A 144,179-nucleotide genomic window follows, 5' to 3' on the forward strand; every position below is an offset into this window, starting at 1 on the left:
CTACAGGCATTACGGTTGGAACTACCAGTGGAAAACCTGGCAAAAACAGAGGTTAGTTTTATTCTGTAAGTAAGAGTTATGCTTACTGATTCATATAGGCCTGCCTGAATCACCTTTAGACTTTACAGGGCAGTCTGTAAAAACCTGTCTGAATACTGGACTAACATGTCAGGGTCTGAAGACACTACTGTGGTGCTGCTGTCAGTAACTAGAGCTGCTCAACTATCTTCACGTGTACTTCCACCTCCTTTCCAATCCAAGTGCAGACACAACCAGTTTCACAGCTTCTGCATGAAGGAGTACAGCCACCACCTCTGGAAAGCAAAGGAAACACTTACTGGCACCTAGTGAGTAAAGCATGAAGACTTCATTTGCAGGCATCCATATGCTAATTGTAATCTGCAGCTGGTCAGCTTTGGGCACCCTGAAGCCTCCAGAAACTGAAATGAGCATTAGGGGGCAGCAACTCCTTTATAACACTGAAGCTAAAACCAGTTAACTTTGGACCTCTGGATCAAAAACCCGGTGTGAAGGCATCCACCCAGATTTGTGAGTGAAGAAATTATTGGCCAGACAGGAACACTCTGAACTTTGGCACCACATCTCTCCCTCAGTCCGAAAGAGCTTGTGTTTGCTAACCTTCATGCTGTTACATGCACCTTTGCTCTTCACTTTGAGAAAACTGCAGGAATTCTTGTTGCGCTTTCATACACAGGATTTCATCCCACAGTGTGTAAAAAGATGTGCAGGACTGACTGTTTTAACTACAAATTTCCACAAGCCTTGGCAGATTCAATCTAAGCTGGCTGCTTCATAAGTTGATAGAAGTTTTTTGTTTTCTAGTCACCTGCAGGCTCATTAAACATGACATGCCTTTGTTCTGGCAGATCCAGCACGGATATGTTTTCACATCTTCCTTGCTGTAAACGTGGACCAAGAATTCCTCCTCCTCCTCCACCAGTTGCATTTGGAAATACGTTGTGTGCATATTCTGGCTGGGATAGAGTTAATTTCTTCATAGTAGCCTGTATAGTGCCATGCTTTGGATTTGTGACTAAAACTGTTGATAACACACCAGTGTTTTAGCTGTTGCTGAGAAGTGTTTGCACAGCATCAAGGTCTGGTCTTTTTCCCATCCTGCTCCACCAGTGAGCAGGCTGGGGGTGCACAAGAGGCTGGGAGAGGACACAGCCAGGACAGCTGACCCCAGGAATATTCCAGACCACATGAGATCATGCTCAGTGAAAAAAGCTGAGGGAAAGGAGGAGAAAGGACAGATGTTCAAAGTTATGTTGTTTGTCTTCCAAAATTAGGTGTGCCTAGGCCCTGCTTACCAGGAAGTGGCTGAACACCTGCCTGCTGGTGGGAAGTGGTGAATGAACTCCTTATTCTGCTTTGCTCCTGTCCTGGGTTCAGCAGCAGCAGTCATCTTTCTCCTTCTTAGTAGCTGGTGCAGTGTTTTTGACTTCCAGCCTGGGAACAGCGTTGATAACACCGATGTTTTTAGTTGCTGCTCAGTAACGTTTACTCTGACTAAGGACTTTCTGAGTCTCATGCTGTGCCAGGGAGGAGCGAAAGGCAGGAGGAAGCAGAGACTGGACACCTGACCCAAACTAGCCAAAGAGGTATTCCATACCACAGCACGTCATGCCTAGTATATAGACTGGAGGCAGTTACCTGGAAGGGTTAGATCACTGCTCGGTCGGGGTGGGTATCAGTTGGCAAGTGGTGAGCGGTTGTATTCTCTCCTCTTGTTATTTCCTTTATCATTATTATTATTGGTGGTAGCAGTAGTGGTTTTGTGTTATACCTTAGTTACTGGACTGTTCTTATCTCAACCCGTGGGTGTTACATTTGTTCGATTCTCCTCCCCATCCCTCCGGGAGCGGGGGGGAGGAAGGAAGGGAGTGAGAGAGCGGCTGCGTGGCTGAGTTTAAACCATGACAGTTCTTTTTGGCACCCAATGTGGGGCATGAAGGGTTGAGATAACGACAGATCTGACTGGAGTGTGTCTAATTGTATTTGTGATAAGCATTTATTGTTTTGGACTAATAGTCACTCGTCACAATGCTGATTTATTGGCTCTCAAAGTTGTTGCTCTTGATCTCACAGTTTCAGCATGTTGTACCTTACTTACAGCTGGTATGTGCTGTCTTCATGTTTATCAGCTGGGGTCCTTGGGCTAAAGTTCTTGTTCCATTGTACTTTATGGTAATAACTTCTAATACAAGACTTATTGATCATGAAACTGATCTGGCTTGCGTTTCCAGTGTGCTCACCACCTCTATACTTTGGGAGGTATATAATAGAAGTGTTTAGCAATTACACATCTTTTTTCCCCTCCTCGGGTGGTCAGCCTAAGAGGGAGACATTCCCACACACCCTAGTGACAAGTACAGCAGCTACTCAGACTCTGACTACAACAGATAACGCAGCTACTCCAACTCCAAGCACAGCAGCTACACCAACCCCAGTGACAAGTACAGCAGCACCATTTGAAAGTTCTGAAGGTTTTGAATGGCCTTTGGGTACCCTTGAGACCTGCCTGCTGATTGTGATGGGGATCACCATGATGGCACACATACAGAGTGTGTTTTATCCACGACCATTTCGTCTCATCTCAAAAGTTAAGCGGAGTTGGGTTTGGGTCTTGTCTAGGGTTAGACGATGATATAGGAGGACCAAGAGATTTTCCCCAAGGCTGGACAGTCATGAGTGGCAGGGTGTGTGGGATAGTATGAGCAAGTAGCTGGTCTACTGGGCCTCTCCAGTGCTTTGGAAGCATTGGAGATAGAAGACAGCTGTATGGAGTCCCCAGTGACAAGTTGCAGAAACTGCTGAAGGGGAGGGTGAATTATTTTGAGCCTGGTGGGCCCATGACACTTCAGGCCATCAGGGCAGAGATGCAACATAGAGATGGACTCATGATCGAGGGGTGGACTTAGCAATGGACACTATTGCCCAGGTTATTCACGAGTGTGAATACTGCACACAGCCTCTCCTGCTCTGAAAGACTGTTACAAGAGATGGAGCCCGACATCATGCACTGAATGAACTCAGCAGCTTTACAGGGATTGGTCCATGCACTAAGGAATGATCTCTCTCTGAGTGTGTGTGCGTATATATATGATAAGAGTGATGACATATTGAAAATGTGAAATCTGAGCATGACATGAATGGTATGGAATAAGGGGTGGATACTGTCCTGGGTTCAGCGGTAGCAGTCATTTTTCTCCTTCTTAGTAGCTGGTGCAGTGCTGTGGTTTTGACTTTCAGCCTGGGAACAGCGCTGATAACAGCGATGTTTTTAGTTGCTGCTCAGCCATGTTTACTCTGACCAAGGACTTTGTGAGTCTCATGCTCTGCCACGGAGGAGGGGAAGGCAGGAGGAAGCACAGACAGGACACCTGACCCAAACTAGCCAAAGAGGTATTCCATACCACAGCATGTCATGCCCAGCATATAAACTGGGGACAGTTACCTGGAAGGGTTAGATCACTGCTCGGGTTGGGCTGAGGTCAGCGGGTGGTGAGCAGTTGTATTCTCTTCCCTTGTTATTTCTCTTATCATTATTATTATTGGTGGCAGCAGCAGTGATTTGTGTTATACCTTAGTTACTGGACTGTTCTTATCTCAACCCGTGGGAGTTACATTCTTTCCATTCTCCTCCCCATCCCTCCGGGAGCCGGGGGAGGAACGAGGGGAGTGAGAGAGCAGCTGCATGGCTGACTGAGTTTAAACCATGACAGTTCTTACTGAACTGCCTTTCTATCAACCTCATGTTTTCCTTTCTTTTGCCCTTCTAATTCTCTCCCCCAGGCTGCCAGCACTCAGGCACTTGCTCCGTTAGGGGCAAGCAAGCGCCTGAGTGGGGCCTTAGCTGCCAGCTGTGTCAACCCACCACAGTCCTTTATGATATTCAACATGGGGCAAGAGGATGTCGAGATACTAACGTGTGATGAGAATGTGCTAGGTAGAATTTATAGCTGTTAAGATGTTAACAGGCAGGGTCCTATGCTTGCTTGCCTTACTGTCTATTAGAGTTTGGTGCTCGTTCGTGGCGGCTTTGGACTTTTGCTTTGTTGTAGCACTTATCATCTTACTCCACTGTGCCAGGGAACATTTTGTTAATAGCAATGGCCACATGCCTGGCTGGCACAGGGCCCAGGCACTGCTGCTGTTCCTGTGCTGCTATACTGGACATGCTGGAACACCAGTGTTACGGGCTTAATTTCATTCTAGCAACCCACAGAGTGCTGTGTTTTGGATTTATGACTAAACCAGTGTTGACAATACATGAGTGTTTTAGCTGTTACTGAACAGGGTTTGCACAGGGTCAAAGCCATTTTCCCTCTCTGCCCTGCCAGTGATGAGGCTGGGGGTGGACAAGAGGATGAGGAAGGGAGACAACTGGGACAGCTGACCACAGTCCTATCCATTATAGCAAGAAGTAGCAGAATCTCCAACTTGTAAAATCAATACAGATGTATTGAGTCATGCTCCTGCAATCAGTTTTGCATTTGTCTAATTTCACATAGTATCCTACATAAATAAAGAACTCATTACTTAGAGCCTTTAAGATCACGGCCTTCTTAAACATAGATGGTTTATTGCACAAAATCCTGGTTCTGCTGAAAAGTTAGTAAGCATTTCTTGTCTGCATTCTGGGGTAAAACCTGACTCCAAAGTTTACACTTCTTGTTTTTATAGTGAACATGGCTTGTAGTGCAATTTCATGGCTGTATCAAATAAAAACAAAGTAAGAACCATTACAAAATACTAAGAAACTGATATTTTAAGTTGAAGCAATTATTCATTAAGTTTTACCATTGAAATAAATCCTAATTAGCTCTGAAAATTCCCATGGAGCTGAAAATTTTACTCTCATGATGCAGAATTTCACTAATTACTGCCAAAGAGCACTGTCAAGGCAAATATACAATGCCCATGTTTTCCATGCTACAATATTATCTTTATTTACCAGTGAAACACTTTGCAACATAATAAAAAAAAAAAAAAAAAAGAAAATATTTGTTTAGCTTTTATACTTTTTTCACTCTCATTCTGTGCCTTCATTTTGAAATGCATGGTCTGTAGGACACAAGAACTGAAAAACTACTGAACTAACTTGGATAAAACCATATGAGGTTCAAAGACAAACATCTCTGAAAAATCCACCCTGCTGAATGGTACCCAGTGTGGTAAGTGGAAGTTCTGCAACTAAAAGTTTTACAGGATGGAAGCCATAAACACTACTGAAAGCTTAGCTAAAACTTGTTGGCATAATGAGTTCATGAACTGTGTGTATGTATTTTAACTAGATGTAGCCATTCTGCAAAAAAAAAAAAATCCATGTGTGCTCTACACACAAGAGTAGTTCTATTACTGAAGACACTGTTAGAGCTAAGTGGTGAAGAAGGTGCAGGTGTTGCTATTACCCAGCTTTATCCAACCCTCCTCTGCCACCACCAGGTGGTATTCTCACTGAACAGCTGCAGTTCTCAATGTATCCTATTGGAGGGAGCTCCCCCTCCCCATGGCCTAAAAGTTTGCACGGGACAGTGTCAGGAGCTCTGGATTCTCACTTTGGTTCTACTGTTGTCATTCCATGACCTGCCAGGTTAAATCACTTCCCTTCTGGTTTCCAGGTTAAATCACTTCCCTTCTTGTTTCCAGGAAAGAAAGATACCACTGTCTCCCCTTCCCCTTGCAGGGGCACTGAAGATGAATTACGTGAAATCCACAGCATTTCAGGCGTGCTTGGGTATGCAAGAACCAAACCAGTAATGTGAACCACATTCTCCAAGGGCCTGCATACACCTCAATGCTGGGATGCATTCTACTGTTTGGGCAGTGTAGATGAAAGAGATGTGGAGGCGAGGCCACCTCTACAATCATTTCTTACCAAGGCATTGCTGGAATGCAGCACCACAGCTCCATATCTGCACTAGTTTTCCCTCTCACCCCTATGTACAGAGAACATGCAACTGCTGTAAGCTTTCTATTCCTCCCCTCTGCTGCAGAAGCATTACAAAATGGAGATAATCAGGGCTCAGGATTAAGGCCAGAGTCTCCATTCCTAGGGATTTAGAACTTTAAGTAAAAAGTAAACCAGAGCACGTTAGAATGAAGAAATGAGAATACAAATGAGAAGGGACTGCTGTTTCTTCCCAGAGAAAAGAAATGGTTTTCTAAAGTGTGTATTTGTAGGAACAAAAATTCTGCCAGAGAAATCTCTCATAATTCTTGCTGGCAAACATTAATGTCCTTTGAGGAAGCACACATCCAAACTAAGTATGATTGTTTTAAGGGTTTTAAAAAGCCTCGTTCTGCAGGATGATTGCTGAAGGGTTAAGAGCTCCCAGAACCGTCAGTCCTTTTCACAGTCAGACCCCCACCAAAATCACAGCCATAGAGTTCTACCCGAAGGGCAATGCTACTATACCACGTTCTTGGAACAATGCGGATAAACCTGGATAGGATAGGTGGGTTAAAGAAATGCTTGACATGCCCGTTGCTGTTTTCATTACCCAAGAAAACCTAAAAATTAACAAACACACAATTAGTTAAAAGGCAGCAATTAAAAAAGAAAAAAACAAATCAAAACAAAACAAACCCAAACAAACACCAAAGCAAAACCCAAACCTGCTTTTTCATTTTAAAATGGTTCCAAGCTGTTGCATTAACCATTCAGGGAACATGGACCAACTCATTTCTGATTTTACCTGAGACCATGTCCAGCCTTTTCCTAAAATGCTAGTTGAAAAGTAGTTCAGGCCAGCAATATCTGAGTCTGAATCAATTAAACAGCCTCTGTTTCCATCCACACCCCATTTTCCATTCTAACTTGGCTAAACTAAAACAAAACAATCTTTCCTTATTTTACTCTGTCAATAGCCCTTGTGGGTTAAGTTAGTGTAGTAAAGTGATATGGGCAACAACGTAAGTACTGTGTCCACTCCATGGATAGCTGCAGCTGTCCAGCTCTGTACAGCAACACTGCTCACTAACATTTATTTCTGCCTTAATTTTATAAATTAAATTAAACAGCTGAAAAGAGGCCCAAGGAAATCGGTTGTTCATTCAAATTAAATGTCCTCCTTTACAAATAACATTAGGTCCTTTTATCACAATGTTGACTTCATACTCTACAGATTTGGCATTCTTCCTTGTTACTAGTATTAATTACTATGACTAAAATCAGATGGATATTATGATATTATTTGCAGTAATCCCAGATCCCTAACATTGTAGAAGCCTCTGAGAATTTCTCTTCAGCTCTTTAGCGTATTTGCCTTTGAGCCTTGACTGCTCAGCATCTAAATCCAAGCAACGATACAATTCCCAGAGCTGACAATGATACCTTTGCCACTGAACTTGAACCATCTGTATAGGATTTCCACTCTGAGCCTTGGTCACTGTATAGGATAATATAGGTTTTCACGAAGTTTTCAGCAGACATGTACTTGACCCCCTGGGTAGCGATTGCAGTTATCTTCTTAACTGTGAGGAGATCAATTTGCAGCCACTGTTGGTTGTTGTTCAACTATAATTCATAAAAAGAGTTGTCTATTAGCAAACATGTCTATGTCTGTATTTGCCTAAGTGAAAAATCCTGCTTAAAGATAGTTAAAACTGCATCAAAACTGTATCAAAGAGGTGCACAAGAGTAAAGTTGAGGCAAAAGTCACAAACGTTCTTTGTGGCCCATACAATTAAATTCTTCGCTGCAGGTAATGTCTTGGTGTCTTAAGATTTCCACATTAATTTCCAATACACAACAAAAAATAACACAGATTTATCTCCAGTATTAAAATGTAATACATGATACCAAATGCTTATAAAACCGGTATCTTACAACAAATCTTTATGAAGCATCCAAGGTGCTTCCTAAGGAAATGCAGCTCCATTTTGAAGACTCAGATGCTCACATGTCTTACTGAAGGTCATCTGCCCCAGTTCCATTAAGCTGCACTACCTATAAGGAACCCAGAAGGGTTTCTTTAATCCCTTCAAGCCAAATATTCAAGTTGTATTCATATCCTGACATTAAAAGGGCTGTTTCTGCAGGGAAGTGCTGCAGGCTGTGGCCCAGAGAACAATATCCATCTGAAAAGATGATTTAATCGCTGTTGCTGGAAGTTTGCCACTGGAATTGTTGAAGGGGCTTCTTCCCAAGGGATGGTTGTAAAATAATCCTAACATGCTTGGCACTGGACAGAACACGCAGGAGCCACATGAGCACACAGGCAGTACAAATTTAGTAACTGTAGCTGTCTTGCTGTCATCCCTATTTTTCATCATTACCTTTGCTCGCCAGGCATTCATCCTTCCTTCCTGATTAAGGCGAGCAAGTGAAGGGTCCCATGTGTTAAACCAGGATGTCTTAACAGACGAGGCTGTTATCTGGGTATTCTTGATCTCTCTATTTTCCATTCCAAGTGGCAAAGAGCAACCTGTTAAGAGAAGCACCATGTTATCTTCAGTTTATCAAAGCAGCCACTGCCTAAGCAACAATGTTGGAATTGAGAACACCCACAATTTTAGCTTCATTTAAGATATTAGGTAAAAAAATTGCCAGAAAGGAAGCATGCGACCCATTCTTACCATCTACTTCACAGCCCAGAAGCTCCATGCGGAGAGTAGGCCTGTTGTAGGCCTCGGTTGGGTAGACTCTGATGTACCTAGCAATAATAGGGGGATCAATGATGTTCTCTTTCACGCCATAGGCATCAGAATTACCTTCAAAAATCTGTTAAAGAAAATAAAAAAAAAAAGAAAAAAAAAGAAAAAAGTCCACACGTAGTTAATTTAGTGCAATCAGAAGCTCGGATGCTGCAAGCCTGCCCTGATATAAGAGTAGTCTTTTACACTGCTAGCCCCATCCATGGTGATGGAGTGCCCTGTGCTGAAGGGCAACTTGGAATACTTCATGGTTCTATCTTAGCATATTTGAAAGTGCCTGAAAGCCTCAGTTCAAATAAGCAACCTATTTCTATGTACTACATAAGTCAGTAGTAAGATGTAAGTAAAGAGGGGAAAGGAGAGAGACGAGAGAACAGATTTTCAGTTTGAGAGTCGTACCATAGAAATTTCAGGGAGAAGAAACTGAAGGGAGCTGTAATAAGCATGGTTGGAGCAGTTGGGCATAAAATGAACCTCTTTCAAGGTATGACACTTATGACAGGGGCCTTCTTGCAGACAATTCAGACAGCTTAACATTCCACTGCTGTGACAGCAGAAAGGGAGGGACAACAGGGAAGATCTAACCACAAACGACATACGACCTGATTTTTAGTTCAGCTTCCTGCTTGCATCAAAAAAAGCTGACATGGACTTAGGAAATAAAAGTACAGAGAGATACTTGTAAAAAAGCCAGACTCTACACAGTCAAGGTCATAGGGCCAGAATAAACACTAGTCTATGAGATTCCTCACCTTACAGGTCTTCTGGCCTGAATTTTATTAGATTGGTCACTGCCCTTTGCGGCTTCAAGCTGTATTATTACATCTCTGAAAGTCATAATTTTTTTTCTCCTATCTCTTAACATAAAATTACACTGTCACCTCACTGTATCACTCAGTGATGCTACCTAGGTTATCACAACCCCTGTGGCACGTACAGACCTTTTGTGCTGGTGAGCTGTCTCCTTTGAAAGTGCTCCACTTCCGTTTGTCTTTGCTGTAAACAATGAAGAACTTCTGGACATACAAGGACTTTAAAAACTGCTTGGCTCCCTGTGTCTGTATCCCAGTTAACAGAACTTGTCTTTGAAAGTCCACCTAGGAACAGCAAACACCATTTCAAAGCCAATAATGCACAGCAATATCCATTTCATTCTTTGTCATCTACACATTAGCTTTGTGCCCTGCATTTTAACACCCACAACACTCTCAGGAGGAATAACAACCAGATGCTAAATTCCAAATCAATGCTGTCTCGCTCTCATATAATTTGAGTATTTATCTGTGTGTGCATTTAATTTTGGAGGCCAGTTTATAGTGTTCAGCACAGTGCCACGAAGGCACCTCAAAAATACCTGTGACAGACAGAACTCTTTTAGCCTCATTTTACAGATAGATAAAAGGAGTATAAAGAAATTAAAGACTTGCACTCTCATGAGCTGCCTCTAGTTTTGGATACCCAGGCTGAGAAAAGACATATGACGTTCTGAAGTGCTGAAAAGCTACCATTGCTGCTGATACCACATCCAAGCACTTAACACAACAACAAATCAGCAGGGTGTGCCTGTCAGCAGTGAAACTCATTCTCTGGGGTATGCCTTCCACATCTCTGCATACTTTACTGCAGTAAACCTCAGCTTCTCACTACCAAGCCCCCTATCAAATTCGCTCTCCTCACAGAATTATTTCCAGTTACACATCGGGTCTCCTGACTTCACCTCTACTAACTTGCTAGCACGTCAAATGTTACCAAGGCAAACACAACAGCCACTTGTTTAACTTACACTGCAACACTAGTTTGAGTCTTCTCTGCAAAAGCCCAGTTTTAATAGATTTCTAAGAAATCACCTAAATTTGAGTGCAAATCTGCTATCTGGTGCAAAAGTGATTGTGATGGAAAAAAATTATGGAATGATGTGACAATGATATGGTGCTTGAAGCCATAATTATAAGCTTAATTTCCCTATGAAGCCACACTGTGCTTTGTCAAGTTGGACATAGCAGCATCCCAACCAACCAACCAAAAAAATCCCCAACAAACCCTAACCCCCCCCCCCAAACTATCTGAAGCAATGCTTGAGTGTATTGCACTTTAAATGATCACCCAACACACATGTACATATAAATATGTACTATCAAGTAGAGAGAGGGGGGGAAAAAGTAGTAGAAAGAATGACTCAATTTGCCTACAAAATGGTTACAATCTAAATTATGATAGTCCAGTCAATGACTTCAACAGCAGTAGAGACTGTGTTACCCCAGGGGAGGTAGACAGTCATTGGCATCACCATTCAAACTTGCTAGATCTTTTCGGTTTTCCCCAACAGTCTTCTCAGAGAGAGCAAGAACATCTTGACCTTCTATAATAAGTTGTAGGAAAATCACAACTCAATTATGGTCAAGCACTTGTTGAACCAGCCATACCTGGATCCAAGCGAGTTCTTCTTTTGCCGCTATAGTGCTCCAAGCATTGTATGTTCCAGAATTGTTTAATCGGGCTAACTTCGGTGCCCAATAGTCTAAGACAGAAAATAGGAATAAAGGATGAGTAAATAAATTAAGGTTGGAACCTGCTATTGAATGCTTCACTTCTTTTCCAGTCTGTCTTGGGGGAGAAAGCAAAACAAACCCATCAACCAACTAACCAACCAAGTCAGCTGTGAAGTTTTATAATTGGCAGAACGACTTGAAAAATAACAGCATTTTTTGTAATGTACTGTCTGCTGCTTTGGAACCGGGGTCTAGAGTCTGCCAATCAAGTGCTGGCCACCAGTGGTATCAGACACTGAATGTGCTCTACATTCATGGAAGACAGCTGCCCTCTGCATAATGAGGTTTCCATGTTAACAACTGGTATGGAATATATATGACAACAGAGTTTTCAAGCCTTTATAACACTGTGGCAGGAAATGAAGAAATAAAAAAAAACCCAAAAAACCACAAACATTTTCCAAAATAAATAATTTGTTGTTTCAAGGGAAAGGATGTGTGTTCCTGCATGTATGTGTAATCTGCACACCTTGATTTGCCACTGTCCATGTAAAATTCTATTGGTTTCTCTGCCAAATGATCCCACTTCTCTACCAGGAAAATACTTCGTAAATTAAAGACTCTGTCATAGCTCTGGATGGATACCAGGTTCCCAAATCTTTCATAACAAGTATACTTTGTCATTTCACACCTCATACCACATGCAAATCTCAAAAGCTTTTTGAATACCCGGTGTTCATTTTCAAGCAGGGAAATCAAAGGACAAAAAGACAGAGCTGGGGTTGTTCCAGGTCATCCAGCAGGCCACAGACAGAGGACTCCCCAGCTCTCAAGCTGACAGTAGACCAGTGACACTGTTAAATTACAATGATGAGGGCTACCTCAGACAGCTCTCAGTCTCTGCTTACAGCACTGAAGAGCTTTTAAACCTGACAGTGAATTAACTGCTGAACTGATCTTGTAAGACTTATCATGAGCTGCCAAAAGGATTTGGAACTGCAATACTTTGCTGGGCATATTCAGGAGCATGCCCAGACCTTTCAAAGTGTTAACTCACCTATATGATGTGAAGCGTCGATTTGTGAATCGAGTATGACTCCATTTGCTAGACCCATTGGAATCTTGCACTCTAAAGAGAGCACAGTAGGTTTGTTGTTAAAAGAGGAGGGCAATTCCAACATGTATTCTAGTGGAATCTTCTAAGACAACATCACTCAGAACAATTCTTAGTACAGTATAACATCACCACTCTCTTCCCAGAGAAGACCAAGTTAATCTTTGCAATTTCTCTCAACCGATTAATCCACTGGTCGTTGAGAGGAAATCTCAAATTCAAAGCCAGTAAGCTAAAGGAATAAACATTGTATGCTAAATACTTCAGAGCTACTATGGTAGAGGTTAAACATTTTTTCTTCTACAACAAATCTACAGTAGCCACTTCACACCCTCCTGAATGCACAGACAATCTGCTTTGGTTTTTTTGCAGAACAACCTCCCAATTTTATTTTTAGTGATACAGAAAGGGTAGAGATGACTTTACAGCTTGACTCTCCCCAGGCAAAAAAAAAAAACCCTTAGTTCAGTACCTTTCTCTATAACCAAATAGGATGCCTGCATTCCTGCTTGCTGATATTCCCCCACCTCAGTGTCTAAAAGCCACCAGCCAGGTCTCTGCGGTTTCATTTCGATTGTTCTAAATGAGCCTTGAAAAAATGGAAGAGAAACATGTCAGAAACATTAGCATCATAAGGTTGATGTTAGCAAAGCTGGATGCTAAAGCAAAGATTATCCTGTGACTTAATCAAAAAAATTAAATAACCTGCTACACATTACAGACAGCAATAGCTACCAGCATCTCAATAATTCCTTCCTTAGCGAGCAAGTCACAGCTGGAGACAGAGTTTAGAATTAAGTGACCAGATCAAAACCTAACCTTTGCTGCTGGTGCAAAATAGAAAATCTTGGATGCCTGTATGTAACAGCAGGTACCTGCACATTAAGTTCAGTGCTGAACCAGGTAATGGACAGTGCTATTAAGTTTATTACATAATGGAGGGATGTTAATTTGGTGCTGATTATAGTTCTTACTCCTGCTGCCCTAATGTGTTGTGCTCTTCAAGCAATGTAAAGGATGGATGAAAGAAGTCAAAAGTAGATGTGGGAGAATCAGATGTATGGGCCCTCCCCTCACTTTTTGCATACCCCAGGAGTGCCAAGGACTGAGTACAAAGCAGATATGGTTTAGACTGTTTACTGCAGTTTTTAGAAAGCACAGTATGTGCCCTCATTGCTTTTCTTATGTTCATTTTCCATATATATCCCTTCTCATCTGAAAAGACAACATTCGTCCAAGCACTTAAGTTTTGCCTGTAACTTCACTCATCTTTCCAGTTTTAAAGGACAGCAATGTTACCTTTATTTCCTTGTTAAGCAAGGTGCAAAGTGATGATTTTCCTTCTCACCATTGTAGACAAATGAACCAGTAGCACTCTCAAACTCTTTCTTACTGTGCTCAACAGCAACTTCTGTTCACCTTTACGCTGGTATGAAGACAACAGGCTTCAATGATTACCCCCTAGAACTTATTCTGCTCTGATACTTACCTGGAAGAAGCATGTATGTACCAAGCTGATGCTGTGGCTTTCCTTGTTCTATGAAGGTCTGTCCATGAAAATTAACAACATGGATGTCTTTTGGCCCACCCACATTCAGCAAATGCCATCGGACCAGCTCACCTTCATACATCCTCAAACCTTGCAAATTGTAGGTAATCCCATTAATGGCTGAAAACGAAGTAACATTGTTGATAAGGAAAACTGCTCACAAAACATGTATGCAGTTATCCTGTATGTAGAAATGTAGTTATCAAAATGAGTAAAATATTTAATGAAGTAAAGCATTTGGGAAAAGGCAGATTCCTCTTCTCAACATGCCTTTTCAAACATGATCACTTACAGCACACAAACATCAGATTTTCAAAGACAGAAACAGTTTTGTTACTGACCTTCAAAAGAAAAAACGGTTGCCTTGAACAGTCAGCCACTTATTTAAGTCTACATGTCTGAAATCTCTGCATCCACAGAGAGGTATATGAAGAGCTGTCCTATGGCTGCTTTAAATTCCTCAGTAGAATTATGTGATTTGTCAAATTAGGGTAGTATTTTTAAATTTATTGCAAAACGGTTTCAGGGCATTAACTTCTTCCTAAAAAGAGGGGGTTTTGGTTTTCTTTTTTTCTTTTTAAATATGGGGTGTAGACGTATGTGTGTACCAGAGAGTAGTTTTCTGTTGAAAGCTTCTGTCTAATATGTCCTTTCTTCATTGTAATAACAAATTTCGAGTCAATACTAATCTTTACATATGAAACTATGACTATTATGGGTATAATGGAGAACAACAACAAAACCAACCCCATTCACATAATTAACGTGTAAGATTTGTGCGTGTTCAAAAACTCTGTGAGCTGAGATACTTCCCCCAACACCTTTCCTTCTACCACAACAAATTGAATACTTGGCAAAATTAGATAAGTACCATAGAATTTGTGGCACTGCTGCCTTTCCTGGGTCTTCTCAGTACACGGGCTTCTAGAACGTTTGTCAAAGTACCAGCTTTTCTCTTCATCAAAGACCATAAAAAGCAAGAAAAAGTCTCGGGTCGATGTTTTGCTGTTGTTTGACTTACTGAAGGTTCCTTTTTGACAAACCAGTATTGGCCCAATCAAACCAGAGTGAATATCTTTCTCCTAGAAGGTAATGAACTCATTAGATCTGACAGTGGATTTCCCAAAAGATGTCAAAAAAACGCATAGAATTCTGTAGAAATGCATCAGACCCTAAAAATTTAAAGCAGAGGTCAGAATTGCTGTTGCCTTATATCTTTACTTTCCCGTGGCTCAATCTACCAATAGGCTCCACAATTCGAATTCTTCAACAGCTTATATCCTCTTTTAATTGAGTATAAGACATTAAATATCAGATGGGAACATAAGGCCCAAAAGAAAGGCCAGATATCCAAAATGTGTTCTGCAGCTTACATTTCTACAGCTATGCAGTAGTATCATTTGAAGATACTTAAAACTTGACTGGATGTGGTCCTGGACAACCTACTCTATCTGACTGTGCTTGAGTTGGGGGTGGGTGGACTAGATGTTCTCCAGTGATGCTTTCCAACACAAACATTTCTGTGATTCTGTGATCATCCCCAGCAACACTACCACTTCCATTTTGATTTCCTTACCATATTTAAATCAGAGTAGTAGACCCAGGACCGACAAGCTTCTCCTGACTGCACAGGTCCCGATCGCCTGTTTGCATACCATACGTATATATAGCTGTTATTTGGCTGGACTTGGTCATCTTCCTTAAACCAAGCAGGAGATTCATCGTCATAAATGCTTCCCTCAGATGACTTTTCATAGAAGAGTCCATGAGCATGGAGAGAATACGGTCTGGATGCCAGATTCTTAAAATGAACCTAAAAACAAAAACACCCCCCCCAAAAAAAACCAAACAAACCAACAAACAAACAAACAAAGGAAGAAATAGATTCTATTCAGCAAATGCAGGCCTAAAGCACAGTCCCCACACAATAGATTCCCATGACCTTAAACCATGGTCAAGGTTTGTAAAGTGATTACAGGTTACGTTCTGCATAGCAAAGCTGGCAGGGATAACATCTGACATCTCCATGCAGAGCCACGCTCTTTGATGGAGGTAGTCAATTAAAGAGTAGAAAGCATGAATCTAACTCCCTGTCTTCCAGAGTCTAGGTTCCTAGGACTTTCACTGTTGCCCTTTACAGGTGGATATGCTTAATTACAGCAAGCAAGGAGATGGAGAGTTTCTACCTTGTGGGCTTTTATTGCAGTTGCGCTGAAGGACAGCACAAAATAGTAACACCAGACTTCTGTATTTATCACTCCCACCGAAATCAGTGTATCTCACTTGTCCCAGAGAAGCATGATGATAAGGAGATTACATATTTACCTCTCCTTACAGAATGATGCTCCCAAGCTAAAATAGCCGCCTTCTTCTAAGAGAAATGTTTTTAAAGGTAGCTCAATGTGTTCCTGTTGTGCACTACTCCTACGGAAATAAGCAGAAAGTAGAGAGATCTACTCTCCCCATCTAAGCCCATCTACCTGTTTTGAAAGACTGAATGAAGAAGGATAAGAGAAGGGAAGCTCTACAGCAAGGTGCTACCTAATGCAAATATACCACTCTATCACTAGCAATACAGTTCCTCTCTATCCTTGTTGTTTGTATTAGAACAAACCAACCCATCTACAGCAAATGTTTTTCAGAGAAAAATATACCTTTTGGATAAATATAGATATATTAATCTTTAATACAGATTTATTAATTTCTTTTAAAAAATTAAGAAGACCCCTTTTCATATATTCAGTGCAATCTGGATTTAAAAAATAATAATTTTTTAACATTGAACTTAAATCTCATTTTACATTAGACTCATAAGCCAGTATCTACTGTTAGGAAACAGAAAAAAAACAGAAGTAAATTTACTATGGAGAGGAGAGAACAAGGATGTGTTTCAAAGTAACACACTACTGTGTTTTTGTGCTCACACTACAATTTCTAGCTTTGAAAACTGTTTCCCCAACCATCACCTTTTAAAAATGTGTGAGATTTTCAGACCCATTCTATGTCACACTGTATAATCACCATAAGAATCTTATCCTGCACAGATATTCGAAACATTGACCTACTAGGATAACATCGTCCACTTCAGCCTGGATAACTGGCCCCAGGATGCCAAGGTGTTCATTATATTCGTCTTCATCCTGAAGTGTCGTAAAGGTACTGTCTGTATAGCTTTGGAAAATCACCTTATATGTGGTGCCATCTTTACAGGTTTTGTCATTCATCATTGTACTGAAAGGAAATCCTCAATTAAAAACCCACACAGCGAATCAGTAATAATAGCTTTGATGAAACCTGAGAACTCATACAGCAGGAACATTTTAGAATATAAAGAATAAACACACAAATAAATGCCAGATGATTCTGAAAATCATTACTTGCAATGCGTCAGCAATTCTAGTTCTACAGTTGTATAGGAGATCCTTTGAAGCTTTGGTCAGCTATCACTGACCAAAACCTCTAACCTTTCAAACCCCACCTGAGCTCTGTTTTCCTTTTTTACAACTAGCCTTAACAATCTGAATCAGGGCTTAGCTTGGAGTGTAGAGAGCCTACCACCTATGCCCTACTGTCAAACAGACATACCTTCTCTGGAAAGCTAACAGAAACACATTTTACCTTTGATTATATCTGCATTTTGCCACACAAAGCTGGTAAGAAAAAGTAAGCTTTTAGGCACTCTAACCATTCTGCAGATCTTAAACAGAAGCACCAAAATGCTATTATTCTGATAAAACGTATTATCATTCCATATAAACCTCACCTTATTATCAATTCTGCAAAAAACCAGAAACTTAACCAAAGTAATCTAGTAGGAAGAAAGGCCGTTTTTCTGCTCTTCAGCACACTGAGAAAGTATATGTCATGGGCTCTGTTAATTTTGATGGAACTAGCCACCTCACATTGCCTGAGGATGAACCTCACTGGGGAGATCTATATAGAGCTCTGAGCATAGAAAAGAGTTCTTAATTGTGTTTCTCTTGATTATAGCAACCTCTCTCTGTGACATTCTAGGGGAGCCCCAGCCTCTCATGGAAAATTCTTATGTTTCTGCAACTGGGAATCATGTTACCCATAAGTATACCAGCATGCGAATCAACAATTTGCTAGCATGTATCAGGGTGGCACGGAAAATAAAAGCAAATAATTTAGCCAAACCTTTTCTTGTATCCTGCATAGTTCCAGCAGACCTCTTTAGCTGCAATATAGTATCTCCTCTCATTCCCTTTGCTACGCAGGTAATGTTCAGCAATGTTGTCTGGGTTACGTTGTTCGTTGATATTCACCTTTGGGTCTGTCATATATGGGTCATCAAAGGTCACATAATGATATTCATATTCACCACCTGATGTTTCCTCGCTGTAATATCCTTCCATAACATATTCGTATTCTCCATTTTCTTGGGGAAGCCCAATCGTGATTGATGGCTTAAACTGCCGTGGGGTGAGTGTGTAATTTCGTGACTCTTCATGCTTGGCTTTGCTCAGGTGTGTATGGTTGACCTCACTGGGTGCGTCTGTGGTGTTAGTGCAACACGGCACTGCTGTGTGGTTGGTCTCACCCAGAAACAATGTACGGCCAAACTCTGCCATAGAATTGGTGATTTTGGGGGGTTTTTTACTCCTTGGGCTCATCAAGTGGGTCATTTTTGGATATTCCTTTTTTTTCCTTCGGATCTTGATAAAGGTTCCAGAGGTTCTCCAAGTATCATTCTTGTTCTCCTCCCTTCCTTTCAGAGCTGGGTGCATGTGGCTCCCTTTCTGGTTTTCTCCTGTTAGATGCAAGAACCCTTGAAACTTCTTCATATGCTTCTTACCTATGAATGCTGTAACATTCCTGCCATGACGATTTAACTTACCACCCACAGATTTATCTAAATTTGCCTCTAATCCCAGACTCCCCTTTGCAGTCGCCAAATTCCATTCCTCATTTGTCACTTTAGATGAATATTTCCCAGACCTGGGCAATGATGCTTCTAGTAAGTTCTTCACTAAAGCAGGGCTGGCATTAGGGCTTATATTGCCTAAAGAAGTGTCTGCTTGTTTATATTTGGATAGCTTGGGTCCAGAGAGGTTGGATGCATTAGACCCATCTCCTACAATGAAGTCCAAAGCAAGAGTCAAGTTAACATCTTGCATGGCATTTTCCATCTTGGTTTCTTCTTCTTCCAGTTCATCATCATAATCGTTTGGAAGTTGGCCAGTTCCCACTATCTCAGATGTGTTCTCTGCATTATGCACAGAATGAGGTGCACTTGTCTTGTCAATAAATGAGACATTTTTATTTCGTACATGATTTAGAAGGGCATTCATCTTCTGGACAGAGTAAAACTTGATGGCCAGCGAGTTTCGCCTTTTCCTTTTACTGTTAATGTTATAATTTTCTGTTCCTGTGCTGTCTTCTTGATGCTTTTCTGAAAAAAAATTACTGTGATTCCCACCACTTGGAAACTCTTCTGCAACATTCATTTGGCCTTCCCCACTGCTCAGCAAGAGCTCATCTGCAGCCATGTTATTACTGTGATCTATTTCATAATTGCTTTGGCTTCTATTCTCAAATACCAAGTCAGCCTTCCCATCACTTGTGCCAGCCAAAAATAAATCCTCTTCTGCTTTGACTGATGTGTGATTTGACTGGAATGTTTCAGCCTCGATTAGGGGAAGAGGAGTGATATGAGTTTCTGAGAACTTAGAGGTGCTTGTGGATTCACTGCTATATATAGCTGTCAGACCTGAGCCAGCTGCCACCTCAGAACTCATGGCATCAGTGCCTTCATACTGCTCCCAGGCCAGTGCTGTAAGGTTTTGGTTTTCTTCATTGGCTGCTGCCTTCCTTAAGCTTCGGATGGAGTAAAAGGAAGCCAGGTAATCCTGATAATCCAAATCATCCTTATCAATTTCTTCTTCTTGCACATCATCTTCAACTGAGGTGGAAACAGCCTTTTTATCAGTCTTGGTGTAAGTGAAATCCACAACATCAAACATGTCATATTCCTCATTGTCACATCTGGCATCTCTGAATCTCAGCCTCATGCCATTACTCATCTCTGGGCTACCCCAGGATGCTAAAAGCCAAGTACCTGCAATTGAAATAAAAGTGGTTTTCTAATACACAGGTAGTTATGAGAGGATATTGGCTACCATGTAAGTGGCCAGTTGCTGGATTTGTTTCTACAGCACCTGCTATATAGCAGAGTCCTAATCCTCATCTGGGATTTCCATTAGTTCTAACTGCTATGAAAAGGAATTAATAAATGTAAATAAATAATAGCACATATAAATACATACATCTAAGAGCTGGAGATCTTCACAGATTAAGCTATACCTAGGACCTGAGTTCAAACATAACCCATTAAAGAGATGCATGTGAAAGAGAGAGAAACGATATAAAGGATCTTATGTTTATATCTAGATCTAAGACTGGGATCTTTGAGCGAAAATTTTAATTTTGCCCTGCCCTTAGTGTTGAATACATTGCCACACAGAGCATTCTGAACAGAACAAATATGTTTTGAGGCACTGTTGACAAACACAGTATTTTAAAAGCTTTTAAATGCACAAAGAATGATCTTTAAAAGAATAAAGTAATTTGAATTTCTAATCTGGACACAAAACATTAAGATGCCAATCCCGGGCATCTTAGATTAACTTAAAGGTTTTAATAATTCCTTCAAAACCTAGTCAAAAGATGAGTTCTCTATTTGAAACTAGGGTCTGCAGAGAACAAAGTACAATGTGTTTCGCTAAACAGCATCAAATCAAGTTCTTTGCTCGTTACAGCTTGCTTTTGGAACTAGCAGAAATGACTGAATAGACAGAATTAACAGAGCTTGAGAAAAACAGCCTTTTTTTATTAAAAAGGTCCCATATGATTTTTCAGTATTTATCAGGGTTTGAAGTGACTCGCATAGCTTCCAACAGCAAATTTATAAAGCAAAACATGCCCTAGATAGAAAGAGAAGATTGCATATCAAAGATCAAGCAAAGGTAGACCTCATAATTTTCTGTAAATCAGATGGAACATTTATGATTCTTAGTCTTAAACAATATAAAACGCTTAACGTACATTTATAACTTACAAGGGCTTGATGCAGTGTGATCACCAAAAACATGCTTTGAGGACATAAAGAATTCATTATTTAAACATACAAAAGAAAAAAAAAGAAAAAAAGGATATTTTAAATAGGATAAAGATACCTCAACCCTGTGGAATTTAACTCTCAGCCTTCAATGAGGATGAATCTCTGTCCTTTTGCAGGTAATTCCTTAAGTGTGGACTACATGGGTTCTAGTGTCACCTTTTCAAGATACAGTATTAATCCTCGCTAGACATTGAGATTTATACCAATAGGCCAGTGATCTGATTCAGTCAGGCAGACTTTGCTACTGCTAAATGACCACAAGGTAAGGTGTACCCTATTTGTCCAATCATGACTAGCATAATTTGGCAGTCTTGGCCTATTTTACCTAATTCAGGATGGACAAGTGTGTGGCAAGTATGGGAATCATGCAGTGGAGTTGGTACTGGATTGTTTCCATGAACAATCTTAGAATTGCCTTAAACAGATCATTGCTAGCCCCAATACTAGTCGTGAGGTGAAAAAAGCCTCTACAAAAAACACCTTGGTATAGAATACAATTATGCTATGTGCTAAGTCTGCGTAGCCAGCAAAACTCCATACACATCAATTTGGGGAATGATTCAACTTTTTCCAGCACTGTGTTTACCTGAAAGGCTTTCATTCCTATTTAGGTAGTCCCTATAGACAGGGGATTAAAAAGATGTCTTAGAAGAGGCATCGAACACTATAGTTTACCACTTACCAACATTGTCCATTTCCACTGTGACTGATTCTCCACTCATTGGGAAAAGGTTCAACACATCTTCATATTTCCCTTGATACAAAAAAGAGTGCCCGGAAAGGCGAACAGAGACAAGCTCATCATGAGTGCCAACACTGGAGAAGTGCCACTGAACCACACTATCTTGGCAAAATCCAAGGATTTCACTGCTGTCAGACACATAGCCATTTATTGCTAAAAGGAAAATGAAATAAAAGTGGTCTCAATATTTTCAGAGTGAGACTTCTAAAACCTGCTGTTCTTTCATGTCAGTTCGCTGAACTGGACTCACATTTGCATCTGAAAAGAGACTAACACAAGGCTGAAACCACAACAGCCTTGGATGGTTTATTCCAGCTCTGGAAATAGTGTCTCTAAGGCAGCAGGGTACTATGTGAAAGTTAAATAACCCTTGCCTTTGTTTCAGGGTCCAGAGCCAGCCTGGTCCCTGAAATGTTGCATATTTCTGTACAGTGCCACCTGGCATGATTAGAAGTTCAATGACTTTGGAGAATTCTCTGATTGTACTACACCTGAGAACAAGCAATCACTGAATGCTCATGTTCACATGAGCTTTTGCAATGTTCAGCTTGACATGCCACTCACTGTGCATTATGTTTGAGTTATAGAACTTGGGATCATCCCTTTTAACGCTGGCGGGGTTGTTGCAGTAGTCCTTGATGTTATCCTCTATGTACCAGCTCTTATTTTCATTGAACACAGCAAACATTGCCTGCTGCTCCCCATCTGCCTTTTTCTGAAAAAGAAAATTGACACATCAGTTAATGCATTTTATGAGCAGAGGCATGTATGGACTCAATCCTACTCTCTTTCTTACTTACTATGTAAGCAATATAAGCTTCACTACAGTTGTGGTAAGCGTGATCCAAAGGCTAAGTGTAGAGAGTCAAGATTTCAAGGTCACAATGCTTTTGTCATGCAAGATTTCAATGGAGGGCAAAGAAAACCACTCTCCAAGAACTTTCCCGTGCTATTTGGGTTGCTCTGGGTTCAGTGATGACTGAGAATGTCAGTCTGAGTTATATCTGTTACAGACAGACACCAGCTCATATCTGAATATCTTTACAGTGTGAAGATATAATAGCAGCAGAAAAGTTTATAATCAAGTCTAGAAACAGACTTTCAAGTCAGGTTGACCTTTTGTTGAAATGCTGCTCTTGCCAAGAAAATTAGAAAATAATTCCTCTACTGCTGTGGATAGTTAGAGGACTGTTTCTTCAAGTAATTTGTTTAGGATCCTGCTGGTGTAATCCCTCTCTACATGACAGTTCTCTAAGGGGAGCAAACCCAAATTCACTGAAGATCCAGTATTATTACTAGAGTAAAATCTATCTATAAGAGGTTGCCAAACATGTTACCTGCACACCCTTCTGATTCAGTGCTTCACTTTTACAAATCAGAAGTGGGCCAATCAGTCCAGAGGCTATATCTTTCTCAATATCTACAGCACTATGATACAGCCTTGTAATACATTGTGCATCCTGTGCAGTGGGTTGGTCTGTTTTAGCAATTTTCCATTCGTAAGTGTATGTATTCCCTGGTTCAATTCCTCTTCTCTGGGTGTCATTGCCTAAGGAAAAATAAGGAAGAACAGTAATGATACAAAATTAGAGCCAGATCTTTACATAACGTCAGGCTGCACCTTTTAATGAAATTGGTGATGTTACACCTTTTTAAGCTACCTCTGAGGTAATTCTTGTTCAGCATGAACTTTTGTCTCTCTCTCCAAAATCACAAATAAGAACAGAAAACTAAGACACCAAAAAAGGGTATTTGTCTATAGTTTGCAGACAATACCTTGTTTTCTCTATAAGGCAACACAACAGGTCAGCAGAGGCAGAGCATAGAATTGCGATCTCCCATTCACACACATGCTTAGCCACAGCATCTTCAAAGCAATGAAACCCTCCACAACAGTTAATGGTACGCAAAATATAATTCACAAATTCCTTACTGGCAGGATCCAGAGGATAATTAGCTCCTTCTGCATTCTTTGAAAGTGTCACACCATGGAAGTAAATGCTGTAGGGTCGACTGGCCTTATTTTTGAACACAACCTATATTGATAGGCAAAAATGAATTTAGTATTCAGCAAATCCTTGCCAGAATACATGACAAAAGCTTCAACTACAGCAGAATTTTCCTGGTTTCAGGCCAGAAAGTGCTGGAAAAGCAAAGGGATGTCTTCAATATTGTCTGATAATATAAACCCCACAGTCTAAATGCTGTTGGTACCATGATGCTGGGCTTTGTAGAGCCCATTGAGTAAAGTTTAGCTTCTTACACCTGCTCTCTGGAAAAATCTAAAAAGAACACTCATTTCTCCAGCTACAAGGCACACATTACCTCAGGGAATATGAAGTTACTGATTAAAGTTCTTAAGAACTTTCAATATGGGAGAAAACAAATTTAAACAGATTTTAAAGCAAATCTTTTCTCAGATTCCAAGACCCAAAGGGATATAAGAGGAAAAGGCAAAATGTCCTGCCTATTCCTGATGAAACCAGGAAAAAAACAAGAAAGAAGAAACATGCTAAACTCAAATTCAGAGTCACAGAGTCATGGTAGCAATAAAAGGTCATGAAACTTTGTGATGCATCATTAAGTGACAACAGAAAGACAAGTGGATGTGATAGAGGGTGTTTCATTTCATAACTCCATGAAAGAACATTTAAGGATGAAAACTGAGTACAACTGTCTAAAACAGGCAGAAAAAGATAACAACGTAAGCAATGAGAGGCCCATGAAGCTTGGGCTCACGTTCAAATTTTTTCCATTTGGATCAGTGCCAACATATATATATATATTTTACAAAGAGTGTTAATGAAGCGTGTTTATTTTGTAAAATAAAGCACCATAGAGGGAATGCTGAAAAATTTAAGCTAAACCCATCACTTGTGATCATACCTTTTAACAGGGCCAGTATTTGTAACATCAGCTATATTTTTTGACAAAAAAACCCCCAAACAAATCAAAGTAGTTCTTTTCTATCTCTACCCAACAGAAAATTATGCTATAGTATAAATAAACTCTGAATTTGTTACTTACTTTGACATTGTCATGGAGTTGAGCTCTGATAATAGGGCCTAAGATTCCAGTTTCCTTGGGGCGAGGATTTTCCAGACGTTTAGTGAAGCTGGCATCAGTATATTGCCTAAAAATAGCCTTTTTATACTTTTTACCAATGAGATTTGAGAAGTTGTCCAAGTGCTGTGCTTTATAGTGTCTTAAAAATAAAGAAAAAGACAAATGATCAACAAAACTTGAGTAGTGACATCTACTGGAATAGAGAATTAGTACTCAAGCAACTGGTAGAAACCTCATTGCTTGAAAAAAAATCCAAACCCTAAACTAACCTAATGCTCTTTACCCCAAATTCTAACCTAAACTAGGTAAAAAGGAGCTTGGAACATTTGTTTCTGTTCTAGTATCACATAGGATCAATTAGTGTCAGAGTTTACATTTCATTTAATTGGGCACACATGCAAGAAAGAAAGAAACTGAAGCAGCAGCTACATTTTCAAGATTAGATAGCAGAAATCACCATTCTCCTTTAAAAATGGCATTGTTGAGCATAGAAAAAATAAACAATTTGCTTACAGGAGTAAAGACTCTAGGAGAGGCAGGAACAGCTAATCTTAATCCCAGTCAAGCTCCATACAATAAGCAGTGCTACACTCAGGTTTAAAAACATTATCATTGTTAATGCTGATAGCAAAACTAGGATATTTACCAGGAAGTAACACAGAGTAACATAGTTGTTCTGGTCACTTGCATTTCAAAAAAAAATGACTGAGCAGGGATAAACTCTAACTTTGACCAAAGAAGCGCTGAGGTGGTTAAGTAATGCCATGTAATTAGCAGGGAAAGATATAAAAGCTTGCTCTATGCAGTCCAAGAGCAAGTAAGAAGAGACAAAGATCACGCCAAAGAAGAAGAAATACTTAAAGTGTTATGTGAACACTATATTCTATGGAGATATATGAAACTGTAACTCCATACAGGGTAAGAAATTTGCCTTGTTCTGCTTAAATCCTTAAAGGTTCTTATGAACATCAGCTTGTAAAGTTACCAGTGCTCTAGCAGCGGGGAACTGAATTTGCAAATTTAACCTTACAGTGCACTGACGGCATTGTGTTTCCAACCCTAACCATTCTATGATTCTATGACCTCATGTATATTACAGAATTCCTTAAATCAAACGTAATAGCCCAATACGCTTATTTATTATGACTTTTACTACATTTACACAGGTGTCATGCAGAGATCATTTATAGACACCTCTCTTTCTTCTGTTCCCTAAACAATTTATTGTACTGAACTTTAAAAAACTTTAATTCTCCAGAAATATTCCCTCCCTCTCTTTGCCTTTCTCTTAAGGATTGTTTCTTTCAGCAGAATTCACATTTAAAAGTAATTTAGGAAACAGGCTTGTATGCTACTTAAGGCATTTCATGAGTCATTTTCTTCTTTTGAGCTCCCCATTAGAGGCAAAAGAAGGTGTCCACTTTTGGGCTCTTCAGCAAAGAAAGCCATTGACAGTGTGGTGAGAGCCTGGTGGAGGGCCACCAAAGTGATTGAGAAGCACCAACAGATGACATAGGAGCAAAATCTCAGCTTATTCAGTCATATAAAGATACAGCTAAAAGAGCATCTTCTTTTTATCTTCAACTATCAAATAGGGGATTATAGAGAAAACAGAACCAAATTCTTCTCAGAGTTGCATAGTGAAGAGATAAGACACAATGAACACAATGTACAACATGAGAAAGTCTGAGCAGGTAAAAGCAAAAACTTTTTCACTCTGAGGTTGCAAAGGTGCCCAGAGAAATTGAGGAGTCCCCATCATTGGAGACAATGAAAACTTGACTGAATATGGGTCCTGTGCCACTTTGCTGTTGGGTCCCCAGAGGCCCTGTCCAACCTGAATTATTCTGTGATTTCATATTAACATTCTGTATTATGTTGGAAAAGTACTATTTTACCTGTCAAGGCTATCTGGAATATTTGGGGCATAATCCCAAGTAACTTCTTCTGCAGCAATGAAATATTCCCAGCTGTTGACCATACGACGTTCTTTATAGGAGAGACGACTCTTCTTCACCTCTTTGTCCCCACAGTCTCTTATAGTGAGGTAACCATGCATTCCAGCTAATTGGGAAGAAACAGTACCACAGTGATTTTCCATTTTATGAACCCTTACCACTTCAACTCATTTCTCTTTCCTTTAGCTAAGTAAGGCTGTTAGCATGTGTTTGTTCAGCTGATTGCCATCTTTTCAGGCTTGAAAGGGCTGAATCCCTTTAGACTATGTATAAACTGTAAGCCTTCCAAGGATCCCATAAGAATCAAATGGAATAGAGAAGCTATCTCAACTAGCCTTCTTTAAAAATATCAGCTCAACAGAGAGAAAGCTATTCCCCCATATCCTGTTCAGGGTTTTTCCCCCCCCCAAGACATGCCTTCCAGCTCTTGTAAGAGACATTTCTGTCATGCTTTAAAACAGAATTCTGGTCACTGCTGAGAGATACCCACTTTCAAATGATGAACAGCAAATGTTTTCATCCCATTGAATGGCCCTGAGCTGTTCCCTAGGAACAGGTGGTTCCTTACTCATTTATAATGGTGCTTATCTGAACAGCTCAGAGAGACTTAGACACTGGAGTACTGATTCACTGTTGCTCTGTGATCTGCACACAGCAATAAAGGAGCAGATAAAAGTGCCTTTTAGTTCATAATGCACTTCTCATTCCAACAGAATGCCCTGGTCTCCAGTGGTTTCTGAGTGAAATAACAACCATCTGAAACGCAGTAACTGTACCATTGCAAAACAGCAGAAGCCATTTGGGACATAAAGAAGAGAACGACAACTCCACAGTTGCCTAATAAATAGATGTTCCCTTGCCTTGCAGGTGCTTCTGGACAAGAGAAGATATGAGCCACCTTCCTTCCTCAGTCACTGTCATGTTTACTGTGGTTGATGCTCCTCCCAGTAGGTTAACAGTAGAAACTCGTCGTTGTCTTTGCTCCATGGACTGGCCATTGATATGAATGGAGAAAATTTCTGGCTTGGAACTCATTCCTATCAAATGCAAGCTAACGTTGTCATATGCACAAGCTTCTAAATCTGAAAGAGACACCAGAGTAGGGTTCAGAACACAGACAAATCATGCAAGTTTCCTATGCACACTAGGTCTATAGTGAGGCTTTGCTCAAAACTTTAAACAAAAATAAGTATCTGACTCCTGTGATCAGTGTTTGTAACAAGAGGAAGTTTCAGAAGCTTGCGAATGCAACAGATACCAAAATCCTCTATGTCAGTGGCAGATAGGTGTTTAAATCTTACAAGCAAATGACAACCTGAGTTATAGCGAGGTGGGAAAGAAGGAAAAACATCAGAAGCTGATTTTGGAAAGCTGATTTGTCCTTGTTTAGAAAAGAGGAGGAAAGGGGAGGGGAAAGGGGAGGGGAAAGGAGAGGGGAAAGGAGAGGGGAAAGGGGAGGGGAAAGGGGAGGGGAAAGGGGAGGGGAAAGGGGAGGGGAAAGGGGAGGGGAAAGGGGAGGGGAAAGGGGAGGGGAAAGGGGAGGGGAAAGGGGAGGGGAAAGGGGAGGGGAAAGGGGAGGGGAAAGGGGAGGGGAAAGGGACTTAAAATAGTCTTTTGTGTTTGCTCAATGGACCGGATAGAGATGTGAAAGTAGCTGCTTAGGAGAACTAGGGGAAAACACTATTGACAGAATAGCCCCATTACAACCTTCCTAGTCTTCCCACAAGGTAACTGACTTTCCACTTCCAGGAAGTTCTTCACTTAGTATGTTCTAAATGCTGTAAAACCAGCAGTTCTCTTAAACACATCACTCTTTCCCCATCAGCTGAGTAAAAAGTGAGGTTTTTATGTTTTTAAAGTCAGTAACCCTGTTCTTTGTGCAGAACTCTTCTTAGAAGTAATCTTGTTGTTCTTATCAATGATGACTTCCTTCCAGCAGCACAGTTTCTCTTCTAGGGTTTAGATGCTTACAGACATGTTCTAAAAAAGGCTGTAAATCCATGCCTCCACATTCCTGTTCCCTTGCTCAAAAAGGAAAGGTAATACTCAGTCTTCATCAATGTTAAGTTTCCTTTCACATTAGCCTTAATAGTACCTGGTAACGTTCCATCAGTATAGCCATTAATTGTGTACTTGAGGGATGCTGATTTTTGCCAACTTTTGTCTTCATCAAACACACCAAACATCAGTACATACTCCTTATCAAAAAGTTTCTGTGACCCATCCTCATTTAGGCTTCCTATGACAAAGAAACAACAGGTCTTGGTTTGAAGCTTAAATAAAGTAGTTTTCATATCAACGTAGTGGCATCAATATGTATTTAATGAGGTTGCTTCACCTGTTAGTATGCACTGGCTATGCCTGACCAAAAGAAGACCTTAAGGATGCTTGTAAAGTAATTTTGTTTCTGAAAGTACTTTTGGGTTGGGTAACCATGAAAACAAAAGTCTGTAATATTCCAGAGGAGATTAAACAACATGCAGCAAATTGTCTCAGGACTATTCTGGCAATATGTTGTAGGGATTGCCTTAATGAATGGGAGTGCTAAACAGCTGCTTGTCCACAATCAGATGCTGGCCCCTCTTTTGAGACCATGAGGCAAGGAGAAGGATGATGGCACAGTCACCTACAGAGCAAACATTGCCTTTTCAAGCTACACTGAGGTCATCAGCTCCTTTAAAATGCTTAAAGGCAGCCACTCAGCAAACAACCTTTACATAAACTTTGACAAATACTGCTGAACTGGATCAGTTATAAGAAACCATCTAGTTGAGTTTGTGATACAGGTGTGATTTCTATCAACAATTATAATTAATTCTGGACATGCCACACAGAACACGTGCGATTTTACTGGTTCTTTCTGCAGACTGCTCACATCAAAAACTTCCATTTGCTACTTTCAATACACAGTCCAGGGCTAAAATAATGTCCCCCTGAACTGCATGAACTAAAAATTTGGGAGCTTGTGGATTATTCTACTTAGGAAGAGACACTGGCAGTGGAAGCAGTTATCTTTAATGTAATCCTTCTTATGAGAAGCTCTAGGGCAAGAAATTTAAGGCCATGTATTTAGCAGTAAAGCAACTGAAAATGCAACCAGGTCAGGCAAATGTATCTAACAGTAGCATTCTCCGTCCATCCTATAAATCTAGGATGGATGGATCTGCATGAAAGCTGGCATTTAAAAACTTTAACGTCTAAAAGAAAGATGTTAAAAACCATTTACTGTACACTCCATGTAAAGATGTGGAAAGGAAAATAATGTATCTTCCCCATTATCATACAACTTTATTAAGAAATGAAACTATGCTACCTTATAGTAGTCTTAAAGCATTTCATTACCTTTCTTACAGATAAGCAGTGCCCCAATCAGACCAGAGTTAAAATCCATTGCCATGTTCTCATGAGAATAATATGCATAAGTAAGACAAGGAAGGTCAGCTTCTCTTGGACCAACTTCTTCCGTTATATCCCACACATACGTGTAGACCTGGCCTGGAAGCACAGCATCATCTCGTTTTTCTACAGATGATGTTTGGTCATCATACAGGGAGCCTGCCAAGAAAAGTCAGTAGAGTGGCATGAAGACAAAGAGCAATTAAAGCACCTGGAATATTCTCTGACAACCAGTTCATAAAACCATTGGGCAGACTAGCATTGCCTTGCTGCCTCAGACCTTTTGTGCACTGAGCATCCAGGTGGCAGTAATGGCTCATATCTATACCTACCATATCCAACAAATCTACAATATGACAAAGGCGAGACAGAATCAAAATCCTAGGTGCAAAAGGCACATTATAGTGTGTCTTTTATTATAAAGGTAGTCAAACTGAACTGCTTATCCCTTCCAACAAGATGTTCTGTTCAACTCCATGTTACAAAACTTCTTTTGTACCAACACAACAAAGCCTTTAATAAATTTGTGAACTGTAGGTCAGAGCTCCGGCTCAGCACCCTGGGCAGGGCAATCTAAGAAGTATGTGAAAGCTCACTCTGTGCTAGCCAATTTGGTCACAGTTTATGATCTCTTTCTGCTAGTTTCATGAGGGTTTCAGGAGCAAAACACCACAAAGCTAAGAATGAAATGCTGAGTATCAGAACAACATGATCAGCACTGTTACCTGCCTTTACCAATAACACCCTGATGTAAGCTATTGCAAGGGATTTGGAAAAGTTGTGTGGTTTTTTTTAAGACCTGTGTTTAAGAGTTTTCATGGCCTCACAAAGAATATTTTGCAGTTATACATGGGGGTTGGACCAGATGACCTCCAGAGGTGCTTTCCAACCTCAACCACTCTGCAATTCTATGAAACAGTATTTGCACACAGGTATCACAGTATCACAGTATCACAGTATGTTAGAGATTGGAAGGGACCTCAAAAGATCATCTAGTCCAATCTCCCTGCCGGAGCAGGAACACCTAGATAAGGTTACACAGGAATGTGTCCAGGCGGGTTTTGAATGTCTCCAGAGAAGGAGACTCCACAACCTCCCTGGGCAGCCTGTTCCAGTGTTCCGTCACCCTCACTGAGAAGAAGTTTCTTCTCAAGTTTAAGTGGAACCTCTTGTGTTCCAGTTTATACCCATTACCCCTTGTCTTATCATTGTTAGCCATTGAGAAGAGCCTGGCTCCATCCTCATGACACTCCCCCTTTATATATTTATATACACTAATAAGGTCCCCCCGCAGTCTCCTCTTCTCCAAACTATAGAGACCCAGCTCCCTCAGCCTTTCCTCATAAGGGAGATGCTCCACTCCCTTAATCATCTTAGTTGCCCTGCGCTGGACTCTCTCCAGCAGGTCCCTGTCCTTCTTGAACTGAGGGGCCCAGAACTGGACACAATATTCCAGATGCGGTCTCACCAGGGCAGAGTAGAGGGGAAGGAGGACCTCTCTCGACCTACTGACCACCCCCCTTCTAATACACCCCAGGATGCCATTGGCCTTCCTGGCCACAAGGGCACAGTGTTGGCTCATGGTCATCCTGCCATCCACTAGGACCCCCAGGTCCCTCTCCCCTACACTGCTCTCTAACAGGTCGTTCCCCAACCTATACTGGAACCTGGGGTTGTTCCTGCCCAGGTGCAGGACTCTACACTTTCCCTTGTTATATTTCATCAAGTTTCTCCCTGCCCAACTCTCCAGCCTGTCCAGGTCTCGCTGGATGGCAGCACAGCCTTCTGGCGTGTCAGCCACTCCTCCCAGCTTAGTGTCATCAGCAAACTTGCTGATAGTACACTCAATTCCCTCATCTAAATCATTGATGAATATATTAAATAATACTGGTCCCAATACTGACCCTTGAGGCACTCCACTAGATACAGGCCTCCAACTAGACTCCGCCCCGTAGACTACAACTCTCTGGCTTCTCTCCTTCAGGCAGTTTGCAGTCCACCTCACCACCTGATCATCCAGACCACACTTCCTCAGTTTAGCTATGAGGATGCTGTGGGAGACTGTGTCAAATGCTTTGCTGAAGTCAAGGTAGACCACATCCACTGCTCTGCCATCATCCATCCACAATGTTATTTCCTCATAAAAGGCTAGGAGGTTGGTCAAGCACGACTTCCCCTTGGTAAAGCCATGTTGACTGCCTCTCATAACCCTCTTATCCTTGACATGCCTTAAGATGGCATCAAGGATAAGGTGTTCCATCACTTTTCCAGGGATGGAGGTGAGGCTGACCGGTCTATAGTTACCCGGGTCCTCCTTCTTGCCCTTTTTGAAGACTGGAGTGACATTTGCTTTCCTCCAGTCCTCAGGCACCTCTCCCGTTTCCCAAGACTTGGTAAAGATGATGGAGAGTGGTCTAGCAATGACTTCCGCCAGTTCCCTCAGCACCCGCGGGTGCATCCCATCTGGACCCATGGATTTATGGATGTCCAGATTGCTCAACTGGTCTCTAACCCATTCCTCATCGACTAAGGCAAACTGCTCCAGCGACCTGACTTCATCTGAGGTCTCAGGAGTACAGGGCTCTTCAGGACTGCCTCCGGCAGAGTAGACAGAGACAAAGAAGGCATTCAATAACTCAGCCATCTCTGTATCTTCTGTCACCAGGGCACCCATCCCGTTCACCAGTGGGCCAACCTTGCCTCTGGTGTTAGTTTTATCTGCCATGTATTTGAAAAAGCTCTTTCTGTTGTCCTTGACCCCTCTGGCCAGATTTAATTCTAAGGAGGCCTTAGCCATCCTAGCTGCCTTCCTACATCCTCTAGCAGCAGCCTTATATTCCTCCCGAGTGGCCAGCCCCTCCTTCCATGACCTATAAACTCTGCTCTTCCACTTGAGCATACCCAGCAGTTCCTTATTCAGCCACGCAGGTCTCCTGGCCCTCTTCCTTGACTTCCTACGTGTCGGGATGCTCTGCTCTTGAGCTCGGAATAAGCAATCCTTGAATGCCAACCAACTATCTTGGGCCCCTTTACCTTCAAGCAGCCTTGCCCATGGGATTTCCCCTAGCAATTGCTTGAAAAGGCCAAAGTTTGCCCTGCTAAAGTCCAGGGTTGCAATTCTACTTGCTATTGTACTGGTCCTACCACACAAGATCCTGAATTCCACCATCTCGTGGTCGCTGCAACCAAGGCAGCCCTCAACCTTTACTGCTTCGACCAGCCCCTCCTTGTTAGTGAGGATGAGATCCAGCAGCGCTCCTCTCCTGGTTGGCTGATCCACCATTTGGATGAGGAAGTTATCACCCATACACTGGAGGAACCTCCTGGACTGTGGCTGGGTTGCTGAGTAGTCCTTCCAGCAAACATCAGGGAAGTTAAAATCCCCCACGACGACCACGGCCTGTGACTGTGAGGCCGCTCTCAGCTGCTTGTAGAAGGCCTCGTCAACTTCCTCACCCTGATCTGGTGGCCTGTAACAGACACCCACAACAGTATCGCCCCTGCCAACCTGCCCCTTAATTCTCACCCACAGACTCTCAACTCGCTCGTCCTCTGTCCCTGGACAGAGCTCAGTACATTGCAGCTGCTCTCGCACATAAAGAGCAACCCCACCACCCCGCCTGGCTGGCCTGTCTTTCCTGAAAAGGACATAGCCCTCCATGAGTATATTCCAGTCATGCGAGCTGTCCCACCACGTCTCTGTAATTGCCACCAGATCATAATCTCCTGACTTAACACAGGTCTCCAACTCCTCCTGCTTATTCCCCATGCTGCACGCATTGGTGTACAGGCAGTACAGGTAGTTGGTCAGGAGACTCTGCATGTCAGATGAAACTCGTATTTCTGGTGTTACACTGATGAACAAGAAAGGAGCTAACAACAGGTGTGAAGTTTTAATCCAGGATCAACAGATACTTGTGTTACACATATCCTCAAACACTGACCTGAGCCATTCTCAATATTTCATGTAGTAGTCTGCAAGTAAATGAACAAAATACAGATTTTTTTCCTAGTATTTACCTTCTGCATTTTTGCTGTACACTATGCCTTGGGGATGAATACTGACCGGCTTGTCAGCCATATTCTTAAGATGAACTACTAAAGTATCTCCCACTTCAGCACGCAGAGTTGGTCCCAGAAGTCCTGTAGTTATTCAAGATAAAGAAAATGTAAGCATAACAGTGTGTTTAATGAAATTAAAAGTTTTCTGTTCCCGGTGAGGGAACATGAACTCTCAAAGTACAAGTTGCTAAATTAATACAGGCAGAGAATGTACCACTGCAATGAAGATTTATGCTTAACAAGGCATGTGGGGATTTAAAACCTGCAGGCTTATAGTCAGGAATGTTATAAATTGTGTATCTGGCAAAGAGCACTTAGAAATCACAGGAAAATGGTAGGCTTCAAAAAAAAAAAAAAAGAAAGAAAGTTATTTCAAGATACAGAAAATTTATCAAAAGGCTCATGTTGAGCTTCATTGGGAATTTCTAGGAATCATTCACACACAATTAACAGTTTTAGGAAGGCAGATATTTTATAGTTTAAGAGTTTGGGGAAAGGCATTCAAGAACATTTGAGTAGCAGTCTCAATGCCGGAGGTCACAGAACAAAAGATCTTTCAAAACCCAAGTGTTACCTAAAGAAATAATAAATTTCATGATGCAAATTTCTTGAGGCATTGCCTGCTAAAGGTTTCAAGAGGGTCTTTTATCCCCACTCCCCATGTTGCAAAAATAAGCAATGGAAGAGATCTGCTAAAACAACCTTCGTCTTATTTGCCTCTTTTCTTGTAAACCATTCAGTAACTTTCTTTCTCTGAAAAGAAAAAAGCAGTTTCAAATAACACCAGAGAACAAAACTGGAAGGAATCAGATCATAGATTAGGTCTTTCAGGGCAACTTGTGAAAACTTGCCATCGCCAGCCTCACACACATTTACTTTGAAATCTAAATCTGAACATCTAATATCTGAAGTTATATTATCTATTAATTGGAAACACCGAAACACTCTATATAAGTACTCTGCATAAGTACCAGAACACAAGTACTATATTTATGTATGGCATAAGTAGAAGAACTTGCCTCCAAACACTTAAAGGGTCTTCAAGCAGTAAGAGATGCAAAGTCAAGGGGACATTTTTCACTCCCAGCCTGACAGTTTTTCTTTTCCTTTCCAATGATTTATCAGAAAATGTTTAGCCTCAGGCCTTATGCTCATTCCATGGGAATTTCTAGTGTCATCACTGTGACTCTGCCATACCTGTCTAAATGTGTACAGGAACTCACCTCAGATGCTGAAAACAAAGAGAACAACTTTGTATCATGCAATTAATTTGCAGATAGCACTGAGCCTCTGAAAATCCAACCTCACTATGGCCTTTGAAAGCCTGGTGCACTGCAGTCACTTCATCCCCTGTGCCTACTTGGTTTATGTGAAAAACAGCGAACACAAAAATACAAGCTTGTAACTGGCTTTATAACAAGCAACAAACATACTCAGACATTTCCTTCCTGTTTACCTGCAAATTTCTTTGCTGGCTTTTCTTTTTTAAAATCCACTTCATATTCTCTGTAAGAAATTTTCTTAAACACTGGATCTGAATGTTCCAATCTGAAACCAAAGAGTTAAAAAAAAAGGAATTACAAGGACAAAGACTCCCAGAGATGCCATTGCTGTTTAATAGATTATCTCAGAAAACAAATCCTGGAATCTAATTTAATCACTTGCATGTTTTGCTGAAGGCAAGGCACACAGTCCAATTCCTTGTAGTGTCTTCCCCTTTCTTTCTTACTCTGCTGAATCTATGATGTTCCTGCGGTAAGCCACTTCACACTGGACATTTGATTACAGTACCTAGCACACTTTACCCCTGATTTTGCTGATGGTTTCTATAGGTCCTTTTGATTCTGAAGATGTCTTTGTTTCATCCACATAAGACACAGAGGAAGATGTCTTGATCATGATATCTTAACCTAAAAAGCATCTGACAGAACACAGTGAAAGAAACTTGAATTTCTATTTACTCATCCCCATGCCTGAACTTTAAAAATCACCACAAAGATTCTACAACAGCATCAACAGCAAGTTCCTGTTGCAGCAATGACCTTGAAGGCAAGCACAAAACTGTTCCCTGACAACTACGAATCTCACAGCAAGTCAGAAAATTGCTTCATGAGAAACACTGCAAGTGAATCAAGCACCCAGCAGACCACACACCACTTTCCTAGAAAATATTTAGGCAAGCAGAAGGAAAACAGCACACAATACTACTAGAACAGAAATAATGATGAGAAGAGAGCTGGAGGGATAATAGCCTTTCCCATTTATTGGCTGATTTCTTACAGTATGTATGATAACTGAATCCAACAGTAATTCCACTTGCTTTTTTGCAATGCCCCCTCAGGCACATTTGATAGTAGGGAGCTGATGGGCTGCTCAAGCACAGAGAGGTTGGGCAAAAATAACACAGTGAACTTGCTTCAGTGACATCCAGGGTCCATAAGGGGGAGATCTCTTTTTATGGAGGTCTTTTGTAAATCCCTCTGACACTCACATCAGAAGTCAGGCAGAATCAGTTCATGTTCCAATTCATTCCCCCCTCTTTAAAGACACTGATAAAATTTAGTTCCACTCTTTAAGAAGGACCCAATCCACAAACTACATTGACAAGTGTTGCCCTAATGTGGCCATGTTCAATAGAATATGCCATAAGACTATGGGGTGGAAGAGGAAATTGATCATCAGCGCCAATTGTATAGCTAGAAGGAACAAAGTGCGCAGCTTGCTAACACTTTGGAAATCTCAGGCTACGCAAGCAGGTCTAATTACATAACTTTTGCGAACAGCAGCAGCAACGCTGCAAGCACGGAAAATACATTTTCATTTTGCTCTTAGAGTGTCTTATAAATACCACTTGCATGTGGTAGCAAATCTTTACAAAGATAAGACGACAGACTCTAGAAGTGTCTTCTTCTAGCCTGTATGACTGGAAAATTAAGGAAACAATTCAGGAAGAACCCACTTTCTTTTCAGCCTCTCTTCAGTCATTTAGAACCAGTGCAGCAAAGTATTAGATTTTTACACTGTATTTAGATGTTCAGCTACTACTGAAATCAGAGCAAGTTACATAGCCAACTGCCACAGTGAGTATCTTTGTGGCTTGGGGTTTTTGTTTGGGGGTGGGTTGGGTTTTTTTTTGTTGTTGCTTGTTTTTGTTTTTTTTTTTCCTTTGTGTGGTTGGTTTTGAGTTGAATTTCTGTACATTCTACAAAATTCATCAGACCCTTTTAGGATGTGACTTACTCTCAATACTTACGAGAGATATCTCAATAGGCACTGTGTATGAAAAACCCTAATCAGAGTTTCAACAGTCTATCCACAATGTGACGTTTAATGAAACAGCAGCTGATGCTTATATTGATGCATCCAGTGCAGACGAGAATGAAGTTCTAACTACTAAATTCACGTGCCCAGGTCAATACTTAAATGGCATTTGGCTTCATATTAGTGCATTTAAATCATATTTTCTTCTGTCTTGCCAGTTTGACATTATGCTTTTATAATTTGTATTAAACTTCCAAGTGAAGTTTTAGAAATCATAGAAACTTCATTTTAATTAAGTCTTGAAAAAAGGATAGAAAGTCTAAATCTGAATTGGAAATGTCTTTTCTGTAACATCCAGAAATGCAATACATATTAAAAAAAATAAAAATAAAAATCACAAACTGAACCATAATGAAGAAAACAAGACATCCACTAATTCACAAAAATTTAGTAGTTCCCAAATGCACTCTTCAGTGTAATAGAACAAGTAACTTGTACCATTTCATGCCACTTCATGGACAAATAAAAGCTGTGTATGGTGACTACAGTGAGCACAGCATAAAAATGAAGCCTAATTTAAACAGATTTCTAAATTACATGACGTTCCATCATCTGTAGCATTGCACTTGCAGTGTTTACAATCTTAATGATAATAGTGGCAATACAAGTAAGATATTTATATGCTTGATTTGCATATGCAGGTAGGCTGGACATTCTGCAATGGTATCTGGAAAAAAAATACTTAATGAAGTTCAGCAATGCCTGATCCTACACACTTTACCAGCAGGACTCAGGATAGCCATTTCACAAAAACTACTGAGCAACTCAGAAACAACACAGCTAGTTCCAAAGTTCATTGGGCTCTGATTTAAGTGAAAGTGATAGTATCCACACTGGAATGTATTTATTCCTTCAGCAAATTCTAAAGTCTGAAAGTTCTCGAAACCTCACCAAACCATGGCTCAACTTAACATTGGTCAAAATCTATATGCCTAAACCAATTACATCAAAAAAACCCCAACAACCCAAAACAAATATCAACCCACACAAAAAGATGACACAAGCAAGCCCTGGAAGATACTTTACAAAAGCGCTCTGAATACATAAAAGTAATTCTATCCACTAATGAAAAATAAAAAGGAGCTTTTAATACTTCACTGGCTCCAGCCCAAATCATGCTGTTTAAAATCACACAAGTTTCTCTGAAGTCAACAGATCAGGCTCTAAAGTCCTCCTGGGCTCTAGAATCCCACAGGAGATGGCAGAAAACACTTTCAGTCACAAGAGAGGACTAGTTTTATCGTCATTGTCCTGTACTTTGTTACCTGGACTTTTCCTCAGGTTCCGGTTTGTAGGTCCAGCTAGTGATCTGAGCAGCAATATAGTGCTCCCTGACCTTCGTAGCTCCCGCCACATGCTTCTCTGAGTCTGGCCACCATGAACCGAGCAGAAGGAAGAGAAAAAGGCACATGCAGTGGAGTGTCATGGTACAGATGCCTGTTGATGCTGATCTGAAAGACAAGGCAGAAACCACTGCTTTTATTGCTGTTGCTGCTTCTAACTTCCCCTTAGAAATGAAATATTTGTGATGCAACAGGGTAACAGCATTTGCTATGCTCAGGTCATTGCTCTTCACCTCTGCCTCCCCCTTACTGACCAGGATCCAGTAGAGATAAACTGTTTAAACTACCTTCCTTCCCCTCCTCCACACCATCTTCAGTGAGAGACAAGCACCAAGAAGCAGCTTCAGCCCCACTACAGGCTGTGGTTGAGTCATTGTCTACTGAAGCAGCAGGATATCAGAGGCAGAAGCAATTACTTGCAATTACTTACAATTACAGGATGTTTGACTTGCATGGTTTGGAAGAAGAGGGGCATATTTTCTGTCTTCCAAGAAAACAGAAACCTGGCATGGCTGGTAGTGATGGAAATTTCCCAGTTAGATGCTATATCTCCTAAGAAGTGATTCCCACTTAAAAAGCAAAATGCTGAGGGATTAGATGTGAGGACTAGAAATGGATGTAGAACTAAATCTAGTTCAGCTCACCATATACTGCAAACTCATAATACTAAGTAAGTAACTCTTCCAAACATGGCGTCAGCTTGTTTGGTTCCCACTACACTCTCAAGTACCTCAGGTAATGGATAACGAACAGGCTTCTCAGTGGCAGCTAATAGGTCAGCCTGAAGACTTGCCCATAGTGAGAATCCATCTAATCTAGTCTGGATTAGGAACTGTTGACATGTATCCAAAAAGAAATTTTTAGGAAAATATCTTTTGATAAGCTAAATACCAGTGTCAACTGTATCACCAAAAATGTTTCCCTGGTTTTGCCAGTGCTGAGAAGTTTGTCAAAACAACAAGAAAATTGTTGAGATTGTTTCCTGTACACAGGGATTACTGGAAAAAGCAAATATCCCTACGTGTTTCTTCCTGGATAAAAGTTCACAATGTTTTCAATAAACAATTGTGATCACTTGGACAGCATAAGACTATAGACATCATGGAGGAGCTTCAAGGCAGCATACTGAACTTTAATTACCACCTATTGCATATATATGGAGTTAATCCATGAACCACTTTGACACATTATGTATGAAATAGATATAAACCTAAGAATCCAGCAACAATTAAATTGGACCAGAATGCATGCACTGATACTGAAGAGAAAATCTTAGGTAAACAAAGTCCAACAGTATTCCATTACTAATTAATTATTGTTTTAAAGAACTCACCATAATCCTTAGTAAACTACTTCAATAATTTTTTAAGTCAAATTTATGTTTGTCTCATTTTCTACTGCGGTCCCAATCTGGCTCAGGATCTATTTCTATGCTGGTGCTTAAGAGTTTGACAGATGCTGTGAAAATGCCTATAGTCTAGATTTCATGAAAGAAATCTCTGGGCAGATAGACAATTCCTTCCTTTGATCCACAACTGATGTTAAGAAGTTGGTGCTGAAGTTCCTGGCCCATTCTGCTAAAAATAAACCACCTTCAATTTTAACTTAGCTTATCTCATCTCCAGGTCTTCAAATTCATACAGAAGCATACAGAAAATATCATACATCTCTATCAGAACAGAAATTGATTTGTGTTTGTGTCCAATCTCTACCCACTGGGCTTTACAATGCTGTTCCTAAAGCTCCTTCCCATACAGGGATTTGAAGACCTTTTTGTATTCCTATGTGACTGGCTGGGGAGATGAAACTAAAATACACTTTAGAAAAGTTTTTCTGTGATTCTGTTGAATGAACTGTTTGCATTTTCCACTATAGGCAGGCTTTTAATGCTTACTTCTTCCCTGTAATAAAAGGCTAAAATATTGCAGGATAAAAGTTAATACCCAGAATACCTGCTGAAACCCCTTGCTTTGCAACTGTGACCATCATCAAAGCTGACATCAGTTACTTCTCTTTTATCCATATCGATGAATTTGAAGGTTGTATTTTTGAAATTTCTTCGTAGGTGAATCACACAGTACCATTCAAATGGTAAAATGACTCAAAATGCATTACATCAGTGAAATTACTTTCATAAAGGTGGCTGATAATACTGACTGTTATAAAGAAGGCTACTCCCTTATTCTGTCCTCTTCCTGAAGTGAAGGAACAATATGAGATGGAGCTGCATGAAATCATCTGGGTCAGCCTGTGGGTTGTGGTGTGTTTTTTTGTTTGTTTTTTTTTGGGTTTTTGTTGTTGTTGTTGTTTGTTTATCTTTTTCATGTGTGTTGTTATTTTGGGTTTTGTCTTCTTTAAGCTATTGCATCACATTGACTCCTCTAAACTTCTGGAAGTTTCACTGTATTTTGAAAAACATTATTAATAATCCAAAGACCTTGTTCCCTTCTACCTGACCATTAATTTCTAATATCTGCAATTATATCCTCTAACATGGTGAAAGTCTAATACATACACATAATATTTTAGTTGGCATTGGTTGCCTGCAAGCTATCACTACTAGTCAAATGACTAGTGATTACAGAATACATTCTTCAGGCTGAAGTTTTCCAAGACAATCTAACTTTATTGTCTATTCACATATTTAGCCGTGATCATCATCCTCACAACACTGCACATCCTGCAAACTTCACATTTTATCTTCATTGCTTACGCACGTGTTCAAATGTACATTTGGTCACCAGCAACATCAAATGAACTTGTGGGCAAAAGCCATGCATGGAGGAGCATGAGTCTAGTCCATACTGGCAAAACAATCTCTGCAGCACAATGAACAATGTTATTCCCAAAACAAAGCAGGATCTTCGGGATGTACTACTGATATTAAAATGCCAAATGAAAATGAAGCATGGAAAAAGAATCATAAGCAACACTTTGTAACACTTAAAACCTTCATCTTCTAACTGGGGAAGATTACTGTCTGTCCTGACACCCAGTAATTATGGTCCTGATTCTTACATGTGTCATGCTACATGTGAGAACATACTAAAAGAATGTATTTCAGACTACTGCTCCAAGGCTGACCTTTAGAAGTATCTATCATTGCCAGTTTTTTACCCTGAATAGCTTTGGCTGACCTTAAGCAATCAAAAACAGACAACAGCTTAAAAAAGGAGCTGTAAAGTGGTGATTTGCAGCTTTCTGCAAATTACAGATTAGCACCCAAAACAAATTTGGTTCTATTTCATCACAAACACTATCCTAAATAGTATTAGGCATCCATATCCTGATGGTTGCCATCAGGTTTAACAATTGTATTATAATGGCTGACTGAGAAGGAGCTAGTATTGAGAAGAGTTGTAAAACAATTATTGAATTGATTGCTAATAATGCCCTAGCATAGATCTCTCTCAAACACACAAATCGATGCACCATGTCCAGCAAGCGTACTTTGCTTAGTGCAGGGCGAAAGGATTTCATGGGCAAACAAGGAGTTAATTATTGATCAGCAGTGAACACATGGTTCTGAAGTAGGTAAAAGCCAGCGGGAACACTTATCAAATCTGCCAGGCACAACTTGGAACACAAGCCATCAGATAAATATCTTCACTTCTGCAAAAAGACACTAAAGCCAAGAAAGGTTAATTTGAAACGGCTCATGTTCCAATTTTAAAATAGATGTACTATGTTGAAAACCACACAAGCAGGCAAAAAGAAAAGATGGCAGGAAAACGTAGACTTTCTTTCAGACAAGAAATTGCTCAAAAGGAATACATATATGCATTTTGTACTTGATGACAGCTCATACAAGAACACATTCTGCAAAGCTGTTACAGGAAGGCAGGCTGTGTAACTTGTGTGGTCAATACACACGCTACAAGGCAGTAAGAATGTAGAACAGTATTTCAGACTGCTTTGGTACTAAAGGCTTCAGAAGATACATAATCATGTTGATTTAAACCTAAACACATTCACATGTTTTAAACCTCTTGGCTTTTCTAAGGAGAAAAGCAAGTGTCCTTGGTTCAAACTGGGTGTTTCTCCTGCCAATACATTTGCCAAACCCCATTATTTAGTAGCACCTAAAACTATTTGCACAGAAATGCTGAATTCAATAAACAGTTTCAGGAATAAAAAGGAAGCAATTTTCTAAACATTATAAAACTGAATTTCAGTGCTTTAACAAATTTGTCTGAAGACCACTGGCTTTTAGTCTGAAAAAAATTCATTTTAAGGAACAGAAAGAGAGGAGAACACATCAGCTTCCTCTCTTCGAAAACTACATTAATAACATCTGACTCAAAATTTTGGACTGACCCAAAAGAAGCCTTCCCCCTTTCCATTCCACCGCCCCCCCCCATGTGTTTAATTGTTGTCAGAAAATTTTCAGTTAGTGTCCACAAAGAATTTTGCTCACACTCTGCACCACACCTGTGTTCTCTCTGTTTCAGTTTGTCTTCTTTATAAAGAGATATATTTATTTGCCCAGACTTGCAATGGACATGCTAAATCAGACCAGCTGCCTTCGTGCTAAGTCAGTCTAGCAGTATATTCAACTTGGCTTGCTTTCTGTAGAGAATAATAGTAGTAAGACTATCAGTGCCCACAACATGACATTAACCAGGTGGTAGAGGATCACAAGAGTCTGCAGCTAGGAAGATTTGCATATTTTTATCATAAATCCTTGTTGGAACTGAAAGTGGATTATCAAAAAAAGAGAGCCTCTTATCAAGTTGTATAGATATCTACTTCCAACATTAGGTATAATGCCATAGATTAATTAACTTTTTCTTCCTTCATATGGTTTCTACACCCACATATTTTTTTTTTTTTTAATTTTAAAAAAGTAGACTTAGAATAATCCTTACAAGTTACTAGCAGAGAAGGTTATTTTCCAGTAGGGCAGCAGATAGGTATGTTTCAGGAAGAAAAATGAAATCAGTAAGCTTTTGTTCACGGTAAGACTAAAATGCATCTGTCCCTACAGCCTTTACAACACCCAAACAAACTCATGACATTCTAGTTCCCAAGTAATGGATCAGGCTGCTTGCCTGCAAGCTGGTTAAACAAGCTCCACCTTCCCACACCTAGAAATGAAGTCACAGCAGGCCAAAGTTGAAATTACCCTCATTCTTTAACACTATTTCCACCCTACATTATTTATAATTTAGACTTTGATTAGACTTTTAGAAGGCCAAATACAGATATCACTTGGAAGTTACTGCTTTCGTCTTCTATGTTTATTTTTATTGAAAGCGGGTCTTTTTTCGCATTTTAAAAGTATTTCATGTAAATTGAAGACTAGATATCTGAAGTTTGACATGATCATTATTTTAAAATCTCTGTAAGGTTACTCCCCTTGCATCGTAACCCATTCCCTGTAACTTTGGTTCAGATTCAGTAGAATAATAATTTCACCCATGTCTTCACTGCATGCAGCACCTGTAAATTAGAATGTACTCAATGTCCAAGACCCAGAGATAGAGATGTAGAAAGCAAATAAAGAGCCACAAGAACTGTAAGATGCATAGCAGGAAAGGGACTCCAGCAGAGCAGATATTCTCAAGAGCTATTTTGATGTAGTGGCAAAATTGAGACAATTAATGCATACGCTTATAGCAGTTCCTAGAGCAGCAATCTTCACTTCTAACAGGAATTTTTAATACAGAATAGGATTAGTATATGTTACAACTGCTGCAAGTGTACCCAGGTCAAATTTGCTTGCCATGGTAAAGCCACTTTTGATATTCAGCCAAGCAGAGCTCCGCATATTAGTCACCGCACATCAGGTTTTGTAATACTAGATATTTCTGTTACAAATGCCATAGGACATTAAATATCACAGTGCTGACGGAAGCTGCTACCAAGTTCTCTTCAGTTCTGCTGCTCCTGTTTTTCTGCTAGGGTCAGAGAAAAAGGCCTTCATCAGTTTATAGTTAAAAAAAAAAAAATATACACATATCATGCCACATACTTCCATCAACAGCCTGGCAAACTAAAATGGGGTATTTGTCAACATACTGGATACCAGTGAAAGACTAATTAATCTTCCTAAAAGAGGAGAGACAACTTTTAGGAAGAATGATGTTTCAAAAGATTCTGACAGAGCAAACGAAAAAACATATGCATCAGTGCAGGTTATTTTAAGTCACAATCTGTCCTTGCTCCCCTCCAGCTCCCCTGTTTGTTGGGTGGAGTACAGCTACTTCCTTTGTTACCAAAAGACCCAAAACACACTGGAGATTAGTGTGATAAGGAAAATCCTATGGCATGACTCAGTGGGTGTGGTTAAGTTTTAATAGGTTTCAGCTGCATTAGTCTTCACTTACATAGACATTGCTTAAGATATTGTCTAGGAAAGAGGAAGTGAAGATAGATATCAAGAGAGGAAAGACAATTTAAACATAGTACACAGAACTTGATTACAGGCTGTCATGTAAGAGCATGGTACAGAGGACAGTCAAGATGGGAACCAGTTGTGTCAGGACAGGAACCAACCTTCCCACCCAACAGTAAATTCAGTCACTTGCAGACACTCAACTTCAGATTACCTTGCAGAATGCAAGATGTATGTTTGGGAGACCTGAAAGCTAAACAGAGTTTAAGTGAACCTAATAAATATAAATAAATACACACACACACACATATATATATGATGGTCCTTTCCTCACATTTTCATCAATGAAAAACTTACTTTCTTAGAGGGCAGAAAGCAGCTGCTAAAGCCTGGATACATCTGCAATATCTGAATTCATAAACAACTCCATGTATATTTACCCCAAGAAGGAAATCATGCTATTGGACTACCAGCTAGTGTAGCTGAGGCATAAAAGTAATCAAGACTGAACCTTGCTTTACCATAGCAATCTTCTCTCTTTACCTAAAAGCTGTAATTTTGTCAATAAGACTGTTTTTGCCTTTATTACAAGATGAACAGACTACATACTAATAATACTACTCCTTTGTCTCCACAAAAATTCCAACCCAAAACACTAGTCTTGTTCAAGTGTAAATCTAAATCACTTTTTAGAGATTGGTTAGTTACAGCTATATTAGTTAAATTTTCCTACAAGATGATCACGTATATTTTTTCAGCTTTCTAAATCCCCCTCCAGCTAGTGGAAACATAAGCATTCTTAACTAGGGAAAACCTCACATAATTCTCAAGTTAACTGAGATGAAAAATAATAATAAAATCTTTACATTTTCAGGAATCAACAATAAAGCCAAAAGCATTAGGCTTCTACTAGGAAAGTAGATTTTAGCTTCTAATATAGACAAAAATAGTCTTCTGTTGAAAGCAAATTGAAGGAATTACAGAGAAAAAAAAAAATCCCACCACTTAGTGTAGTGTCTGTATAGGAATGAAAGTGATTTATTTATATTACACACAAAGATTTTTATTAAAAAGGCTGGTAATGGAACATTTTATTTTAATGCATCAACTTGATAAAAGGTTAATTACAGAAATTGTGTATAATGTTGTATAAGTCACATGGATGGGTTATTTAAAAAAGGATCTGATAATTACAGGAGACACTTCTTATTTTAGTTACATTGTAAAGTGCCTTGTGTAGTCATATTCTATCGTTGGAATGACTGCCTGTACAAATTTCAAGAAAATAAGAAGGTACCTGAGTTTCTTGTTAAGGAAAACATGCAATAGATAGAAATCCTGTAAAACAAAGAAAAAGTCACATTCAATGGTCTGCTCAACACTATTTCTTGCTAGTAGGAAAATATCACCTAGCAATTATAATGTTAAGAGACTGGGAAATTAATACAGCAGAACTCTGGTAATGACATCTGATGCTTGCCCAAACATACAGACTTTCCTGTTTTAAGTTGAAGCAGAGAACCAGGAGTTATATTCAACAGATCTTAGAAAACAGTACACAAATATTTGCAATCCCACTTACATACTTCACATTTGTTATTAACAAATGTTAAGGTGAATTAAACCTAGGAAGGCTAATCCCTAGCTACCTTCCTGTAGCTGTAGGGAAAGCAAGCTCCTCCTCAGCATCTCAGTGTCTCAGAAAAAGAAATAGGTTCCTGTTCTGAATCATCTTTTGAAATAACTCTTTCCTGTCAATGAGGGAAAGTGGAAAGACTAGCTTTGCTAAGCTAAGAAGTCTGCCTTTGTAGAGGAGACTTTCCTAATCTCCCTTGTGTGTATTACCTTCAAATGCACGTTGGGCCTGAATCTGCAGTGTGGAGTATATGCAATAATTATAAACTGAAGTGTTTGTCCACCTGGGACTGAGGCAGACAGCAAAGTAAAAATTAAAATAAATCACTACTTTCAGCTGACAGTTAAGTACTGGACATAAGTAAACCCTACTATTTTCACATGTCAGTCTCACGGACCATTTCTTGACAAACACAAACCAGGGAAGAACTGGCTGTTAAAAAACCCTCAATTTGTTAAGCAATAGCAGAAAAAGTAACCAAAAATCTTGAAAATAAGTTATTTCTAACTATTGAGGAGTAGAAGACTTGAACTACCTTGATAGAAAAGTTATTTTCCAGTTCAGTTTCAGCTGCTTGCTGCACAAACTGAGCAAGTCTCAACTCATACAGCTAAAGAGAATATTACTGGTTCAGGGCCCACAGCTGCTCAGTAATGTGTCCCCTTGCTTGCCTTACAGCAGCAGCATTATTTTGAAAGGACACACTTCATTTTCTCCTAACATGAAGGTTTCTTTAGTCAGAAAGCATGGGATCAATTACTACAAAGCATAACCAAGATCAGTCAACTTGCAAAAGAAAATTCTAATTGTGAGGCATTCAATATTGATATTAAGAATTGTTTCAGTAGATTTTCATTGCTTCTTTTTCAGCTGAATGTTGTTACCAAGATATTGCTCACATGCAGAGTAGAGAACAATGGGACCTCGACATCTTTCAGAAATGAATCTCAGATTCAAATCTAATACAGAAGCTGTTATACCAAGAGGAGTGATTATACTCTGGCTGGAGCCTATGAACCTCCAGCTTAATCCTCCACTGGGATCTTAGTTTCATACTCATTTTTATACTTACAGCTTCACACCCCTAAAAACAAGGGCTCAATCCTGTCCCGTCAATTCCACCTGATGAGAACTGATTAACAGAGTTTGTTCACACAAAGGAATTAATCCCAGAACTCTAGTCAGTGCTACCACAAGCAGTCATTTACTGCTTTCACACACAACTGCATTCCAGGAACCTTGAGATAACAGCTCCTTACACGACAAGGAATCTTTGAAAATATCATGCACTAATGAAAAAGGATACATGTGAACTCCAAGTTCTCCCCCACCTTCTGCAACAGTCTCAATGATTTTCTTCATGACTTCTGCATGCCTGAAAAACAGATCAGAAACAGTGGAAATATTTTAAGGAAAAAGTAAGCTTATCTTCATCTCGGTAAGATTAGGTTTTGTGCAAGTTAAATGGTTTTGGACTGTTAGCTTCAGAAGCAGCAAGAGGAACCTTTCAGTCTGCTGACGAAAAAATCCCAACAGTAACTGAAAGGTAGTATTACATGATGTAAGTAAAGTTATTCGCCAACTTTTTACATTCACAAGGAAAACGAAAAATGTTCTATGCTACAATGTAGATGGGGTGTCACAATAACAAATACATACTGTTTGTCATTAGTGCTATTTTTAATTGATAAATGCCAAAGAAGCCACCAGGTATGTCTCTAGCAGGTAATCCTCACCAGCAGCAAGTCACCAGAAGTTCCCAGGTGACCTCTGAAGAAGATGCCTAGAAATTGCTGCAACTTATTTAGCTGCCTCTGCTGTACTCTTAAATTTGTAGAGCTTAGGAGGTATCAAACATTTAATTTGTAGTTTCCTAGGAGAGGCAGGCTAAGCTAAATCTGCATAAATTCAGAATTGTTGCTCTGAGACTGACTTAGGGTATGGAAACTTTCTCTGGCGGTAACTTGGGTTCTATGGCAGATCAACAGTTTCTAAGCCAGCTTCTCTCTCGTAACTTCATTACTGTAAAACATACAAAAATGATACTGTAAAACTGAACATGACATTTTTGTACGAAGCTGATCCTGGGAATATAACAGAATCACAGAATAGGTAAGGTTGGAAGAGACTGGTCATCATCTAGTCCAATCCTCCTTGCTCAATGAGCAGTAAATTAGAACAGGTTGCTCAGAACTTTGTCTGGTCTTGAATATCTCCAGTGATGAAGACTTTAAATCTTTTAATGACCAATTACAATTCAGAAGTAATGGTCTGGTGTTCAGGGTATTTATTATGTCCCATAAACCAAAGGATGAATGTCATATCAAATCAGAAGGGATACTGTGTGGTTAATTGATGTTTTATTTATATATTTAACACAAGATCCCAAGTTGTACAACTCATCTTACTTTTCTCTACACTTCAACTTGGTTTTAAATTTACAATTCTGTAGGCAATCTTTATCAGTGACATCATATAGGGCCATGGATATCCACCTCTGCAACACTGCAAGCTAGTTAACAGCAGTAGTTTAAAATACCAATCCCAAAACAACCTATGATTCTACTGAGGACAAGGTTGCATAACTTTCTGACCATGCTTTGATACCATTATGCAAATCTAAATAGCTGACCAGTAACTGGCATTTAGTAGTTACCTCCAAAGTACCTCTTGCCAGTGGCTGCAAACACAGGAAGGAAGCTGTTGTGAAGCTACCAGGACATGCTGTGAACAGGAACATGCAAGTCTGGAGAAATACTAAAGGTCAGCATTTGCCATTTGCTGTGCTGTTGGTCTTTGACCCCCACAGTTGATTCCAATTCTGAATCTTCATAATGCCCCTGCAGCACACGTGCCATGTATCAGGTGCCAAGGCCAGCTGCTTCTATATAGGAACCTGGACTGTCCAGCTTCAACCTTACCCATAACAGTGGGCTACTTTTTGTACTGGCACAGGCCACCCTACAAGCTATTAGAAGTCTTTAACAGGATACTCACTCAAATTCATACATCTGCATGACATTTGCTCTTTTCAGTTTTCTAAGGACTAGTTAGATATCTCAAATTCCATAATGACCACAGTATTGGTCATTCTTACTGTCATACAGTTACTCATGAAAAGATTTGCAGATGCTTTATAAACCTTCAAATGTTTGTTTCCTGTTTCAATTTCCTTCTGTAAGAATATTTTGAGGAATTAATATGAAGTATGTACACCTCCCAATGGAAAGAAATGAGATGACTTTGGAAGAAACTTTATCTAAATTATCCTGCTGTCTAGAAATCGCTCTTATATTTAGAAGTTAAAAAAAAAAAAAAAAAAAAATCCCCCAGAAATAACTCTTAACTTCAGATGACTAAAATGCTTGTTCCAGGACCTGTCTGTAGATCGCTTGAGCTATCAAATAGATCAGACATTTAAAACATCTATTAAACCCACCTAATTTACTTTCTGGTATAATCAACTAACTTTTGATGTGGTTCAGGTAATGTAATGGACTTATTATTCATGTTCAAAGTCAGAAATATTTCTGTTACTACTGAAAATAAATTGAGATACACAGAATTAAAACCATATATTAAGGGTTTAACAATAAGTTTCTTTAACAGAAAGAAACTGATTTCTTAGACTGATTAGATGACTTTTTACGCTTTCATCAAGAATGTCTGCTTTCCTGCTGAAGAACCCCTCTCCTACTCTGCAACAGACCAAAGTTGTCAGTCAAAATATTTAACAGCTTCACACTGGTATTCAGCACACCTGATATACTGACATTGAATATCAGCTGGAAGGGAAATACATACCATCAGAAAAGTAAAAAATAGAAGCCTTCCCGACATATGAGGAAAAAAAACCACCACCCGAAATGAATCAGTTCTCCTGCCCCTCAACTCCTTGCAATTCCTAGAGATAAAAGGCCTTCCAGAGGACTTTCAGTGCAGTGAATAACAACTATCAACCTTCCATTAAAGAGAGTAAAGTGTAAGACGTTTTAGGACAGCATATTTTCAAGAAAAAAAAGTTCCCTATTACTTCAATTAAGTGTCTGTAACTGCTCAAACACACTAAGACAGGTGTGGATGACCCACAAATGTTATCATCAGGCAAGACACTCAGAATCCGTAACAGTTAACCTCAAGATCTACAATTTGCTGATCCTTGCAGCTGCTTCTAGTCACTTCCCTGCAGATATTGAGATCACATAAGAACTAAAAAGAGTCCAGAAATCCATTGCCATTTATTTCGAAATAGAAGAAAATAAGTGCTTGGAATTAGTGCAAGTAATTCAGATCTAACTGCAAATGTGTTCAGTAGTTAACTAGTTTGATAGTCCCTTCATAATACCCACATGAAAAAAAGTTGAGAATTGTAATTAAACCACTTTGCAGGAATGAATGAGGAAGTTGACTGTGTTCCTCCTACTCCCATAAAAATGCTGACATGAACTACAACTTACAGCAGAGCTGCAAGATGAACAGTTTCAACTAACTACTCAAAATAGGAGCGATCTCGAACAGCTGACGGTGGCACACAACTGCTATTTGTTTCCTTTCTCTGACGCATGACACAGTGATGTACACGTCACAAGAAACAACCAAGTTTAGGACCATCTAAATACCCAACATTACACAATTCTTGTGACATGCATGAAAGCAATAGCAGCAGAGCTAAGCAGTGGTATTTCCTAGCTAAATTAAGAACAAACCAACATTTTTGGTTACCATTTTTCACCTCAGAAGCCCAAACCTTCTTAGCTATTAGCCTTAACAATTTAACAAAATAGAATAGCTCACCTTAGAGAGTAAGAGAACATAACTTAAATCCTCCATTTTAGATATACTGTTAGCCTCTTTCTTCACAGTATCAAGATGACCTTTTCAAACCTTTCCAATGTTAAGCAGTTGCCAGTCAAACAGATTGCTTTTTGAGAAGCACTAGACAGTTTCCTCCGCATTTAAGGCTACCAACAAGTCTGTCTCACCACAATATCTACACCTCTTTCAGGCTTAAAAGACTAATTGGAATAAGTCTCATGATACAAACCATTTCTTCAAGTGCAGATGTGGATTACATAACAAAGACACTGGCACTTCACTGCCTAAAGTGAAGGAAGTGACACATGCACACAGAGCTCTCATCCATGAAGACTCTCAATCCAGATTCACAATCTAGTATTAAATAAGTTCTTGCTCTACAAAGGTATTTGCAAAATTAAACAGGTTACATTGCAGCCACAGCCCAGTATAAAACCCACAGGCCTACCTAGTCAGCCACACCCAAATATCTGGTCATCTCTGCTTCTTCTGAACATCTTCTCAGCCTACATCTACTACATGAGCTTCTTCCAACTGATTTATTAGCAGGACTTCCAGCAATCAGGAAATTAAGCCTTGGATTCAGGCTTTTTTTCCCTTCTTTTCTTCTATAAATCATCTTTCTAGTCAGTCTGCTAAGCCTCCCTAGATACATCCTGACACTCGTTTAAAACACTAATTGCACAAAATGCTGTATCCATTTTTCTGCCCAGAACCATGCAGACAGCAAACAATAAGACAGTCAAAGTCACTAACAGGTTTACATATTAAGACTGATATATATAAGGTACAAGAATACCTTCTAGGCCAAACCAGAGGTCTACCATGTCCTGCTTATTGTCTTACAGTATGTACTCAAGAAAGAGGCCAGAGCAAGCACCTAGTAATGCTTCCTCGAAAGTACTAGTTTCCAGCAGTGTACAACCCAGGGACTTTCTAATTCTGAAGCATTCTAGTAACTTCCCTTGTGACAAGTCTTGACAAACTTTTCTTTCATTAACATCATATTGCTTAAATAAATACTTAAATAGGTGCTGTGTGCAGAATTTAATCCTTCTTCTGGCTTTGAACATGCCACCAGAGACTAGCATCCAATGTCACCAGTTTACTACTAAAAAGAAAAAAAACAAACCACTCATTACTTCACTTTCTGTGGCATTCATAATGAAGGTCACTGAAGTTGTAACAACCTCCTCAGCTGCCTTTTCTAAAGCTGAAGTGTCTCAGGTTATTCAATCATTTCTTGTGGGAAAGAAGGATAACCTCAGTTATCCTGCATAATCCCTCTGTATCTCTTCCAATTTCAGTCTTCCTTCACCTCACAGATTACAGAACGGATGACCAGAGCTGTACTGCAGTATTCAATATGTGGGTGGTCCCACATATTAGCAGAGGCATTATGCTGTTATCTGTTCTATTCCTTTTCAGTTTTTTTTTCTAGCAGTTTTCTAAGTTCTGCTCCCTGTACTACTCTTGAGCACTGAGACTGACATTTCCACAGGTGTGAAAACCGTATTGTATTAGTGTAGACTTAAACTTGATGATTTAAAGACCAACAATAAAATTTACCACTTTTAGATTTTCTGTAAGTCCACTAACTGTGAAAAAAAACTATTTCCCAGTCGTACAATGGCTTCTCTGCTCAGATTGTCCAGATACAAGCCTGACTACTTGGTGAAAGCAAAGACTCTTGTAAAGCAGTAAAGAACTATGAACTGGAAGAATCAAGAGATACACATTGACAAAGTCCACGAATATACATCCTCATAAGACCACCAAAGGTAGCCATAAACTCCTTGGTGCAAAGCTCCCTTGCTCTCTCTCTAAAGAATAGTATACCCTTCCCAAGACTAATCTTATGATCAAGTCATTCCTAAACCAGAAACAAGAACGTTTTGAGTCTGCAAAAACTACCACAAACTTGTCAACAAACTGATTATTTGACACCTCAGCTAGTGACACGAATCCCGAAGGTGTTTCTTTAAGTCAAAAGAAATTACAAGGCTTAAAGGGGCAATTAGGACCTTTTTTTATTATTATTAACCTATGTAAGACTACAAAGAGTGTCTCTCTTCTTAAAAAGAGATAAAAGCCAAAACTTGTATCTCTTAAGAACTTCACATTATCAAGAAGCTGAGGAGTTACATCATTTAAGATACTGGCTCTGTATCATTAAGACACCTAAAATGATTTTACATATAAGATGAAAAGGCACTTTTCAAAGACCTAGGAAAAAAACAATACCGCTGCAGGTAGTTGGACTACAGACTCCCTACGTCTTGGGTGAGAAATGTGGCAAATGCAACAGAAAAAACCCTAAAAGCACATGTGAGTTTTGCACTTGTGTTCAACAAGTATTTCAGTGCAGCAATTAGAGGACCTCTATCTGCATAAGATTTCAGGGACTTCTGGGGGAGCAGAAGGCAGATATTACAAAATAAAGAGGTATTTCATGTTCAAGTAGCTTTTTCTGCTCCCAAAGTATACATTATACTTTTACCCTCCCAAAAATAGCAGCAAATAAAGTATAGAAGAACTTCCTTTTATAGAGTTCTAGTAGTCTGCCATCTTCTGGAGTCCACTGGGAAGTGGAGGAAAAGCAAGTTGAGCTCAAGAGGAGACAGTTGTAACTGCAGAATACGCTTGCAGCAGTTAAGCACTGGAATCACCAAGATCTTCCCTTCATACTGCCTCAGAAGCTGACACACCACTACAGCAGCCAACTGTGGAAGCATCCAGAAAACCTGAACCAAATCCATAACAAGACCAGTGAAGTGCCTTGTATCCACATACTGAATCAGACCTGAAACAAAGACTTACCTGCATGGATGAACTGAGCACATGGGAGGTGGAGGAAGATGAGGATGGTTTTCAATGGTTACCGTTTTCTTGACATGATCTTGACTAATATCTTCATACATATGCTCTACTGTTAAAGGTTGCCGCTGCTATATAGGAAAACGGAACAGAACAAAACCGTTACTAACAAAGAATCTTTTGCTCCTTCTTAGCAATTTTAACATCATTAATAGATGAGGCACCATAAATTGTAAGCATCTAATATAAAACAGGTCTGAAGGAAAGAACCAAGTGTCTTAAGATCCCTATGGTGTAGAAATAGCACTGAACAAATTTAGTTTTAATAAACTGTATGAATGGTAAAGTCAATATATTTTGAGAACCATCTCAATGGTTCCCACTTAAGATTCCCATCTAGGTATTTGAGCTGTAAACCCTAACCAACTTTAACTCAAGAAACTTAGTCATGAAAGGGAGAGTGATTTATCTAATCCCCTCCCTCTGAAGATCATGAAAATACGAACCTGCTTATTTGACTGAGTTTACTAGGGTTATTACTACCTCTACAGAGTGAATTCAGTCAAGTGACAGAGCATGATTTGCTTCCTTTCAAATATGCTTGATCACCAAGTACAATTTCCAGTGAAATTATTCCTACTTCCAGCAAGTATCCTAAGTCCTGTCTGCAACCCTGACTAGACAATGATTGTGTCCCCATTTTTTCACTTGAATTTTTACCGTGAATAAGAAAAAAAAATAGCCTTGATATTTGACACCATGAGCCTAATTTTACAGAAGTAGAAAAAACCCAACAGATCTATACCTCATCATATCCAAATAACCAGAGTCTCGGAGTTTGGTAATATTTGTCATAAGTGATGTAGAGGTCGTAAGTTCTAGTCTGTAGAATAGCATCTTCCCCTCCAACATCAACTTTAGCCTTGTTAGCTTCTACAATCTGTCTTGTGTCAAGTGTTGCCTGGTTCAAGGTAAAAATGACAACATTAGTATAGTCTTGTTTGGATTTCCTCCTTTCTCATCCTAAGTAGTTATGTAAAGCTCTAAAACAGAAATTAATGTTCTTAACCATTAAAAAAATCCACAGGCTTTTGGGTTTTGTTTTTATCTTTAAATTAGTTGTATCAGTTTCTCTCCCACCAAGTACTTTTTGGTTTTGGTGAGGATTTTTTTGTTTTTTAAAAAAGGTCTAATTTGCAACTACAAATGCAATTATATTGTCACATCCCCCTCCCTTCTTTCACCAATAACTTTTGAACCCAAGGGACAATTTCAATGATATTCAGAAGGCAGAGGTCTCAGTTTATGCATTTATGAAGACCTTAGTGGAACACCAGGAATAACAATGCCCTTTTCTTCCTCTCATGACGGTCTGATGTATCAGCATAATCTATTGAACCTGTAAGTCACCCATCTTCCACACATAAACCTGAAGAATAATTGTGTATTTTTACCTCTTGCGAGTACAGCACTGTGTGTAAGTGGAGCGAAAAGGATCAACAAAAAACCACAAAGTGACTGTGATCTAAGTCTTTGAGGACTTAAGAGTTAAGGTTACTGCAGTAGGATGGCAGGAGACAAATCCATAGGAAATCAAGCTCGGTAATCCCACTGCTCATAACAAGCTTGTTATATAATCCATTTGTGTTACCATTATTTTTACTTTGCTTGTGCTCATATTGGTAATAAGCATTACAACAGACAAGACAGAGAACTGTTCACTCACATCATCTGTTTCCAATAGCCCACTCTCTTCATACTCTGAAAAGAAGACCCATAAAATTCTGTGTTCAGCTTGTAGCTAGTCATCATATTTCTCATTCATAAACAACTCCTTTAAAACATTCTACATGTATCTAAAGGTGTTTAATTCAGGTAAACTTCTGAAACCCCAAACCACACTATACCTTTTTTAATAGAAATTTGATCAAGATGATTTGATCTAGTAAGTACTATAGTAAGTACATGATGAGCAATCCTCAAGTGGTTTTAAGTAGGCAGATTGCAGTTAAGTGTGGGCATGAAGCAGGAAGGAAGCTGTACTAAATCCAAAATTTACACTTGCTTGGATCTGTTCTGCTACTCAAATTAATTTCCCAGTCAAAACCACACAAGTTAAGAGTAAACATGCATCAATAAGACCATACAAAAGATGATTAAGAGCATGTTTCTGCTGAATTTTTCAGCATGTATTCTATGCAAAGAAAGAGTAGTGTTTTCTTAGAGTGTACTGCTTTAATCAAAGGCCTGAAATAAATCATGTAGCACCCAATTTAAGGAAATACCTTCCATGTCTGCAGCTTCTCCATCTTCATCATCATCATCTTCACAAGATGCTGAACAATCTGGTATATTTATATTTTCCTTTATAATTTAAATTGAAAACACTGCTTTAATGACACTGCATTTACACAGCCTTACAGCCCCAGGACATACAGTGAACCAGAAAAATAATTTCTGCAATATTAAGGACTATACTGAACTCAAATATTTGCTTATTAACCAATCTTAGTTTCACAGTCCTAATATGACATTAAAAATCCACTTTAAAAGTTCTCCTTTGACTTTGTAATCTGGAATGATTTAATTGCTAAGCAAAGAAAAATAAACATGGGATTAAACAGCCTGTAACTGCTTTTCAAAAACCCACCTATCTTAAATGAAAGGCAATGACTGAGCAGCTATGACTAATCTACAGGTTAAGACTTTGTATGTCCTAATCCAAGCCCTCAGCCAACTTTTTCTTTTGGGGACTGTGGGCCTATGCACAGCATTTGAACCCAAGAGACAACCCTAATGAAATTCAGAAAGGGGAGGTCTCGGTTTACATGGGTTTCATGAAAGCTGCTCCAATTGTAAGTATCAGGTAGCAGGTTTCCTCATTAGAAAACCAAAACACCAAAACCAGTAAGAAACTAAGTTGTGAAGTGCTTTACCAAATAGAACATAAGCAGAGAGTTGTCTTTCTGGACTGCACCTGCGATCCAAGCTGTACAACGAGCAAGTTTTTCAACATACAATATATTAGAAGTGAAATTCAATTCATAACACACAATAGCAGTTATGAGTTATGATGACATCTTGCAAGTACTGTTCTGCAGAAATAGTGATCACTTTTAGGTATTCCTTCCACCCAGATGTTACTGACTTGTGAAAAAGCAATACTTTCATTTTCAATGTGTAGATGCCTGGCACAAGAGCAGGCTGGCTAAAGGAATTCCAAAAAGAACACTGCCTTAGTAAACATCTCTCAGAAGGAGATGCGCATGCTTTGACTAAAATCATGGGCTCCGAAAGTCACTGTATATCTGTAACACATCTAGTGACAAAGTATAATTTAATCTTTCATGGGCAGTATTAGATTGCTGCAGGTAAGACTTCTATTACTTGTAATAAAGCAAGAGGAAAATTTAGAACCAAGTACCTTACTGTCTAGTGTGATCTCCTTAACTGCTTCTGTTGCACCCACTATACCTGTTGATTGAACAAGAGGTTTGTGTTAAAAAAGCTTGTTTCTTTGTTACAGAATAGTATAGAAAAAGGCTGCCAAGATTTCAGAAAGCAGCATATGATCTTTCCAAGTTATATCTCACAACAATTTTGATACTTCAAAGGCTGTTTATTTGGTATTGGTAGCATGCTTGGTGCTGGACATGCATAAAACATACCACTAACAGAGCACAACAGCACAGTCCCCACACATCATACAGGTTTTTGTTGATGGAAAACTGCAAAGTAATTTTCATTTTAATGAATTTTCATATAAGTGAGTTCGGGATAGGCATTCATATCACAATTACAGAACTCAACTTCATGAGCAAGGCATGCATTTATGAGTATTTCTGAACATCTTGGAAGCAAGGAACTGGGGTTAAAAACCATCCCAAATCATAGTATCAACTCTTCAGTTCCTTTCCATTAGCCTTCTAGTTTTACTGCTGCTTTCACCCAGTACTGTTTGAGATGCATAATAAGATTCTGCTCTGACAAAGAATGCGAAACACTGAAATAATTAAGTCAGTTGAGGTCATCATTAAGATAAAGATCTTGATGTGTTTCACATGCAATCTTACTAAAAAAAAAAAAAATATATATATATAAAAAAAATTTGCATATTCTTCAAACAAATAATTGAAACCAGCATTCTCTTCACAGATCTTACAAAGGAATGTGCCACTACACAGGTCATTTATAAGAGAATATTGAGCAGTCATGTACCAATCAAGTGGGTGGCTGGCAGCGTAACATACGCAAGAAAGACTTTGCTTTCTAATAATGGAAAATGAAAATCCTTCAGATTACCAAATGCAAAGCCTGAAGCAAGGCTGAATACCTGCATTGTGAAAAGTGTCTACCCATCCCCCATCACCATCATCTTCTTCTATAATTGCTTCCTGCTCATCTGAGTACTCCATCTGCTTACACCTTTTGTAACATGGCACTGCAAAAAAATTGCAAAACAAAATGAATGCAGTCATTCCTATACAAAATCAGACTGGAGCAGAAATTATCCTACGGGGACTTCAGAAATGTCTCTCATATATCCTTATTTAAGGAATCCTAAAGTTGTATTTCAAATGCAAAAGCATGAACTTAAAATTATATTGACGTGCTGTACCACATTTTATTTCATATACAGTACACTTAAAAGTTCATTCTTCTGTAACCCATTAGAGCACATTCATCCAAATTCTTAAAAACTAGAAAATAATTAACTTCTCATTTGCTAACAACTAGAAACAACCAGTTAGTTTTCTTTGTATTGCTAAGCAACTTCTATCTGAAGTATAATTTTGCCTGGATTAGCATCAGTTTACTGAACTGATTTGTCTTTACAATTCTGCTAAAAGTTTGTAACACCTATTTATATATTAGGTATGTTTAATTATAGATTAACACATACAAGTTCAGAAAACGTTAGAATTCATGTGTTATTCTAAATAACTTCAGTTATATGCATTACAGAGCCATATGAGTTCAGATTTATACAAAGTTTTCAGAACACAGTCAAAGGGAAAATGAAGATCTGATTAAGGCGAAACAGAAATTTTCCATCATCATAAACAAGGACAATGTAAAAAATGCTCCTATTATACTAATGGGGGGGGGGGAACGCCACTGCTGCATGAAGTGCAGAACTTGTAAATTGTTCTTAGACCTTTCAGAAATGGAGGATAGGCGTGTGAAGGTCACAATGAAGTACCTCAAAGACTTCCAAAATGAGATCTGTAGGATGGCTCCCTGCCTCAACCCATAGCACACCACTTTTAGTGGTGATAGGCCAATGTGTCAACATCAGCAGGAAACACATTATTTTGAAATGTGTTTCAAAATAGAAGGATCAGATCAATAAGGGTCCTGGAAGTGCAGGAAGGGAGAGGGGGAGGAAGGGAAAGGGGGAAAAAGTGGCAGGGGGAAGAGAAACAAAGTTGACCACTTGGTCATCCAGTCATCATAACCACCTTAGGAAAGCGTCCAGCACTACTGTAAGCATTTTCACATGACAGCACACTGCAAGACTCCAAAAGCCAGCAAGTGAAACCCAAGCACAATATACAACCCATTGCAGCTAAAAATCTCCTCAGGCTGTTCTTCAAACTAAAGGTTCATCTAATGGAATTATCTTTGACACATTTTGACATGAGATCTTTTGAGAAAATTATTTCCGCATGCTTGTGCCAAGACGTTAGCTGTCTTTTCCATTAAAGAGGAAGTCACCAAAAGTATTCTATATACATAGCATTGAAGCCTATCAAAATTTTATTTAAAATTGTATTTTATTGTTATTGACAGGGATAGTGACAGTAATTACATATCTGAACAAGAAGCATCACTGTGAAAAACATTTTGGGAACACTTCAATAATCTGATTTTCTGAAAGAAAAAGGAAAATAAACACAACTTCCTTTTAGACACTGAATATGAGTTGAAGGACAGGAGAAAGACACACAAGGAGTTTTATAGTGCTTAAACTACATTTCTGCTTCATCAAGGCAAGCTGCATTACTAGTATAAAGCCCTGCTAACAACTGGTCTAAAGAAAAGACTTTAGATGTGCAGGAAAAGCTGTTTTAATATTGCACAGCCAAAGCATTCAAAATGCAAGATTATTTGCTTCCCCTGTCAATACAATCAGTAGAGTTGATAGCACAGCCAACCACGCTATCAATCCTAAGAACACTTACATTTAAACTTCAGCCTTACCATTTTTAGTTACCAAAAACTGTTTGTCTGTTGGCAGATAAGCCTTGACTTTTAGTTCTTCTCCTGAAGCCCTGTAAAATGAAGTGCACCATAAAAGGTTGAGAATTTGATGATCTGCAAACAAAAGAACCCTTCTATTTTCACTGCATATCAGGAACATTTTATATACTCTTCTTCACCTATTCTCAGAATCTGTTTGCTATGACTTTACTTTTCCCTACACAGAGACTTTGATGTGAGGGATTAAAAAAGTTGGCCACCCCTAAACTATGGAACCTTGGATTAAAATTATTTTTTGCTTCAAAAACTAATTTCACTTTAAGATGGCCAAGGAATGATGGGTTGATGGAACAATCTAGTCTATATAAAATTTCCTAAGATCAGCAACAATAGAGATTGAAATGTTTGAAGAAAGCAACTTCAGAAAAAGCAAGAAATAGACCTCTATAAATATAAAACCTGCCCATAGTCATTAGAGCTCAAGAAATCTTTGCCAAGTTCACATTACTGAAGCATTTGCTTTCACTTTTAGTGGTTTTTGGTTTAAACTAAGACCAACATTCTAAGTAGCCTGTTCTAAAATGCTGGCACATAGGCCAGACTCAATATCATGTTTTCTCTAAAGGAGATGGTAAAAGGTCAAGAAACAATGATTAAAACATAATAATTCCTCCTTCAGCAATTCATGGCCCAGTACAGAGCCAAGAAGCTTGATGATACCAACTGCACAGACAATGCTTATCTAGGCACTAACTCATTCAGTTTTATAATGCAAGACATCAGCAGAGCATGAGGAATCACCCTATTTGCACTCTTATTGTGTATGAAAGATAAGGAATTTCCAAGGGCAAGCGCTGCTCAGAGTGATCTGATGTGGGCCAACTTGAACATAATCAATTAATAAATGCTTGTTAAAATATACTAATTATAACTACCTCTTAGCTGCACGTGGCCTTTGCTTTTTGAATTACTAATCACCAAGACAAGCCCAGGGAGACATGCTGCTACCGCAGCTAAGCACTGAAGGCATTCACAGTATGTATCGGCTTATTTCCTCTAAAACCTTAGGAAAACAAAAAATCCCCAAACAAACCCTCATCTCAACTACTCCTACACACAGCAATAAGTAAGTCCTGCCTGACTTAAAGATAGCTTGATCATAAAACCAGCATAAGTTCTACTGAAAGAGTCCACATATTGTTAAGAAATGAGACAACTGTATAGTTGCATTCAATGGAAGCACATCCAAGCATAGCAGGGATGCTAGCTTTCTATAATTCTTTTAATTTTACTTACCATTGCCAAGTAGGACAGTGGTGAACTAAGTGATCTCCAGCTGCGACAAACTGTTAAAGCAAGAAAAAAAAAATAAAACTGTTAAATAGAGCATAAGGAAACAATCTCCAGTTTTCCTCAACATTAGTATTTCAGTTGCACATTCCTTTGACAGATTAACTGTGTAACTAGCAATTGTTTAGATCAGCTTGATGCTTTATTTTAACTCAATTTCTCAGCTAACCATGAAAACCCAAAGACTAAATTGACTTCAGCAGAAGTAAACGTGTACTAAGCACAACAGCAAATTCAGATAGTTTAAAAAGCTGTGGTATAACCTACCCTTCTTGAAACAAGCAAAGAAGTTTCTAGACCCAGTAACATTGTTTACTTTGTGATGAAGAATACGTTTTTATTTGCCACTCTTCAAAGTTTTGCAAAGACAATGAAGAGCTTAATGTAGAAAAAAAATCTCTTTCAGTGTTTAAAACAATTTTGCAGCAAGAAGAAAAGTGAGACTGACATTAATTCATTGTATTGGTGAAAGAACTGCAACAGAGGAATAAACAGTATACATTTTATGTAATGACCATCACTGTAATAGTTCACCACTGGCGTTAACTAAATAAGGATAACCATACCTTGAAAAACCTTACGTATAACTTTGTTCTGAAGAAATAGTTCTAAAAAAAATTTTCAATCTACTTGTGCTTAATGTCACAGCAAAGGATTTTATAAAATTACATCATTACTTCAAAGTGATATTGCAAAACTCATGTTAGGCTTGCATACGAACTCAAAGGTCATCCAGTAAACTCTAACGCACTGGCTTCTTTTTGTATGCATGAATTGAGAAAGGCAGGCCTGCACCTAAGGAAAGCTACTTGTGTGGTCTTTTGCACCAGATACTTTTGAAAATGAGAGGAACACCCATTGCTACAGTTGCTTTCTTGTCTTAAAATGCCACTTTATAACAACACACTTTTAGTTAACCAGAAACTGCTGTAGTGGTGTGTCAGCCATTTTCTCACCATGTCCTTCAAAGCGAGGCATATCAGCATAGTAGAAAATACTGCAACACGCACTGCATATGGATTAGCAGACTCAATCTCTGGAAAAGTGCTTCCTTTCATCCATTTTCTAACAGAAGTCTCCAGCATAAGTGACATCTTCTCTTTTAAGAAAACAGCAACCCCTCCCAATACACATCAAATTTTTAAAACTCATTAGCCTTTACATAGTAATAAACAATACATGTAATTCCAGAATTGTTTAGAATTCTTTGTTCAAGGAACTGGAACCAACTGGCAGCAATGTTACAAAATATTCTTCAAGATGAAAAAAAAGGTTAAAGTATTCTTTGTGGGTCTAATAGATGCAAACCCCTAGAACAATAATTGAAATATCATTTGCATTTTCTTCAGCTTAGGCAGCAGAATTACCTAGCTGTTTTCTATTTCTCAAGCACTAATGCTATCTCATACCTGAACCAATATTGCAAAAGACATCAATTTCAGGATAACATTTCTACTCCTGGAAAGAATGATTTTTAAGATTCGCCTGTACTTACATATAAAATTAAAACAGATGTTATCTTTGAGGTATTAACTAGTAAGAACAGGCAAGAATTTGTTGCAATTAAATAAAGCACAAAAGTACATAAAAAGACGGAGCAATTGTTGAGTTTGAATGATGAGCCATCTTTTAGCCTTATTCCTGATTCATCTTCTGAGGCAAGCCACAGGAACCCCACAAAGTCTTTTATAAAACAGCATCTCAGACTAAAATACAGTTGAATTGACATTCATTACCCAAGAAATTTGAAGTCATTTGAAGCCAATATCCTAGCAACATCAATGCTTTGAATCCTTCTTTAGCAATCATTACTATATAAAGACCAAAATCATCAGAAAAGAAGACTGTCAAAGGGACAATCAGCAGATCCATGCTTCAGTCTCACCTAAACTGACCAAAAAATTAATCCTGCTATAGAATTCTTTCCCTTGACTACTGCTTTGAAGGATTCAATTTGTTCTTCCTATCAGAATCTAACTTTATACAGAGAATACACACTATTCACATTCTTAATGACGTTTAAATGCTGCAAACTGTTTACCATAACATACTGTGGTTCTTGCTAAGTTCTATAGAAAGACCCTTTTCTTTCAGCACTACTACAAAGTTCTCTCCCACAATCAAGAAGGGATTAAGCATTAGTAGAACATTTGTCTAGACTTACTCTGTTATATTTACAATTTATATTATCTGTAAACGAAATCTATTATTGTGTAATATACAACATATAAATATCTATATGCAGTAACACACACACACATATGGTTATCCAAACAGCAGAACATCATGTTGGTAAGCCTGTTTTTCTGAGCTTGCTTGCCATGCAACACAGCAGAAATATGCTATAGGTACCAAGGTTAGGAAAAATACTTCTGGTCACATTATCTACCTGCATCAGTCATCATTTGTTCCATCTTTCTCCATCTCATCTTCACATTTGTACATTTTACCTCATTTCTCTTTCATTCTACCTAACAGTTTTAACATAATTTTCTTAAATCTCTGTGAAGACAACGTATTTTCAGAACAGTAACACTTTAGAATGAGAAAAAGTAGAACGGGGAAGTCAAAATAGCACTGTACAATCAGTGTTCTTACTATTCTAGAAAAAAAAGAAAAAAAATCCTGTTTTTTTTCTCTTCACAGCAGACTCCTTAAAAAACTGCTTGGCAGCAATCCAAAATACAACCAGCCTGAAGTAAGCTATAGAGAAAAGGAGGGAAAAAATAGTAATGATTGGATACAGGGTGTGGACAAGCATACGTAATGATTTAGCCAGAGCCTTGGAAGTAAACAAAAGTGAGGTAAGCAAAAGACAGCTTTCAAGATACAAGCTCCCTTCAGAGCTGCTTATGGGAAAGACTTCTAAAATCAATATACTCTTGCTTGAGTCCAGAACTCCTGTGACAAATGGAGCTGTTGACCCAGCACAAGCTTCTTGTGACATAATACAGGAAACAAGCATTCCACATTCAGATGTCAAATGTCATCTAAGAGGAATTCTGTTGCTCTATTTCATCTGGACAGTAAAAAGGCAATTTAGAACTTTCACTTTGTGGAAATTGTTTCAAGAAGCAATAATTAATTAGTAAAGACATGAACGTTTGAGATTAATACAGTCATTTTGACTAAAATTTATCATTACTTCCCAAATATATTTCAAAGTTTCTAAATACTTACTTCTTCAGGTGTGATTACTCCAGTTTCTTTGAACTTTGACTCCTGCAATAAAAAAAGTTTAGAAATTTTGAGAACTGCTGACAAATCGAAGCACCCCACTTTACTGGTAAGACAAACACAGAATCATAGAATCAACCAGGTTGGAAAAGACCTTGAAGATCATCAAGTCCTGCCTTGGAACTAGCACTGTCCATGGACATTTGTTAATCAGCTTGGAGACCAAGCAGCCCTCTGTCAGGGCTGACAGGCAGCCTACTGCCATATCCTCTGATGTACGGCTCAACAAAATTACTTTTTACAGAATGTGGGGTATTATGAAAAAAGATCACACACATTAAATAATTTTTTTGTTGCAGCCAATTAATATATCAAAACTGGAGAAAATATCCCCCAGAACTCAGTACTACATTTGCCAGTGAGAGACAGAAAACCAGTCAGAATCAGTGATTCTCAGAATCAGGACTTTGGGACTGTTCTAGGCGCTGAACAGCACTACGAGGCACCAGTATGAGGCCTTGCAGTTAAGAAAGGTCAGTAAATGAACGACCAAACCAACTTTCATCTGTGGTAGGAAAAGTTACGTAGAAAGACTTAGTTATTAACTTTTTTATATATATCCATTTTTGTGCCTTCATTATGCACTCTACGGAAACAGTTCAGATTTTCTCATATTGCCATGATTTTTTTATGGATGAAGAATAGACAGCAATGAGCAATATAATTTAGCTCTACATGGAGGAATGAAGTACTTTTGCATTAAAGGTGATATTTATGAAGTTTAAGGATAAGGCTTTTTTTAGCATATTCAAATCTAGAATATTTTGTTTCAGACTTCTGTTTGTTATGTTTTTTTCCTTCAGAAGAGTCACAAGCATCACGGAAACTTAGTGCTTCCCAGCTATTTAAGAATGCCTTTTGAAGAAGAAGTAATTTCAACCATAGCATAGTTGACTTTTCAATTTCTTCCGTCATCAACTACTGAATAACTTCTTGCCTTAAAGAACTTGTGATTTTCTTTTTTTTTAACTAAAAGCAGCAACTGAAAAGCACCTCACTTTCCACTACAACTTCACCTTATTTAATCATTGGGAAATCATTTTAATGCCAACCACGCTTTATTTGTTTACTCTTTATGCTTCACCCCAGTGCGTACTATCACCTGCACTATGTAAAAAGAAATGAGCACACAGCACACCTGTTTCCTTTCTCCCTCATTTCTAAAGATGACACATTTAAGAATAGTATTAAGATAAGCAAAAGAGCAGTTGTACAAACATCACTATGCACTAGTTAACAGAAACCAAAGAAACTCAAACAGCCCTAATTTAGCAATTTGGATTGCTATAAAACTGAGAATTCTCAATAACACATTATGCAACAACACAGTGGAGACAACTTACTGTTTAATCTCAAAATACGCTACAAGCAGTAGGCAACATGCATAAGCTTGGTTTCTGGAACTACATACAGAAAATATGTAAAATATCCATCCTCTATTCCCTGAGGGTAAACAGTTCACTGTTTCATCTCTGTACATTCTGTGGTATGTAAGCTAGTGAGAGACACAGGTATAGTTTCTTTCAAAGTTACCAAGTTGGAGTATTTATTTCAACCCTTTGTAAACAGAACATGTACACTGTTATAACCTTCCATTTGTAGGAGGTTTTACTGCTGCCTCCTCCCAATAGTACATTTGGGCACAAGAATTCCTCTACCGTTACACCAGCTGTGCAACAGCAACCGTACTATGGTAAACGAGCCACTTCACTTTTCCACGCCAGAACTGCAGCCCATACACGTCACGTCACATTGGTGGGCAACTGTAGAAAGGTCCACTATGCAGGCAAGAGCACACTACATACCACAGAGGGGCAAGGTCAATTAATAATTATCATGTCTTCTGCCCAAAGACCTAAGCTGCAGAGTACAAAGCACCTAGAAGATAATGTTGTAAAACCACAGGTAGAAGCTGCTATCATAAACAATTACAGCAGAAGTAGCTTTTCAAAAAACATGGGAAAATGTGAAAATCAGTGGTGAAGGAACTGCTGACAAGTTAGACATTCACAAAATTGACTTTTACGTAAAAAAGTATTTGTAAACAGGAGACAGAAGATGGAATGTAGTCTAACTGCAGAAAAGCACAATCAGTTAAGTATCCTTTATCAAAAGAAGCATGACCAGCAGGTCAAAGGAGGTGATCCTGCCCCTCTACTCTGCTCTCGTGAGACCTCACTTGGAGTACTGTGTGCAGTTCTGGTGTCCTCAGCATAAGAAGGACATGGAGCTGTTGGAACAAGTCCAGAGGAGGGCCACGAGGATAAGGGGGCTGGAGCACCTCCCATACGAAGACAGGCTGAGAAAATAAGGACTGTTCAGCCTGGAGAAGAGAAGGCTGCGTGGAGACCTCATAGCAGCCTTCCAGTATCTGAAAAGGGCTTATAAGGATGCTGGAGAGGGACTCTTCATCAGCGACTGTAGCAACAGGACAAGAGATAATGGGTTTAAACAGGGGAAGTTCAGGTTAGACACAAGGCAGAAGTTCTTTACTGTGAGGGTGGTGAGCCACCGGCACAGGCTGCCCAAAGTGAATGCCCCAACCCTGGCAGTGTTCAAGGCCAGGCTGGAGGGGGCCTTGAGCAACCCGATCTAGTGGAAGGTGTCCCTGCCTATGACGGGGGGGGGGGTGTGTGTGTGTGTTAGAACTAGACGATCTTAAGGTCCTCTGACCCCAAACCACTCTATGGTTCTATGAAAGCTTAGCCAATTTGATAGAGAACAGCAATAAACAAGTTATTTCTCGAGCAATACGACCAGCAATACCTGGCCTTCGAAGGTCCGCACCCCTACAGTGAATGCTCCCGCCCCTAATAGAATGGGAGCTCCCACTCAGGTTCCCTCCATCCCGTACGCCACAGTGCAAGACGACGGCCGGCGGCTCTGCCATCGCAAGGCTGCTCCTGCACGACCTCCCCCGAGGCCTGAGGGCGCACGGCGCCCTCGCAGACGCTCCGCCGGTTGCGTAAAGCCGCCGCAACCGGAGTTCTTCAGGCCCGGACAAGCGAAACCGCAACCGCCGGGCGGCTTCCGGGAAGGCGGAGCGACTCCCGGGGCGGTCGGGCGCTCCTCGAACCCCACCGGGGCTGCAAGGCAATGCCTGCGCCATAGGAACCCGTGAGAGGCCGCACTGCAGGTGACACCCCAGGGAGAGGTGAGGGAAGGGGGACCGCTCTACAGCCACCTGCGACCGAGGAGGCTCGCGGCTCCGCGGGCCACCCTGCTTTAACAAAGCGGGCACATCCTCTACCCTTAACAGCTCCAAAACCTCCCCTCACTTCACCCCGCTCCCGCACGGACCGGCACCTTGAGCACGGGGGTGAGGTACTCGGCCACCTCCAGAGCCTTCCCCTTCACTGTGTTGATGACGTTCTGCATGCTGCCGGGGCCCCGAGAGCAGGAGGAGGAGAACCACCTCCCCCGCCCCTCGGTCAACCAGCTTCGCGGCGGCGGTGGCCTCTCCGCGTCGCACACACGTTTACGACACACCGGCGCTCAACACACGTCGCGCCCGATCCGGCCCAGCGGTAATGTGCCTGCGCAGTAGCGAGCCCTGGTCAGCCTCAACAACCCCGCCCCTCGGCGTGTGCGTGCGCAAGGCGGGAAGGTCTGTAGGGAGGAGAGGGGCGATGCCTCTTGGCGCGCAGGCGTGTCCCGCCATCCATGGGAGGCGGTGGGGCAGGCTGAGGGGAGGAGCGCAGTTCCCCGCAGTCACGCAGCCGGGAGGGCCGATTGTCAAAGAGAATGAGGTGCGCGCTCCCGCGCGGGGCGGGTGGGCAAGGGTTGTGCGCTGCCAGCGCGAGAGGGAGGACACCGCCTCAGCCCCGCCGCGGCAGGTGAGGCCGGCGGAGCAGGGCGGGAGTCGGGCAGCGCTCTGGGCTGCTGGGGAGCTTGGTGCGGGACGCTGAGGTGCTTGCTGGCCTTGAGGCGCAGCTCTGAGGCAGCTGGTGATGGGCGTTGCGGGCGTGCGGTGCGGGTGAAGGGGAGCCGGTGTGTGCGGCCGCGGCGGCTGAGCACCTGCCGCTGCTGCCTCCGCCTCAGTGCCCGGCTCATCCCACGCGGCTGCGGCCCCACTCCTGGCTGCAGCTGTGTTCCGAGCTGAGACAGCGACGTGGCAGCCGGCGGTCCGCAAAGCCAGGCGAGGGGGTGAACTCGGCGGCGCTTGCTGGCTGCGTTCTCGCCGCCGTTGCGGGGTGGGTGTTCGCCCCGTGTCTCCCCGGCGGCCCGCGGCGCTGGCACTCGGGGGTCTGCTTTGAAGCCTCTCACACTGCCGGCCTTGGCCCCTGCTCCCACCGGCCTCCCTGAGGTGAAACGGCCCGAGCCGTGGCGGCTGTTAACGGACATCCTGCCCGCAGCCAGCTCGAAGGGGCTCCCCTCAGCCCTCCTCACCCGGCAGAGGGCCCGATGCTGGCCGTATGCGAGCCGGTTTGTTAGACCTGGAGCTCCGCTAGCGGAGCGGCCGAGTAACGGTAACGCTAGAGACGGGGAACCACTGGCAGGCACAGCTGAGGCTCTGCCTGCAGCCATCCATATCCCTCCCCTCCTCCCGGGTACAAGGCGGTGCTGAGTAAGTGCCAAGTCTTCTCTGAGGTGTTGCTCTCCCTGAATAGCTGTAAAACACTCCCTTGTTGGAATTTGGAACAATATTTTTAAAAATATTAAAGGAAAATAAGCATGCCACCTATTTATTCCTCATAGCTAATCAGTATTCCATAGATGCAATCTTCTGACAAACTGGCCTCCTATGCCACCTTCTGAGTCGTTCTGTGTGCATTGCTTATCCCCCTTTTGCTGATTCTCATAGCATATCCTTATCTCGCTCTCTTAATTTCTTTTTTTTTTTTTTTTTATACAAAGGAGAAAGATAACTGCAGAATGAGATTATAGCTTGTGATGTAAGCATCTTTGTGTGAAATAACACAAAGCAGCAAAATACATTTCACCTGCTTTAATCAGTTTCTTGAAGTACTATTTACAATGTATTTTCACTTTGTCATCCAAAGGGCATTGACAGCGAAACAGCAGAATGAAGGCCAAGTGCTGTAATCGAGTCGTGTTTTGCTCCAAGACAACCATCTATACTTTTCTGCTTGGAGGCGTGTTTATTACATTGGGCTCAAGTCGAATCCTCCTGATGAAGTATTCTGCCAATGAAGGTGCTGTTGGGCAATAAACATGATGTACCTCAAATAAGAAGGAGTTGACATTTGGGGTAAAACGGATACCTAGAAGCCTACTTCTCCACCTGCAGAGTTCTTGGGATAAACATTCAATTGTATAAGTAGTGACATGTATTTCTGTACTGGAAAATCTCTGGTCTAGCATATAGTGATAACTCGGGTTGCAAAGTGCATGATCCATGTGATGATTCACCCTTAAAAGATGAGGCAGTGAATTATAGTTGATTTTCAAATACTGAATTGTTGTATAAGCAGTATTACTGGTATGTGTCTTGACTGAAATATTTGTCTTGCAACAGGCTTTGGAGAGAAGTGGTATCAGAGTGGGTGTGCTGTAACTGCCTAGAATTACTGCTGCTCCTTCCACCAAGTATTAGCAAAATATGCTAACAAAGAAAAGATACAGTCCTAGAAGAAATTTGTGTCATCCTGGAAAGCCATTTTTTACCAGGAGAAAATAATAGCGTATTGCTGTTTGGGGAAAACATTCCTAATTGAAAAAAAAAAAAAAAAGGGTGTTCTTGAGTTCTCCCCAAAAGTTCTGTGAAGTGGGACCAAATGAGGAAAGATTTCAACCCAGAAAGGAGGCTGTTCAGGAAGCTATATATCATAAGAATTGGAATATTTGTAATGAAAGTGCTGATAGAGCCTTTGCATTTATGGAAAGTGGCTAAAATTCTGACCTGAGGGATTAAAATAGTTTCTTGCTCTAATTACAAACACAGGAGACAGAATCTGATTGTGTGCTCTCTGATTTGCTGAATCCCACAGATAACAAATATGATTATCTTCCTACAACAGTGAACATATGTTCTGAAGTAGTAAAATTGGTCCTGTGTTTGGTATTGGCACTATGGGTTAAGAAAAAAGGTAAGTACCTGTGTTTGAAATAACTCAAATGTGTCGACTTTCTAAGATTTGCTGTACTACTTTCTCTTTTTTTTTTCTTTTTTTGATGATGTATTCACATGTAGTATGGAGTAGGTCCTGCTAGTAAGGTTCTCTGGAATTGTGTCTTCCATGCAGAGTTCCAACAAAACTTTACTTTTATAACTTCTACTTCGTGCTGTAAATTCAGGTGTTCTTCATTTGTGTGTATGGTGGCTGAAATAGGGGCAGATAAGTTGCATTAGAAAGTGTAATGAAGGCAGGGTCTTCACATTCTCTGAATTTTAATGCAGTATATGCTAGGATAATAGTCACTGTTCACATAATAGACTGAAGAGAAGCCTAAAAATTTCACTAACCCAAGAACTGGCCTTTATTCTGTTCTTCTGACCACTTTTATTTAAATGACTCTTCCACTGAAGAGGGTTTGTGTATGTGTAGTGGTATTTGAGTCAGAAGCAACATCCCAATGTTATAATTCAAGGTGGCTTTGCTGTGAAGACAAATCTTGGGGCTGCTCTTCGGAAAAATCAGTGTCGGGCTTCAGTAGCTACTGGTTTGACGTTGCAGGCTATTTTTCTTTTTTTCTTTCTTGGCTTTTCTGTCCTGATGTAAAAAGAACAAGAGCTTAAGCTTGTAGCATTTCAAAATGGTAGGGAACAGATGTTTAAATTGGAAGAGGGTGTCAAGCACTGGAGACTCCTGTTAAATTGAACTGCTATTTTTATCGACTTCTCCATCTAACAGTCGTGGCTCTGGCAAGCTGAGGAAATTTTTACTTCCACCGTTTAGTACAGACATACCTAAGAAAGTAAATGCATTCAGTCAGTGTTTGCCATCATTGGCTACTGTTGAGTATACATTTTTTGTTTGTTTGGGTTTTTTTCCTTCCAGATGTCTGAGTTTTTCTGAACTCAATGTGTTGGTGGTTCAGAGGAGGATTAAATAACATTGTGTAGTCTTAAATCTGTGCTAACAAAGTACTTCTGTCACCAACTCTAAGTTTATCACAGTCTTCATCCTAAAGTGTGTGTTCTGAATACCTAAGTAAACGTCATTCTTTGTGCCTTGTCCTTTTTTCCTTTTTCCTGTATGTTCTCTTTTTACCCAGATCATGTCTTGTGTGCTACAGATACTGAATTCTGGTTTATTTTGTATTTCTGACATTACTGGCTGCCTTTTTGGTGCTATATGAACAGATTCACTGTCTGTGTCATTGTTTCATTTCTAGATTTGGATCATCTAGATGGATGATCATCAGGAAATCATACCCAGTGATGATGTCACTATTGTGTGGGGACTTTGGGTTGTTTTTTGAGCCTCAAAGCATGGTTGGTAATTGGATTTTTTCTCCCAGTAGACAAACACTCTGGTGAGGATAACGGGTTCCTTGATGTTTTGTATGTTGAAGCAAGGAGATGAATACCTGTAGGCACAGGATTGCTGCTCTGGCTGTGTGTTCTGCCCTGGATCTGTCCTCTATGTTGCCAGAGGGCTGTAGTACCTTAGTTTTTTTTCAGTCCAGCAGTGTTCCTGAAAACAGAACAGTGGTACCTATTCTGTTACATGGGAATGGACTTCTGATAATAAGCTGATTTTCTTGCTGATTTCTTTTCCTTTCAGAGGGTTGTTTGGATCATCCCTTTGAATGTCTTTCCTGGAAGAATTTTTGTAGTTCCATGAAATGGTCAATTCCTGCCTTTCTCTACTTTTTGGATAACTTGATTGTCTTCTACGTACTGTCCTACCTCCAGCCAGTAAGTATACATATAATGAAGAAAATATCTTCCGATGTCTTAGTCATAGACGACATTGCCTTTAGACTATTAACAGTTGTAATATTGGCAAGGCAAGATTTGCAGGTAGAAGAATGATCTTGTTACCTTACCAGTGAGACCTTCTTGTTCTCTTGCCCACTGGTCAATGTTGTACAGCTTTGTTCTGATTTCGGCTGGGATAGAGTTAATTTTTCGTAGCAGCTGGTACAGTACTGTATTTTGGCTTTAGTCTGAGGACAGTGTTGATAACTGTGTTGGTAACACACAGATGGTTTAGTTGTTGCTAAGTAGTGCTTGCCCTAAGTCAAGGACTTTTCAGTTTCCCATGATCTGCCAGTGAGGAGGGGCACAAGAAGCCAGGAGGGAGCAGAGACAGGACGCCTGACCCAAGCTAGCCAAAGGGGTATTCCATACCACAGCACGTCATGCCCTGTATATAAACTGGGGTAAGTTGGCTGGGAGGTATGGAGTGGGCATCGGTGGTGAGCAATTGCACTCTGCATCGTTTGTCTTTCTTGGGTTTTATTTCTTTCTTTGGTTTTATTTCTTTCTTTTTTTTTTTTGATGATGATGATGATTGTTGTTGTTATTGTTAACTTTATTTCGATTATTAAACTGTTCTTATCTCAACCCACGGGTTTTACGTTTTTCCAGTTCTCCTCCCCATCGCAACAGAGGTAGGGAGTGAGCAAGTGGCTATGTAGTACTTAGCTGCCTACTGGGTTTAAACCATGACAATCCTTTTTGGTGCCCAGCGTGGTACCAAAGGATTGAGATAATGACAGATCTGACCAGAGCATGTTATAAGAAATTTGTTATAAGCATTCATTGTATTGATTTAATAGTCACTAGTCACAATATTGATTTATTTGCTCGCAGGGTTGTTGTGCTTGTTCTCAGGATTGTGTTACGTAACTCCTCACTTGCTGTATGTGTTCCCTGTTATGCTGTTTATCACTTTGGGGCTGGGCTAAAGTTATCATTTTGCTGTACTTTGTAATACTCGTTTATGACATGATAGAATTCCTGGTTGTGAAACTGAGCTGGTATGTGTACTCAGCATTGTTATCACCTCTGTACTTTGGGAGTAATCTGTTGGAAACTGTTAATAATTATACCTTTTACCTTTTCTCCTTGGAGAGCCAACCTATGGAGAAGACATCTTTCCACATCTTCACCTTCTCCTCCAGGCCAATTACAGTAACGTTTGAGAATTCTGAAAATTTTTATTATGCTTGGGATGCTCAGATCGGCATGGCCCTAGGATCCGTGAATGTGGTTCAGGCCTTGTTTAAGGTTAAGCAACTATTTGTGCTACTCCAACCCTGCCAATGGGTGATGCAGCTGAAACAGAGGACCAATGTGTGCTGACATCAGTTGTCCCTATACACAAGAAGAAATGGACAAGGAAGTCAGCTCATTCAGTAAAGGAGGATGAAGCAGGGCCACCGCAATTACAGGAGGAGTGGGTGGAACAAGAAGTAACCACTTGATCACTATCCCTGATTGAGCTGTGCAATTTGCAAAAAGATTTCAGCTGTCATCCAGGTGAGCACATTATCACCTCGCTGCTCCAATGCTGGGATAACAGGGCTAGTAGCCTGGGACTAGAGGGTAGGTAAGCCAGTCATCTGGGATCACTTTCAAGGGAAGGGAGAATTGAGAAGGCAACTGAGAGAGGGTCGCAAGTTCTCAGCCTCTGGAGGTGATTCCTGTGAAGTGTGAGTGTGAAGGAATGGTAACTCTTCAAGGAAGATGTTAGATGTCACCCAGGCAATTGGAAGGCAATGTAGAGAAGTATCCGGTATCTGAGAGAATCGGTTGTGCTAGAGATGATTTATTACGACCTGAACAATGCACAGTTACCCACAGATCCAAAGTTCAATGCACATGGCTCATGTGGTGGAAATATGTATGAAGTGCACCATCGTTGTATGCCAACTTGATAGTAATGACCTAGAGAGATGAGATGCCACAATGATGGATGAAATGGTTCACCATCTCTGGCTATATGAAGAAAATCTCTCGTCCTCCCAAAGGACTTGTTTCTCAGCTGTGGAAAAGCTGTCCCAGGAGTTCCAGCAATTCAAAGAAGATACGTCCTATTCTCTATCTGTATGGACCAGTATTTCATCTATTAACAGTGAGCATTTTTTTTGCTCTAGAGGGAGAATATAGAAAGTACACACCCATGGGTACCCTGTGGTTTTACCTGTGGTGCCACAGAAAGGACATGAGGAGTCGGGATGGAAAATTTGTATTGACTCTAGAGGCACAAGTATATGAATTACAAGGAAAAACCATCACAAGTGGGAGTTCTTCCAGGAAAGTTGCTGCTCCAGTCTCCAGTGGGCAGTTCTCCAGAGAGAGTGGAAAGGCTGATCTTACTCCTGGTCCTGTTGAAAAGAATTATAATCCATTTTTTCAAGAAGAAAGTGGGGAATACTATGACCAGGACTAGAAGAGGGACAGCTAGGTTTACTGGACTGTGTGGATCAGATCACCTGGCATGTCGGACCCACAGGAATATAATGTTCTGGTTAACACTGGTGCACAATGTACCCTAATGTTATCAAGCTATGAAGGGGAAGAACCCATTTGTGTTTCTAGAGTGACAGGGGGATCCCAGCAGCTGACTGTACTGGAGGCTGACATCAGCCTGACTGGGAAGGAGTGACAGAAGCACTCCATTGTGACTGGCCCAGAGGCTTTGTGCATCCTTGGCACAGACTATGGCAGGAGAGGGTACTTCAAGGACCCAAAAGTGCAGTGATAGGCTTTCACTATAGCTGCCTTGGAGACAGAGGAAATTAGATGGCTGTCTACCTGGCCTGGTCTCTCAGTAGAGGAGTCTCTGTGTATTTTCTCCATCTGAAGTGATTTAGAAATAGGCTGAATTGCTTAAGTACTAGGCAAGTTTTCTGTGCTTTCGCTTGTTTGGTTTCTTCAACTCTGTATTTCTCTTTCAATGTGTTTGCTCATCTTGCTCATATTTGAGCTGCACTTTTCTGTGCAGGTTCTACTAGTTTACGTATATGACTTCACATAATTACTTGTTTTCTTTCCTCAATGACTCCAAAGAAAAGTGAGTAAATGTAAATCCTACAAATAGAATAAGCGTAACAGGAAGTGAGGAGTGGAGGAGGCAAACTGACTCTTAACTAACAAACAAATGCAAAAATTATGGTTTAAACTCAAAACTTAATTAGTACTTTCTTCTAGCTACGTTCATCCTTTTGGATAAATCTACATATGCTCAGGAAATAGTACAGGTTTTGTGCTTTTCTTTATTTTCATTCCATGTCTATGTTTGAAGTTAGATAGAAACAGATGTTAGTGCTTGCTATAAGGTATTATGGCTGCCTCTGTTTAACATTAAAAATATGTATAAATATTTATGTTAACTTTCTGTCAGAATTTCTCTTTAAAATATTGTTATTTTAGGTGTAATTTCTGTCGTGAACAGAGCAGAGTCCACAATAAGACTTGGCTATGAAAATGTAATTAAAATCAGAGTTAGATATCTTAAAATAACATGCCCAGTGCTTGGTTCTATGGTTTGTTGTGTATGGGTCTTGGCAGTGTTTGTTTGTTGTTCGGGTTTTTTTTTATTGGTGATGTGGTTTTGGTGTTGGTTTTGTGTTTGGCATTTGGCGTGTTTTGGTTTTTTTTATTTTAGGAAGGAAATTCAGTTATAATGTTAGTAATAGCAAAGCCTGATGTTCAGAAGGTTGCATGAACACTATTGCTTTTTTGTGCAAAGGTCATACATCTTTTGCAGTATGGATGGCTTTTAGATTTTACACCCCCACTCCTCCCCTGATGCGCACACCTTGTCTCTCTCCCCTCAGAACATATGCTCCAAGATTTCTCTTTTTTAGAACTCTTAGCATCTTATATCTTTTAATTGGGTATGTTTTATGAGGGTTAGCCGAAATTGTGCATAATCATGGTAAACAAGTATTAAAAGACCAACTAAATACCTGTAAGATAGAACACCTTGGCAGCGTACAAGACCGTGAAAGTGATAAGGTAGAGGCAAGGTGCTTGAAAGGAGGCCATACTGCACTGAACTTGGTTTCATGTCACTTTAAAAACTTACTAGGCTTGGGACTAATTAGCACCTGGGTGACAGTTGCTTGAAGTATGGAGTTGCTTTGGGGCAATTTTTTTTTTTTTTAAACTTTAGCTGTAACCATGGATACTCTTTAGCAGTTAACATTTCCTAGTGGTAAGAGGAAATTTTCAGAGATTCTGCCTGTGGCATGGAAGTTTGTGGTATGGTGATCTTTGGAAATTTTTTCTTGCTCCTTCTCATCTAGGACAAAGTTTCCTTGAGGCCTCAGAGAGCAGAGCAGCTAAAAAATGAATTCCTTGTAACTATCCTGCTATAGATTTTGATCATATTATGTTAGCAAAACTGTTGGATGTGGGGGTTTGACTGTAAAGCAAAACCAGAGTACTGTGGAACACTTGTACATTTTGCATCAAGCCTCTTTTTTCCAGAGTTGTTTCTGCCAGATTCACTTCTTTATTCAATATTTTTCTTGTTCCATAAATATTTATTGTGTTGTAATCTTGCAAAATGGAAAATTAAGCTGTTGTGTCTTAGGCAGATGTCTCATGTCAGTCTTCAGCTTACTTGTGACCCTGTGTTGTTTGTTTCATGAGATTTATTATTCAGCAGAGAGTGTCTTGGAACAGACTAGAACTAAGGTAACAGGAAAAGGATCTGTGGTTTTCCTCTAGTAAATGAAAGAGGTTCTGTTATTGTGGAATCAGGAATGTGGAAATGCAGATGAGGAGGTTCAAGACGGTGTCTGTGTCTTGCACTTCGGAAACTGTGTATGGTTTTGTGTAAAATTGTCTTAAAAAGTGATCTCTCTCTAAGGCTGAATTGGAGGAATTAGTTCAGATGCCTAGCTATTTTTGTATGTGTACTGACTACACAGGGCAGTCTTGAATAACACAATTTGGGAAATGCCTTCACCCCAAAAAAGAACTTTTTTTCCCTACTGGTGTTGGTAGATTCTGATCTTTAGTGGTTAACTGCAGTGCCTAAAAGAGCCTCTTCTTGGTCCAGTCCCCCAGTGTAGAGTGTCTAATATGGAGACTAAAAAGACAGTCCTTGCCACAAGGAGATTGCAGCTTGGGATCATAGCCATGGAATAAGGCACTGTCATAATTATACAGCTATTCCCAAATGAGGAGCTTTAGAGTTGTTTTCAGTTCTAGTTTGAAACAGGTGATTTCTTTAGTACAGTTGCAGTCTTAAAAATTCAAGCTGAACCTCCTTACTTTTGATAAACAATGCAACAAATGCACTTGACATACAAGAAGTTTATTTTCTGCAAGTGCCTTGTCCAAGTCTGGGATTTCATGAATGCTGCAAGCTGGCACTGCAACCAGTACCAGCCTTGTCTTCCCCTATTCTTTTCTTACTTTCTTTTTGGAGGAACTTCCTCCTTTCTACTGGCATAGCTGGTTTTGCACCTGACTGGTCAGCCTGGCTGGGGAACTGATCTGGCTGAAAACTAAACCATTTTGTTAAGTAAGTTTTCTGCTGGCTTGGCTTCCTCTCATGTTTGTTTCAGTACAGCTTTCCCCACTACAGTGGAACTTGGTCTCTGTGGTTTGCTTGAAGGTCATTTTAGGGAAGTGTTATTCTGCCACTTGAGTAAAAATGTAAGTTCAGTACCAGGATGATGCTTTTCACCTTGCAGAAAGGTGAACACTTGAAGTTGGTGGACTTTTGATGTCCACACTATGTCTGAAGTATAAATTTGTTCCCTTTCTTCTCTTTCTAGGCAATGGCTGTACTCTTTTCAAATTTTGTCATTATAACAACAGCTCTTCTCTTCAGGATAGTGCTAAAGTAAGTAATATTTATGAAAGTGAAAGAAATTTTATATCTTCCCAGCCTTCATGAAGAAGTTATGCTACATTCTTTCTTTTTATCTAATGGGGCGCAGTTATTTGATTTTCTTGTGGATATACCAACTTGGAGAGTTGGCTTTGTTTTCTAAAAAGGTGTTTTCTGAAGGTGTAGGAAATGGTAGCTTATTAGGAGTTCCTACATATCTGCACATTTGGTCAACTGTAATAAGAGACAACTGAAACATTGATTATGTAGTTGTTGGATGGTCAGAATTAAGGTTTAGGTACTTTCATGTATACATTAAATCTCATATTTCATGATTAGCAGTACTTCTTTCCAGTCTGCTGTAATTCTTGATTGAATGTAAATATAATCTAACGAGAGGGGATGAGATATGTAAGAGTGATAGAGGTGTCTTCAGCAATATTGTGCCAGCACTGATACGTATCTTGACAACTGCTTAGTATGCTTTAAGAAGTAATTATATATTTTTTCTTGATTGTTCATCCGACAAAAGCCAGGCTTCGTCCTATGTGTGCCACTTTGCCTGATTTGGGCACTTTATGGTGTGATTTAGATTCAGAAAAGAGAGGGAAATGGATATTACCACTCAAAAAACTCATTTGTGTTGGATGTGGAGGAAAGATGCCTTTTCTACAAGTGTTAATATACCAAAACAGTGTCTGACAGTCTGACTTGAAATGCTTTTTCTCAGTTGTTTAGTTTGATATGTCTTGAGATATCACGGTTTACTTAATTTTCAAAATCCTCAATTTTCCCAAGATAAACAGTCTTTGCTTGAGTGAAAAATAATATAAATAGTCCTACAGTCTTATAAATTACATTCATAGATTTATATGATATATCATGATAAAATAATAGAAAAGGGCACAAAATCATGTGGGAAAAGTGAAATGTAGTAAAAGTTTACCAGAGAAAGCGGGTAATTATTTGAATGTTTGTGATTACTTTTTTCTATCAGATCTGTTTTCCCACAGAGACAACAGTTGCTTTTAAGTTGTCAGGCAGTCAGTATCTAGAACTAACACGATCTTGAAATACTTTCCTTAAACTATCTCTACAGAACACTTCATTTGTATTTCTGTGATTGCTAGGCTGGGCCCCCCTTGCTGTAATAAAGCATGCTGCCTTTTGGCATTCAACTGTGAATTCTGAAAAGCCAAGATTTATCTTTCCTCCTGTCTCTGTCTCCTTATCTGTGTCATGATGTCTTTTATGTGTTTTATAGAGTTTGTTCTCCTGTCACTTAATTTATGCCAGTGTGTTTCTAAAGTTGGTGGCTTTTTTTGTCTACTCCTAGGCGAAAAATCTCTTGGGTACAATGGGCGTCTCTGGTGATTTTATTCCTGTCCATCGTTGCCCTGACTCTAGGAACTGGAGGCCATCAGCAAAGCTTGGCCACACATGGATTCCATCATAGTATGTTTTTTAGTCCGTCTAACCACTGCCTCCTCTACGCCGGACCTGAGGAAGCATGCCTGGAAAAGGGCAACTGCGTAACACCAAGTTTCCTTCCCAGCTTCCATTGGAATGTCACCACTACCATGGCAGGAGCATTGAAACCTCTTCGCCTCAGCTTGGGCCACCTGCTTATTCTGGTGCAGTGTTTTATTTCTGCCCTGGCTAACATCTACAATGAAAAGATCTTGAAAGATGGGGATCAGATTGCTGAAAGCATCTTCACCCAGAACAGCAAACTGTATGCCTTTGGGGTGCTGTTCAATGGGCTTATGCTGGGACTGCAGAATAAGGACAGGAAGCAGATAGGGAATTGTGGCTTCTTTTATGGGCACAACATCTTCTCAGTGGCTCTCATATTTGTCACAGCTTTCCTGGGACTGTCTGTAGCCTTCATCTTGAAGTTCCGAGACAACATGTTCCATGTTATGACAGCTCAGATCACCACTGTCATCATTACTACCGTCTCTTTTATCATCTTTGACTTCAGGCCTTCTCTGGAGTTCTTTTTGGAAGCTCCTGTAGTACTTCTCTCCATATTCATCTATAATGCCAGTAAACCAAGAGGCCTGGAATATGCTACCCTGCGGGAAAGGGGCAAACTCATCAAAGGAGATGCATGGGAGAGGTCAAGTGGGGTAAGACTTTTCAGTTCTTGTCTTCCCTGGTTCCTCTTTTGTTTCCTCAATTTTTTTGTTCCTCAATTTATGCTATGGTATGTTTGGAAGATTCATTTTTCATGTTACTGGACTCATCCCTCAAGTCAAACACCAAAACTCCTCAGTATTTCTTAAAATCTTTTAAATTGACTGGGTCTTGCTTTGCGTATTCATCTTTTTCAGTGCGTGAACCCTAGGTAAGCATAGCTTTCCTGCTTTGTCCTGTGAGCAACTTTAGGTTTGTACAAATACTCTCTTGAAACCTTTATAACCAAACATTTCACTGGCCTTCGGCATTCAGAAATTGAAATTGATGCCTGGGAAATAATTGTACTTAAGTAGAACTGATAAGTCTTGGCAGCTGAGCACAGATAATGAAGAAGTTAATATATTTGATGTTAAGATTCTTTCTACCTGAACAGTCAGAGGTAGCTGAAGACAAAAAGGTAATCTTTACATACAGAGTTTTAACACTTGTTTCATAAGGGGAAAAAAAAAAAATAAAAATTCCTCCGGGCCCATTAGTGGCTTTTGTCTGAATTTGAATAGTCGTGTAGTTAACTAGAACATGGCAGGAAGAGCGTGCTCTTAGGTAGGTCATTCAACTAAGCTGGGCGATCAGTCTAAAGGGAAAGGGTTAATGTCTCTGTACTCTTTAGTTTGCTTGTCAGATGTGTTCTGTAATACACGTTGAAACCAGCAGGGAGTGCTGTCTCCATTTAACTCTAAGAAATACTAAACTTGGAAGAGGTGTTTTCCAGATATTCCACATAGTCCCTTTTTAGGTTGTTGTATAACAAGTAGTAAATAACTTCTGGTATACCAAAAATATATCTATTTTAGCACTTACAACTGAGCAGCTGTGGTAAAAACAAACAGTACTGTGTGAGCAGGCTTCCTGTAAAAGGAATGGGCTACAAGCTGCTTTAGTGTTAAAGATACAGGGAAGTTTTTTATAAACGTATATCCTAGAGCAAGATTATAACACACTGGGAAGAGATTTAAATTACAGGGTTTTGATGTTATATAAGTGATGCCTTCAAAATAAATTTTGTTCTTGTGTGTGTGTGGTTTTTTTGTTTTGTTTAGGTTTCTTTTTTTTTTTTGTTGGCTGGTTGGGGTTTTGGTTTGTTTTTTTTTTTTGTTTTTGTTTTGTTTTGTTTTTGTTTGTTTTTTGTTTTGTTGGTGTTAATAGTAAGATAACTTTTGCTCACATTTTCTTCCTTTGCTTCTGGTTCCTGTAGGATGGAGAAGAATTTGAGAGGTTGAACAAACCAAGCAGCGACATCGATACAGATGAAGATTCCCTCTAGCATTAGGCTGGCTCAGAGAAGTTGTATTACTCACAGTGAAAGAATTTTACCATTTTATTAACACAGAGAAGGGTCATTTTTCCCCACTTGCAATTGAAACTATTTTGCAGCTGTATATCAGAGATGGATGAGGAAAACATTCAAGCCCTATATATGGAGCATTGTAATGTCTCTTCCTATGCATATAAATCAGAAGTTCAGAATCTGCTGAAAGAAACAAAATTTGTAACTGATTCAAACAAGAGGCCTACACCCTGCACTCGATGGTCTCGATGACATGTGCTATATTATGGAAGGCAGTCATGGACAGTTGTATGTCTTTCAGAACTTTGGTTGACTGTCCTGAGTCACTGCAACTTCCTGTATGAATTCCTTGGTTAGCAAAACAGAGATAAAACTGTTCTCTACCTTGCAGCAGTGATATAAGCATTGATTAATGTTTCTGCTGTATCTTCCAGTGTACAAATTCTCCAGTAGGTTTTCTTTTCAGGACTGAAGATGTTACTAGTAACCTCATAAATACCAAGCCATATTGACTGGTTTATTGTATTTTTGCAATTCAGATTAATATATCCCTAGATGAGTAAAAGAGCCCTTCTGAACCAATCTCATCGAACTTTCACTTGAGAATGTATAATAAATCAACTAATTTGGGTTAAGGGTATGTTGATCTGTCAAAAATGCAGATCTCTAGAGTGTGATTTGAGTTCGAGTGGTCTTAATTCTGTCTTTATTCCTGTCTTTACATCAGTGTAACAGTACTGACTCCTGTGGAGTCCTTTCTTTCTGATTTTCTCTGGTGTGCCTGAGAGAAAAATAGATTTTACTGACTTCAGCCACTAGTTCTCACATTTCAACGTGAGATTCTTGTGTGCCTGTCTCCCAGTGTCTGGGGAAATGGAAATCTGCAATGCCTTTGTAGAAGATAGTGAATTTTACATGCAGCTTATGTGGCCTAACTTTGAAAGAGCTTGAATAAAACTAAAGTGTGTTATACAGTATAAATGCATCATGGGATCTCTTTTTTGTGTTTAGAAGGGCTATGTGTAGGGCATTAGTTTGCACAGAGGCTACTATCTGAAAACTTAATATTATGCAGCTACAGTGATGCTCTTCAACATCTGGAGCACTGAGCAAGAGGGTGCATGTGATAGTATCATTTAGTGTTGCACTACCCTGTCAGACTGCATTTATTTTGCAGAGAGAGAAGTCATTCTACAGAGTGCCAGGCATAGCGGTCTCAGAATCACTGTTGAGGTGTGTCTGCTGGATTGCATTTTAAGTGAGATGAAAAACAGGTTCCAAATAATTCAGAGAACTTTAAAAGGGGGAAGCAAACAGGGACACAGATAAGAGATTCTTGGTATGTTCCTAAAGACTGTTTTCTCAGAACAGTCAAAAAGTGCTGGTTTATAATTTTCTCCCTTCAAAAATGCATATTTCATAGTTGAAAGATACTGTGAAAAGAATTCCTCAGAAGATAAGCAATGAGTTCAGTGTCAAAGCCTCATACCACAGTGTATAGTAATCACTTAGTGATGCATTTCTCTGTGGGCTGGAGACAGTCCGGCCTTTGTTCCCCTCTGCCATCTTATTTCCAGGTTCCGTGTATAACATCTTACTTATGTATATTGTATTGATGACTCATTGCTATATTAATTAACATACTTCCTCTTATTGATCCATCAAGAGGTGCAGCCTGTTTCTATATGTGGGAAATGACTTGTCAAGTTATAAAATCTCATTATTAGTTAATCTCATTATCAGTTATTATTCTCATTTCTACTTTTTTTTTTTTTTTTTTTTTGGGAGCATTGCCTTTTTCTAGCATATATTAAGAATAACTGTACAAAGTGAAATTACTGTTGTAGTTGAAATTTTTTTTATAGCTAATCTCGTCGTGCTTTTACAGTGGGCCGTTTCAACAAAAGGAATCCTGGTTGGTTGAATCTGTACAGAATGAACAAGAAAGCACATTTGTGTGTGAATTCCAGAAACATGGTTTTTATTTGTTTATGAAATCTCCAACACAAAAGAAAAAAAAAAAGTAATACTCAAACTGTTAAGGACTTAGTTGCAGTAAGACATTTTCTTTTTTTTTTTTCCCCATTACATACAGCTTTGCAATATGCGCCTCCCTAAGTTCATTATCTTTTTCAATCATAGCTACCAACTTAAGAAGTTATTTCCAAGAAGAGTGAAAGTACTGTTAGCTTTATATTGCTTTGGATTTACATGAACAATATCTTTCTATGTGAACTTTTCCAGAGAGCTTTGTGTTAAAGCATAGAAATCAACCTCATGCCTCTAGTGACAGAGCATCAGAACAGAGATGAATGTCTTAAAAATTGTATGATTGGCCTTCCTGCCTGAAATATCTGCATTAAGAGAAATGAGATATGGAAATGACTGATCTGCAGATCTTATAAAGTGCACTTAGTTCTTTCCACTCTTGTCCTGCTTAATGATTTTTCTCTCCATGAGTTTCACCAGTGCTGTCATGTTTGACTTATTTGCCGAAGTCTTACATTGCACAAAGATTGCACTGTTGATCCAAGCATTTATTTGCACTGTAGAGTTGGTCCTGTCTAATATGTAGAAATCTTTCTGTTCTCTTCAGGTTGGAGATCTCGGAGAAATTATATTGGATTGGCCAGGCAGGTTTCTTTTAATAATGGAGGAGAACTGTATATCCCCTTTGAAGCAACAGGAATGTTAACTGCTGTCTAAACATGGGTGAGGATTTGCATCAACTTAGCAATAATAAAAGTGTGTAAAGTAACCCAAAAGTATAACCCTGCAGTTCTGTGCAGCTGTACTATACATGGCGATAGTTGAATTTTGTATGTACAGAAGATTTGTTAGGAGCTGGCTGTAAACAATTATCAGCTGGGCAGCAGCCCTAGTTAGCAAGGGGAGCTATTCTTTAGAGTTACGTGTTTCAAATAGATCATGTGAATCCCACTTAAGTGTTTCTACTGTATGGTTGTTGACCTGCTCCATGTTGGAAAGCTTACTATTTTTCTCCTCAACTCACAATAGGGAAGTTTACAAGGAGACTTGGAGAGTGGCATTCGTTTGGCACACAGTCTTTAGTGAATGCGTTGAGCAGAGAGTTCTTTCTAAACTGTGATTTAAAGCCCCAGATTCACAAACATTTGAACTTAATTGCTGCTGAGGATGTTATGTTCATCCCCCCAGGTTTGAGGAAATGGTTCACAAAACCTCTCAGGAAGAGAGATGTGTTCATGTTTCTCTTGCTTATAACAAGCTAATCCAGCCTGTGGATGAAAACAGCCATCTTGGAGCTGAATGAAATCTCATAAATATGCATAAGAAAAAAGTTTATTTTCTTTATAATTTTCTTTATAATTTCTATATAATTGTATAAGAAAAAAATTTCTTTATAATTTTATATCTTTTTCCTGTATAATTAAATATAATTTCTACAGCCTTTAGTAAAGGCTGTAGAAATAGGACATTAATCTCAGTGGGTCTGTCCTCAGAGTGATGCTGCAGGGACAGAGCCAGTGCTTTGGATTTGATTTGTGTTTTGCAAAGCGGAGTCTGAATTTGGAGTATTGTAGCTCCTGAATGCCCTTAGTCTTCTAGAAAACTATATGTTGCTGCTGAAAGGATTTTTTTGGCTTGGTGTTCCTTTAGGTTTTGGTTTTTTTGTTTTCCGTAAGGAAAAGTAGGTTGCAAAGTCAGGATCATAGCTGAATCAAAATCAGAATCATAGCTGAAAATTTTTGATAATTTTAATCCAGTTTATAATGAAGGCAGGAATCAGCACCAGAATATAGAACAGGGGCTTCTCCAAATTCTGAGAGTATTTGAATGCATGTTCTGCTTTAAGAGCCCATCCCAACCTCCCTTATAAGTGGACAACTTGTTTGGGTTGTCTTTTTAATGCAACTCCCACTGAATACCTAGACTGGGTTTGGTACTTGCGTAACTTAAGTTTGATTTCTGAAGGGCTGAGGGGATAAAAGGCAATTTGGATCAGGTGTTGCATCCTTTTGTAAGTTAACTGTCTCTTCCTCCTGTTCAGCACAGGACATTTAGTTTCCATGATTTGTAGTGTGAGTTAAAAGGGCTTTCATATAAAGACTTTACACAAGATTACAGAAAAGTTGAAATGAACACCTGAAAGAAGACACCCTAAAGGTGCTTCTCTTTTTGTCTACAGGAGTGGCTGTTAAACATCTGGTTTACTTTCCTTTGCTTTGCTTTAGGCGAAGAAAGTTAGGCAGTTGACCTTAATACACTGATGAAATCAGCACTTGTTTTCTAAAACTGAGCTTTGGGACCTCCCATTTTCTTCTGTAAATCTTTCAGTTCTGTAATTATTTTTTTAGTTCCTCGTTGTTGTGGGGTTCTTTCTTTGTTTGGTGTTGGGGTTGTTTTTTGGTTTTTTTAAATTTCTCTGTCCACTGCTTTCAGCTGTGGAAGAGCTGTAGTTAATGGGAGCTTGGAAGCTCTCTGCAGGCAGCAGCCGTATCAAAATGGTTCTGTCAAATGCTTACCCACTTAGCTACAGTCACCTGAGGAGAGTAAGTTGGGAGCTGTACTCTGTGCTGAGTAGACCTTGTGGTGCAGAGGGCGGCCTGCCCCATATGATGACCAGGTTTGTAAAGCTAAGGAACAACTGGTCAGGCCCTGTGATCTCTCCACATCTGTGTGCTTTTCTGACATTGTGACCAAGTTTCTAGAGAAATATCTGGGTTTGAGTGAGCTTGTTTCTTTGCTCAGTTCTGGTTTTGTTGTTGGGGGGGGGTAGGAAATCAGGAAGATGCTAAAACTCAAACTGTGGGGCATGGTCTGACCAGCTTAGAGCAGTAGCTTCTCCCTATTCCTGTGCTACTGATGTGACAAAACCTAGTAAGAATGCCCTGCCACATGTATCTATATGCAGCAGGTGCACTAATGTCACAGATTATAAAAAGAAATGTGTCTGGTCAGGCATGCCTTCAGCATCAGAAGTGACCACTGTGCTACTATGAAGGCTGAATCTTTATGTGGATCTTAAATGCTCAGAAATCTAATCCAAATGGTGTTGAAAGCATGGCTATGCATGCTGTTCCCACCACTGATTTCAGTAGGAGTAGGGTGGTGCAGCAGATCAGATGCCCAAAGGGCACTTCTCCAATGAGAAGGGAAAAGAAAACCATTTCAGCAAGTGTGGCAGAAATAGAGGTGGTTTAGTAGCAGATTAAATTATTCCCAAATAGCTTTATAAATGTTAAGTCTAGATATTTTTTCCATGGGGAGGGTATGAGAAGAAGAGGTAGAAGGAAATTTGAAATTTAGAGCTATAGTTTAATTAAGAACATTATTATAGAGGCCTTGTTACAATTCATTTAAAATATACATGAATAAGAATTTTTTTCCTATTTTTCTGATGAAAATACTGCTTTTCAGTTTTCTGTATTTCAGACAATGCTAACTATAGTTGGTGTTTTCACTTAGCTGTCATTAACTTCGATTTAACTGTCAAGTGAGCAGGACCTAAGAGAACATGGATCCCAATTAAAAGAATAAATAGCCATAAAGCAAGCTTTGTAGTTAAGAACTTTACATTGAATTATATTAGAACAAATCCTGCCATAGCTGTAAATTCACATTTTCATTGATAAAGTCAGCTAATTACAATGCTAATGCACCACAGGAGGGATGCTGTCTTTTTAGATAAGGTACTTCAAAAGGATTTTATTATTGTTATTATTATTGCTATTATTAAAGAGCCTGCCACATGCTTCCTTCTTATATTTTCCTTTTCTGGGAAAGTCCTGAAGTGTAATTCTTTGCTTCTCTTCATGAGCACAATGCAATCTCACTTTCCAATAAATATACTTTTTTTTTTTCCTCCTTATAAAAAATACTAACAAAAGCATTGCAAAATCTGTTGGACAGTTCATGTCCTGCCCTACAGTAGTGTCCATGGACTGGAGTTGTGGTGGGTTTTTGTTTGGTTTTAATACAAACAGCACCTGCTGATGCCCTTTGTTTAAGGGTTTAAAAATATAAAGGAGTCTTTACTATTTAAAGCTTCAATACTGCTGGTTTGAATTGCTTCACTGTAAAGGCTTCTGCATTTTTGAGAAGACAAGTGACCAAAGTCCCTTGATTGAACAGTGGAAGAACAAGGCAGGGATATCTAGGTGGCCTGGGAAGACTTTCTGTAACTGGCCACCTATTGCTTGAATAGCTATTAGAAAACAGACACAGGCAGTTGGGGGCTAAGTTGCACTTTTCAGTATGGATATCCATGGTGGTAACTTCCGTGGTGACGGTAGTCATCTTGGTAACCTTCCTGGTATCCCTGGTGATAGCTATGGTAACCATACCCACCATACTCATCATCTGGGCACTGCATGCCGAGTGATTGCTGAATTGTCATTTCCTGTCGACGAAGCTGCATGGAATCAATCAGATCATACACAATCGCCATAGACCACATTGGAGAAGGATACCAGGATTTGACGTTTCCATCTTTCCCAACTAGAAGCATGGAGAAATATTCTGGGCTAATTTGGAAATAATTTCTAATGTCTTTCACCAAATTAGCTGGGATATCTTCTCGATCTACAGTAGAGCTTCCTAGAAAGTAATCACAAAACCAGCATTGATATTTTGTTTAGGCAGTGATGATGTTAGCAACATGAGATAGGATGCAGGCCAATAGTTGGCAATGTAAAATTTTTGTCATTTACAAGTTCAGGATTTCCTGCTTCCAAAATGAAACAGCTTCAGTGTAAACTAAAGATGCATTTTAAGCAGCTTTATTAGGTTTAGTAAACTTGTCTTTATTCTGTAGGCTGAAGCTACTGAAGTGTAGCACACCTTTTTGTCACCAATCACACATGCACCTTTTGGCTTCTATGCAGCTTGGGTCACTGGTTCTCATAATGCACAAGGCGTATGTGAAAAACAGTCTCAGTGAAAGAAATCACGAGAAATAAGTGTGATAGTGTGAAGAATTACAGGATGAATTTGCTGAGTCATTTAATGGTAACAAACAAACAAAAAAATGCCTGTCTTGGCAGCAGGACTTTTACAAGGTGGCACATGCCTTACAAACTTGTTGAGGCTCTCTGAAGAGGCCAGCAAGCTAGAAGGACTAGCACGCTTCCGTGTTACAGAGCAGTCAGAATGGGGATGGGATAAATCAGCTGACTTTGTTCTTTCACTGATGGAGACAGTTGTTGGGCTTAAGTAGTAGCATTTGACATGTGCCCTGACAATGTGATCTCCTAAGAATAGCTACCTGAAGTAGCCTGCAGAGAGCAAATGGAATACTTACAGGGGGTGTGTAAAAAAAATGGAGAAAGACTTTTTGCCAGGGCCAGTAGAGACAGGACAAGGAGTAATGGTTTTAAACTGAAAGAGGATAGATTTAGATATAAGGAAGAGGTTTTTCAGGTTGGGGGTGGTGCAACATGTGAACAGGTTGCCCAGAGAAGCAGTATATGCCCCATCCCTGGAAGTGTTCAAGGCCAGGTTGGACATGGCTTAGAGCAACCTCTTCTAGTGAAAGATGTCACTATCTATGGCAGTAGAGTTGAACTATATCATCTTTAAAAGGTCCTTTACAGTCCAAACCATTCTATGAAGATGACTGAGGGACCTATAAAAGAGGATCTGCTGAGTCGGTGTTCTATTAGCCCTGCAAACTCTTGCACATGTAAAAGGCACAGACATCTCTTCATCTTTGACAGCAAGGCAGGCAGAGAAGTGTACTTGGGATTGCATGTTTAGGTGAGAGATAAAGACGTGAGATGTCTTCCAAATGATATTTGGGCTTTTGTGTCCTGAAGAAATTATATAGTGTTTAGCACAGGAACACCAAGAAAGCTTTTTGTTTGCTTTTGTATTGTCTTGTTTCTTGAAAGAAACAAAACAAAAGAGAAAAACATATTCGTACCCATCCCTCTAAAGAAATTACAGCAAAGAAACTCCATGTAATGTCCTTTGTGGGTAGTACTGAAGAAACTGGAAACAGTTACTTACCGTTAATTGGATACAACTCTAAGACACCCCCAATATCTTCTCCAAGTCCTAGCAATTTGAGTATAGTTATATGGCGCAGACCTGTGGAGGAAGTGAAGGAGATTTGGGGTCAGACCAGGTCTTTCTGCTCATTCGGGGGCAGATTTCAGTTTAATCAGCTAGGTCTCTGTATGCTAAGTTAGGACTCGGTCTCAGCCAGCCCCCTAGGAGATAGAGCTAGTGATTTATGTGGAATCTCTGCCAGTCACATCACCTGTCCCAAACATGGGGATAAGCTAGTGTGTCAAGTAAATATGGTATCAGTTGCATAAAAGCTGTTGCTAGTGTCCCAAGGACAACAGCATTTGGAGTGGTTCTAGGATAGGGATAGGGATACAAGCATCAGGCACACTGTTGAATTTGTAGAGGCCATTCCCCAAATTCAGAATGTTTCTGCACTGTTTTGTTCAAAGCTCTTGTCATCTACACAGCAACAGAGTATTTAGGGGCAATGTAACCTATCACAGCTAAACTCTAAATGACTGTGGGGAATGGCTTATAACAGGCATTCACTTCTTTCATTTGTTTGGGGCAAAGGCTTGGACTGTTGCCTCTGCTTTGAAGAAAGGCCTTAGGGGCTGTAGAAACTGTGTGAGTCTGTATCTACAAAATCTTTGATGTAACTGTTTTTACAACTTGGAGGATAGATGCTTGGAAACATATTGCTTAGTTAAAACACCCATTGAGGACAAATGCTTTAGGAACTCACTGGATCTCCTTCAAGCTGTCCCTGACAAAAGGTGGGGAGAATTAACTGTTTTAATTACATCCTGTTCTTCAGAAAGCATTTTGTGGTGGTCCATGTCACAGTTTACTTCAGTAGTTACCAAGTGAGATGATGCTGATGCTCTGAATGAAAGCCAGGTGGTTATGAATAAACAGTGATACTGTGCAGATCTCCAGGCATAACTGAAATGTATTGAAACAGCAGCTGTTTCATTCTGTTGTAGGAGTCAACTCTATGCCCTGTTTGGTATTTGCATTGCCAGGAACCTAAGTTAAGGAGTAAGTCTCTCTGGGCTTTCTAATGGAAAAGCAGAAGAGTGTTTCTGGGTCTTGCTTTTAATTGCCTCCCGGAAGATTCCATCTCTCTCCACTGACTATGTAGTTGGCTCTTAAGTAGTCAGTTAGGGGGCTGGGAGTGTCCTTATTGGATAATATTTTTACAGGTTTTGGCAATGAAGCAGGAAGGAGAGAGAAAAAACCCATAACAAAACCTAATGGCCATCATCTCCCTGATACCCTGACCTGGTTCTGAGCTGGGTATAAAGAATCTGACCTTCCTAAAGCATTGTATTTACGTGTTAATTTGTGCAGTAAGAAAATGAAAATGCTATTGAGCTCCTGAAGCACAAGCTTGGAGAGAAGCTTTGGAGTGCTAACCTTTTCTGCCTCACACAAATGATGCCAGGGAACAATTTAGCTGTCTTAGCTGTCTCAGAGGGTTTGCTGTACTATCTGCTTAGCACAGTCTTTTTCATTTGGATGTGGAGTACCTACAGTAAACTGTTTAGTTGTCAGACTCCTCAGACTGTCTAGATTCAGACTTGAGCAAAGGAACCCATCGCATCACCAGGAAGGATGTGGGTTTGGGAAGCAAGAGTATAAGTTCTTTTGACTCACCAAAATTGCAGGCTTGTCCACTGAGAGCAGCAAGCTGCTGGGAATAAGCCCAGTCCTCATCACTGGGAGCAGAGATCACCACCAGCCTCCTTCTCCAACGGAACCTGGACGGAGGAGAGAGTGTGACAGCGTACGGTGATAATACATGACCCGAGTCCTGTCAGCATTTTTGTTCTCTGTAGGCTGAAGTATACCATTCATCTCACAACTTCTGAGTAACAGCTGTATGGGAGATCTTCCCAGTTCTGTCCATCACTGGGAGAGGATTTTACAACTCTTAAACATCTGCTGCTTCACCAAACAAACACTGCAAACTTATGATCTTTGCTCAAAGACCTCTTCAGTAGTTACAAGTAATGCTGACAAGTGTATATTCAAGAGAACAAAACATTCCTGTAGAATTCCTCACTAAACATTAAGCTTTTACGTCATTGACCACTGCTGGAACTGCACAGTTACTTTGCAGTTCAAGGCCTGTCTGAGAATTAGGGTGTATCTTCATTTCAGACATAACTCATACTTCTGTGTAAATACTCACTGACCTCTTTTTCTTCTACACCACACTCGCTCAAAATACCTCTAACATGGTTTTAAATCTGAGCTTGTTTGTAAGAGTGTGTCTGTGTGAGCCGGTGGCCATATGAGGCATGCATGGGGCAATAAGATATATCTTGGCTATTTCTTTAATATGGAACACCCCATCTAACCAAACTTTTGCACAAGGAGTGCTCTCCCTTGTCCTCTCAAGGAAAGTCACTGGCATAAGGACACTTGAAACCTCGCAAAATTCTAACTACAGGGGTTTTTAATACTCTCCAAGCAACTCCTTTTTTGAGTAAAAGTACTCCTCCACTAAACCTAAATAAATCAGATTTATAGGAATTTGCAAAGCTGCAGGGATATTTTTATATCAGGAAATGATTTTTTAAATGGATGCAGATGTTACTTTGTTGCAATAATAGCCTGCCTTTCTGCAGAACCAATTGAAGATCTCAAAATAAAGGCTAACGCAAAGGGTCAATTCTATTCTATTGAGAGAAGCAGAAGATATGGTGGACTTGCACAAAATCACAGAAGTTGCTGAAAGAATGGGGGATGCTGATGTCTTTGTCTTGTTGACTGATTGATACTGCATGTATTTTTATAATTAAAAAAGTAAATCCTTGAAAAGCAAAGCTCCCACATTTTAATCTTACCCCAGAGGAAAAGCAAAGAGACATAGGTGTATGTATACAGTTATGTGAATAAGAGTGAGAAGCATTAAGAATCATATGCATGACATGAGGACATGGGGGAAAATCCATGTTGTTTTTCTGAAAATAAGGAAAAAATCATCTTGTGATGCTTTGTATAGCAAAAGCACCTGGCTACTGGTCTAGTGGAAGATGTCCCTGCCCATGGCAGGTGGGTTGGATCTTTAAAGTCCTTTCCAACCCAAACCATTCTGTGATTCTATGAAATAATAACTGAGAATGTAAACAGTGGATCATATTTTTTCCAGGGCATAAATTGGGATGGAATCATATCTGTGAGCTGTTTTAAGATACTCTTAATCACTTTATGGCTTTTGAGTATCTCCTTCAGAGATGCACAGAGCTGAGAAGGGTTGAAAGCCACTCAAGCTGTTCACCGTCCTGCACCAGGCAATCCCTGTAATTGGTGTGCTTGTCAGGGGCTACATCTTACTGAAAAATTATTCAGTTGGTCTTTCACAGCTGTTATTTCAGCAACACTAATGTACACATTTATGCCTTATTTCTGATATCAGAAAACAGAGGTCAACAATTCTGTTCTGATAGATCTGCCAGACCCTTCTCTATGTGCATTCTTGCTTCCTCTTCTACCTATTTTGCATCCCATTCTTGCTTGTGAGCCCAGAGAGTAGTGCAGCCAGTGTCCTGGTGTTATGGGGGGACTCCCTCCCTCAAACTCACAGATCTTCTGCTGATACATGTAGCTTTTAAGCAGTACTCAAGCCACCTCTGGCTCTCGTGGTCTCCTTTTACTCCAGCCAGGCTTGTTAAGAACAATATTTGCATTATTGTAACTCACCTCCCCAGTGCGCAACACTGGGAGATGATGCCAAGACTCTTGTTCAGCTGGGAACATAATCTTGGACAAAGTTGGAATGAATCTTGCTGGGAATCTGACCAGTTAGCATAGCTAGTGAAGCCCATCCAGTATTTAAAGCCTGATGCTCAGATGACAAATGCATTCTGTGCAGCTGCAGATGTGTTTAGAGATGCAACATTCTGCATTTTTCCTGCCTTTTCTCTAATGTGTGTTTATTACTAGGGATGATTCCAGGAAAAGAAGGATTTGGGGCCTGTCACTTTCCAGCATACAAGCCCTTTCTTGTGTTGGTCAGCTGTTCCTAGCCTGTGGTTCTTCTTGATGGTCTTGAGGATGAATCACTGAGACCTAAACAGGAGGTGGTGAGGTGGGTTGGGTGGATCTATTTAAAGCTTCCTTCTGTTGAAATGGCCAGTGAATTTTAAAATGTTTATGAACCAAGAGCCTATTCATTTTTCTGTTGCTTCTTTCCTCCTCAAGTTATAATCCACACCGCCTCAGTTATTTATCGCTATTTGACATTAACAGTGTATTCCCATGGATTCCGATAGTAGGGGAGGAGGATCCAGTAGGTAAAACCTAGAGTGATGAGGTAGCCCTAATTTCACATAAATTATCCTGTGATAGAGGGATCTATAGCTGCACAGGCCTTCTGTAGATCTGAATTCCCACAGTCCAGATATATTTATTGCCTGGAATTCAGGTTTCACAGGTAGAGCAGTAACACAGCATATAGCAATTGCATAAGCAAAACTGTCTTTCTGCAGAAGGTCTCTCAAACATTTTGCAAGACTTGTGCAAGACCTTTAGTAATATACATGACTAATACTGGCAAAGACCAACTGTTATCTCAAGTAGGATAAGAAGGAAGTTAGAGAGAATTAATTACTGATTTGAGCTACATGGAAAGGATTAGAATGGGATTAATGAGATTGTGATGGTTGAAGATTGAAACATCTAAACACTGTGTTTCATGCATTTAAAACACTGAGCTAACATCTGTGAATTAATCCTTATTTGCTCTTCTAATGCAAATCAGTGTTATTATCTCCATGTCATTATGGGGGAACTGAGGTACAGAAAATTAGTGTCCAAAGAATGTGCAGTCAGGAAACACTGCATACATCCTGACTTCTGGTGCTTTATACAAGACTGCATTCAGGCTATGGCTACATCTCTGCATTTGCTAAGCACTCTAGGTACTGAGAAATCTATATTAAAAAATCACAGAAATAGTTGAATGGGTACTTCTTCAATAAGACAATAATCATTAGAACTAGCAGCAGATAAAAACAGAAGGTAATACCTGGATAAGAAGCTCTCAAGGGATTGCTTCTTATCTTCTTTGCAGACAATGCCCTCTTTTTTCTGTCTTTCCATGTCTTTAATTCGTGATTGAAAGGTGTCGATCAAATCAAACACAGATTTCATTGCTATAGGTACTTCATAATATTGCTGTTATAAAAAAGAACAGATGGATGAAAGGGTGCACATATTGGGAGTCCTTCTGCATGTATCACAGCACCGTAGGATATATAGAGATCCAAGTATTCCTGTTTACACACAGGTAACAAGGCCTAAAGCAGATTAGAAACCATGGAAAATAGCATTAGTTTTGCAGTCAGAGTGCTCTTTGGAAATGACATGTTTTCAGTATTTTCCCAATGTGATAAGGCCAGGCCATTGCAGGCAACAAATTGTCATTACGCTCTTTTGTAAGCCCATTTAACAAGAGCATTGCCCATATGCAATATGCTGTCATCCTGATGAGCAGTCAAACTGTGTTTAGAATACCAGGTACTACAATAAACCCCCTGCCTGTGGGAGCTCTTGTTCCTATGGTGTCAGATCAGACGCTAGCAGAAACCCACAATTCCTGAAATCCCCTAATTGCAGAAACCAAAGATAACTACCTAATTCCTGAAAAAAATCTCTTACTGTCCTTTTTCTTGTCCTCCAGCAATAACCAAGTCCTGCATCAGTCGCTTATGTGCCCTCACATTCAAGCCTGTAGTGTGATAGGACAAGGGGTAACGGGTTAAAACTTAAACAGGGGAAGTTTAGATTGGATATAAGGAAGAAATTCTTTACTGAGAGGGTGGTGAGGCACTGGAATGGGTTGCCCAGGGAAGTTGTGAATGCTCCATCCTTGGTGGTGTTCAAGGTCAGGTCGGACAAAGCCTTGGGTGGCATGGTTTAGTGTGAGGTGTCCCTGCCCATGGCAGGGGGGTTGGAACTAGATGATATTAAGGTCCTTTCCAACCCTAACTATTCTATGATTCTATGATTCTATAATTTCCTACTTTTTTTTCAGTTTTTTTCCTGTTTTTCCAATGCCCTTTCTTTCAAAGAGTTAAAAACCTCACCTTGACCTTCATATCAGTGTCTGTCAGCACCATGAAGAAGTCATTGTAGGTCATCCCGTACTCTTTCCTTAACTCACTGATAAGCTGCTGGTCCACAAGATCTTCATCCTCTATCACTTTCATGGGCTTTTCATTATCTTAATGTGAGACAAAGGGGAAATGAAAATAATCATGGAATCACACAGCACTCTGCCTTTAATTTCACCTTGAAAGAAAGGGGAAAATTAATTTCCCAAAAGCCTTCTTCCAGCTGCACAGGCAAGATATTAAAAAACCATCAATATGGTGCTATGGCTTTAACTGCCCAGTTTTCAGTCCCAGTATTTTCTGAAACAGCCTATCCTGGAGCACATGCACTTCAATGTTTCTACTTGATTTTAGAAAATCTTGGTTGCCTGCTCTTTCCTGGAAAGATCTTTCAGATTTCCTTGTTTGTTTGTTTTCAATATTCTTATGCATATATATGTATGTACTAATCATTTCACCAGCTCCTGACATGCAGCCATTTCTGGAACAGAAAATAGGAACAATGTAGGACAGGGGCTGGAAAGCACCATATCCAAATGAAACAGCATAGAGAATTTGGGCCAGTAAAATATAGCTAGAACAGCTTAGGTTGGCCGGGATACTCGAGTTAACCTGGCCAGTCTTAAAAACTTACACAGGAGGTTTAGTAACTACAAGAAACTCTTTAATGTTTCTTGAGTACTACAGTCCTAGCTTTTCAGCTTTCTCTGTGTACCTTGCTGTGGCACTCCTCCTACATCAGCCTGCTGGTGTTCATTTCCTATTCTATCACCCTGACAGGAAAAAACTTACTTTTGAGAGTGACTTGTATGTACTTACTGCTCTACCCTAAGAAAACATTCAGAAATACTTGAGGAGAAAAAGACCTCTGAAGACAGAGACTTGAAGCCTGTATAAGACAAGCCTGTAGAGGTACTAAGGTACCTTACTTCCCCCAGAACCAGGGTGCATCATGCCCAAATCCTGAAAACTGTTTCAGAGGAGAGAAGAAAGCCACAAATGCTGGCCTGCCTTTCAAACTTGGAAATGATTTCTAGGGAGAAAAAAGAAAAGAAGTTAATCTAATTGCCTCTTTTCAATTCACTACTTGCCCCTGACCTCCACTTCATAAAGAAGGAACATAAAGATCAGCATGAAGAACAGTGGGAGTCAAGACTGTCTGCTCCTACCCGCAAAGTCCTCGCTCTCTTTGTTTTTTCTAGACAGGTCACTGAAAGACTGAAGAGACTTTTCTTTATATTTCTTTAGCAGCTGGATAGGCTGGGAAGATGAGCTACTCCTTAGAAATAATTCAGATAAGGCTAAAAAGAAGTTCAGCAGTTTGGCAGTACAGTGGCCTGATAGATTAGGTATTGGCTTTGATTGTAAAGTATGTAGCCTGGGGCTGGTGTTTAGTTGACTAAAGCCCTGTTCCCATGAGCTGGGGAAAAGACCACATGGCTAACCTGGGGTGAAGAGAAGCCCTCTGCAGTGACACTCAGTTTTCGTGTCATTACAATATGAAACTGGGAAATGTTCTTTGCTTTCAGTATGAACTAATCTTAGCTGAACAGTGTTAATGAGCTCTCTCTTATTTACTGCTTCTAAATGTGTTTGAAATTGTGAACTTTTCTATTGTTGTCATGTGTATTTTAGTCCAAAGATGCATCACTACAAGTAGATCTCATCATGAAGGGTGCTCAGGCTTCTCACAGCATAAATACTGTGAACAAATTGGGTTTAGGAGCTTTTGATGCCTCTGGTGCTGAAGGAGATTGAACCATGAAAAGGTCATGCAAGCAGGAAGGGTAGAGAAGGGGGGGAGGGGTAAATAGAAAGATGTCTATATTAAACTTTTTTAAAAGCTCAGAATTTGGTGTTTTGTTGTAAAAAATGTAAGGTGAACTTCATGTAAGGTTTAACTTATACTCTTCTAAGTCTCCTGCTTTTCTTCAAGAAGTCAATTTCTCCTGTGAGAATTCAGTTGTTATATACAGTTTTGTGGTTTGGGGAAAGTTTGAGTGAGGATTCAATTTGGAACAGGCTGAAAGAGTATGGTCTATGTCAGTGAATGTCTGCTTATTAGCCAGATTGGAGCTAAATATAATCCTAAACAGTTCACTGACAGGCAGATGGATCTTGGTACACAAAAAGTGACCTTGAATAACCTTGGCTTGAAGTGGAAAATTCTGTGCCACTCCAGATTTGTCAACAAGGTGAGCAGTCTGGCAGGATTTGTAACTCACTGTCATACAGGGACACAAGACTCCTGATCCCTGCTAGGTGCTCTCCCTCTGAGTGTAGTAGATGTACGGCTGGAAGCCAGACATAAATCTGGGATTTTCTGGCCTGTTGTATGCCAGACCTGAAACACTCTGGAGCTGGTGTGGTCCTGAGCTTTCTGTTCCAGCACATATCTCTTCCCAGGGTCTGGTAAAACCAGGTGAACTTCCAGAGGAAAGATGGACTTATAAGCAAAAGTAGCAACTTTTATACTATTTCTATGCCTTCATCCCATGAAGTATTTATGGTAGTGTTAACCTTTAGATGCAGACAGCAATGAGATTGTTTACATGATTCAAGAGACGCCTAAGCATAAGTGGTTTGCCGGACTGGGACTGAAGTCTGCCCAAATCCGACTGTTATGAAAGAAAAGGTTCTCACTGGCTTAGATGGGTGCTTTCCTGGACCTGGACATTGACACCAGTTGTTTCAAAGCTGCCTAAGAGAGATAGATGCCCAGTATGGGAATTCTGTATGTAAAAAGTTGATACTAAATATGGCTGAATGAGCTGCTTTACAAATCCTGCATAGTCTGATTTATAGTCCAAAACTTCTGGCTTCAATTACATGAACCTCTTTAAAATAGCCAGCAATAAGCAGTCACACTGATGGGTATCTAGCTTTATGGGTAAAGAGAGGCGGTAGGACTTTAAATGGTAAACTTTGTAATATCAGGTACGCTGGTGAACATGTGTAAGGTTGTCCCTACCTAAAGGCTATGGTTGAAATCTTCTAAATTAATATCTATTTACCAGTACAAGGGGGAAAATGCACCTGGACTTCCCCTTGCTGTGGAGGAGAATGCTCACTTTGTGGACATAGCGAAATTAGCTCTTAAGCCTAGGAAAGCTGATGCTGGGAAGGAAGGGAACTCACAGCAAGGGTTCTAACTGGCATGTTTCTCTCTGAACTGAGTTTAGCCAGTGCATGCCCCTGCAAAATGAAGCTTTATCACGATCTCGTGAGGAGTGCAAAGGCAAGAGACAATGTTATATGGCAGGGTGAGGAGATAATAATATTGAACTTCAAACCAGAATTAATTTGGGCCAAGTTTCAAATATAATCTTAAACAGTTCCCTTCCGCATTTCCTGCCCCCAATCTCCTCTCCTTTGTGACAACAGCCAGTTTCTTTAAGCAGTGTTTAAATTGTGCTAGCCAGTATCTAGCCATCCATGGCTGATGTCTTGTGAAAGCAAGGACAGGAGGGCATCATAAAAGGGTAGCCATTTAGTTAGATAGTGATGATGGTATTCAACATATTGGTAGACCTGAGCCTAATTTCTTCTTTTTGTTCCATGCCCTCATCCTGTTTTTCTGCCTTTTCACTGTTTTACTGGCTTTAACAATTCCCACAAAGAAAGCTAAAGGTGCTCAAGTTATGTCACTGGAAGCCTAAACATGGGAAATACCAGAGACACGTATGTAAATACAAAAGGGAGGTAGCTAGCATGGAAGGAGAAGGAATAGGTGTGAAAGTACAACTGAACCCCAACAAATAATCTTGCTTAGATCTTGACCCGAGCTGGGGAGATTTCTCCCTTTGCTGTCTGTATTGTGCCCACAGGATGGAAAGAAATTATTAAAAAACAAAAGAACCTAGCTGGAAGTGGTCAATTTTCATGCTGCTGTTGTTCATGGTGCCAAAAATTGTGATGACTGAAATCTTCCTTGTTGCCATCTTGCAGAAGCTTTCCAGATACTCATCTCGCTGCTGTACATACATGGTGTTGTCCGCCTTGGGTGTTGTGATCAGCTGGTTGGTGGCAGAGACAAAAGAGCTTGTTTAGTGTAAGGAATGAAGCAGATGATTATTTTACTGAAGGAGAACTAGTCACTATCTGCAAACCGGGCTTTCTTTACCATAGATCTGTTGACAGCTGTGTAGCCTTATTTTATTTATTTGTGTCTGGAGTGTACATTTAGGCCTGACTGACCCAAAGGTCTTCAACTAGCCACAGGAATGCTTTAGGAAGCATGGCCAGCTGGTGGCACAAACTCCTCCCGTGCCTCTCCACAGTGCTGGTAGAAGAATGGCACTGAATTTTACAGAAAACCATGTACTCTCCTGTTATCCCTTGCCCTGCCAATCACACCAGGTCTCCCTCACAGCCTTTTCAGTGGTTCCATGAATCTAGGATCGCCCCTACTCACTGACGGTGGAAGCGCTGGGAACATGGCAGCTGCAGCAGTATCCAGCAGAAGGTGGAGAGGAATGCCTCAGCTCGAGCAATGTAATCATTCTAACTGGCAGCAGTGAACTACAATCAAGCACCTGCCAGTGATTCCCCAAACACAAAGGGAGTTGGAATCCAAATCCGAATTTTGTGATTTAAGATCATAAATAATCACCAGAATCCTTCAATTGCAAACCTATGCTTTATTCTGTAACCGGTTTAATCCTTTTGTAGCTGCCTTCTTTAAGTCTGGAGGGCCCAGAGGGTAGTTTTTATGATATACTCCTTTAAAATCCAGTTCATCAATGTACTGAAATGTAAGAGGCATTTCTGGGCTTATAAGATCTCACTCTCATTTATGCAAAGACCCCCTGGCATGACTACAGCATTGGGACATGAAGGTGAATGAAAGTCAGACACAAAGAGGATTTGATTTCTGGGCCATAACATGTAACACGTTGCTTTTGAATTGCATAGAAATGCTTCAAATGAAAAAAGGATCATGAGAAGGATTTGAGGACTGAGATCAAAACCAGACCACTGTTTTGTTTTGTCCTCCCTAGTTTTGAATGCCATAAGCAGGAACACACAGTCAAGTCTGAATTTGATCTACTTCATCAAACCTTGTAGAACAAAGCAGGGAATATTTAAGCGGCAAAGCAAACTTCAAATCAAAGCATTGTGCCAGGACTGTTTCAATCCAGGCAGTATGTACACTGTCTCTATTTGTATTTGCATGCACATGTGTATATGTGAATGTGCATATATATGCACGTGGGTATAAACAGAGTCATATATAAACTGTCAGTCAGCATTTCATCACCACAGAGAAATAAACCAAGAACCCGAATTCACTAAGCCAGACTTCTTAACACTAGCAAGACTGCAGTGAAAGCCCCACTGTAGAGCGGTGGGGCTGCAGGACTCAAAGCACAAACATTTTTTTTTCAGTTTCTGTAGCTGGGTCCTATATGTATCATTAGTTGAACTTGACCCAGAATAGCCTTCAAAATTCTGGATGTTTGGAATTCACACTGAAATCTGCACTCTGAAATCTTTCATAATGTGTAGGACTTAAAAACCCAGGTCCCTCTCAAAAGAATTTTGGGAGAGGACTGAAACAATGTCCTTGGGTGCCAGTCTATTAAAGAAGTGTCTGAAAGACAAGCAAAGCAATGGGAAATAATGCAGCAGTGTGGGCTAATTCTCTAGAGAGGGAGTTTGAAGACTCATGAATGACAAGAGTTCATCTAGCTGAAAGGAGTGACCTTATGTGAACTGAACATTTTGATAAGAAGGGATGCAAATAGGCATGTGTGTGTATTCAAAGAAGATTGAGAAGTTGTTTTCCACATGTGCTGTGTGTGGTGAAGCAATAGTAGAGATCAGTCACTGCTTTCACCAATAACTGACTAAAACTCACTCTGCAAGAAACTTAGAGCAAGAAGGCCGAGGATGGTATTAGATACTGCAAAAATGAAGTGCAGCGTAGCATAATCATTTGTCTTCAGTGAGTTTTGGTCTGACAACATGAGATTGTGAAATTCTTTTCTTGGAGATCCAGGTGAGAGGAAGCCTAGTACCAGAAGGTTCAAATTTCAGGCTGTCTTTTAAGTTGCCAGGACTGTGCTGCTGCAATGAATTAGCAGCCTGACATCTGTGAACTCCGCTCTTGGCTCCTTTTTCAAATTTGTTTTTATTTGTCCTGATGCTACACATATTCTTGGAAACCACAATGCTGAGATATGTGACCAGATTTCAAAGATCCCAAATTTCTGTGCAGTTTCTCTCTCTGAGCTTTTGATTCGGCTAAGTGTTAGTCAACAAGTAACTTACAGGCATTATTTGCAAAATTCAATGAGATTACTCTTCTCCAACATGACCGCTAGCTCTGCACATCCCCTACAGCTGAAGGAGTGGGGATGGGGAGAAGAAAGGTGCCCTCTGCTCAGGACTGTGGATCATCATCAGAACGATTAATTAAATCCCAGTAGTTGAAATCTTAGGTATTTGTGTTGGAATATGGGCATGAAAGTAAAAGCTACATTTGTGACACTGACTGTTGGACAATAACTGTGAAAAAGGACAGCTGGCAGTGGAATTATTGCAAGAAACCAGCTCCCACAATAATATTTTTAAAGAACTGTTCTTCAAAGTGTACCTTTCAGGGTGTGTGCCATCTGCCAGAAAAAACATTGGTGCTTCAGTTAAAGCGGTTTCCTGTCCCAGGTGAAGTGGTGTTTTAGGTAAGTTGTTGGAAAAACATACAACACTATTAAACCTTGGGACAAGTAACTCCAGACCATGCAGAGTTTTTCGGACTCGAAAACTTACCATAGTGTTATAGTTAATAAAAACAGCAGGAGAAAAAAACAAACCAAAATGAAGTTTGCATAGGATCTCTGAAGATGTCTAGGAGATTTGAATGCCAAGTTCCCATCAGGAAGAATGGCAGATATAACAATCCTACCTCAGGGCATTTCATCATATGCTTTTGTGCATATCCTCAGTCAGAAATGCCCTAGTACTGCCAAGCTGTTTGGCTCACTTCTAGTTTTAGGACACCAGCACCAGTGTAAAACAGGTATGCCAGCTGGCAGGACATGCTGAGGGTCAAAATGTGGCAACATTGGCAAGTAACCCAAAGCAATGAATGGATGCGATCCACACTGGGCCCTTGTTTTATCAATCATAACTATACAGATCCTGAGATGTACATCTCCACTGGAAACAAAACTATCTGATGGCTATGTGGTTGCTCATGGAAGTGAGTGGGAAGAGGTTTTAGCCTAATTCCTGATTGACTGAGGTTCATACAGTATGTGGGATTTCCTACATGAGACTGCAAAACTTTCCCTGTTGGAAATAATTGTTTGTCTAGAAATTTTACCTCCTAAATGGAAGCACAAATTCAGAAGAATACAAAACCACTATAAGCGTTCTGTTCCACATATCCTTACTAGGAGGGAGATATGATTTCATTTAGGTAATAAGATTCAGATGAAGGAGTTACTTACAATGAGCCGCCTTTTGCCTTCAAAATATTCCAGGAGGTCAGTCACTGATTTCCTGGAAGGCTGTAGGAAAGGCTTCTTGTTGGGCTTGGGGAAATCCTCATTCTCAGTCCTGCTTCCCTTCTTGTTCTTCTTGCTACGGTCTTTGTCCTGCTTGCTCTTTTTCTCAGCTTTGTCCTTCTTGGACTGCTTATCACTCTTCTGCAGCTTGTCAGGTCTGTCCTTCTTCTTCTTCTTCTCAGGTTTATCCATTCGCTCATGCTTCTTTGATTGTTTTCCTTTCTTTGGGGGAATATTTCCCGCTGTAAACTCTTCTTCTAAATGGGAACTAGAAGGCTTGCTTGGGTCATATTTATCTTCATATTCATTGTTCAATATCTTTTCTTGGGCCTTCTTTTTTGGTGGTTTAGTCTTAGTTGGTTTGTGTTGCCCTGGTGTAACATTCAGGTCCCTATGGTTATAGTCCTTTCTGTCAGTTCGATTATCTTTAAATCTACCCACATTTGCCTTTGTGAAGTGCACTGAGGGAGCTGTTGGGACTTCAGTGAAACTCTCATAGCGGGCAGCTTTGCTTGGTTTCCGTGTGGCTGCCAGGTGCTTCTCCAGGTGGCCACGCTGCCGGTCCCTGCGGTTTGGCTTCCACACAGGAGGATAGAAATCCTCAGAGGCTGTGACTTGAGGTGTGGTGGTATCTGGGGCTACTGGAAGCCTGTGGTACTCTGTGGTGGAATGTGACTTTGTGGTCCAGGTCCTCTGTGTCATGGAGAGGGGTGTAGTTGTTGTTGTAGACCGGCTTGCTGTTGTCACTGCGCGGGTGGTGGCACGGGTAGTTGTGGTGGTGGGAGGGAGGGTCGTGGTTCTTACTGTGGGTAGAGGAGTGGCCACTGTGGTTGTCATTGGTTTCCTCACCATTTTGGTCCTTGTTGGCTGATTATTGCTCTTCCTTGGCTCCTCCTTCCTTGCTGACACCTGGACATGTCCACCACCAGGGGTAGGCTGGGTGCTGCCCCCATTATTGCTTTCCTCAACCACTTGTCCCTCTACCCCTGCTGCTTTGCAAGTCTGGATGAAGCCTTTCTGCCTCATCTTCTCAATTTTTCTGATGGGGCTCTGATCAATGACTTCATACATGGCCTCTAACCTGACTGGATAAGGGTACCTTTCCTCCACCTGCAGAGTTTTCTTCAACAGCACCATGCCAAATTTCCCCTTCTCTAGTTTCAGAAAGCTCATGAGCTTAGGGATGAGGGCAGGATCTAGTGGCTGTTCCAGGATTTTTCCTTCATTGGTTATCCTTCTGACTTTTCCCCCTTCTTCCCCTTCTTCATGGAACAACACAATCTGCTGGATGTGCCTCTCAGCCAGTTCACAGTAAACATCGTTTTTCAGCAGGCTCATCATGAGACGGTAGTAGCCCTCAGAAGCATGGGGAGCAGAAATGACCCACACCCGATTTTTCCCAGCAAAACTGGCCAGGATATTTGGGGAACTTGACCCTGAAGGGAAACGTGCCACTCGTGACTGTGAGGCAGAGGATATCCCTTCATCCTTAATCATCTCAGACTTGGGGTATTTGGCTGCAGCTGTGAGTCTCTGTACCCATCTCATTCTGGTCCCCATGCCCCTGACCTGGGAACGTGCTTCCCCTTGCAGGAGATTGGCAGGTGGCTTTGAAGGTCCTGAAGAATCCCTCTTGGTGACAGGGTGTCGGGGATTTGCACTCAAATCCCTCAGGGGTGCTCCAGACCTTTTCAGGAGGCTGCTTGGAGCCCTGTAAGCCAGGGGCACTTTCCTAACTCCATGGCTCCCTCCCTCCGCTAGCCTCTCTATCTTCTCGGAGCTGCACACTAGCCATGCTGCCCACAGCAGGGCTAAGCTGAGAGCTGGCCTCCAGTTCATTGTGCAATCTGCTTGAGGGGAGGAGGAGAAAGAGAAAAAGTTAGATGTTAACAGTATGATGATATCTTGTGCAAGTGATGAAAAAAGCAAAGCATAGGCTAGTGAGATTTTGTGATTTAAAAGTGCTGATTACACCTCGGTCCTGCCTTGGTGGCTTTGTACAGTTTAGAGTTATTTTTGGAAATGCACAAAATGGATAGTTTTATACAAAAATGAGATCATCTGTCTGTAACATGACTCTGTCTATCCAAAAGGACACTGTGATCCGCATCCTCTCTGTCTCTCTCACGCTTTCACATAACACTCACGCAAACACGCACAGAGAAAGGGTCCGGTACATAGAGCAGAAAGCGAAGAATTTGACTTGAGACTTACACTCTCAGGGAAGTTCCCTTTCCAGGGACGAGGTTTCACGTCTTTTTCCTTTAAAAGGAGACCAGTGCCATACAGCTTTGCTGCTGTGATTTATCTTTACGCAGCCCAACAGGTCCCAGAGCCTGCCCGTCTCCCTGTGTACCTTTTAACTTCCTTTTTTCTTCACCTTCTTGAGAAATGGGATGAGGTTAATGGAAATTTCCTTTGGGATCTTTGCTTCTCCATTTACCTGCAAGTCTGGCTTTTTGCTGTACTGGTTACCCACACAGGCAGGGATTTCATTTAAGAAATGGTAACTCCTGGCTGCTCCGAGTCTCTCTCTTTTAAACTTCCCAAGCCTCCTTCCCACTCCTTGTTTCCTCAGTCTCGTTTAGCTCCTTTGTTTCCAGAGAGGAAATCACCAGCATTAATATATTTTCCAGGCTGAAGAAAAACAGAGGAATGTGATGCTGAAAAAAAAGAGAATGGTTCCCTTTCGCCTTTCTCCACACTTCAACAACAGCAAATGGTAGAAGACTCGTCTTTTTCCCTTCTTGTCTGGCTGCGGTCCCAGAAATGTCAGGGTAACCCCAGCCCTTCTCCGAACCAGCCTCAGACAACAGCGGCCACTGGAAATGGGGGAAACTTCACTCAGGATTTAACAGCTCAGCAGAACCCGCCTCCTTCCCACTCTGACACAGGGAGGGAGGAGGAAGCCTCTGGGAGCTGAAACACTGCACAGCATCACAGAGCACTTCAGAGGGGGTGACTCCAGCCTTAACTCTTTCCTTCACGTGTCCCAGCTCCCTGATGCTCCCAACCTCAGCTTTCTCTTTCCTCCCATTAAACCAGCACCGTATGGATAAAAAAGATAGTCCCGCGAGAAGTGCATTTCTGAATCACTGTCAATAACAGCACTGATGTTTAAGAGTTACTATTTTCTAACCCCATTTTTCCTGCCTCCTATTCCCCTTTTCCTTGTTTGCTTTCTGGGAGTTCTGCAGTGAAATCCATTTTCTCTTCACTTTCCAATCATTTTCTCTTGCAGGTCCTCATGTATGTCAGTATAGTCTTTTCTGCAAACATCATATGGGCATGGCTTTTTGTTAATTTGAAGTTTTAAAAAGATCAGGATTTTTATTATTGTACTAAAATTAGAGTTGTACCTATTTCCCATGAATGTGCACTACCAGGGGAAGAAAAATGAGAAAAGGTGCAAACATACCTACAGAGACATGGATAAAGACAGGGTAATGTCCTTTGCTCTCTCTTCATGGTGTAAGTGACACCATTCTATTGAGCTGACGTAAACTGGCACAGCTATGCTGCCAGCGCCTAGTCTTTAGCTGATTGACGCTGGCTTCAGTGTGTCATGCACCTTCAGTGTAAAACACCACTTAATTGTAGCTGATGGATAATACCTGAAAACATCCAAGACCTTAATAAGACTTGTACTGTATTTCATTTCTTTACAGAGATGCTCTTATAATATAGTGGATATTATCTGTGATAACATACTGGATTTGACCTCAGTTATCAAAGTTGGGAGGGGGGGAGAGGGAAAGGTGTACCTTCTACTTCCCTTAAAATTAATTTTTCAAGGATAAAAAACTTTCTTTTCTTTCTCTCTTTCCTTATTTACTTCATTTTTGTACTAAGTTGCCCAATGCACTGATAAGTATTAGCAGTGATTTTGCTAATATGTGTCCACAGTTTGCATTCTGTGGCCAGTGGTTTGCCCTGAAGGTTGGGAGGATGCTAAGTGCCTGTGCTCACATTAACATGAGTGCGAAAATGCCCAGTCTCTCCTAGAGTATCATATCCTACATCCACTGGGAGGTAGAAGGATTGTACCCCTCACAAGGATCACAAAGCTGGAGTTCTGCAGAGCAAAATGGGGAACATTTTTCACTTAAATTAGTGTCAGGTTTGCTGGTTTATTAATCTTGACCAAAAAAAAAAAAGTCTCTAAACATTACACTGTTCCACTGTGACATCTTAAAGAAACTATAATTCAAAATGAATTTTTCATTTCAATGTTTCCAAATTTCCAGCTTTATTACAAAGATCTAAAAAAGTAGTGACCCTACAAAGCTGAAGCCAAGTATTTAGTTTGGGGTAAATTCATTGAAAAAAACCCCAGAACTAAGTGACCTTTTTTTTGATGATAATTTGAAACCACAGAGATGAAACATCACTTGTCTGCACAAGTCTAATGAAGCCAAAGAAACCACACTCAGTACATGACAGCAAAGGAAGAAACCAGTTTTCCAGATTAGCTCTGCTGTCTATCCTATCCAATTATAGATGCACTAAGGAATTTCTGTGAAGACTTTGCTTTCCTCTCCCAACCTGATTAAAGAAAGTAGCATGCTACAGAACGTGTCTTAAATGTATTAACGGATAAGTGAAGATGATAGATTATGAGGCAGCTGTAGGGAGGGACTAGCACACAATAAGACATGGAGCCACAGGGATTATTTTCAAAGCTGATGTTTGTTGGTATCTATCTTTATCTGAGGTGAGGAATAAACTTGAAATGACTGATGGAAATATTTGGCATCAGAATTTCATAGAAAGTAAATAATTCATACAAGCCAACATGGGACACCTGGTAAGTGAACATATATTTTAAAGGGCCAATGCAAGGTCATAAAGCAAGAAGCAAAAAAACGCACAAACCTTGCATAAGATAAAGAACAATATCGTAGAAGGCAGATATTCTGTAAGTGGCTTAAAGGTCACAGTATGTAAGCCAATGGAAACAAGCTTTTGATGTGATATTGCAGGAGGGAGAAAGTCTGCCAGCATCCCAATGAGAAGTTGGGAAGTCATACGTAGGGCTAAAAAGGTGGTTACTGCCATGCACATCAGGCTTTTCAAAAGGATTGCAAAGTCTTCAAAAAGTTACTGGGTGCCTGGATATGATCCTATTGAAATGGAGGTGGGGAAATAACTATGTGGAAGGCACAACCACACGCTGGTGTTCTCATGCATACACAGGAAAGAAGTTCTGAAAATGAATTGCTTTTTAATCCAGCAGAGGGAGGCAGGAGGATGACCAGCGGTTAGGAACTAAATCTTGACAAACGCAGACTTGAAGGATTGATTTGATCAATTGCTTGACATTTTTGATATTGGTCTCAGTTAACCTCTGGGATAATTTCCTCAAGAATGTGGTGGGTTTCTGCTGCTTAGTCTTCAAATCAAGGCTCTAAGAGACCTTCTTGGCTGGACTGGAAGTCATGGCAGAAGGATGGAATGAGATCCCTATGGACACATCTATATAGGAAATCTGAGATCAAAAAGGCACCCACCTCTGAAGAGTGCAGCTCGCTGGAGGCTTATGGGGATGAATTCTATAGCCCACTGAACTGTCATGAGCAATTTGAGAAAGGTGGAATGCAATGTACAAAGCCTGTAGCCATCAGAGTGGCTTTAATAAGGAGTAGAGAGTTAATGCTATGCCCACAAAAGGAAAATACATATATCTTTAAGGATGACAGCCTGTGAGTCTGTATTCTGCTTTAGGTATCAGACTGTCAGACTCTACGTATCGAGTGTGTGAAGGGGTGTGCATGCAACTACACTGTTTCAGCTGCTAAAGAATTAACAGCAAAGTCAGCTACTTCCTGAACTAGGATTCTTTCTCAATCCTGAAAAACCTGGAGAAATAAGGTAGCAGCAAGAGGGCGACAGCCAGAGGAGCAAGTGGGACTTCCAGCAATCCTTCAGAGAGTGTGGGAGCTTACAAGGAAGGTGAAAGCAGGGAAGGAGCTTAGAAAAACTGGCATTAGTTGCTTAGTACAGTGCTGAGAAGCTGGGAGCCAGATAAGCAGCTGTAGGTTCCCCTGCTGATGCTGGTGGGGGGTTATTAGAGTAGAGAGCACCAGAGCCTGTATCCTGTGAAGCCAGACATTGTTGATGCTCTGAGAAGGGACAGGTTTCTTGAACCCTGCTGGCTCCTCGCTTTCCTGAGAGGGGAGGAGGCTATTATTAGTGATATGACTGGGGTCACAACCCAGCCGGCAGCTGGGGAAATAACAACTAGTAGTGTAAACAGGGGAATGGCGCTGCAGCCCCCCATATGGAAGCAGGAAAAGGAGTCAGTACAGAGAAGCTTGCAAAAGCAGTGACCCATAATAAAAAGAGCAGTGCCTGGTTAGTCGGATCAAGCTCCTAAAACAGAAAGGCGCTTTTGACAAATAGGTTGGCCTCATTTAAGTCTTCACTTTTTAAATATATATTTTTCTGAGAAGTCCCTAGGAATGTTGCTTAGAACCTGGTGGTGCAATGTGACACTTCAGGCTTTAAAAATATTACAAACTTTAAATTTAGGTGTTTTAAACTGAGGCTAAGCCTCCTGAATACTGACAGGGTTGCACACCCAAAGGTTCAGGCTATGTTTGAGACGAAATTCTGATGTCTGGGTGTTATTATTGGCCTGTGCTCAAGATGACCTTGATTTTAGCACCTCTCCTTGTCTGGTTTACAGTGTTTCCTGGTGAGAGGAAGGCTCTCACATAGACACATTTCTTGTTCTACATCTGGTTGACATCTGGGATGGAAACATCAGCCAGGGAGAATAAAACATCTTCTGGCCAGGCGTGACACAAGTTCTACCCCAAACTGACTGATGCAACTGGTGTTATGTACACTAAGGTGAAAGTGTTATACATGCGAACATATGAACACAAAGATTGCCATCTGCTGGCCTTGCGAACGGTGTTACCTAGTCACAAGCTAATGGAAGTGATAAAGCCATTGCCGTGTACTGCAAATGGTTTCTTAATGGTACAGCTGCTGACGGATAGCATTCAGAAATAGTCTTGGGATAGTTACAGGCTGTCAGTCGCAGAAATAGTTGGGAAACGGAGAGCTCATTAGCTGCAGTCAATGAGTGGGGCCTCCCTTACAGCAATATAACCCCGCAGAGAAGCTGTACTACTGGCATCTCATGATACTGATGTTCAACACTGTCCCATGAAGTGTTGTTAGTTACCTCTCACAAATCACATGCCTGCACAGCTAAATCAATTTGTCTGTGAGAATGAACTCACCAGCTGCACGGGCATGGATTCTCACCTCACTTTTGCACCTCTGCACCAGAGGGCTTTATGCTAGCATAGGTCTGAACACTGATCCACTCCACCTCCTTTCTCTGGCATGAGTTCTTTGTCCCTCTCCCTTCCTTTGTCTGGGGGACTGCCAGCCGATGTCAAGCCCTTCTAAACAAGGGGAAATTCTCTCCTGGCTCTCACAGCCCCACTTTGTGGTACAAAGCAGATTTAAGCTGGTGCTTATGCAACTTCCCTCTTTGCACAAATACCAGGGCTTGCTTTCTTAATGCAGAGCTTCCAGGTCTGATCTCTTTGGTAACTGTTTTGTCCAAATGCAATCACTTATGGCTTTGCACACTTGGAAGAAGATCAAGTAGAAATTGTCCTGAAATACAATCAGCTCATTCACTGACCAGGGAAGACTCAGCTCTCCTCTGCACTGCAGAGGAGTTCCTTTGAGGAGGAACTTCAATGAGATTCAGCTAGAAAACAGAGCCCACTGATTCGAATGGGGTTGTTCCTTGCATATTTGTGGGCCTCATTATCTGTCCTAAAATACTGTGGCTTACAAAGGTTTTTCTTGCACCCTGTAATTTAAAAAAAAAAAAAAAAAGAAAAAAGTGTGTGTGGGTTTTTTTATTTAAAGACTTGTTTTGATTATGAAATTGAAGGGGTAGGAATGGAGGAGGATCATGTTTAAAAGCCAGACTGTGCTACGGTTCAGCAAGAAGAGAGCCTTCCAAACTAGGGCTGTGCTCGGTGATTACTCTCAGTGACTACGTGTCAGAATGCTTTGGGGATGAATATAAAAAATTACGAGTTACATGGCTGCACACATTCTTGTCTTAACATTCATTACTAGTCAATGGAAAAGATTCAAAGCCTCTCATGGTTCTAAGTCAGAAAAGCACTTAAGCATATACTAATGTTTCAACTCACTTTGGTGCTCACATGGCTCTGTGGAAGCAAGGCAAGGCAAGGCAAAAGGCTGAAGCAGAATGAGAATTCAATGTTTATGTCCCTTTGCTTCAGGTCAGACTGAAGACAGTTCAAGTCTGAAAGCGACAGCTGGAAATATTATCATGTGCAGATAATGTACCACTCTTCTTGTCACGCTGTTTATGCTCACTTGCAGGCGTTAGCAGCCTTTGGCTTTATTTGTAGCTGTCAGGTGTATCACAGTATTTTGTCTTCAGTGGAGTCACTCTTTTTCCTTTGTGTGAATAGACCCTTCTGTGTTTTGCTCAGTGGCAGCCTGTGTCTCTCCCTGATCTCCTTTGGACTGAACTAGATCTTCTCTGCCAGATGCTTTCGGAATCTTTTCCTTGTGGAAGGCAGAGGAGGGGGGAGCCCATTGCAGTGGGTGCTCTGACTGGCAAGTGCTCCACAGGCCAGGGGTCCAGAGTGGGGTCATAAAAACGTGTACAAATGGCTGGAAGCCCAAGGCTCTTGAGGCCTTTCCTTGAGCTAGTTTTCAGCACCAGTGTCTACTACCCAAACCATGGAGAAGCACCCTGCAAGAGAAGAAATGGGAAAGTATCTGTTCAAACTCAAAAAAAAAATCAGAAAATTGAGTCAAAATCTGTAGAGTCATTTAAAGTGAGGTGAAGGCCCATAGCCTCCTTTAAGGGGTTTCATTTGCTTTGGGAAGGCTCATGCCAGCCTCCTGAATACGCTATTTGGCTGGCAAACCGTTCTTCCTGTTTCCTTGCAGAATATTTGTTTCCTTTCTGTGTCTGTGAACCTACTCACCCGGGAGAGGGAGCAAATAGCTAATCTGGTTAGTCTCATCATTCCACCAGGCTACAGGGACATGCATCCAGCGACCTTCCTGTGCTACTTCTGAAGCAGAAGTATGTACAGAATGATGTAGGCAGTTGATTCTTAAACCATAATTCAACATGATGGTGAGGGGTCAGTAGCTGGCAATAGAACAGTGCTGACTACTCTGGTGCTTCCAACTAAAAACACATCATGTGGATGCAAAGTGGAGTGAGAAGTCTTGAGCCGTGACATTGGTCCAAAGGGTTTGGGAACTAGCTGTTTTGTTTGGCTTTTTAAGGTTTGTGACCCAGTCTAAGCTCAGATTGGAACCAAAGCCAGACTGGTGCCATGTGGATAGCTTTCCACCAGGCCAAAAATGAACAAAATAGTTGAATCCTAATGGTTTCCCTAGCAGAAAAAGCAAAGAATAAGAAAGGATCCTGGCCCCTGACACAGTGTCTCACATTGAGAGGCATATGTATGTACATATGCATCTCTTTCCTGTTCAGTAATACTGATACTAATTTTTAATCAAACAATAATAGAAAATCTGGGGATCTGAGGTTGCTGAGATAGTCCACTTCACAGGCAGTAAATTCACATAAACAAAATTGATGCAGAAGGAATTAGGATATACAGCAGAGGTAGGGAGTCATCTCTGCCATGCAAAATCAATGTCAGTATTTTCATTCAGGATAAAAAATACTTTTTAAGAGTGGAAGAATTTATGCACATAAATGCCACAGCTCAGTTTTGTACTGCAGGGTGAGAAACATTTTTCACAGTTATTGACAAAGGACATTCCAGCAAGTAGTGAGATCTGGATTTCATTATACATTTTGGGCTACAGTGCAAAAGTACTATCTGCCAGAAAAAATGTGGTCAAAGCATGTTTTATTAATATATTGCTGCTGTTCTTGGATTATGCCCTTGTAGATTTCACATCTGAAACGGTACATCTGATAGGCTATACATTATATAGCATTTCAAAGTTTATTTTCTGGATGTAATTCCCTTACAATGTACAGAGACCATGTATATTCCCAATTTTAAGCATTCACAGACAAACTGTGACGGCCCTTCTCCAACAGATAATCGCTGTCGGCTGTTTATGAAGCATGCTAGTGCCTGTGTACTAGAGGCACTAGTATTATCATAGTGCAGTACTTAACAGTGAGTTTGATACCTCTGTATGTGCTGTATGATTAGAGTATGACTTCCCACTCCAGGTAGCTTCTGTCTAAATACATGAGACAAAGTAGTCCAATGTTATCAATGTTTCTGTCCAACGCATGGGCAGAGTCACAGGAGAAACAGTGGCAGGAGGCCTGTGCTGAGCAGCCCTGGAAGACCAAGAAAAGTGTATTTATTCCCCTGCGACCTCACCTTAGAGAGTTATATCAATGGTAAAATCTCCCTGACGATTCATGATCTTCAAAAAGAACAAAAAAGAGAGAGAAATTTGCATAAGAGTTTTCTTCAGAGAAGTAGACAGTAAGGACTGATATTTCCATTGCTGGATTTGCTTTCTTCATGTTAAAGACAGCTTTGTATGTAAACCTGCCACATGTGTTTCTGATATATGAACTCAGCTGCCTTGAAATCAATGGCAAAGTTCCTGTCTTCAGTGAAGACTCCTGGATTTTGCTCGTATTTATAGGATACAATTAAGCTGAAAACTTAAGGGAGATCATAGCCTTCCAAAAATTTAAGAGAGAGAAAGGAACGAGAAAGCAAGTATGTTGTGAAAGAGATCCCAGGTGAAATAATTGGTCCAGGTTTTCATGTCTGGATGTTGTTATTTTTTCCATAATTACTATAGCAAGCTCCTGCTTCCACTGAGGGGAGGTGACCTGGGATTTTTCCAGTAGCAATGAAAATTTAACCCCAAATGACCAGAACTGCTAAAGCTTCTTTGCTCATGTGTGTCAGCACTGAGAGAATCAAGATGTAACAGATATGGTTTAGTCAAATACAAGATTTTGAGAGTGTATATGTGTGTCCGTGCACTCAAAACATAGAGCAAGGAACTGAAAATCACTATCTCTCAAGAAGAGATTGTCTGAAGTACCAAATAATGTACAGGGATATAGGCATGAGCGAAACATAATTTAGATATCTTATTTCTTGCAGATATCTTAGAAGGTCACTTTGTTGAAGTGAGGTAGTCTACACTGATACTACCTTCAGCTGTGAAAGTAGCTGGTATAACACATCTGCTGTTGGAAATGCCACTGCATTTGGACCTCTAGTTCTCATCAATGTCCTTTCAACAGAGGTGACTAATATCAAATGGTTGTATGATGCAGACACTTAGAAAGTGTCTGCATCAAAAAAATCAACGCACTTCACCTCCCATACTGAGTGATTTTCTAATCATCAGAAACATGAGCCCTCATGTTGATGTTCTCCAAAACCATTTGGGATCTGTTACATCTCTGCAGAATACAAAGGAGATTACCAGATATGCCGTCATTTTCATTTGTTTTCCACAGACTATTCTCTGATTTTCATTTGTATTGCTAGCATTATAGTTACTAACCAGAGGGAAAAAAAAAAAGCCAACCAAACCAAACCAACAGAGAAAGCAACCCAATCCTATTGTGGGCTAACAATATTGCAGTTTATAAAAAAATACCTACTGAAATATACAGGTTTCACACCTCTGCTAATGCTCCCCCTCTTGATAGCTGTCTGCAAGTATCAATTGCTAATAGTTGTCTGGTGCTGAAACTGTGACTAACATGCCGAGGCTATTTGTCCTTAATCTCACCTTTGGAAACGTACTACTACATTTGATAAAACCTTATTCTTGTTAAATGCTAAGAATTCATTTAAGGAGTAGGGGTTTATGATTTTGTCCGCGGTGGCTGTTAGTAGCCTTGGCTGTGACCAGGATGCTATTGTACCTGCAATCAAAAATCTGGGACATCAAGAAAATCTCTTATTCAGGGAGATAATAATCTCTGTTAAAGACAGTAGGTAGATAAATGGATGCAAGAGCTTAAGGGACAATGACAGAATGAAGGCAGAATTACCAGGCTGTTATGGTAGCTCACCAGTGACCAAAATTACGTCAGTTAACTCAGTGACAGTGGTGTGGAGGCATCTTAGCAAAGAGGAAGTTTTAGGGATGTTAAAGGAACAATATGAAGGAAAAGAAAGAGCATATTTTCCTCAAATGTAAGTGGCAAAATGTGATTTTATTCATCAGCAGCAAGAAGCAAAGGGAACCCAGTGCAGCAGTAACCTTTCATTACTTAGTTCATTTAAGGCAAGATCTCAAGTTTTTGTGCTAAAGAAATATTTTCTTACCACTGTACTGGTAGCCAAAAATGTCTGACATCTGTATGACTAACATCTGCATGCCATCATGCACAGCAGACGGTGGGCTATAAAATGTCAAGAAGTTTTGGTAATGGAAAGATCAGCAGCAGGCTGGAACACCGACCAGAACTATTTATAGAGGGAGAGATTAAATTCTCTTTGAGAAGCACAGCAAAAGTGATTGAGAGACTGAGAGACTGACTTATGAGGAGATAGTGAAGGAAGTAGAGATGTTAAGCTTGTTCAAATGAGAAGCCACCGGGCTGTGTTATGAAAAATCAGAGAGCAGGAGATTTTTTCTGCTGAGAAGGCTAGGGCGATGGGATCACTGGAAAAAGGCAAGTCTAGGCGAGTCTTTCGAGGCTAAGGAGGAGACGTATTGAACTTTGCAAGTAACTCTCCAAGGGACATGGCAAGAGCTCATGGTGCCCAAATCACTTAAATCTGAGCTGGGCAGAGCACTACAGGATATCTTGTTGGCAGGGGAACGAGTCCTAGATGACTGTATTGGCCTTCTGCATCTGCTCCATGTCATTCTGTCATTCCAGTCCTGGAGAGAATTGGATACGTACACACATCCTGTGCAGAAAGAAGAAGGAAACTAGGAAGCACCCACCTGAGCTTTAGGTGTAACTTGACCCTATGTAAACAGGAGCCTGCTGGCCCTGCAGAATAGGCACAGCTCTCAATGAGGAAGCTGGGCTCTGCTGGGCTCACACATCATCAGCAAGCTTGTGAGCTAAATGGTAAAGGCATGGCTGAATTGTTTTTCCCTCTTGTATCTGCCAATTCTAATGCCACCAGTGCAGTTATGCAGCTGTAGCTGAAGGCAGACCGGGGAGGCAAGTGACAGTGCAGCTGTAATTTGGAGCTAACCTCAGCTGACAGCTCGGGTCCAGTTGAAGTGGGAGATTGGATACCAGCTCGATTCCCAGAGCTCCCAGCAGTGTGGCAAGCTAACTCCTCACTTTTATTTTTTAAACTGTTAAGGTTCAATGAGCTGATCTTAAATATTAATAGACCTAGCATCTCCCTGCGTAAGTTTTAGAAAATCAGCTACATCACAGGCTTTAAGGGAAGGCAGTGGACAAATCATCTGCTTGACACTAGAAATGTGTCTGGCAGATGTTGCAAGTGAGAGCCATACCGTGTATGGAAACAGCCCTAACTTTGCCACTGTCCCTGGTTTCAGTGGATTAGCTTGATACGAATGAGTGTGTCACTACACTTGCAGAAGCAGCGTGTAGGGCTGTTGTAGAGAAAGAAAACTGATGATTTCTATGCATTGGTTCTTTCAGTCTATTCACATATAAGTTAAACAAACTTAAAAGAGGTAGAAGCTGATACCCAAGCCGGTACCCAAGCCTGTTTTAGTGACTAGGTGGACATTAATTGGTTTTCCAGGGAGTTACGCAATAACACAGCAGTCTTATGATTTGCCATTAAACTATACCACAACTGTTTTGCAATGCCATCTAGTGACACTTATGGATGCCTCCAACGCATTCAAACTCTTGCTTTTGTCTGATTTTTTTCACTGAATTGAAAAGCCGGTGGTTTTGCAAGGAAAGTAAATGTTTGCATTTAACAGCAGTGACAGTTAGACCAACAGATATGAGAGGAGCATGAGATCCATAGGATCTCAGCTGTTAGTTTATTCTAGATGAAAATTGATGCAAGAACCTGTTGCCAGGCAGTATTGAAGTTGAGTTGTCACTCCCAGTCCTACCCCAGCTTCAGGTCTCGTTGTGAGGACTCATGAGATACAAATGTTCCTCTGCTTTTAACACCAATAAAAAACCACTTCCATTTATGTTTCATGGAAAAATAGCCCCCAAGTAAACATAGTATGTAAATTATACTGGTGCTTTTCTTTCAGAGTGAATTAAAATACCCTTCTCTTAATCAGAGGCCTGTTAAAATGGGAGACTTGCAGAGAGGTTACTGGTGAGTTCCCCATTTGATGAGCCTGCTACATAGCAAGCTTCCAAGATTTATAATTCTGTGACAGATGAGAGGAAAGAAGAATGATACAGATCACAGAAAAGCCCATACCCTCCTTCTATAACCTTCAACTGACTAGAAAGTCACGAATAATTTTTCCCCCGTGCTTTTTCAAACTTTAGTATTTTGGAAAGTGTTGAATTTTTGCTGGATTTTTTTTGCTTTGGAGCTAATACTATTTCCCTCTACTTAAAAAAAAAATAATGAAAACCTTATGTTTGAAAAAGGTAATAATTCTGAGGAACGGTGAAGCCCTTATTATTGTACTGCAAGCTTGTAACTTAATTCTCACCCTTTCTAACCACCATTCTAAATCTTTCTGCATTTGCCATTGTAGGACAGTCCATAACAAGAAATTACTTCATATCTACCGTATTCTTCCCATCTCGTCCTTTTTGGAGGGTTCTGGCCATTTCACAGCATGGACGTTTTGTGTTGTGTTTTTTACATTGAACAGAAAGTTTTGGAACAATCTCTTAATCTGAAACAGACTCTTCCCTCATCCCCCTCTCTAGCTGACTGTACCGCTGGAGGACTGTGTGATTAAGGGATACGCTTTTCTCTCAGCAGCACCCAGCAAAAGCCAAACTTACTCATAGGGAGAAAATGGTACTTAAAAACTTTCCACTCCATGTGTATGGGGGGAAAAAATGAACACATTCAGATCAGGGGAATTCTCCATCACCTGTGCTAAGTACTGGGTTCCTTCTAGAAGGCAGCCTGTAGTTTGGACAGAAGCTTCATGAAGGCTGAATGCAGAGATAACTAGAAGCCCTGTTTGTGCTGTAAGCCTACTTTAGTCATAAAATCTCCGACCACAGTTCCACTTCTGTAGAAGGTAAGTTCCCTTCCTGTTATTCCAGGAAGCAAGTGTAATAACACACTATCTGGCAGGTCAGAAATACATGTGGCCAAGCATTGCTAAGTGTTTTTATTAGAATCAACTGGGACAATGCAGAATAATGCCATGGTCCCTTCATTTAGTACATTCACTGACCCATCTCAGGCCAGTGTTTATATGTGGATCTGTACAGACGCATATAAACACAAACCTCAGTCCCTGTCGCGTCATTCACAAAGGAGCTGTTATGGCAATGCGAGATTTTTTATCCTGTTTCACACATTGTGATCCATCTTAGAGGATAATGTTGTCTATGTCTGTTATTTCCTATTTGAGATCCTAGAACCAAAAGCTGACATTTAGCAATATGCAAGCCTCTGCAAGGCACTTTTGAAATACAGCCTATGCCTCATGGCAGCCTTTATGTCAGTCAGAGCTTGCAAATACAGAAACAAAGATGTAGGAAATTTTAGTGGCTTGATCCGTCACTCTTTCTGTTGGGATTAGACTTCAAGAACGTCAATTCCCCTTCCCTTTCTCTCCGCACAGGACGTGGACTCAGACATGCTGTTCCTGAAAGTAGGTTTATCTCTTACCAGCTCTTCTAGTCCATGAAACAATGGATGATGCAGAAAGGAGAAAAACTACATGAACAAACATTTGGATGGTCATCCACTCCTGTGTATTACCTTGAAAAGCTTCCTGAGGATGTGACACAAGTTCTATTACTTTAATTGTAAAATGCATGGTGTATAAGTGCCCATAATCTCATCAGAATCATAGAATCATAGAATAGTTAGTGTTGGAAAGGACCTTAAGATCATCTAGTTCCAACCCCCCTGCCATGGGCAGGGACACCCCACACTAAACCATGTCACCCAAGGCCTCATCCAATCTGGCCTTGAACACCGCCAAGGATGGAGCATTCACAACCTCCCTGGGCAACCCATTCCAGTGCCTCACCACCCTCTCAGTAAAGAATTTCTTCCTTATATCCAATCTAAACTTCCCCTGTTTAAGTTTGAACCCGTTACCCCTTGTCCTATCACTACAGTCCCTGATGAATAGTCCCTCCCCAGCATCCTTATAAGCCCCCTTCAGATACCGTTCAGATGTCCTGTTAAAAGCAGCCACTTTTAGGACACTGTGTATTTTGAAACCTGGAATGTGTGATTCATTTTTTAACCTTTTTTTTTTTTGCTGCTACCAGTGGGCCTCTCATCGTCTCATCTGTGCCCGTCCTGTCCTTACCCACAAGAGAGAGGATTCCCATTCATGCAGTTTTTCCATTCCATAAAATGCTGCAGCGTTAGCTGTGGTTTCATCTGTTGAAAAACCCCGAAGTGTCCTGCTCCCAGTTACTGAGCGTGTTGCACGGATAGCAATGACTACACAGCCCTAATGTCAGGGAAGGTTTTCAGAGTTTAATAAGCCTGGCAGGCAGCTATGCACAGAAAAGAAAACCCCAAAAGAATGAAGATCCAAGATCATACTAGGAAAGCAGCGGGGAGAGCAGAAATCAGGCTTCAAAGCTAGGTGACAGCTTCTAGGCTCTCACCCAAAGTGGACTGAGAGCTGGGCCTTGCCTACCACAGCATAAACACACTGACCGATGGATTGGCAGTTGATGGCAGGATGGAGGATGCAAATTGCAGTTCATCACTAAACCTTCGCTTCTCAGCACCTTCTCTTCTACCTTGGCCATGGCTAGGAAGGTTTTCCTCTCTCTGGCTTTAAAAGTAGCTCTGTATGTTCTAACTCTCCACACATGCCACTGTTTCTGAACGTGTTGGCAGCTCTCCCTTTCTTCCTTGGGATATGACTCCCTACTCCCTCCCTCTCTCCCCCTTTCCTAGCTGGGAGGATGGAATTTGAGCTTGCTTATGAATGACTGCATTGCTGCTTCTTGCCTATTTTTAGTTCCACTTTGCAGTGGTCACATCTTAAATGGACGCCTGCAGTATCCACTGTCAGCATGACATTTTCTGAGATGACAATGACAGTTCCAGACATGAGAAAAACTGACCCTCCAAGTGCAGAGTTTGAGTCCCAGCTGTTAGCAAATTAGAAGAGATGTGGAAGAGAAGGAGCATGTTGGAGAGCTGGCCTAAGCAATTAACTTCAGAAAGAGCTCATATTTGTTTGGACCAGGTCTGCAAACTGCAGAAATGCCTTCGGTATGTGTGATTCATTCATTTACTGTACAGGAAACATTATTAAAGATGTTTGACTGGTAAAACTAGGAATCTAGTGCTTTTTGGAAAGCCAGGCCCCTTGTGATGACATCTCTAATCAAGTATCCAAGGAAGCTGGTAATTCATGGCATTCTTTCTTATATAAAACTCAGTCCTCCTTCTTCAGTCAAATGCAGACTCAAAAATCATACTAGAGATACAGGATCATATTAGGGATAAAAGCATCCATACTGAATCACACCTTGGAGTCTGCATTGCTGCTTATGGAGGATGAGAGTCAGGGGCGAGGACAAGGACTGTGTACTGCACTATGTGAATTCCAGATGTAAGCAGAAGTGCTGTGTCCACAGCCTTCCTCTTGAGCTCAAACATCCCAGGTGTCATCCCACAGAGCAGGCACAGTGTGCTGCATTGCAGTGTCCTCTGTACAGCAACAACTTTCTGTGTTTCCTTGGTTTCTGGACATTGTGCAGACAGTTGTGCAAGGGAATGCTTTCCCCAAGGAAATGCTGTGGTATATGTAAGATACTGGGATGGGTGCTGGCAATGTCTATGGAGCTCTGTGGCCTCAGATGAGAGAGGAGAGAACCAGAACAGGAAGAAGGAATTTGTAGGTACATTATGTTGCAATATGCAGCCTTGGTGGCCACACATAGCTTTTCAGAGATAACAATTCTCTAATTAAATGCAGAATGGTTTGAGGAACATGTGATTCCAGCTTATTTCAAAGCCTGGTAGAGAACAAAGCTAAAAATAATAATAAGAAAAATGCCCCAAAATGTAACCATTAGCAGAACTGCTGAGGGGAGGAAGCAAAAATGTAGTAGCTACTTGTGATCAGCCACTGCACAGGTTCAAGCTGAGGAAGCAGGTATTGAAGAAGGAAATGGAAAGCCTGCAAAGGATAGCTCTACATCTCTTGAAACTGGCAGAGTTCAACAGCAGCCTGCAAACAGTAAGGTAAACTCAGTGAGGACCTTCACTGAGTCAGCACTGGATCTATGGCATAACCCATTACTGATGATGGAAGCTACTTGATTTACCAGGAGTAAAAAAGTGAAACACCCCTGTGGTGTTTTCACTGGGTTCAGACTGCCTCCATTGGACTATTTGCAGATACCAGTGAGAACAAATGCCTGCAGTCATCATCCACCCCCAGTGCTCTTCCTATGTCAGTCAAACCAGGTGCTAGAGGGATTCCCAAGCATTCATAAGACTTAGTATTTATGAAGAAATTGCAAGAGGCAAATGGGAAGGCTGCAGAATGCTGATAACTGATAATCCAAGGCGATTTTGTGGCTCCTCTTTGAAGGAACAGTTTGAGAGCTTTTTCTCTTTGGAGGAGCCACTGAAGCTACATATTCACAGCCCAAATCTCCTAATTTGGTACCGTATCAACATCTTGAGTGATGCAAGTGAGAATGAGAAAGAAGGGAGTAGCTTCTCATTTGCTTTGTGTTCTGTTCAGTTGAACTGGCCAGCTGAAACAACTCAGACATATCTGAGAACCTCTTCTGGTTTACTTGCTCTTTTTCAGGACAAGAGTGAGTTGTGGAGGAAACTGAACCATCTGTTAAATCATGACATCTGATAGAAAATCCAGCTTTTCTGTTGGTTTACTACCTGGGTAAAAAGTTTATTTATATGAGATTGCTTTGTGAACTACTTCAGCAGGCCAAGCCAAGCTGGTCTTCCAGCACCATGAATTTACATCCTTGCTGTGGCTTCCTGCCAGCATCCTCTCCATTGAACTATATTTACATTAGCACTGTAAAACGTTACTTCATTCAAGTGTCTGAAGTGAAGCACTCACTCACTTCACGCACTTAGTTCTTGATTGTTGCCAGCTGGTGAGAAGTTAGCTTTCCCAGTTGGGCTTGCCATTATGAATATAATGAGAATTAAAGCCACTGATTCACTGGGGTTGCTCAGGTTCAGTGTTGGTTTTTGAGGTCTGTAGCTGGTATAAATGCAAAATACGGGACAATTAATTTCTTCAACTAAGATTGAAAGATACGTCCTTTGTCAGAAAGATAAGTATCTACAGTAAGCATTGCCTTTGGCATCAGAATCTATATACAGGTAAATGATCTGGATGATGGTTCACTGCATTTTAATCTGTTTTTTTAATTCTGTAACTTTAAAAGCTCTCTACAAAGTGGAAGTTTTTTCATTTTGTGAAAGCAGAAATGGAGGGAGAAAGAGGCAGCTCATATTGTCTAACCTGGTGCAGATCTTCATGTAAAGCTTTTCTAGTGTGCTGAATCAATGGGATGGTCCCAAGGTCTTTCACTGACAGAACTATGACAATTTCTTAAGAATGAAAGATAAAGAGGTTTGACTTTTAGTGTGCTCTAGTGCTCAGGCTGTATTCTGAATAAACACTTTAGAATGGAGTCAAAGTCATATGTTCTTCTGTATGTTCTAAAAGGTCTTGTTGAATGGCAAGCTTTGCTCTGTTTATTTCAAGAGAAGGTTTGAATAAGGATTTTTCATTCTTGAATTTCACTGAATATATTTAAATTACTGTGATTGCCCTGTGCTGCATCATAGTCCCAAAAGACAGAGGCTTTGCTAGCTCACAAGAACAAGAAAGCAAAACCATCTGGTCTTATGACCAGCACTGGATGAATGATAACAGCTGGTGAATAGAATGTGTTTTAATTCATATTTAAGAGTAACCTGGAAGTTAAAACCCCAACACTTTATGCTTTTAACACTAGCAATATGTGAGAGCTAATTTAAGGTGAATAAGTGTTAAATAGTTTGGAAATGAAAATTTCTCATAGAAGCATCCCTGTTTTGGAACACTAAATTATCTCAGTGTTAACATGCAGACAGGGGTGTCTTTTTCCCACAGTGATCAATTTCTGATTTAAAGCACAGATCTGGGTGTCAAAAGATTGCATTACACACTCTGGCTTAGTGGCCCTCGCTTTGAAAAGGGCAATAGCACTTACCATATGATGTCAGGGCTGTGCCTTAAGATGCTTGGATACAAGGTTTGAAGGAGCTACTAAGTACTGCTGTCTCTTGTAGTAGCATTGTTTCAATCTTATTCTTTCATCATTCTTGATTTGCTCAGATTTTATCTTCAATCTGTGGAAAGCACAAGCAGAGAATAAGGAAATGTTTTCATGGCTTTGCGGGAAGCAGGCAAAGGAGGTGTGTTGAAGGGCTGTAAGGATAGTCAGCAATGACAATGACTGGCACCGCCTTCTTCTCTAGGGGCAAAAAAACCCCAAACAAACAAAAACAAGTTTCTTAATTACTGCTGTGGTAGCTACCAGTGGAGCAGTGAGTTTTGTCAGGGCCTCTGTACACCATCAGGGTTTGAGAGAAAAAGTAAGGTAAATCAATGAAAACCTATTGTTTTAAATTTGCTGTATGTTTGCATCTTTATGGGAAGAAACCATTTCCACAGACCAAACCCACTGAACAACTGCAGCTCTTCCCAGAGGTATCTCCCTGGAGATGAAGCTCACCTCTCCCTTCTGGGTGTACAAGGCAGCTGCTGCTGTCTCTCCTATTCAAACAGCTTCCCAGTGCTGTGAGCCCGTTTGAGGGTGACTACATTAATGAAGCAGGTCTCTCTGCATCTTTTGAACATACCAGCTCTGACTCTGTCCTACACCCTGGCAGAAAATACACCCTGCCTTCCATGTTACCCGATACAGCACTGGAGGGACTGTTGAAGGAAGTGCGGGTGACACCAGTGGAGATGCATTTAAATTTGCCTGGGAACTTAGCCTTATATCTAGTAAAGAATATATTGACTTCTTTTTTTCTACTGGGTCATGGCTGGTCAGCAACAAGGAAGCTTAAAGAAGCTGGAAGTCCATTTTGGATCTGTCAAAGAATGTGATCGCTTCTGTTTATTTGCTCTCCCCTCCCTTCTCTTCAGTGTAGATTAGAAGTAAAAGTCTCCAGAGAGTAGATTCCTCATTAAGATTTCTGATACCTCCTGGTATGCAGAGGCTGGGATTACTACATGGAGGGCATCCTGCTATATTTGCCTCTAGTCCAGTCCCTTTGAAGGGATCTTGAAACACTTTACAACCATGCAGATTTATGAACACTGAGCAGTCTGCCAGAGTCTTTCTGACATAGTCCTGCAAACTAATTATGGGAAACTGCCCCAGGCTTCTGTCATTAAAAATACATTCTTAGCATTTCATGAACAAAGCTTAGTTTCCTCCTTCTGTTTCTATAGGATATGATATGTTTCCTGACAGATGTTTATCCTAAAACATCAAGTGATTGTTTCTGAGGAAAGTAAGTGAATAAAAGCAAAGCCTGTCACCTAGGATGAGTCACAATGTGAATCCTGAACTCCCAGTGTGATCTGAACTTTGGCAATGCCCAAGGATATTGCCTTTTGAGATTTTTAGTTTATTTATATTCATATTCATTGTCATTAGAGACTGGACACTTCAAGTTCTGTAGTTTCAAGCCTTCCTTTATCTTAGCATGGCTTTTGACCAAAAGCCATTACCCACCCACTGGCTATTTGGGCACCTGAACTGCTTGCGCCTTGCTGGCTCTTAGATGCTACAACATGGGGTGCCAGGAAAGGCAGACAGATATAGAACAAACAAGAGTGGCTGTTGGCAGGAGCAGAGCACTGGCTCATGTAGGCAGATAAACACAATGTGTTTTGGCTGACTGAATTGCATATGTGATCCCAGAGCCCTGGAGAGAAGGGTTGGCGGTGTGTGCATGGTCCGTGTGTGCCTGAAGCTGACTCAGAGGTTATGAATGCAGATGTAGATGTTCTCAACTTGCAGATCATAAAAAATGCCCATGAAAACACTTGTTCCCCAGCTAGGCAAGGAGCATGGGGACTAGGTGGTATAGGAAGACCAAATTCAGTTTAGTCTTACAATCCATCCCTATGGTGTGAGGCTGGTTCTGGCTCAGACAGGTGATGACATTACCACCATTCACCTGCTTACGTCAGGCCAGCTGATCTGCCAGAACTGTATATGCATCAGACTGCCTAACCTGTCAATTACTGTGTTGTAGCTCTAGCCTCAGTGAAAGGCCTGTTATATGTTGAGTCATTAACCTGAACTGTAACTTGGACTTACATTTGGTCAGTGAGGAGGGTACATGCTGGAACTTCATTTGCATTTGGATAGTATCAGCTGGGATTCTAATCCCTGTTAGGACCTGGCCTCCTATGTGTATTTTAGGTGTAACATGTATATTCATAGTGCTCACACAGATCTTGATTTTTTTAAAGGAGCTTCAAATCCCAGGGGGGTGTTCTTTCCAAGGCCTTCAGTTTGTCTGTAGGTCAAACAGCAGATGATCTGCTATAGCACAAGGCTTTGAGCTGATCTCTGAAATTCTACAGCTATCTTCCTGCTAGAAGGTTTTGAGCTGCAAGGTAAAATGCACTGGGAAAAATAATATGCAAGAAGGATGCTCATATTTTTCATCTGTAAATGCTTAAGACCAAGATTCCAGAACAACAGACATATTGTGATGGTATTATTACTTAAGTTCTGACTCAAATTAATCTCTGCCCCTCTTCTCTTTTAAAGTCTCTTATAAGGGATCTATGTCAACAGTGGAGGCTGGGCCACAACAGGATGCTTACTATGCAGGCTTCTGTTGCACAGATAATCCCCGCCTCCCCCCCCCCCCCCCCCAAATGACAGGTCTGAAATTCTCACACAGTAAGATCAAAGCAGTGTCACATATGCACAGAAGAGGAAATGCTGAGGAGTCTTTTGTGGGGTGAAGATTTGAGGGGACAGAAGGCCTCTTACAAATGCTGCTGGAGGTGGCAGGAGCTGCAGAGAGGAGTCAGTGAGAAAAAAAGCTGTTGAGAGATAAGGTGAAGAGACATTCAAGAAAGTGCTAGTACATGTCTAGACAAACTGAGGTGGGCTAAGAGAAGAGTCTCAGGGCTCTCTGCCTCCTATTTCATCCCATGGAGTGGTGTGCAGTACAGAAGAGCCCCTTGCTAATATGGATGGTGGTTATCTGATTTCCTTTGGCTAAAGCTCAGGCTCTTGCCCTGATATTTTCCTACTCACTCTTGGCATTGGTATAAATGATTAAAGAATTAAGGGTGCAGAGAATCAGTCTGTGAGCTCCTGGAAGTATCAGGGAAGCAGCACAGCCTAATCTCTAATTTGAAGTGGGTGAGGCCATAATTGAGGTGTACAAGGTGAAGACTGATATGGCCAAGTAAGGAATTGGTGGAATTAGCTATCTATTTGTGCATGTGGCTGTTCCAGCTATTTTTCCTTTTCTCAGCAGCATAGTTTGGATCTGATCCTATTCCAGACAATCCTAGCTTTCCCCTTCCTTATTTCTCATAGTAAAGGCTGAATAAAATAGAGTAATAAGCAGACTGTGTCTCAAACTTTGCTTTAGGGCTTAGAGGAAAAACACTGTCTCCTTTCTCCCCTCCTCCTTCCTCAATTTCCAGGACTTTTCCAGCTTGTTCTGTGAAAGATATCTTTCTGTGAAAGAACCCTAACCCTAACGAGGCTTTGCTCCTGGAAACTGATGCTGATAGATGCCCCAGAGAGGGACCTGGTGAATTCCCATGGCAGAATGGCGAATTGCTGGGTGCATCCCTGTGATTTTTCTGAAAGGGGAATATCAGGGAGAGGAGTAGGCTAATTCTGTAGCTGAGGTCCACCACTGTGTGAGACTGATAAACAAAACACTCAGCTTGGAGCCCAGAAGAAAAAGGGTTTTTGATGGGCTTTGGATTGGCTGATAAACATGCCACAGGGGCTCTGTTCTGCAAGAAGCCTTTCTGATTCACCCTACTCTCCAAACCCATCAACTGCAAGTAAACATAAATCAAACCAGGCTTAGACCAGATGTGGCTGAAAAGCTGCACAAGCATCATCCTCTATAGACCTAAAAGATGGCAGGACAGAGGAGGGGTTTCTGTTTGTTTTTCTGTTACAAAGTTGTGTGGTACAACAGTACTGCCTTTTGTTCCAGAGTCGGCACAGCAGGCACCAGCTTGGAGAGATTCTCCACCATGTTCCTTTGCACAGGATGGACATGCTTTTTTGCTATGCACCTTACTTTACAGGGATAGGGTGTGTCAGTGATCTGGTATCATCATGCTGCTTCATCATCAGCATCAGACAAAAGCATTTAAGTGCCAATAAAGCTTATAAGCCACAGGCTCCTTCTCTCCAGCTTGTCCACTGACAGGTCACTGACTGCTTTCCAGAGACAGGGAAAGAGTTGTCTCACTAATGATTTCTTTGTGAAAGCAGGAGTCAATGAAACAGTCACTGCTGCAACCTCTTGCATCTACTTCAGTTCCAGAAGAAAACAAAGGTAGAAAAAAAATATTTAGTCTCACCTAATCAATCTTTGGCAGTATGAAATAACTCCTGCTACTCTATTTATAGTACTTCTTACAGTGCAAGTGCTCTCCCTTCTTTGTAAATCTATTCCACAACCTCTCTTTTGGATGTATTGCACTGTCAGTAAGATGTAGATGAACATGAAAGAGGCACTGTTGGAGCACAAGAGTGATAAAGAGGCTTAGGAAACTTGAACTGTGAATAAAGGCTGAGAGAATCTGTTTTGTTTAGTCTAAGAAAGAGAATATGGCAGGAGCAGAGGTGGGAAGTATGATAGCCTTCAGGCATTTCCAAGGGTGTTACAGATAGGACAATGATCAATTTTACAGGTCAAGATGGGGTAAGGCAAGAAGATATTAGTACATGTTCAGCAACAAAGACATGTGCTAGATCTTTAATAAAGGAAGATAAGAATCCAAAACTCTTTCCAGCTTTAAGGGTAGTTGCACAATGGCTGCCTAGCGACTTGTAGACTTATTGCTCTTAGGAGGCTCATGAGAGGGCTAGGTTGTCGAAAACTGGAGGAACAGGATCCCAATATTTCACTGCATTTCCACAGTCACTTCTGTCTATCACCACCAATACAATTTCTGTTTAGTCTTTACTAGTTTCTGCTGCTTGCAAGCATCTGTCTTTTCATCTTCTCCAACCCCACCTCTCCCTCCCCCAAATTTAGGTGGTTTACTGTATCATCCTCTTGAGCCATTTCGTATTGAGCCATTCAGATCAAAACATTCGATAATTGTCGATCCAAATGATCCTGTTTTATATGACTGTTTATGTTACAGCAAATTTGAACATTTTTGTTTGTTTGTTTTTTTCTAGAGGAGGAAAGCTCAGCATTTAACTCTGGTTTTGTACGGCATTCATCATAGCAAGGTTCTTTTCTGTCACTAGAACCACAAAGGATGCTACAGGAGAAATAGTACACACAATAATAATAATAATAATAACTTTTCCACAAATAATTCAGTTCTATCTGTGGCTGCAGTTAAGCATTAAAGCAAGACTGGGATGTTTAGCATATTGAGCTGGATGAAATATTACGTTTAATCTAGAGAAGATAGGGAAGGACCTCAATGTGGAAGATACAATGTGTTTCAGTTGAAGGGGCTGTGGCTGGTTATCTAATGCTACACAAGGCACACATCTGATACTTTATAAGTATTCACCCGAAAGCGGCAAGTCACCATAAAGATCTCATAGTTTGGAAGAATACACTGTGCTGCATTTTAAGTTTTGTGTCTTTGAACTAGTGTAGGCTGTTTTGAAAGGAATTGACCGAAGACACGTAGCGCAGCCAAACCTCATGTGTCAGCTAGCCTACATTAGCTGCCAGTGAGACAGGACCAGCACTCTGTAAGACTGCGTGAGATCAGCTCCCAGCCCTGAAACAGGCTGGAGTCAAAAGGAGCAGAAATCAAGTTTATATCATGTGTCCTGTTTTCCTACTCTGTCTTTAGAATCATAGAATCATAGAATAGTTAGGGTTGGAAAGGACCTTAAGATCATCTAGTTCCAACCCCCCTGCCATGGGCAGGGACACCCCACACTAAACCATGTCACCCAAGGCCTCATCCAACCTGGCCTTGAACACCGCCAAGGATGGAGCATTCACAACCTCCCTGGGCAACCCATTCCAGTGCCTCACCACCCTCTCAGTAAAGAATTTCTTCCTTATATCCAATCTAAACTTCCCCTGTTTAAGTTTGAACCCGTTACCCCTTGTCCTGTCACTACAGTCCCTAATGAAGAGTCCCTCCCCAGCATCCTTGTAGGCCCCCTTCAGATACTGGAAGGTTGCTATGAGGTCTCCACGCAGCCTTCTCTTCTCCAGGCTGAACAGCCACAACTTTCTCAGCCTGTCTTCATACAGGAGGTGCTCCAGTCCCCTGATCATCCTCGTGGCCCTCCTCTGGACTTGTTCCAACAGTTCCATGTCCTTTTTATGTTGAGGACACCAGAACTGTACACAATGCTCCAAGTGAGGTCTCACAAGAGCAGAGTAGAGGGGCAGGATCACCTCCTTCGACCTGCTGGTCACACTCCTCTTGATGCAGCCCAGGATATGGTTGGCTTTCTGGGCTGCGAGCGCACACTGAAGCCGGCTCATGTTCATTTTCTCATCGACCAACACCCCCAAGTCCTTCTCTGCAGGGCTGCTCTGAATCTCTTCTCTGCCCAACCTGTAGCTGTGACTGGGATTGCTCCGACCCAGGTGTAGGACCTTGCACTTGTCATGGTTAAACTTCATCAGGTTGGCATCAGCCCACCTCACAAGCGTGTCAAGGTCCCTCTGGATGGCATCCCTTCCCTCCGGCGTATCAACTGAACCACACAGCTTGGTGTCATCGGCAAACTTGCTGAGGGTGCACTCAATCCCACTGTCCATGTCACCGACAGAGATGTTGAACAAGACTGGTCCCAACACCGATCCCTGAGGGACACCACTCGTTACTGGTCTCCATCTGGACATTGAGCCATTGACCACAACTCTTTGCGTGCGGTCATCCAGCCAGTTCTTTATCCACCGAGTGGTCCACCCATCAAATTGATGTCTCTCCAATTTAGAGACAAGGATGTCGTGTGGGACAGTGTCAAAGGCTTTGCACAAGTCCAGATAGATGACATCAACTGCTCTGCCCCTGTCCATCAGTTTTGTAGCCCCATCATAGAAGGCCACCAAATTGGTCAGGCAGGATTTCCCCCTAGTGAAGCCATGCTGGCTGTCACCAAGCACCTTGTTGTTTTTCATGTGCCTTAGCATGCCTTCCAGGAGAATCTGCTCCAAGATTTTGCCAGGCACAGAGGTGAGACTGACTGGTCTGTAGTTCATTGGGTCATCCATTTTCCCCTTCTTGAAAATGGGGGTTATATTTCCCTTTTTCCAGTAGTCGGGAACTTCACCTGACTGCCATGATTTTTCAAATATGATGGACAGTGGCTTAGCACGATCATCCTGCACTTGACTTTCCAGAGGCATTACTGTGCCTAATGAGGAAGAAGGGCTGAGTCCGTTCTCTGTCTGTATGGGAGGAGCACATGCTGCTCCAGCACCAACATCCAGATTTACAGCCCACACATCATCATGCAACACAGCAGAAAATGCAGCCAAGGTTTCCTGTGGGCAAGTTGGCAGCCCTCAGGAACCTCCTCCAGGACCTCCTTGCTCCCTGCCTGCAGCCAGCCCATGGCCCACTGACAAATCCCTACTCGTTGGACTGGGGCCATGACCATCCCAGTGTCCTGGGCACTGGCTGTCCTGGGCTTGCAGCTCCTGTGGGAGAGCTTTATCGCAGCAGGCACCGGGACAGTCCCTTCAAGGGAGCAGTGCCTAGCTGGGAGGTGTGTGCTGAGTTCTGGAAAAACCTCCATGTTCAAAAAACCAATATCCTCAAGCTGAGGCAATTCAGAAGTTAAGGGTTATTTCTGAGAGTTGAATTGTGGCTGTTTAGAGAGCACAGAGATTCAGCCAGTGCATGCTCCAGTGTTGTGTCCATCCCCTTACAACCACGTTGTGCCATCCCTGGGAGGCTGTGGGCAAATGCAGCAGCTCAGCTCTACTCCTGACTCTGCTGGCCACCACACTGCCCTCCATGCTGTAAGGGGAAGGACCTCCAGGCACCACCTTCATCCCCAGCACAGGATAAAGTTAATATAAGCCTTCATCTCATTCAACTTCTGCCAGAGGTAGTGGTAGAAGATGTAAAGAAAATGAGGGAAATGTCAGCCCCATACCTCAGTGTGTGTAGGCATTATATGGAGGTCATGGAGAGTCTGGACCAGTGACCTACGCAGAGGTTTTCATGGGAGAGCATCTGGCACCTAGTGATGGAAGTTCCACTTGGCTTGAACTGCTTCTGCCCAAGTTATGCCATTTTGTAAGTACAATGGTCAAGATTTGGTGGAGTGTTTGGTTTTGAGGCTGATGTGTAGGAAATAAGGTGCCTTTTGGTAGTTAAGCCCTTTTTAACACATTTCATCCTGCACATATGGATTCTATTTTCTTTGTTTTCCAGAGTCCCCTAGAGGTATAAGCCCTTCTGCGATGCTTCCTCCTCCACTTAGAGTTTCCCCCACCATTGAAGTACTTACCAGCTGTCATGCAAGTATGTTGTTTTCAGTCTTTGCAGTCAGTGAGGCGATAAGCAGAAACTGGGATTTAAATTAGCCTGTAGGATGTTGATGACATTTTCCCCCGCTGTATTTTAGACCATGCTGTCTCAAGCCATCTTGCATCTGTGCAAAGTTATCGCAGACAAGGCAAGCTTTGATCTTTCCAAAACTGCAGAAGTGTATGTCTGCCGTAATGTGATGTCTCTCCTATTATTGCTGAGCCTGGAACACAATAACATCTTATAGAAGGCTTTGGAGTTTAGACTGCAGCCCATTTATTTATTTTGCTGGAGCACTGTCCCATAAGGAAAATCCTAGGCTGGGTTTAAAGAGCCAGACAATGGAGCAGCCGTCACATTTAGATGTTGCTTTTGAAACAATACCCTAATGCTACATCACTTTGCTCTGCTGGGTTCTGCTTCTACTTGTCAATGGCAGAAATCACAAGATCAGAATTAGTGAAAGAGCTTTAGTGATGTTTAGTGCAAAGCATGCTGAAAATGAAAACACTGACCCGACTCTGCTGAAAAAGCAGCTCTCTGGTTCCTAGGTCTCTTCTTGACCAATGGATAGAGGCATTACCTCACACTCAGTGTGGAGTCAGGCAGTGGACAGTGTCTCAGACTTTTGCAAGGAAAAAGTAATGTTACACTTTGAGTAAATACTAATGGTGCCAAATATATGTCAAAAATTTAGATCATTGATTAACACTGAACAGGGCTTGAGGCTCTCAGCGTTTATAAAAGACAAAAAGAGACATGTCTAGTCTTACTGTCTGTGAAAATAACCTTAAAACATTTTCAGAGCCTGCAGATAGCCCAAAATAACAACTTAAAGAATGGCTTTGCTGTATTTATACCTGATGGATTTTCAATTATAAAATTAAAAAAGAACAGCAATTTTTAAATGTTGAGAAAATAATTTTTGCAAATTTTTTTTTAGTGAAATATTTTCATACTGCTTTTTTTGCTCCATTTGTCAATCTCTTCCCTCTGCCTCCTGCTCCTGTTTTTACATCTATAAAAATGGCAAATATAAACAGATAAAAGCAGCTGCGTATTGCAAAGAGGTTTTGGATCAATAAACTTTTAATTTATAAAAAAAATATGGAAACCATGATTCAAATTGGCACACAAAAACCCTAAAAACATTGAAAAGAAAATGCTTGTAATTTATTCTCATTAGCTTTCTTAGAGCAATTTAGATAAGTTTTGTTGATGGTTTCTCTGTAATATCATGCACTTCTTATGAATTGCTTAGTGTCTTAGACATGTTAAAGGTCTTGGCTTTTAAGCATCTCTGTAAAACTTTCCAAATCTCACTTGTTCTCCTAAAATCAATAACTTCCTCAATGTAATCATGTGTGAGGATTTTAAAAAGTGAAGTTGCACGTGCATATATCTGTATATATCTATTCAAGATAGATACTAAGATACTAAAGCAAAGGGGATCCTGCATTATTTATTAATTGCAGTAATTAATCTATTGACAACGTTAGTACTTTTCAGTACTTGTGAACTACTTGAGATCTCTGTAACATCAGATCGTTGTAAAACCTGGGAATCTCGCCATGAAAATTAGGGCTAGTTTGACATGGATTACATGGTTTTGCTAGTTAACTACACGAACAGCACATTTGGGAAGCTGGCATTTGACATGCCTACAAGTATGGCAGGTCAAGCAGGGTTATAGGAAGTACTGGGAGCGGCTCTTTCAGCCAAGCTTGCTTTTGAGAGGACCAAGCAGCAATAACAAACCAAACTATAAGTCTAAACCAGAACAGCCAAGATCACATGACCTCAATTGCTTAAACGTTTCTAACTGATTGACGCTTTTGGTTTAAACTCTGTGTTTGTTATGAGCGTGTATGAAGTTTCTGAGCTCTAGCTCTGAATATGGTTGCACAGCACTGCTTATGTGCAGCTGCTGAGATCCGTTTAAAGCTTACTTTGTACACAGAGATATTCTATTGTATAAACTGTGAAATATCAGGTAATGACAGGATTGAAAAAACACACATGCTCAAGGAATAGTCAAAGGCTGTAGATCAAACTGGAGGGCTTGAATGACTAACTTCTGAATGATTAACTGTGTGGCCTTTGAAGAGCCTGTACTGCAGGAGCCTCCTATCTTCAAGATTTTTTTTTTCGAGATACTAAGAGCGTAGGTCTATATGTGCTTTTTATGGACTAATTCAAAGCCTGTAAACCTTACCTTGGAGGTAGAGATGTAAGAGCCTTAATCTATTCATTCTAGCAAAGAGAAGGTGAAGAGGTGGATTGGTCAGAGCCCTCAAGACTTTAGTGTGATAGAAGGTTTCTGGGAACAAAGAACACTTTTATGCAGTAGAGAGAGGCATAACAAACCCTGTGTCTGGAAGCTGCAACTCAGTTTATACAGATGGGAACTGAGGTGCAAAATCATGGGCTTGAGGCAGGAATCACTGGCAGAAATTCTATGCCTGGTGTTGCACTGAGGATCAGACTAGGTCATCACAACCAGCACTCTTGGCTTTGAAATCTGTGTGCCTGTGATTAACATGATTCCCACATTATATGCACACATCAGCATTACATTTAGTCACTGGAATAAAGAGAGAATGCATCCAATTAGCTCCGGGCTTTCTGCCTAAAAAGGGAAAATGAAGTGAGATTTTGTTTAAGGACAACCCTGATAACTCTGAAAAGCAGCATTGGGTTATTAGCATTTGGGCAGAGTGGACAGGATTTCAAGGTCCAGCACAAAAGACCCTACAGAAAGAACTCTGTTCAATGAGCTGCACAGAAGGCAGGCCTGTACTTACCCTACTGGGGCTTAGTTACAGTCCTAGAAAGCATAGGGCATGCTTAGACAAGCAAATCGGACATAGGCAGGGCTGTACTTCTTTAGAAGCAGCTGGTATTAGAACCCCTTATTTTGGTAGGATATTTCATAAACAGAAAGGAGAACATCCTCTTCTCTGAGAATGGTCTTGTTAAAAGGGGTGGTATGGATGACGGTGATGAGAGGGAACAGCATCTCTTCAGAGCAGGCCTGGTTTAAATGTTTTGGCTTGCTGGAAAACCCGTAAGTTCTTGTAAGAGCTCAGAGTCACTTTCAAGCGTTCCTGACTCACAGGAAAAATTGAATCAAAATGCAATTTTAAAAGCTAAAAAAAATATTATTTTCAAATGTAAAATGACTTGTCCTTGAAAAGGTAAGCAAGATACCCATTATTTTTAAGACTGAACTCTCAAGATCTCATTAAAGTACTAAATAACTATCAAAATGAAATGTTTTGGTGATTCAGATAGAAAATGTTTTAGTAACAATTATAGTGCATGAATTCTGTTTGGTCCTTTGACAGCTTATTCAGATTGGAAATACTTTGAAGTTGTTCATGCAACAAGAAAATCACTTCCTATACAGTCTTAATTCCTGCTGTCATGGGGTACTAAGGCATCTGTATTTGTCACCCACGTGTATAGGTGAATCCTTCCAATACAGTTGCATTTTTTTGCTTTTCCATTCTTACCAGCAGTGTGCTCAGTTATCCCAGCCCAACACTTGTATTTGTTGAACATTTCCTGTCATCTGCCTACAAGGCCCTCATTTTAAGCAGAGTTCTAGGGCATGGATAATTGCACTGATTCATTTAGGAGTTCAGGTGTTTTTGACTTCTCTTTCTCTTCTCTCTTGCATCCAAACTGAGTGACAAAATAGGCTCCTTCTGACTGTCATTTTAAAAGATCTCAGTTTTCTTTGTCAAGTTGTGTACCTTGGTCTTGGCTTTTCTCATTCTGTTTTCCAGCTGCCTTGAGGAGGAAGTATCATGTGGAGTCATGCTTCTGATCTCGCCTAGGATGATGGGTCTGCACTATGCAAATCTGAAATAACTGGTTTAAAGAGCCCTTTCGTTTTCATCTTGTTGCTATTGGCAGGGAAAAAAGTGTTCAAAAGCAAGAAAATTTGTTCCCATTTGTTTTGAAAACTGAATGTCTCCCTGAGGTTTTTTTTTGCCTTTCTAAAAGTCTTTTACGTGGGACTGGTTTTTGAGGGCTTGCGATCATGCATGTAGTTTGCTTGCTGTCTAGCCACAGGAGTTTACCTCAGTTACAAAAAAGTCTTTCAGCACCTGACCCTATATTCAGGGCAAGATCTGCAGCTTTTAATTGCTTAATTAGCTGCTGCTGACTTAAAAATATTGATCAGTGCTCTTTTAGCTAAATAGGTTATTTCAGGAAGCATCTCTACCGAATATTTTCATTCCAGATTAACTTCCTTTTTCTTTGCTTTTTTACCATGATCTTTGAGGGTGATCAGCCCATCTACATCTTGCAAGTAGCCCTCATCTCACCAACTAATGAAATAAAAACCTCTGCCTGAACCCACTTACATTGAGGCTGTTTGTGTCTCGTGTGCTTTCTGCAGGCAAGGAGTGTGGGTGGTGGTGGTAAAAGTTAAAAAGGCCTTGTATATTTTCATTGCTTCTTAGTTTGACGGTGAGTGGTCAGTCTTTTCATCTGAAGCCTTGCATGTTCTCTTTTTCTTTGTAAAACTGTGGAGTCAGATAAATCCTAACATGGCTATCAAGGTACTTTGCGTACAGAAACAAACAGCACACAGAATGAAGGCTGCTTGTCCTGACTTCCTCTGACAGGAAAAAAAAGATTACAGGTATAAATGAAAGGCAGCACTTCTGAAGCTGATGGAAAGGCATCCTTTTAAACATCAGCTGACTGGGGAAGGTGGCACTGACAGAATTTGATGTTTTGGTTTGTATGTTTGCAGGTTTTGATATGATGAGAAGAAAATTATACTACTGAGAAGTTTTCTTCTCTTAGTGACGTCCTGCCACTCCTGCTACAGGAAGATGACTACTTGTTTGTTGCCTTCATCAGGCTGTTAACTGATCTCTCCTAGTTTACTTCTGGTAGAATTTTCAGTATTTTTAATACCAGAGCACTGGCAGCTAAAAAAAAAAAAGAATAAATTGCCTCTACCCTTATCTTTTCTGTGAGGGGTAAACAAAAGTGAACATAAAGTACCCCAATATCACTTTCACTAAGCCATGTTTTAGACTGTAGCTTGTTTTTAAAGTAAGCATTGCACTTGGCTCAAATGATGGAATACTGGCATTAAATGCCACTCAGGCAGAGCCAGTGTTAATATTTTCAATGGCTTAGGAAAAAAAAAAAAAAAGAAAGAATGTAAACTAATTCTACTTCTGTTATGATGAAGTTTCTTCATATAACTTCGGAGCAAAATCAAAGCTGTTTGAGGACTTAGGCAAAGTACAATTTTTCTGCTGTTTATTTGGGGTGTGGAGGGAATGATTTTTAAAATGCATATTGAGAGTCAACTTCCTTTCCTCATCCCTGTTTGAAAGTTTCCAAAATAGGAGCCGAAAGAAATCAGGTTGACTGCCATGGTCAACAGCAGACAAAGCCAATGAATATATGTACTGTTGGTTAGTGAAATTCATCTGCCAAACCTGAGGCAAATGGAGACAAAGGCCACAGCTTTTCAACTCCATATATATCACTGGGATAAACTTTGCCTGACATGACTCAGAAAATGATAGATCTGAAAAAATTACTATACAAGAAAACAAAACCTCTCCTTGTCTAGCTCCAATCTCTTGTCCTCTCCAGCATCTGACACTGGCTGGCTAGTCACTGTACAGGGCAGTTAACTGTGTGCTATTATTTAGCCATAGAACAGACATAATTTCTGCAGCAGATGAGCACTTACAGACATGAATGCTTTAATTCTGGTAAACCCCACTGATGTGAGGATACTGGTGTGTTAGTCCTATTGATTTTACAAATGAAGAAAAAGGGCAATTGCCAGTGTGGCACCTTCACTTCAGCGTTAACTTTGGTCTGCCTTGAATCCTACCCATGCCTGTATAGTGAACTGGCATATTTTAATTCCAGCAGGCTCATTTGGCACATGCCTGCTCTGTAGCCTGAGCTGAGCTAACTCCTGTTCTGTGTTGCTAAAGCATTAGTTCACAGTGTGGTTGCCCTGTATTCTAGCTTCTAACCATAGCAAGCTAGTGGCTCTCAAACATTAGGGACATTGTACTTTATCTGAAGAAGGCTCCTCTTATAAAAAACTGCAACTGAAGACTTTTGACTGGGAAGCAAGCACCAGGCTGTCTGAGAACTAGACTATCCAATGAACTTTGTTTTATCAGAGTATTGGATAAAACAAATCCTTCCATCACCACAGCTTATTGTCTAGAGTCTCTCTTTAGCTTGCAGTGACTAATCTTGCCAACTCCATTTCAAATACTCCATGAAAATATATTGGCCCCTGATGGTGATAAGTAAATTGTTGAGCTAAAGCAATGTTAGGGCAGCTCAATGCTTTGCATTCTATGGAAGTTAACAAATACTTCTTGCAGTTATCTTTTTTTTCAGTTTGGATGACTTCGGAAGACAGTGTCTTCCTGGAGTGTGGATAAGAATATCAAGTTTGGGAAGTTAAAATGGTAATAGTTGCTGCCATTGGTAGGAGAAAAAGAAAGCTTGAAAGAATGTGAAGTAGAACCAGTGGGATATATAGAGACTGCATACTTCTTGTCAAAGTACACTGGCTGAACAATTCTGTATCATAACCCAAGTATTTTTTTTTATACCAGCTTAGCTGTAATTAAGCCAGGTCAATCACTAAAGAATGCTTGGACTTAAAGATAAGGACTTTATCTTATTCGGTTTCCCAGTACTGGGAAAAATCTGCTGCTGCCGCAGCTAAGGAAATGATATAATAAACAGATATGTTAAAGAGAGATGGAAACCAAAAGAGAGCTGTGCACTTGGGGTGAATAATAGGCATTAAGAAGATATTTCTATTAGAAGAAACATACTGGTAGTTTTCATTATTCCTTTCCCATTTAAACAGGACCTCTGTAAGCAAAGAAGTTGTGCTAATAAAGGCCTTTATCTATGTTCCTGACTCCTTCAACAGGAATCTAACTAGGTGCAAAGACTCATTAAACCTGGCTCTGCAGAGAGACAAAAGCAGTAAAGATGTGAGGAAATAATTTCAGTTTAGTTTTTAAGCTGTTGCCTTTCATATTCGCTGTAGTCTACTCAATATCTCTTTGCAGTGGGAAAGTGAGATCTCATTTACCCACCCTGGACATCACAGTCAAATCTTCTCTTTGTATTTAACTGCTGTCTTAGTACAACAGCCAATTGCATATTCACCAAGTTGTCATTTCTTAGATGCTGGGCATTTTTGCTGCCAATCTCCACCCACGGATGGATGCCAGAATCTATCTTCTTGGCTTTGCTACACACTTGCGTCGGCTTTGACAAGTTTCACTTGGCTAGACTGCGGTGCCCTTGCCCCTGGTAAACAGTACCTTGCTACACAAACAGGCCTGCTGTCATAAGAAGTGCTGCTCAGCAGAGGAGATACGAGCTAGCTGCAGTAAAAGCTGTTTTCTTGATATGAAAGTCTTTTGTGTGATTAGAATCTTCCCCATATGGATGATGAAAATCTGTTCCTTTGTTCCTTTGCTGAGCATGTTGAACCCTAAAGATGAAAACCTGTCCATACACGCTAAACACATCTGAATATTTATAGGCATTTCTGTGGTACTGTAAGCCAACAGTGTTGTATAATAACCTGCCAGGAGGTAGAGAAATTATCTCTGGGAAGGTGGAGGTATTTTTTTAAAAGCCAGAGGGAACAACAGACAAAATTTTGCCAGGAAACAATTTTTTAAAACACTTGGTCTAATTCTATAGTTCCTAGACGTATTTGTTGAAATCTGTCTTCTGTGTATCAGAAATAACTGCACTGTGTTTAGATGAATGTTTATAGAGAAACCAAGCTGTGGTCCTAGAGCATGTCTCTGCTTTTCTTTTTTAAAGCTTGGTATTCATATCATCTAACCATAGGATAATTTTGGTTGCAAAGTTGTGGCTGACCAAAGTCCTGAGGGCCTGCCACAAGAAAGATGACTTCTCTACTGGTTCAAAACGATCAAAACAACCTTTCCACTGGATATGCTGGGAAGCATCTTACTGAATAAAGTAACTTTTCTAAAGACAGGACAGCTTTATGGCATAATTCTGCTGACTACCCTGAACTTCTGCCTCAGAAGTATTCTGACCCTTGGCTCTTGCCTTTGCTATTATAAAATCTAATTTTTAATGGATAATTGAATGTTGATGAGTTTCTTCTGAGTGATCTTACTCAGAGATAAGACTGCAACAGGATTTTCTACATAGCAGCAAATTGCAAAGAATACGTCACTGAAGTATTTTTCATACAAGCAAAGGAATCAATCATTATACTCTCTGCTGTTCGGAAGGCCTGGTAAACTTAATGTAAAAAGCAGAGACTATAAAGCTTCTATTCGAGAGTATCAGAAATGTGGGATCATCAAGGTCTTTTTTTGACAAGGTCTACCACTTCAATAGCAAAAAACATAGCACCGTTCAAGGTAAAGGGCAATTGCCAGTTTCATCTATGTTTTATAATCAGAAATTATCTAAAATTGGGATTTTACCATCTTACCCGTCTAACCACTGAGGTTTAGTTATAAAGGAACACTGCTATGCACCATCCCATATCTGACCTAGCAGAACAAAGCCAAAACTGGTGAGGTTTTGTGACACCAAACTAAACCTAGCTCTCATAGCAGAGATGATAAACTGAAACCTTTAATCTGAGTCCACCTGTGGTGGTTTGGATGAATACGAACCAGAGGCAAGGCTACCCACAGAAGGTGGAAGGCAGCCACCCAGGTCAGAGTCTGGTCTCATCTGGAGAGGTGATTTCTTGTAGTTTCTGGACAGAGAACTGGAGTATCTCTCATGACCAGGAAGCTGGCTTTCTGCTCAGAGGAGCCCTAAGTGTTGACATAATGATACCAAGCTGCAACCCTTACATCTGCAGAACAAGCTCACTCCTTTGCCAGTCACAGCAGAGCACTGTAGCTAGCTGGTTTTGGAAGCAATAGCCTCATCCATAATTAGTGGTCAAGTGGCCACACATACAAAATATTCTTGTAATATTCTCTCCTTGCATTAATTCTCTTGCTGCAGAAACATGGATAAGTGACCTTCAGGTGTCATTTGGATTTATTCATCTCATGACCACCTATGGCCCCAGAAAGATGCTTGGCACATCTCAACTGACCACTCGATGACACCACTGTTTCTCAAGTTGTCGTGTGTTTTTCATCTCCATGTCCCAGATGAGTTTGCTTGGCCTCTGTTAGTCTTCCATTAAAAACTGATGTTTCTCTTCAGGGTTTAGATAACCTTTCCCAGCCCGCTATGCTTCTCTCTGCCAATCTTCAGCTACTTGGAACATTCTTTTCCCCCCAGTACAGTTGTTTTAAAGCCAAAATGTGAAAATGCCTCTGTGAAGAAGGAATATATAAGAAAAAAACCCAGTGTTGGTTGAGTCACACAAGTTGTCATTTAGTTTAGGGTCTCCTAGCCAACTGATCCATCTACCATACTTGAGGATATGAACAAATAGATGAGAGAGAAGAAACCTTTATTTTCATATTTGCTCAGATAGCTTGCCAGGAATTGTTCATAAGATTAATGGGCTCTAATCAGATCTTGTTAGTAGCTTATATTTAAGGCTCCTGGAACAAACAAAGTGGTGTCTGTATCACAGGATTTAATGAAATAAAATGCTTAGTCTGGCTCTGTAAAAGTGATGAAACTTGCATTTATGGTGTTTGTACACGATAGAGTTTCTGACTGGCCTTTGTCCAAGACACCTTGAAAAGCTTTATCATAGAATCATAGCATAGTTTGAGTCAGCCTCTCTCTAGCAGTTTCTAATTAAATCTGTGCAACTGTTCATGCTGTATTTAAAACTCAGCAAAAGAAATCTAAAAGGTTGCAGGGGGCTGTGTCTCGATTATCTGTTTTTCTCATCTCATGGCTTATGCTGAATTTCATTCTGCTTAAATAAAGCAATATGGTCCTTACTACTGAGGGCACAGGACTGCAAGTAGCATGCTAGTCCACGGTTCTGCTCTTGTTTTGTGCAGTACCAGCGGTTTTTTATTGAGGAAACTGTACTATGTAGTCAAATAATTTTGGTCTCTACAGGCCTATTGCTCTGTTTTGGATGGAGTGAATAAGGGAGTACTAAGTCCTTTGAAGAGTCAGGAAATGACAGTAACTGGTAGAGTATGTACTCCACAGCTGATGAAGAACCAGATGATACTTTTTCCTTTTTTTGATACTGAAAGCACACATTGACCTGTGATGGGTTTACTGAGGGAAAAAAAAACCAAAACAAACCCACAACAAAACAACTTTCTTCTGTTTTATTTTATTCCTTCTTCTAGTTTCAAAATTATTAGAACATAATATTGCTGTTCCAGAGATTCACCAGCTGCTCAGAGCTGTCCCACTGTATAGCTGCCTATTTTGCTCACGTTGTTTGCGTTATCTGTGTTCAGTTTCCTCTGTAAAATGTCTTGATCTCTTATAAAGACTTTCCTTTCTCTTTGTAAATTTCTTTGAGATCTGAGAGTGAAAAATGAAATTCAGACTGTAAGTAGTAACTGGTGACTGGGCTACAGTGATACTTCTGTTATAACACTACTGCTGATAGGTGTCAAATAAGGCATGTATTTTCTTTCTCTGAGCTCTGCACTGGGGCCCCTCAATTTTTTCTCTGTTAGGTGATGAATTTGACACTGAAGAAAGCTCTTTTACACATGCTAGTAGAGAGTTGGATTGGTGCATTCAGTGAAACTTGTTGCTGTGTTGCTATTTAGCCTTAGGTAGAGCATGAAGGCTGCAAAATGTGTCAAGCATATTTCATGACATCTTTTGAGAGCAGCCATAAATTGAATAGACTTTGGGCTGCACCTCCCTGAATGGGGAGTCTTTCTGTAAGTTAGTGGGAGAGAATCAGCCTGGGAGGTGGCAGAGGTACGAAATGTCTCCTTCTTCTCTGCCAAGTGTTTTTTGGGAGCATTGGACAGCTGTCTTGAATATCTTACAACAACGAATTGTATGAGATCAGAGTGCAGCTCTAGATTTTATCACCCAGTTTTCTAGTGGGATTATGCCAAAGCAGAAGGGTTGGCTTCCTTGAAAGAAGCTTGCTTGTGGAATGGGGACACTTTGAAATGAATGTGGCTGAATGGGGAAGAGTGGGGAGGACTGAGTGCAGAATTCATTCTGTTGCACATTTCACATGATGAAACTTCCCTTGCTAAGGCAAACCAATCCAAAAATGAACAGAGAGAACTGAAGT

The 144,179-nt window shown here is 40.6% G+C and overlaps 4 protein-coding genes across 8 annotated transcripts; 1 reads left to right on the forward strand and 3 right to left on the reverse strand.

The window, feature by feature from the left end:
* Positions 1 to 4,263: 4,263 nt before the first annotated feature.
* F5 (coagulation factor V) lies at positions 4,264 to 35,725 on the reverse strand. Its single transcript, XM_080612471.1, has 24 exons — positions 35,659 to 35,725; positions 34,161 to 34,283; positions 30,087 to 30,299; positions 28,840 to 28,983; positions 27,605 to 27,826; positions 26,685 to 26,850; positions 24,748 to 24,925; positions 23,654 to 23,756; positions 23,058 to 23,269; positions 22,285 to 22,435; positions 21,661 to 21,873; positions 17,996 to 19,916; positions 16,903 to 17,068; positions 15,414 to 15,650; positions 14,709 to 14,919; positions 13,778 to 13,957; positions 12,761 to 12,877; positions 12,232 to 12,303; positions 11,109 to 11,203; positions 9,627 to 9,782; positions 8,608 to 8,752; positions 8,308 to 8,456; positions 7,364 to 7,546; positions 4,264 to 6,540 (listed from the first exon to the last, which is right to left on the reverse strand). Exons 2-24 carry the CDS (start codon positions 34,219 to 34,221, stop codon positions 6,352 to 6,354), a joined length of 5,484 nt encoding a protein of 1,827 aa, XP_080468597.1. The 5' UTR covers positions 34,222 to 34,283; positions 35,659 to 35,725; the 3' UTR covers positions 4,264 to 6,351.
* A 3,196-nt stretch (positions 35,726 to 38,921) lies between these two features.
* Positions 38,922 to 68,783, reverse strand: ATG3 (autophagy related 3). Of its 5 annotated transcripts, none has more exons than XM_080612487.1 (13): positions 68,563 to 68,783; positions 65,206 to 65,247; positions 61,972 to 62,021; positions 60,676 to 60,746; positions 58,805 to 58,912; positions 57,896 to 57,945; positions 56,757 to 56,835; positions 56,198 to 56,232; positions 55,277 to 55,432; positions 54,475 to 54,602; positions 48,171 to 48,214; positions 46,501 to 46,541; positions 38,922 to 38,974 (listed from the first exon to the last, which is right to left on the reverse strand). In XM_080612487.1, the coding sequence occupies exons 1-12, from the start codon at positions 68,638 to 68,640 to the stop codon at positions 46,513 to 46,515; spliced, it is 870 nt and encodes a 289-aa protein (XP_080468613.1). In that variant the 5' UTR covers positions 68,641 to 68,783; the 3' UTR covers positions 38,922 to 38,974; positions 46,501 to 46,512. The 5 variants fall into 5 exon arrangements, with proteins under 5 accessions (XP_080468613.1, XP_080468614.1, XP_080468611.1 ...); XM_080612488.1 differs by lacking the exon at positions 38,922 to 38,974 and adding an exon at positions 45,430 to 45,456; XM_080612485.1 differs by lacking the exons at positions 38,922 to 38,974; positions 46,501 to 46,541 and adding an exon at positions 46,264 to 46,500 and having other exon boundaries at positions 48,146 to 48,214; positions 68,569 to 68,783.
* A 5-nt stretch (positions 68,784 to 68,788) lies between these two features.
* Positions 68,789 to 83,428, forward strand: SLC35A5 (solute carrier family 35 member A5). Its single transcript, XM_080612472.1, has 7 exons — positions 68,789 to 68,869; positions 70,266 to 70,418; positions 71,214 to 71,312; positions 72,954 to 73,087; positions 78,916 to 78,983; positions 80,308 to 81,103; positions 82,369 to 83,428. The coding sequence occupies exons 2-7, from the start codon at positions 70,289 to 70,291 to the stop codon at positions 82,435 to 82,437; spliced, it is 1,296 nt and encodes a 431-aa protein (XP_080468598.1). The 5' UTR covers positions 68,789 to 68,869; positions 70,266 to 70,288; the 3' UTR covers positions 82,438 to 83,428.
* Positions 83,429 to 88,693: 5,265 nt separating this feature from the next.
* CCDC80 (coiled-coil domain containing 80) lies at positions 88,694 to 105,928 on the reverse strand (the record flags this gene model as incomplete). The annotated part of the gene is made up of 7 exons (XM_080613112.1): positions 88,694 to 89,040; positions 90,451 to 90,531; positions 92,113 to 92,216; positions 95,492 to 95,640; positions 96,552 to 96,688; positions 100,438 to 100,594; positions 104,033 to 105,928. 7 exons carry the CDS (start codon positions 105,926 to 105,928, stop codon positions 88,694 to 88,696), a joined length of 2,871 nt encoding a protein of 956 aa, XP_080469238.1.
* Positions 105,929 to 144,179: the final 38,251 nt, after the last annotated feature.

This window comes from Psittacula echo (assembly GCF_963264785.1).
Source record: "Psittacula echo genome assembly, chromosome: 3".
Taxonomy (NCBI): domain Eukaryota; kingdom Metazoa; phylum Chordata; class Aves; order Psittaciformes; family Psittacidae; genus Psittacula; species Psittacula echo.

Coding starts and splice junctions, on each gene's coding strand:
- SLC35A5 (XM_080612472.1), top strand. CDS start 70,289: ATGAAGGCCAAGTGCTGTAATCGAGTCGTGTTTTGCTCCAAGACAACC. Junction 71,313..72,953: donor ACTATGGGTTAAGAAAAAAG/GTAAGTACCTGT, acceptor TTTTCCTTTCAG/AGGGTTGTTTGGATCATCCC. Junction 81,104..82,368: donor CATGGGAGAGGTCAAGTGGG/GTAAGACTTTTC, acceptor TGGTTCCTGTAG/GATGGAGAAGAATTTGAGAG.
- F5 (XM_080612471.1), bottom strand. CDS start 34,221: ATGGCTGACAAGCCGGTCAGTATTCATCCCCAAGGCATAGTGTACAGC. Junction 24,926..26,684: donor ATTCCAGATAGCCTTGACAG/GTAAAATAGTAC, acceptor TTTATTTTTAAG/ACACTATAAAGCACAGCACT. Junction 12,304..12,760: donor CTATTTGGTTATAGAGAAAG/GTACTGAACTAA, acceptor TGCTCTCTTTAG/AGTGCAAGATTCCAATGGGT.
- ATG3 (XM_080612484.1), bottom strand. CDS start 68,640: ATGCAGAACGTCATCAACACAGTGAAGGGGAAGGCTCTGGAGGTGGCC. Junction 65,248..68,562: donor CCCCCGTGCTCAAGGTGCCG/GTCCGTGCGGGA, acceptor TTTTTATTGCAG/GAGTCAAAGTTCAAAGAAAC. Junction 54,603..55,276: donor GGTTATTTGGATATGATGAG/GTATAGATCTGT, acceptor TTTCCTATATAG/CAGCGGCAACCTTTAACAGT.